The 126,140-nt window shown below is 40.9% G+C and overlaps 4 protein-coding genes across 7 annotated transcripts; 2 read left to right on the top strand and 2 right to left on the bottom strand.

Moving 5' to 3' along the window:
* Window positions 1-25,228: 25,228 nt before the first annotated feature.
* Window positions 25,229-73,705, bottom strand: lmo7a (LIM domain 7a). Its single transcript, XM_039817727.1, is given in 35 exon segments — window positions 25,229-25,953; window positions 26,045-26,147; window positions 26,631-26,739; window positions 27,508-27,828; window positions 28,103-28,286; window positions 28,680-28,838; window positions 29,032-29,087; window positions 30,174-30,230; window positions 30,452-30,843; window positions 31,339-31,425; window positions 33,021-33,128; window positions 33,564-33,589; window positions 34,858-34,899; window positions 35,203-35,259; window positions 35,584-35,647; window positions 35,741-35,922; window positions 36,789-36,950; window positions 38,416-38,530; window positions 38,930-39,238; window positions 39,760-40,468; window positions 41,014-41,150; window positions 42,045-42,201; window positions 44,324-45,109; window positions 45,581-45,727; window positions 46,085-46,405; window positions 46,828-47,142; window positions 47,430-47,679; window positions 48,433-48,649; window positions 49,614-49,727; window positions 51,220-51,250; window positions 59,245-59,351; window positions 63,872-63,941; window positions 65,882-65,952; window positions 72,957-73,071; window positions 73,310-73,705. Coding segments are annotated over 34 exon segments (6,057 nt in total). The 5' UTR covers window positions 73,026-73,071; window positions 73,310-73,705; the 3' UTR covers window positions 25,229-25,930.
* A 967-nt stretch (window positions 73,706-74,672) lies between these two features.
* Window positions 74,673-80,297, bottom strand: uchl3 (ubiquitin carboxyl-terminal esterase L3 (ubiquitin thiolesterase)). The gene is made up of 9 exons (XM_039817697.1): window positions 80,135-80,297; window positions 79,933-79,944; window positions 79,132-79,260; window positions 78,857-79,013; window positions 76,479-76,564; window positions 75,998-76,045; window positions 75,790-75,865; window positions 75,561-75,619; window positions 74,673-75,472 (listed from the first exon to the last, which is right to left on the bottom strand). Exons 1-9 carry the CDS (start codon window positions 80,174-80,176, stop codon window positions 75,383-75,385), a joined length of 699 nt encoding a protein of 232 aa, XP_039673631.1. The 5' UTR covers window positions 80,177-80,297; the 3' UTR covers window positions 74,673-75,382.
* Window positions 80,298-83,507: 3,210 nt separating this feature from the next.
* On the top strand, window positions 83,508-88,110 carry commd6 (COMM domain containing 6). The gene is made up of 7 exons (XM_039817698.1): window positions 83,508-83,773; window positions 86,209-86,267; window positions 86,667-86,732; window positions 86,828-86,904; window positions 87,217-87,385; window positions 87,482-87,634; window positions 87,709-88,110. The coding sequence occupies exons 1-7, from the start codon at window positions 83,749-83,751 to the stop codon at window positions 87,757-87,759; spliced, it is 600 nt and encodes a 199-aa protein (XP_039673632.1). The 5' UTR covers window positions 83,508-83,748; the 3' UTR covers window positions 87,760-88,110.
* A 1,406-nt stretch (window positions 88,111-89,516) lies between these two features.
* On the top strand, window positions 89,517-119,955 carry tbc1d4 (TBC1 domain family, member 4). 4 transcript variants are annotated; one of them, XM_039817696.1, is made up of 23 exons: window positions 89,517-90,574; window positions 96,527-96,655; window positions 96,739-96,976; window positions 99,387-99,637; window positions 100,899-100,988; window positions 101,362-101,482; window positions 101,627-101,734; window positions 101,848-101,939; window positions 102,135-102,245; window positions 103,017-103,139; window positions 103,736-103,795; window positions 105,312-105,529; window positions 106,004-106,156; window positions 109,849-110,000; window positions 110,450-110,650; window positions 112,049-112,210; window positions 112,511-112,669; window positions 112,904-113,004; window positions 113,126-113,269; window positions 114,920-115,079; window positions 115,274-115,443; window positions 116,339-116,515; window positions 117,249-119,955. In XM_039817696.1, the coding sequence occupies exons 1-23, from the start codon at window positions 90,176-90,178 to the stop codon at window positions 117,477-117,479; spliced, it is 3,750 nt and encodes a 1,249-aa protein (XP_039673630.1). In that variant the 5' UTR covers window positions 89,517-90,175; the 3' UTR covers window positions 117,480-119,955. The 4 variants fall into 4 exon arrangements, with proteins under 4 accessions (XP_039673630.1, XP_039673627.1, XP_039673628.1 ...); XM_039817693.1 differs by lacking the exons at window positions 89,517-90,574; window positions 96,527-96,655; window positions 96,739-96,976; ... (2 more) ...; window positions 101,362-101,482; window positions 106,004-106,156 and having other exon boundaries at window positions 101,623-101,734; window positions 112,046-112,210; XM_039817694.1 differs by lacking the exons at window positions 89,517-90,574; window positions 96,527-96,655; window positions 96,739-96,976; ... (2 more) ...; window positions 101,362-101,482; window positions 106,004-106,156 and having other exon boundaries at window positions 101,623-101,734.
* The last annotated feature ends 6,185 nt before the right edge of the window (window positions 119,956-126,140 follow it).

The following is a 126,140-nucleotide window of genomic DNA, read 5'->3' on the forward strand; positions in this document are numbered from 1 at the left end:
GAATAAACTTCCTTTACCGCAGACAGCTTTTGATTTTCACATGACATACAAGCAAGGGCACATAAGAGTCTTCTTTTGTCTGGGCAATTAACGTATATGGCACAGCTTATATTAGTTACCAAGGATACAGATGAAGATGTAAAAGCTTATCATATGCCTTAAAACATTTTCATAGACACGCTCAAACAGAAATTCAAATCCATCAACTCATCAGCCTTGTAGTTTTTGATAGAGACGCAGAGAGACGAGTTTCTGTTTGAAAATCCAAATCAAATGTTCTGCCACTGGAGCTTCAACCTCGAGGCAAAGCTTAGACTGCATGTTCTGGCAAGCATCAGTGGAGTTATTTTGATGCAAGAAGGCATCGTACCAGTGAACAATTTTTTAAAAATATATTTGGGAGGCATGTTACATGTAACTGCTGCCACAATCCTGCAAAACACATGTGCACATGCATTTCCGCCTTTTCAGTTTCTATATCAACATTAAATGCTACCAAAAGTATTGGTTGTGGTATAACATGGTGAATGTTGTTAAATATGTTATATTTAGACCAAAAAAAGCCTTCAGTGGTTGCTGAAATACTAAGATTAGACATTGGCATTTTTAGATCCTAATTTTATAGTTTGAATTTCTGTGAAATATATGAGATTTGGTCTCAACTACTGTCATGATTAGAATGTGTTGCCTCATTTTCTTAATATGTGTATGTTTTTTATTTTAATATTTAATTTATTTTATCTATTGCTCCTTTTTTATTTGCCTACATTGTCCATATTGGTCCTGTTTGTTGTGTTATTTGCTCAACAATGATGTACTGTTGCCGTAGATGTTGTCTTGTGTGATATTTGTTGAAAATTTTAACAAAATAAAAGCAGACAAATTCTTTTAAATAATTTTAATTAAAGAGATTGAACACCTTTGGGTTCAGCCATTCCTTCATGTAATATTTAGAATTTCTTTTTTTAAATTAGTAAGTATTCCGAAATCAAATTATACTGAATGCAAATGACAGCATTTGGAAAATAGTTAAATTGTCATGTGCTACCTGTTAAACTGTAAGAAAGCATTGCCACTCAGACGATACTTCAGAGGGTTTCCTTTTTGACAAACCTTTTTTGGTACAGATTATTTTGCTCAGTGCACCAGTTATCTTGAGTCCAGGTTTAATGGCATGAGCATTAGATGGCCCATGAAGACGTTGCCTAGCTGTAAATAATTGTCTCTCACTGCTGCACACAGATCACATTGTGGCCGATGACGACAGTGCGACAGGTGGTCTAAAGAGTTGCACTAAGCACATTCCTTTTTTACACAGATCACACACAGATCACACTTAGATAGGTGACATTTAAGCAACCTGCAGTCTTTCAGGGACCTTCTTCTGGAAATGTAAAGATCGTGATGGGTGCCAGGACATTATATACCAATATGCCAGATGCCTGTTTTTTTCTTCTTCCAATAAATAGAGTTTTTATGCTGCAGTTTAATTATTTATCCAACTGTATTAGATTAATTTGTTATACGTGTGCCTCACTGCCTTTTGTGAGTTTCGTGGCCCCATAATATGCAACCCATGAGTAGACACACGTACATCTTCACTTTAAAAGCTCACTTAAGCCACAAAGATTGGGATCCACTGTCCTAGACCTGCTCTTCTCTCTGTGCTGCTTCTTTAACCCCTACTGGGTATCAATTGTGTCTGTCAGCTGCCACTGTTTTTCAGGTCCATTAGGTCAATGCTGGACCAGGTTTTTATAATCTACACCATACAATGAATTACTAATAAGACACCACCATGGATGTTCTTTTCTTAATTACTTATAACTGGCCTATGGTCTTGCCTTTGTTGTTCTAGTCAACGATGGACAGAAAGGTCCACCGACAGCTGGGAACCATGACTGCTTACATAGAAAATCCTTGTCCTGTGGGTGAGATACAGACAGAGCTCAGGTGAATTTAGTAGTAGACTAATCATTAAGCATCATCAGCATGCGTGCATTTTGGAGGAAACATGATTGTACATTTTGCCCTTCATGATAGACAGACAGCTCTGTGAGTTAAGGGGAGCACTGGGTGAAGGAGACAGGTACACAGGAACAACAGAAGTTACTTATTGTACTATGTTGTTGTGCCAAAAAGTGATTGCTGTTTGCAAGAGTAATTGTTCAGTTCAGTTCAGTTCAGTCATTGAAATTTGTAGCCCCTATACCTTGTCACTGAAAATGACACATGACAACCCAAGTTTGATCTTAGTAATCAGAGGTGCAGTGCAATGCGCCCCTCTGTGCTTCCGTTGGAGCAGTCGCCCACTCATAGTCTAATAAGCACGGTGTCTGTCCCCCGACTCAGATCGGTTAAATCAAAGGTAAACAAAAGATGCGCTATACTCAACAACGTAATTGGAATTAAAACTTGATATCAGATAATAAAATTGATTTATATTGTCTTACTGAAACCTGGCTGGGCCATGAAGAATATGTCAGTATAAATGAAGCCACTCCTCCCAGTCATATTAATACTCAAATTCCTAGAGGCTTAGGCCGAGGAGGGGGAGTTGCAGCCATATTTGATTCAAGCCTGTTAATTAATCCTAAACCTAAACTAAATTATAGCTCGTTTGAAAGTCTTATTCTTAATCTTCAACATCCAAAATGGAAAACATTACAGGCAATTATATTCGTTGTTATTTACAGGGCTCCAGGACCGTATTCTGAATTTTTATCAGAATTCTCAGAGTTTTTATCATGTTTAGTCCTTAAATCAGACAAAGTACTTATTGTGGGTGATTTTAATATCCATGTGGACGTTGACAATGATAGCCTTAGTACTGCTTTCAACTCATTGTTAGATTCAATCAGTTTCAGTCAGAGTGTGCACAAGGCGACGCACTGTTTTAACCACACCCTCGACCTTGTGCTGGCATATGGTATTGAAATTGAGGATTTAATAATATTTCCGCAGAATTCAGTATTATCAGATCATTCTTTAATTACTTTCGAATTATTAATACCGGACTATACTAAATTAGATAAAAACTTCTACACTAGATGCCTATCTGACAGTGCTATAGCTAAATTTAAGGAAGATATTCCAACAGCATTTGACTCTATGTCATGCCATAACATAATAGAGGACCTTTATGTTAACCTCAGTCCCTCTCAAATTGATACATTTGTAGACGGTGCTACGACCTGCCTACGGACGACTTTAGACTCTGTTGCTCCCCTCAAAAAGAAGATGATGAAGCAAAGGAAACTAGCACCTTGGTATAACCCTCACGGTCCCTCAGATCCACCTCAGCCGGTCTCCTCTCCATCCAAAAGTCCAACCTGCGCTGTTTTGGGGACAGAGCCTTCTCCAGAGCAGCTCCCAGGCTCTGGAACTCCCTCCCCCAAGAGATCCGCACCTCTGAGTCCCTCACCATCTTCCAGTCCCGCCTCAAGACCCATCTCTTCACCTCAGCCTACCCATAGTCCACCTGCCCCCCTCCCTTTTTTATCTGTATCTTGTTTTGTTCTACTTGTTTTGTTATGCTTTTATAATCTACCCTGCCCTGTAAAGCGACTTTGAGTCCATGAAAAGCGCTATATAAATTCAATTTATTATTATTATTATTATAACTCCCAAACTCGCAAATTAAAACAAATCTTGCGAAACCTCGAAAGTAAATGGCGTTCCACCAAAGTGGAAGAATCTCGTTTGGATTGGCAAGAAAGTCTCAAAACCTATAGGAAGGCCCTAAGAAAGGCCAGATCAGACTATTACTCATCACTAATAGAAGAAAATAAGAACAACCCAAGGTTTCTTTTCAGCACTGTAGCCAGGCTAACAGAGAGTCACAGCTCTACTGAGCCATCTATGGCTAGCACTGTTTAAATGCTGACAACAGCTCAACTACTAGGAGACAGTTGGTGATTCAACCCAAATTAATATCCATTTCTAACGGACTTACCCATCTGCTGTGCAGTTCGACCCTTATTAATGCTTGCTTAAATTGGCAAGGAAGTCAATTGAATTTACAGGGACCTAATTACCGGCTTCTGTTTCCGAGTACAATTCTCTCAGAGTGTTTTAGGTGATGTTGTTGAATTTCCTCTTTTTTCCAATTGCTATTTTCTGTCATATTTCTGTCTTAAAATATTATTGGTGGCCTTCTATTGTTTGGAATTGCCTGTGCACACGCTGCTCGAAATGTCAGTTGTGTGGCAATACATTCTATCAAATTGGAGTGCTGTCCTAGTAGCTTTATTTAAAATATTAGAGGCCATGTTTTGTTAGCATTGTTAATTCAAGGTCAGTTTAGCAGTCCTGCACATATGCCTTTTTTTCTTCTTAAAAGAGGTAAGTGAATCTGTAAGTCATTATATGAAACTCAGCAAGTTGCAAGAGCACTTGTATTATGGGAGGGGAAATCGCGGTTGTGTCTCCCGGGATGCTTTCATTTTGTTTGAATGTTTCAACTTTGAAAGGAAGGATGGGTTGGTATCATGGTACTTTCGTGGCGAAAACCGTGGAATTAAGAACTGCAGCGGGGTGATGAACTTGTGGTTGAGAATACGTTAAAGATTGCTGATGACCGATGTCGAACCAATCACTTCATGAAGCACTTTTCTGTTGGATGGCGGTTCGCGCCATTTGGTACCAAGGTGTAAAAGGCGACGATAACGGCATCGAACTACGATACTTCGGTTTACCGGCATGGAAAAGGTTCGCATAACCGGGCATTATGACGACTATTGTGGCTCGGCGTTGCCAGCGAAGGCAGGGAAAATTGGCATCTAAATCGGAAGCGGTTAGAAATACGTTTGAGTATTATCCGCTGCACAGCTGGATAATTGCAGCGATTGATTTGCGCTTCCATTTTGAACGCCGAACGGTCAGGTGTGCGATGGATTTAAACCAAACAAAACCTTTAAAGATGGAAAACTTCGCATTTGCTACCGGTGCGTGGAACAAAAGATAAAGCTGATTTAAAAGGCATCCATTAAATACCCGGACTGCACTCGCTTTTTCGCTCAACCGAAGCGAATATGCAGGTACATTCGAAACCGCTGATGCGATCTGAAGAGCAGGGCAAACGCGAAAGTTTCCCCTCTATCGACCTCCAGCGCAGGACGAAGTGAAACAAACTTCGCTTCACCCAAAAGGACGAATATCGCACCTCATCCTACGCTCGCAACCGGCCTTCATCTCCCCTACCACCGGTGGCACTGCATTGACTGCATGCAGAATTGCGACCAGGCAGTTGAAGATAAGGATGGGATATTGTTCGATGGACAGCAGTTACCGCCAGATGAGGGTTTGTCGGGAACGGATGTTTCTGGAGACAACCTACGCAACTATCGACCTGGCTTCTGGTGGGATATCTTCGCAAACCGCTGCTTTGGCATCGGGAGGATGCAAAATCGCGTCTCCAATCAAAGTTAAATCGCTTCCATAGGGTCGCTGCAGCGCTGACGCTCACCGTCAGGAATCGGGCGACTGGAGATTACAGGGCTGGGAGAACAAACTTCACAAACAAATGGTAAAGATGAGCAACTGAAGCCCTGGCATACATATCTTTCATCCCGACTGCGCAAATCACATATTAACCACTTCTGCCAATGATCGCTTTTCGGCAATACGGCAACCAAACCGAAACTTACAATTCATTTTGCTGATTTTACTACAACTTTTTACGTGCATTGCTTCATTGAGTTAAAATAGAACATTGACCACTCATCAGCACGTATGAAACAGTTATTGGCACCCGGCATGGACGAATGGATGGGCGCATCTGCGGGCAGACGAGAAGGGCAGCACAATCAAATTGGCGCATCTAGAAATCTGGTGAACGCTGCATGTTTCGGCCCCGACAAATCGCATTCGGAAAAACACCGAACCATTTGTGCAGGTAATTCCTGAATACCCATTATGCTGTGAGGGGTTTACCGCTCCAGGCCAAACCTGAACTCGTTCGGAGATTACCACCGTAAACGATCGAACTTTACGAACACTTCACCATGAAACTCCCGCATTTTGGTGCAAGTTATTGTTCGACTTCGACGCCGAGCGTAACGATGGCGCTGGAAGCGTTACATCAGGGCTTTTCACCCACTTCACGAGAACCATTTCATCAACGCTGGCAGGAGGAATTGTTCGATGCATTTCTGAAGATATTAAAAAGCATTCTTTAAACCGGAACCCCTGATTACTCAAACAAACGCGAAAAGCCAAAACAAAAGCATGCTTACGCGCGGAATTGTTTTCCACTACCGATGAGATCTTAGCTTCCACCTTAATGACGCTGGAGAATCGTCATAGGTTTACGGAACATATACTCAGTGGCCCATTACAATGAAGCGTTGAACACGCTTCAAAACCAGAACCGACTAAACCGGACGTTAACCGCGCGCCCATTAATCCAGAAAAGAAAGAGTTGTCTCCAGACATATTTGGTTTAGGTTTGCAGAATAGCCACTAATATCGCAGAAAATTCCGCACCGAATTTGTCTGCTGGTTGCCGAACAGCTTGAATACCGCATGGATAGTATTAATGAAGGGAACAGGGAGGGAGGATCATTATTATCGCAAAATACCAGAAAATCGTAGAATTTCGCTACATCGCCGGAGAACAGAGAGCAGGACTAATTCGCAGACCTGAACAAAAAAACCAAAGGAAATATTATCACCACGGATGCGGTAAATCTGAAACGCATCGATACATCAAATAATATTGTTTTGTAGATATGCGACATTACATTCCCAAGAACCGCAGGCCGAAGGTACAATTCTTGTAGCAACCATTGCTCTATTACATGGAACTCCTCCGGAGGGGATCGAACTTAACCAAAATCAAAGCTTAATAAGTATAAAACGAAAACAGAGCTTCCTACTACGAATACAAAGCCGACGCTGCCATCATACTGAAGCGCGAAATACGATCTCGCAATACCCATTAATTTGATGAACGGTCAGCTGGCGATATTTTACACCAGCTTCATCTTTCAACCCACCGCTTGCCTAAATTTTCCATTAAAGTTGGAATTACTTTCCAGACCGAAGTGGAAGAAAAATAATAACACCACGAGCTGCAACGGGAAGAACTCCTTGAACCGGATTCGGGAATCTTTAATGACGGAAATTTTAAAATTGGTTTTCTGGTAGGATGAAACTGCTGCCGCAACGAGATGATCCACTCCCGCTCAAGACGCATATCTCTTCCCTCTAAAGGTTTAAAACTGTCGATAAAGGACATGATGCAGATTTAGAGAGAACTCAATACATAACGAAAATGAATGTTTTCCGTGCGTTGAACACCGAACAACACCCATTATTGTTGTTGGCAGTTCAGCAAGCCAAAGCACAAAAACAAAACTCGCTTTTATAACTGCCGCTGACTCGGGGCGCACGGTGTTGAGAACGTAACAGGTTGCAATGCGACAGGAAGAACCTTTACAGCCGGAAACGCGGACGGTTTAACATCACACTGTTTCCCAACCGTGGAATTTGTGCTCAAGTCTCAGTAAAGCAAACCTGGTAGAGAGAGAGGTTTGTATGTTAATCAATGTCTGCATTGCTGCAGAGTTTAATTAGGACAACATAATCTAAGGGACATGAATTCTTCAGAGAATATAGTTTAAATATGCACTTAAATTGAGAGGAAAAAATGGACATTTGGCTAATAAGATACAACAGAGAGCACTTAATGTACCTTTGCCCCTAAGGCGGAAAGTCTTTTATTTGGTTTTACGTACACTGGGGCAATGGCAAATGTTTTGTATATTGTATATTAAATTAACAAGGATATGAGAGGAAATTGAAATTGAAATTATTTTTTTCTCCACGGAGAGCCTTCAGAATGTGAATATAAATTATGAGCATTCAACTAAAACAAAACAAATTGTTCAACAGTGATTTAGGAGCTAGGGCCCTGGAAGAAATCCCTGAGGGGCGCCCTGTTCCAGCTCCAGCTTTATTCCCCCCCGGACCTGCAGTCAAGTATGAAGAAGATAGCAGCTGGCGTATCAATGTTCCATACCCCTGGGACTTCAGAGCAAAAGTTGAACCCACCCATTTGCAGCCTTAAAGAATAGGATGTTTCAACTAAAGCAAGTGTTTTACTTACTGTTAAGGCTTACATCAACCCCATAGGTGTACAGCGTACTGATGAGCTCATGCTCTTTACACTCTCTCCTTCACAATAAGTGCAGCTGATGTCAATTCTCTGATACGTCAGCGAATGTCAGGCCTATTTCATCCCCAAAGTTCTTATTGATGTCCATTTCATTCTTTATGACACAGGGACAAAAACTTCTCCAGTGTTGCTGTCATGAAAATTGTTAACATCATTTTATTGACAATAGCTCAGCTCCTCTGTTGTAGCACGAACAAAACAAGAAGCTTACAGTGCAGGAAATGATGGGTTCTGGAAAGCTATTCACCATACAGTAATTACAGCTCTGCAAGGGAGATAATGATGTTGAATGGACCACAAACAAAAGACTGGACTTACAGCTTCATGTTCTAGTCGTGCCTTTCAGATGAAATATGCCCGCTGCAGTGGCAACAATAAAGTCCCATTTTGATTGGCCTGCCGCCTTTTCAGGAATCTATTCACTCCACAGTGTCATGTTTCTTCATGGTCAGGGCAACGAGAGGTAAATTCAGCATGTCAGAAGAATCTGTGCTCTTATCTACACTGTGAAATTTGTACTGAATTTGATAAATGGCAATACAACTTGTTTTCTTCATATAATGGCATAACAGACTGTTCGTAATTCACACAGAATTTATTACAGCAATTATTTTTTCTCCATTTTGATTTCGTACAATTAACAAGGTCAGAAATCCATGATTCCCATGCACATAAACTGTGTAGGCAGTAGGCCAGTCCTTACAAGGACATTGATGATAAACAGGAACTCATAATTGCTATTTACAAGAATTTAGCTTTACATACTTCCTGTTTTGGTGGTCGGATCTTCCCACAAGATAGACAGCCAGCATAAAAAAGAAACCGTGATTTGTCAGAGCAAGAAAAGTCTTTGCCCCGAGGGGCAGCAGCAGATATAGCTTCAAAAAGTAAAACTGACATACAGCATGACCAACCATTGGTTAGAAAAATACACTTTGAAAGCTTCAATGTGTGTTACAAATGTCCGAGATGAAAGGGCAGATACCTGACCAATTAAAGTCAAAACGTGACGTACTTTGAGTTGCACACTAGTGTAGGGGAAGAACACACTTAGGTACACATACAGCTGTCTAAAAATGTACACACATGCAAGACAACTATTTGGGCAGCAGAGTCAGGCACATAAAGTGGTGCTTTGTGTAAGTGTCTGCAGCTCTGAAAAGATGCACTGACAAAAATAAGCTTCAAACTGATGTGTCATCAGTTTGGTCATTCCACATAATCAAAGGGATGTTCCACACAAACTAGAATCTTGAAAAATAGCAAAAGAAACTTGCTTTTTAAGAGCTTTTTGGGCCAGAGAAAGGAAGAAATACAATCTGATATATTTCCTACTTCAACAGCAAATCCCCCAAAAATAATCCCTCTATTTTGTTTTATGTCTTTTTTGTACTGCAATATCTTTCACTGAGTGTAGCTGTAGTGATAATCCTGAAAGCTAGTCTAACTGAGCTGTCAAAAAAAGGCATCTGATTCACGATTGAGACTTTTCTTGAATGAATGTGGCTACTGTATGTTGAACCTGCGATAAATAATTTTTTCGGCCACTATTTTAAGCTGATATGGCTTGGTCGCAAACAGTTACAGTATTTACACATCTAGCACTTAGGAAGCAATGTTATGGTAATGTTATGTTAATTTGGAGTTGTGTTTCTAGCTAAGTCCGATATTCTCTCTAGTTTAGCTCTTTTTTTGGTCTCTGCCAACTCCTGAGGGAAATACTGTATCTGGCTCTGTAGCTGCTAAATGCTCCACTATGTTCACCAGCTATAGTCATGCTTTTTGTAAAGTAAATGTAAGGGGTATGTGGACAGTGGTAGAGGTGGCAGGGCAAAATTTCCCTTGTTTTCAAATCCCACTGTTGACAGGTATGAGTTAGTCGCTAACTGTGTTTGCTGTTAGGTGCAGAGCAGGTGTACTATGAGTTTTTAGAGCTTTTTTTTGCTGAAAACAGCTGCCTGCTGCTGCCGAAAAGGACAGTGGTGGGAGTAAACTTGTAAGTAAGTTTATTTGATTAGGACAATGCACATTAATCAACATTTCTGTAAATGCGCCAGCGCCAGTGTTAGCCAGTCAGCTAATTTTCAACTGTAGTCCTAGTATTAACTAAAACAGTAAAGTTGTAGGCAAACAACAAGGCAAGGCAAGGCACTCAAAGTGCTTTACATAAAACATGAAAGAGCAGTTAGAAAACAATGAAAAACAATTTAAAAGACAAGAATACATTTTACAGTGCAGTATAAGAATTTGAAGAACTGAGAGATAAAATATGCGAAAAAAGAGCAGTTAAAACAGTTAAACGTATAAAAGCAGATACAATAGGTTAATTAAAGAAAGGACCAATATGTCAGACATCTCAAGCAGTTCGGTCCATATTTCTGGTTCATCTCACCAACAATGGGTCCTGATGCTTCACATGGAGGTTTCATTCCCCATAGTTACAGAAGCTTTAGTATACTCTTTTTCTTTTTCAATGCAGTCGTCACCATAAGGCTTAGTTCTTTTCTTCGCCAAACCTTGCAAAACCCGGAACGGTCTTCAGACCGTCTCCAATAGTCAGGAAACGTGCTAGTTTCGTAGACTATTTATTTTATTCTTAATTTAATAGTTTCTCAGACTATTTCTGTTCAATTGTAATTGTTTTGGTCTTCAGACCCTTTTGTTAGTTATCAAACTAACTTTGTTGACAGTCCACAGCCTGTCTCTTCTGAAATCTATTGTCACACCCGTATAAAAGAAATAATCAGAAATATGTCCGTTTCTGCAAAATCTCACTGGAATAATCTTAAATTCAATTCTATTAATTGATCTAACTAGAACCTCAAAGAACTGAGAGATAAAATATGTGAATAAAAGTTACAGTGCAGTATAAGAAATTAAACATTAAAGAGCAGTTATAGATTGTCATACAGTGTCAACTTCTTATAAAAAAGAAAGAGCAGTTAAAACAGTTAAACATATAGTAGTACATAAATAGGTTATTTAAAGAAAGGCAACATCAAAAAGATAGGTCTTCAGCCTTGATTTAAAAGAACTGAGAGTTGCAGCGGACCTGCAGTTTTCTGGGAGTTTGTTCCAGATATGTGGAGCATAAAAACTGAACGCTGCTTCCCCATGTTTTGTTCTGACTCTGGGGACAACAAGTAGACGTGTCCCAGACGACCTGAGAGGTCTGGGTGGGTCATAGTGTAGTAGCAGATCAGAAATGTATTTTGGCCCTAAACCGTTTAGTGATTTATAAACCAGCAAAAGTATTTTGAAATCAATTCTTTGAGGCACTGGAAGCCAGTGTAGAGACTTCAGAACTGGAGTGATGTGATCCACTTTCTTGGTTTTAGTGAGGACTCGGGCAGCAGCGTTTTGAATCAGCTGCAGCTGTCTGATTGATTTTTTAGGGAGACCTCTAAAGACACCGTTACAGTAGTCAAGTCTACTGAAGATAAAAGCATGGACAAGTTTTTCCAAATCCTGCTGAGACACAAGTCCTTTAACCCTTGATATATTTTTAAGGTGATAATAGGCTGATTTTGTAATTGTCTTAATGTGGCTTTTAAAATTCAGGTCTGAGTCCATGACTACACCAAGATTTCTGGCTTTGTCTGTTGTTTTTAACATTGTCGTTTGAAGCTGAGTGCTGACGTTTAATCGTTCCTCTTTAGCTCCAAAAACAACCACCTCAGTTTTTTCTTCATTTAATTTAAGAAAGTTCTGGCACATCCAGTCGTTAATTTGTTCAATGCACATATTCAGTTGTTGTATTGGGCTATAGTTCCCTGGCGAAAAGGTTATGTAAATTTGTGTGTCATCCGCATAACTATGGTAACTTATTTTGTTGTTTTCCATAATTTGAGCCAGTGGAAGAATGTAGATGTTGAACAGGAGAGGCCCCAGAACTGAGCCTTGGGGAACTCCGCACGTCATATTTGTATGCTCAGATGTATAATTACCTATAGACACAAAGTAGTCCCTATTCTTTAAATAGGATTCAAACCACTTTAGTACTGAGCCAGAAAGACCAACCCAGTTTTCCAATCGGTCAAGTAATATGTCATGGTCGACCGTATCAAATGCAGCACTGAGATCAAGTAATACTAAGACTGAAATTTTGCCACTATCTGTGTTTAAGTGGATGTCATTAAATACTTTAACAAGAGCTGTCTCAGTGCTGTGGTGTGGTCGAAAACCTGACTGAAAGGCATCAAAACTGTTGTTTAGTGATAAGAAAAGGTTGAGTTGTTGAAAAAACGCTTTTTCTATGATTTTACTTAAAAATGGAAGGTTTGATATTGGCATATAGTTGCTCATTAGTGACGTGTCTAGATTGTTCTTTTTTAGGAGTGGCTTGATGACTGCAGTTTTTAGGGCCTGTGGGAAAATACCTGAGAGCAGAGATGTGTTTACAATCTGTAGAAGATCTGTAGCTAAACAATTCAAATTTTTTTTAAAACACCCGTTGGTTGAATATCAAGGCAACAGGAGGAGGTTTTCAGATGTTGTATAATGTCCTCCAGGTTTTTATGGTTGGTCGTATGAAATTGTGTCATATTGGAATTTGTTTTGCGTGAACACTGTGACAACACATATCCTGTACTTGATATGGAGGCACTGACTGTCTAATTTTCTGAATTTTGTCTGTGAAGGAGGCAAATTCATTGCAAGCCTTGGTAGACAATAGTTCAGATGCTACTGGTACGGGAGGGTTTGTTAATCTATCGACAGTAGCAAACAAAGCACGTGAATTATTATTGTTTCTGGCAATAATGTCAGAGAAAAAGGACTGCCTTGCGTTCCTTAGTTCCAAATTATAAATGCAAAGTCTCTCTTTATAGGTGTTGTAGTGGACCTGGAGATTAGTTTTTCGCCAACTGCGTTCAGCTTTTCGACACTCTGTTTTTTCTGTTCTCACCACTATAAAATTTCTCCATGGAGATCTTTTCTTACCAGAGAAAGCTTTAATCTTAGTGGGAGCAATAGCATCAATAACATTCGTAATTTTACCGTTAAAATTATTTACAAGCTCAGTGACTGAGGCACTAGTGAGGGCGGGTGTAGAGGAGAAAAGCTGAATGAATGATTCACTGGTGTTTTCAGTGATATACCGTTTTCTGATTAACTTTGTTTGAACACTTTTGGGCACCGAGATTGTCCCGTTAAAGAAAACACAGGAATCATCAGAGAAACTTTGGAAATGTTTAGACCCTTGGAGATAATCAAGTCCAGTGTGTGCCCCTTATTGTGCGTGTGCTGTGTCACATGCTGAGTCAGTCCATAGCTCTCAAAAACACAACACAGTTCTTTGGTCCCTCGGTCCTGGCGGTTGTCAACATGAATGTTAAAATCACCAGCAATAATTACACGGTCAAAGTTAATACAGATTATAGACAACAGTTCATTAAAGTCGTCAAAGAAGTTTGCACAGTATTTAGGTGGCCTGTAGATATTTAGAAGTATAGCTTGAGGGGAGGATCTTAGCTGAAGAGCCACATATTCAAAAGAAGCAAAGTTTCCATAAGATATTTGAGTACATTGGAATGAGTCATTAAACAAAATGGCAACTCCACCTCCTTTCTTATTCACTCTGTGCTCACTCATAAAACTGAAGTTAGGGGGAGCTGACTCTATAAGAACAGCAGCACTGTTATTATGGTCTAACCAGGTTTCAGTCAAAGACATGAAATCAAGATTGTGCTTAATAATAAAATCATTGATTAAAAATGATTTACCTGCCAAAGACCTGACATTTAGTAAGGCTAGTGCTATTGTGTTAAAATAATTTTTTGGGACAGGTTGTTGCTGATGAGGAATGAATGCTAAATTTGCTAAGTTGGCAGTTTATTTATTTATTTATTTATTCGGGACAGTGCACATTAATGAACAATCTAACATTTCTGTACAGACTGTAAATGAGCCAGGTTATAGCATAAATGCTAATTTTCACCTGTAGTCATGAGGCAGGAAAACAACAACATACAAGATAATGCAAAACAAAAGAATATGACAATATACAATATCAAACATTAGCACACATTCAGACAGATTACATTACATCACTAAAATTAGTCAAAATGATGACATAACTGGGAACTTTTAAGAAATAGTTTAAAGTGCTTTTTATATATACAATAAGTTGGACATTCTCTAATGTTCGTTGGGATGCTGTTCCAGAAATGACCTCCTCTAATAGACAGAACAGTTTGTCCAAAGGTAGTTTTTCTATGCGGGATCTCTATATCTCCTCTAAATGAGGCTCTGGTACAGTAACCTCTGTCAGACCTTGGTTTAATGTATGTAGAAAGCGAAGGTGGAGCAAGTCCATGAAAAACTTTATAAATTAAACAACTGTTTTTGAAATGAATACAATTTTCAAAATTGAGCATATTGTATTTTCCCAAAATATTACACTGATGGTATGACAGAGGTTTTTGATCAAGTATTTTTATAGATTGTTTGAATAACATTTCTATGGGTTTTGAAATTGTATTTCCAGCGAGTGACCAGGTTGTGATGCAGTAATCTATATGTGAAAATATCATTGAATGTAGGAACATTTTAGCAGAAGTAATTGTCATTGATGATCTGATTTGTTTAAAGTTTTTTTAATTGAATTTAATTCTATTCACTGTAAATTCGATGTGTTTTTTAAATGAAAGTGTTGGGTCCAGTGTGACGCCGAGGTACTTGAACTCCTCAACAATGTAAAGTTCCATTCCCCCCAGGAACACATTGGACCGCTCCAGTTTTATGGGTTTTTTTGTGAAAATCCTAGCAACAGTTTTCTTTTTGTTCAATAACAGGCAGGATTCAAGCAGCCAATGCTGTATATTCTCCAGTGCTGATGTAAGGATGGATGATGCTTCCTGTGTGCTTTTAGCCGGTGTAAAAATAACCGCATCATCGGCATACATTTGGAAGTGGACTGTTTGACAAACATTTGGCAAATCATTTATATACACAGAGAACAATACGGGTCCCAAAATAGAGCCTTGTGGGACCCCTGCTGAACATTCAAGGTAAGACGAGTTAGTGCCACCAACACTCACAGATTGTCTTCTGTTGGACAAGTAAGATTGAAACCAAACTAGTGCATTTTCTGCAAAGTTGAAGTCAGTTTAGACAGAAGGGCTCGATGATCTACTGTATCGAACGCCTTCTTTAAATCCAAAAAGACTGCACCAACACAGGTGGTTTTATCAAGCAAGGATTTCACTGTTTCTATGAAGACACTGTTTGCCGTCTCTGTGGAGTGGTACTGGCGAAACCCAAATTGCATGGGATGCAGAAGAGGATGGCCGTTGTTGAGGTGTTTATTCAGCAGCTTGGCGATCCACTTTTCTGCAACCTTAGATACAACAGGGAGGATGCTGATGGGGCGATAATTTTAGATGTTTGTTTTGTCTCCTGATTCAACTGCCATTTTAATTGATACATTTATCAGATGTGTTATCGGGCATACCAGCACGTCTTTGTGTAATTTTAAAAAATGTGTATCAAGGCCATACGCATCTTTGGCCTTTGAGGGTTTCATAGACTTAATAATGTTAGCCACTTCCAGATCAGTTATTTGCTCTAACCTGAAAACTGGCTGTCTATGATTAATAGGCTTACAGGCTATCTCTGAGGGACTAAACATTTGTGTTATTTCATTGACAGAATTAATAAAGAAATTATTAAATTCAGTTGCTAATTCTTTTGGATTATTTATCAGCTCGTTGTTAACTTTTATTTCCAATCTATCATTATCCATTTTATTTTGCTTTCCAATTAGTTTAGTTAAGTGCTTCTTTTTCTTACTTAGCAGATTCACCATTCTTTTTCTATTACCTATCACAACATAGATTGAAGAAGAATTTAATACACAGGGCCCAGGCTTGTCCTGGAAAGAGTCATGAGTGCCACTAGGCGTGCAGCCTGGACCCAGCACATAACAGCCAAACAATGAGCTGAAACTGACTATAAAGCTGTGTAAAGCCGGAAATATCAATTGTAGCTGCTTTAAGGTGTGGCTCTTTAAAGGCAGACTCTCTCTCATTTTCCATAAGTTGCAGTAACATGACCTACTGCATTTTCTGGGCTATCAAAACATGGCAATCAAATTGTCTGTTACACTGAACTCAACATTTTCCATTAAATGATCCGCATAACAGACTATTCTGCCTAAAGTGGTTCCACAACAAGGTCCTATTTTAGGCCAAATAAAAGGTAGGGTTATAACAAAGTAGGTGAATCCACAAATTAACTGTTCAGGGAACATTTTTAAGAGCTTGTTTTTTTTTGGAAGTTATTCAAAAGTACATATCCTTACATATAACACACCCTAAATTAGCAAAACACCATATATATATCTATCTATATATATATATATATATACACATGCTTTAGTCTGTGTGATGATTCATTTTCATGTGTTACATAACCATTTGAAACAAAGACAGTCAATGGTTTTGCTGTCAGTGTGTGTTAATCAGGCAGTTTCATCCTCAGGTTGGCTTTAGGCTATCCAGAGGATTACGGAGTTGCCCATATGGCTACTCAAAGACACAGAGAGAGAGTGGAGCAAAGCTGGGTGCTGGCATTACTACATCCACTGGTGAATGAGCAGCACTCATGCACAGTCACAAACACTCTCCAGCTCCCTAAGGCACATAGAGTCCTGCCAGAGATTAATTTAACAGCTCTGATTCTCTTTTGTCTACTCTGTTTCTCTGCATATTACCACACACACACACACACACACACACACACACACACACACACACACACACACACACACACACACACACACACACACACACACACACACACACACACACACACACACACACACACACATATATATGATGTATATATTAACCACAGCTCAATAATCATTATCTATAACTTTGACCAGAAATGTAAAAATAAGAACAGTTTTTCAATTCACCTCATACATACAATTTCCAAACAGAGAAAATGTGGATTTGCTATCTGATTTGCTGTGTTCACAGTTACTGTACACTTAACTCTAAAGGCTGCTGGTTGCAACATGGTCATCATTGTTAAAGTATTTAATTCACAAAATTTCAAGGTCTTTCTGCACCCGTTGCGAATTGGGTGCTCTCTGAAGGTCTCTTTTCCATTCATGAAGAACATTTCCAATTTCCATCTGCAGCTTTATAGAATGTTTGGAATAAATACAGCATATGTTTCCATTGCTCTATTTATTTTTATTTTGTGATGCAAAATCCAAATAGGAGGCAAAAAGTTAGCATGCTCACCTATTGATGATCCATGTAGAAGACATAGAAATAAAGGAGCAGCATTGTTCGTGTATTGAAGAGCAGAGCCAGTTAGCCCTAGTATTATATTCACATCACTCAGGGGATTAGTCAAACCTGAGTGTTTTTTTCTTTTTTTTAAAACATAGCCTGTAACAGAAACACAACATTGTTGTTAGAATGAATGCTTGGCCTTGGAATCATAGAAGCAAAGCAAGCTGTTTGGAGGAGAGGTTTAGTGAACAGTACTATATATTAGAAAGAGAATTATCTTCTGAAAAGCCTGGCAGATTCTTTTTATGGTTTATATGTGCTGTAAGATAATTACCAGTGTACTATTAGGTATTGTGATATACTGTAGGCGGTGGGTGAAAAGTAGAGGTGATGTACAATAGAGACAGTTGGGGTGCATGGTAGCGACCTGATTTTGGTTATGTCACTTTTGATATCAATACGTTGTCACTGCAGCTGGTGTAAATTTTGTAAAGCCAAATGACAGCTATATAATGTCAGCTAATGTGAGTATAACGGTGGATGTTGTGAGTGATAGTACGAATAGGACCTCCATTATGCCACCCTGTCTGTCTTCGAAGCAATGTGTGCAGTGCAAATGTCAAAGTGAATCCCCTGACATCAAATGAAGGGCAGATTTTAGATAGGGTTGCCCTCTCTTTTAAATTTTAGATAAAATTCTAATTAACTTCAATCCTGGGTGACGAATGAGAATAAAGGTTTGGGAGTAGAGGCGATAAATGATGAGTTGCCTTCTCTGGCAGTTTGTGACAGACATACATTGCAGTTCCCATCTGTGGACTCTTTACCTTTCCAAGCCAACCAATGTGCTTGCTGCTGCAACTCATAAAGTACACTGTACTTTGCTTAGTGTGATTGAGTTGAACTGGAAGTAGAGCTGGGCAGTATATCGATATTATATCGATATCGTGATATTAGACTAGATATCGTCTTAGATTTTGGATATTGTAATATTGCATAATCGTTGTCTTTTCCTGGTTTTAAAGGCTGCATTACAGTAAGGTGAGGTCATTTTCTGAACTTACTAGACTGTTGTAACTGTTCTATTATTTGCCTTTAGCCACTTAGTCATTATATCTACATTACTGATGATTATTTATCAAAAATCTCATGTAAATATGATGAAAGCACCAATAGTCAACATTACAATATCGTTGCAGTATTGATATCGAGGTATTTGGTAAAAAATATCGTGATATCTGATTTTCTCCATATCGCCCAGCCATAACTGGAAGTGACATGAAACCATATAGACTGCATTTTTTTCTATCACACATCTGTCTTCTGTCAGGATAATGTTTGAACAGATGCAGATGGAGTGTGAGGTAGGCTACTGCTGGTTTAGTTTCTATTTAACTTTGCTTTCTAATTTATTTGTATAGCACCATATCATACAAAAGCAGTCCAGAGTTCTGTACATGAAAACAAAAAAACAGCAAAAATCTGCAAATAATCAGAAACATCAATGCATACACGCAAGCATGCAAGCGCGCCACACACACACACACACACACACACACACAACTTGTTTACAGTTTTTCCAATAGCTTACACACATTTTCTAAAACTGCACACACAAAATGCAAAATGCCTCACATCTCCTTCAAAATGAAACACTTCATTAAAAAAACAACACATCTCAAAATGAAGCATTTGCATCAAATGGCAAACACTTTTTTCATAATAGAATTTTTTTGGATATACCATGTACACACTGTTGTTCTAAATCTAAAGCTCCTTTGTCTTTCATAGGCTTATAGCTACATTTACAATGTTCTATAGAGAAAGTAATCTGCTGAGAGGGGTTGAAAAGTGCCCTGTAAAAACAATGTAATGTTACAGTAAAACAGAAAACATTTATTGGGCAAAACATTACGTTTGTAAGAATAGCACAGTGTTGTATACAGTAGCATGGAACATGAAAACAAAAGTACAAACATAAGTTAAACAAAGGTATCATTTTTAGAATAAAGAATGTGTGTGTGTGTGTGCCTGTGTGTGTTTGCGTGCATGTGCGTGCGTGTGTGTGTGTGTGTGTGTGCATGTGTGCCTGCGAGATGGCTCTCCTTCTTCCTCTTCTTCCCTCTTCCTCCTCGTTGTTGCCCCCTGTCTCTCCCTCCTCCTCCCCTTGATCTCTGTCTATTGTTGGCATCCATTGTTCAAAACAGGTAATCTGACCTTTGACCTATGTATAGGCCTATACTAAAGCAGCGATTGGTTAGTGTACACTTATGACATAATGTGTTTGCACATGTGAGAAGTGTTGCTGCGTTCATGCCACCTCGGAATAACAGGCACCGCCCCCCTGGTTACGTTGTTTTTCCGACTGGCAGCGTTCACATGATCGGGATGCGTGTTCTTCTTCTTCTGTTATATTGGCGTTTGGCATAACAACTTTTTGCATGACTGCCACCAACGGTTGGCCGTAGCCGAGAGCATCAGGTGTGTGAAAACATGGAGGCCACAATAACAAATGATTTTCTGCTGTTTTCTTATACGAGCATCCAAACAGCACATGGACAGGTGTTATCTGGAGGACAACAAATGGGAAAAGACACGGATAATGGGTTGTTTTTTTATACATAGGCCTATTTATGATTAATTTGAAACATTATGTCTGTGTATGTTTCTTGGCAGAGGCACTTGTCCACAATAAACAGTTTATTGTCATTAAAATATGTTCAGTGAACCAAAGTCGCCTCCATCAAACGTCAGTTGTCAACAACGCGTCACCAACTGGGGAACTCGGGTATCAAAATCCAGCCCGAGTTTCCCACCTCTGATTCCCACACGAAGTTACGTGAATGGTGAAGTTTTCACTCAGAAAAAACGTTTTTCCGATGTCCATGAACGCACGGTGTGTGTGTGCCCTGATGAATAAGTGTAGCATTTTGATTAGTTGTGTTCAGAAAAGGAAAGCAAGTCACTTCCTGTTAGATTTTTGTGTCTTAGGTAGAGAATTGTGTGTAATGTTTTGAAAGAAGTGTTTTATGCAATTGAAAACGGAATGAAAGGCTGAGAAATAGCTTATGGTTTTGGAGATTTGCTGTGTAGTTTTGAACTTTGAGTGAGAGGTTTCAAAAATCGTGTGACATGAAAAGATTTTGTGTGTAAGCAGTTGGAAAAAACTGTAAAGAATATCTGTGTGTGTGTGTGTGTGTGTGCATGTGCGTGTGTGTTTGTGCGTGTGTCGGGCTGGGGGGGGCGTATGCACTTTGGGCAAAACAAAGTCTGATTGATTTGTAATGCTGAAATAGTCATTAGATAGTTGCATGCAGTATGGACGCCACTGTAAAGCTACTCAAGATGGGCTTCTCTCATTGGTCAATCTGTGGTTGATCACATGATGAATAAGTGTGGCCCTGATCTCATCAGAGATGGCTCTCCTTCTTCCTCTTCTTCCCTCCCCCTCCTCCTCCTTGTTGTTGTCCCCTGTCTCTTCCTCCTTGCTCTGACTATTGTTGGCATCCATCGTTCAAAACAGGTAATCTGACCTTTGACCTCTGTATAAACCTATGCTAATGCAGTGATTGGTTAGTGTTCAGTCATGACATAATGTGTTTGCAAATGTGAGGAGTGTGTCCGTGTCCTGGTAAATAAGTGCAGCATTTTGATTGGTTGTGTTTAGAAAAGGAAAGCAAGTCACTTCCTGTTAGATTTTTGTGTCTTAGGTAGAGAATTGTGTGTAATGTTTTGAAAAAAGTGTTTTATGCAATTGAAAACTGAGTGAAAGGCTGAGAAATAGCTTATGGTTTTGGAGATTTGCTGTGTAGTTTTGCACTTTGAGTGAGAGGTTTCAAAAATCGTGTGACATGAAAGGATTTTGTGTGTAAGCAGTTGGAAAAAACTGTAAATGAATACATACATTTACATTGTTAATAAATAACAATAAATTGTTGTAACAGCAATATCTTCAAGTTTTGTTTATCACTGTAGAAATCGAACCTTTTTTTCCCCACTTCAAGCACTGAAATGTAGACTGACTGTCTACATTTGTGTATGTACTTTGGTTGTGGTTTATACATAAGCCGTTACAGGTTTCTACCACACCCTCACATGTATTTTTGTATTTCTTCAATGTAATTTTTTTTTTTTATGTTAAATAAATCCACTAAACTAAAACTAAATAGTTAGCAGTCAAGTTAGTAATTGGGGTATTGCGGCTTTTTTGTTGTTAAACAATGATGCATATTCATTGCATTTGGCAGCTGAGAAAGTATCAGAAGAAACAGCACAGGATGAGTTAATGGGTTAATGAATGGGTAGTGCTGCAAATAGAAATAAGTGTATAATTTCAGGCATGTTGATAAATTTGATGGTATTCGGTCTCATCAAATTACTGCTCTCCTCCGTTGATCTTCCACCAGTTGAAACACACAACAACACCAGATAAAGAGTGGAGAATGCTTAACTGACAATCGGTATTCCAGCTCATGCTCTGTTATACAAGTGAAGCGGGATGAATTAATATGAGGACAGAAAATGTGGTCCCCTGTCACCCTTGGTATAATGCGGTCTCAAGCATATCAGGGTGTCCCAGCTGTGACCGTGCAGTCTTATCATCTGAGAGCCATGTAACACTTTCTACACTCCTTTGCTCTTCCCTGCCAACTGGAAAAGAAACTCCAATGCATCTTGTTGCCAGTGATACTTTTCTTTTCTCAGACACTAAATAGAGGAACGGAAATAAATTGGAGTGCTCTTTAAGGTCAGGGAGAGAAATCACAGATGTTCTTGTTCCTGATTGTAACATGGCTGCATGGATCTTCTTGAACGCATAGGAAGGAAGAAAGAAAGATAAAGAAAAGCTTTTCTTGGTTTCTTTTCTTTTCTGCATTAGGATGAATAATTATCTTGGTTGTTGGACTGATTCCCTGCAGACACAGCTCTTTTGAAAACAGGAAAAAAAAAAGTCTTCCTTTGTCAAAATGGTAACATCCGAGTAGAATACAGCATTGTTCATGAGTCATGTTTAATGATCATCTACAGAGAACTACTACACTTGTGATGGAATATTTACTTTTTAGCCTTTAGTCCTCGTCCTATAAAAGAAAAAAACACACCTCTGCTCTAAAGTGGAATCCCTTGGGCTTTGCCCTTTTGTGAGTCAGGGATTAGAGTCAGCATTCGTAATGAGGACAAGTAGGGATCTAGGCTGATCATTTCCTCATTAAACAAAAGGTCGCAGATCAATATCTCTTTACAAGTTTGAAAAAAAACATTTCATGTCTGCGGATGAGAGGTGATTATCATTTATGATAATCAACAATTGCTAGCCACCTGTGCCACCCGTGAAGGACACCCAACCGTGATAAACATACTATTTCAACATATTTACTACAGGTAGCACCAACAGAAATAAAGCAGATCAACCTGATTTTTGTTGTTGTTATTGTGCATCCACTGAAGTACACAGGAGCACATGCAAAAACAGGAGACCTTTTTTTTAATGGAAAACCTTTCAGTTTTAAGATTGGCTCTAAAATACAGAATTGAAATAAATGGCTGTGTAAACTGTGAGATGCATAGATGACATGCTGCTGAGCAAAAATAACGTGTAGTATTATTTGGGCTGCTGATTTTGTCACAAGCCGGGCTGCATGCCATGACAAAAGGAGACGCACACAACCAAGCCAATTAACTATTATTATCATTTATTCATTTAAAGAAACGCATACAAGGAAAACTTAAACTAACAGTGGCATGTGTAAACAGTGAGTTCAGCAGTGTATGAGTGGAACAATGTGTAAGTGCAATGTTGTATGGTGCAGCAACACAAGCCAAAACAGCAACCAAAAACCAAAATGCGTGTCTCAGGGAGGAGACAGAGAGCCAGCAACTGAGCTCCCAGGTTTTTGCAGGTGACTCTCTGCTAAGCACACTTTCAGTACCTGCAAAGAAAGCAGCCACACAAATCAAGTAACATGCAGGGTGGAGATGTTTGTCACAATATGAGCAAAATGCAACCGATGCAGTGCAGCCATCATTTACTGCACCTTTTTCAGGTTAAAGATTCTACATTGAGAATTAAATACTATGATTCATCCCGAGGTGCTGGGAATTTATGTTTACTTAAAGTCCATTTTCTTTAATCCCTGTAGTTAATTGAACTTCGACAGCGCTTGAAAACGTACACATGGTGCCTGCAAGCCATGGCAACAGGTCTAGTGAGACGTCTGCAATTACATGACTAATTATAGCATCAGTTAAAGCTGCAGGTGAATTAGTGCCTGATGGCTTCTCTAAAGTGTGAAAAGCATTCCCTCTAAGTAGCAAATTGCAGGAGGTGCTGCTAGTGTAGGATGTCTTTAAAACAAAAAATATCCTCTCTACTTGTAGTTCAAAACTGAGTGAATATGTGTTTTCTACTGAAAAATGCAAGAACAGATTGTCCCAGTGTGACAGCCAAGCTGATAGTGCTCAGAGCCTAAATCCGGTGTCACTTATGGTTAGTTTACAAACTAAACCACACAATCTTATGACATTTTCCAGAAGGCATTCTACTTATTATGCTAAATTCAAAGGACACAGCACCACCACTTTGCATAAATAGTTGCATACAGCAGTGGTTAACATCCAGCTGCAGCTGAAGGAATTATTTCAGTCTTTCATGGTAAAAATCTTAGATCACAGTGCCCCCTTCTGGCGAGTTCAAGCTACACCTAAGCATGTGGTGTGGAAATGAAGCACGATTATTGGACTCACTCTAGTGTGTTGATTGGAAGGTGAAAAACAATCCACATGGGCCTGACTGGAAATCTCCTGAAAAACGTTTAAGTTTTTTTTTTCCTTCCAGTGGGAGAGCATTAAAAAGAAGCTCACAGTGAGTTGTTGAGTTAGGTTTTTGATGAAGTGAAGAGCAAGCATAGCTAAGCTCTTACATCTGTGTTCCATCTCTGTACAGGCGCTATTCTTCTGAGCAGCCAAGCATACAGTTTCTCTGTAAACCCAGCATACTGCCCCCACCCCACACACACACACACAATTTGATTATTTATGTCAAAGCCTTCCAAAAAGGCTGGTTGTGGCCTTGGCTTTAGAGGAAAAAGATGGAATACTTATCCTGAAAGGTTTTATATTTCTCAGCCACTCGACTCTGCTCGGCGCCATTCAGGCCATGTTTTTTTTCTAAGTATAAGGATTAAAATCTTTCTCTCCCGCAAGAGCGGCAAGGAAAATCTAAAAAAGGAATCTAAGAATATGAGATGTCTGCCTCCAGGGGTTGTTTGTGCTTCACCTCAAGAATACAGAGCCAATTTATGCTCGGCCAAACTTATTTCCATATATTGCTTCAATTGAGCATATTCCAGTCGTAGGAAATGAGGACAATGTCTTACCTTGCTGTTTAAATGCATTTGGGAGCTGCAGACTGAGCATTCAATAGCGTCCTTGCTCGTATGAATATTCAATGTATGCTTATGCAGATATTATTTCATGAAACAGCCAAAATGACAAAGAAAATAGAAAATAGCTTATCAAAGTGTAATCAAATTGTAATGCATGTGAATAAAATATGCATGACAAATTGGCTTCAGAGAACACAGAGCAGGCAGGTCCTCTGAACCTTTGCACAAAAGCTCATTGAAATTCCTTTCATTATGACTGTGGCACTACAGAGAAACAGAGAATGAGTGGGACGGACAGAGAAAGAAGAGTATAATGATTTCTGAACAGAGAGGCAGGAAAAGCCTTGCATCATGTACTGGAATATCATTACAAAGAATTGTGCAATCTGCTGAAAAAAGTAAACAAAACCACATGAGATGAGCGCATTTAGTCATTTTATTTACAAATGTTACTGTTTGCCTCAATGCCATTCTGTATGATATAATCTTCATGAGGAAACCTGCTTGTGTGTACAATCCTCCATCTATAAGTGAAAACTCCAGGTAAGTGCCATCCAAGCAAACCGTTTTAAATATGTTTTGAAAGATATCTAATAATCTTAATTACTTCTCCCTGTTACAAACGAAAAGGCACATAGACATGATAGGAATACATTGGTCGACAAACGTGTTAATACCACAAGACTCACTGGAAAAAGAAGCATGAGTAAGAGGAGATTGAAACCTTGAAAACTCTCTCAATATCTCTAAAATCTTTCTCACTGAAGAACATTACAAAGATCTGCCTCATTAATCTTATAGACAATTTAACGTTTTGACTAGTTTCGTGGCTAAAACATAAAAGTCTGGTGCATGCAGAACCCTTAAATTTTGTACAACTGTAATACTTAATATGATATGAACGCAGTAAAGTAGATAACGTCTTTGCAAGCAAACCCTCTCAAAAACCACAAATATAATTCTCATCAGCGATTCAACTGAGATTTTCTAGAGTCATAAATGGAAGTATGTCCAAACCAAGTGTCCCAGCTATTTGCAATGGCTTCAATGTTCACTTAAATGCTCATGGGTTGTTGTCACAAGTAGTCTCTTCATCAATCTGCTGGAGTACTGTCACGTCACATAGAGGTTGGCTGGCCAGCTGAAAAAAAACAAAAAAAACAGCAATATTACACTTAAAGAAAGCAGAAGACAACACATCATCATGCTGATCAGATTGATCACGTACTCACCTTTGAATCGCATGTAGCAGGTGTTACAGTACAGCTGCTTGTTTCGTATTCTGACTTCAGCCCCGGCTTCCGATCCTCCCAGGTCCGACTTACAGTCAATACACTGAGGAAGTTTAGGAGAAGGAAGAGTTAAATAGCTACTCAAACGGTGTTTAAAGCTAGACAAATTGTCCAAGTCCAAAGGCGGAGGAATGAGGACAGACAGAAGCCCCTTGATTGTACATATAGAAAGAGAAAAATGAAGTGAAAAGAATAAATCAGAGTCAAACGACAAAGATTAGCAGAATGGATCACTGTTCAAATGCAGGAGACCAAACTCAAGTGAAGACCCAAGTTCCAGGAAGGATCAACAATTAAGCATTGGTGAAAAGAGACAAAGTGAAGGAGGGGTTGATTAGTTTGGCGTGCAGGTTTTGGCACAAATCAACTTTGCTCAGCTGTAAAGAAAACAGGACCTTGAGACTCCCCAGGATTGAGCAGGTTAGTAATAAAAGAATAAGAGTCTGGAGTGATCAGAATAGCTTTTGAGGATCGGCCGAGGTGTGTTGATGATGTGTTCGGGGGCCGACACGAGCCCAGCTCTCACCTTAAAACAGCCCAAATGATAACAGAGCCCAAGGGACTCGATGATCATGGCTGCTCCCTTTCCCAGTGCGGTGTCACAGAACGTACAGATTTTCCTGCCACTCACTGACCTGGATTACAGAACGCACAGCTGTGATTCGAGAGCTAAACTCACATGCATGACGCATGAATGCAAGCATGTACACACACAAAAAATGCTCACACTGGTATACAACAGGGTCAAACTGGTAAGTAATTTGTTTGCCAATGCTGGCCTTTAGTTTGATTAATTTTGGATGGGAGCCAATTATGTCCCCTGCTAAAATGAAGCAGATTGATGACCAAAGCTCCATTTAAAAGATTGTGTAAAATATTTGTAATGATGAGTTTTAATTAAATATTTCTGTGTCACATATAAAGCATCAATTTTTTTCTTATTCCCGACGAGAGGAGGAAAATAATGAGGAAACTATCATATATAATGTTGACATGGAAACTAAAAAAATATTGGTAACAATATAAGTGTTAGCTTGATTCTTAAAAGATCAGTACCAGGGTGTTGCTTCAAAACACATGGACACAGAGACACACAAACTTAAAACACCACTGAATGTGCAAGTGGAATTCAACTGGAAATCTGTAAAGAAAAAACAATTAAACGACTGAATAGTCGGAGTCAGCTGTGAAATGGAGGGTGAACGGATGGAGAATGTTACATAAAAACAATATCATATACAGCATTATATTATAATAAATTCAAAAGTTGTCCTTTGCCACCACCACTTATGGTTATGGTTTAACAACACCACCTGGACTATGATAATGCAATCCAGTACACCAGTGAGAGGTTAGAGGCAGCTTGTTGGGGGTGTTAAGCAAAGCAGCATTGTTGATTTTACCTGCTCCGCTGCTCGGGGGCGCCAGACGTGGGCTCTGGAGAGGTGGTGGGTGATGGAGAGGAGGGTGAGGGGGAAGGCGACTGCCGGGACCAAGAGGACGAGGGGGTTCCTGCCCCGCCTCGGAGGGAGCCCATGGAGGAGGAGGAAGGCAGAGTGGAGGAGCCGGTCCGCTGGGCCCCCAACCCACCACCGTAAAAGGAAGTGCTGCCAGAGAGGGCAGAGTGAGGCCGAGTGTAGTTTGGGATGTGAGAGTTGCTTCTGGGTGTCCATGATGAGCGCCAGGAGTTGTAGGAGGCGTCTAAGTTGTCAAGAGACTCACCTCTGCAAAGCCAACCCACACCACACCCACGTTAGCCCGTAAGAGGCATTTAAAATGTCTGGCTACCAACTGTACCTGTGGCAGTTGTTTTTATGTTCAAATATTTACCAATGGTCCAATCAAATTTGTCAAGTTTGGTAGCCAGACTAATAAATGTTTTAATTCCAGCATGCAACACAAGTTAACAGGATATTAGTACGTTTGAAAAGCCAACCACCATTATCACACAACAGAGATAATATTAGTTTACTCTCATTCATGCTGGGTAGACTGTACCTGCGCATGGGTGGCACGTCGGACTCCTGGATCGTGGTGGTGGTGGAGGAGCGTTCGCGGATCCAGCTTTTGTCCCTCAGCAGCGGAGTCTTCTTCTTCATCTCGTTCAGGATCTGCTGCCGCTCCTGCTCTGCCTGCGACACGGACTGCTGACTCATTTTATCACCCAATCCACTGCCCGTCACTGCACCCAGAGAGGAAAGATAAACTCAACATTATGCTGGGTGAAATGAAAAGTTTCTGGGAAGTCAAGAATAGAATAGGACTGGCAGAGAACGTGGAAAAAATGGGACAGAAAGAATGAGACTGTGATGATGTAGAAGCAGTGTTTCCTCAGTCTTGATTAGAACTTTTGAAAAACAGAAAAGTACAATGAAATTATAGAAGGGACCTGAGAGAAATCACCCTGCAATCAATGAGTTAATTGTTTTTCCTGCTCGGCTGACTGATTGATTTACCATGTGATTGGTCAGCTGTTAATCGAGCAGCTGTAAGTTTTGATTTGGTGAAATTTCACAATTGACTGATTGGCTGATCAAAGCTGTCATAATGAGAGCAGATCAGGGGCCGAGTCCACCTCTCTCTGGCTCTCTGTATCTCATGGCATTGAGGATGTTTCTCCTCTCCGTCTCCAGCTCTGATGCAGCCCGCTGACTCTGGGCCTGTTTGTCACGTGCACTCCTCAGCTGCTCTTCCAGCAGCCAGTGAGCCATGCCCCCCGGCCGCACATACACTCCTACAGTAGAGTACAGCCCACATGTGTATGCAACAACATGCGTACATTGAGTCATTTATAAAAAGACAGGACAATATTTAAATGTTCTAATATATCTGGACTCATATTGCTGTTGCATTCACAGTCATTCAATTCCGTCACTTATTTTCATTTAAAGGTAAACTATAATGGAAAAAAAAACAAGAAAACTGACCTTTTCTCTGAGGTTTTTCTTCTTCATCAAGCTGGGGAGATGATTTAGATTTCGTCCTGTCAAACAAAATAAACTACCTGTTAGTGCCTGATTAAAAAAGAAAAGAAAGTAATCATACTCACTGTAGCTCTTTTTATAGAAGCCACATATTTTACAACCATTTTTGTTACCGCCATGAAATACAAGTATTCTGAGTAGTATTTTGATATGTGAAATACCACAGTGAAAAATTATGTACTGATATTTTGTACTGAGAAATTGTTGTTGACAATATAACAAAGGAAAAGCGTGATTCCCTGCTTCAAAGACATACAAGGATCTTAAATTATGTACCTGGTTTATATGTTTTCAGGTGAGTGACAAATTGTTCTTGTTTATTAGAAACTGGTGTTGGTGTTTGGCAGGATTGTATGCTTGTGAGACACTGTTTTGGCAGTTTCGTTTAGGAAAGAACAAACTGTGTTGCCAAGATAACTCCTGGTGCAGAGCATTGTACAAAGAACTCAGAGAATGTGGTCTTGGAGCTGAAAATGTGGGGAAGCTAATGTGAAAGGAGCATTTATTAATTTAGCAATCCAATACAAACGTTAACACTGGAATTCCCCCTATTTCTCCCTATTTTATACGCAGTATACAAACATTTAATAAATGGTTTATAACACACTATAATGTGGTTGTAAGCAGACATAAGGATATGTTTCGGTGCGTATTAAAGTGCAGTATTTGTCAGTAATTAATAACATCTCCTATTCTCCACTTATGGGTGCCCACAGGGGGAGTTGTAGTTGTAGGAAAATACGTTAATAAACACTTGCATCTGCAAACAACTACATTATAGTGTGTTATAAACTGTTCATCAATTGTTCATATACTGTACTGCACATAAATACTAAATTGGGGAACTTAAAATAACGTGTTGCCAATATAACCTATTCAACTAATTTTCCTAAATACTATAATAAATTGTAATCACTGTAAGGCATTGTTGTTACACACAATTACTCATCAAAATAGGTTAGAAAGCAAGCAGGTGTTATTAGTGCCAATAGCCGATCAGCTCAATACAAACAAGAAGCATTATCTTTTAAGTATGACTGCAGATGCAGTTTGAGAAATGCAAACACAATCCCTCCTGTACTAACCTGTCTGCAAAGGACAGTGACGACTGGACATTGGCAAAGCCATGGGAGCCATCAGCCCTTTGGTGAAGGGTAGTGTGTAGGGAGAGGTGCGACGAGAGTTACGACACAATGGTGGAGCACAGCACATGCAAGCACATTAGTTGCACTTATGTTAATGCACAGACAACAAAGCAGATTATGTTTTTCACTTCAATGTGTTATTATCAACATGATGGACAGATGAGGAAGATGTGTGAGTAAAGTGTGAGGGTAATAGGAGGAGCAGTGTCTCTACTGACCACTGCTGCTGCTGCTGCTCGAAGGCTCTCTCCCGCTCTCTGCGCTGTTGCTCGGCAGCTTCCTGCCGCCTCCTCTCCTCCTTCCTCTCCTCCTCTCTCCTCCTCTGCCATCTCAGCTCTTCCTCCTCCCTCATCTTCCTCTCCTCCTCCTCCTGCCTTTCTTTCCTCTCTCTCTCCTCCTGGAGACGCTGCAGCTCCCGCTCCTCCTCTTCCCTCTTCCTCCTCTCCTCCGCCTGCCTCTGGCGCTCCTGCTCCTCCGCCTGCTTCTGGCGCTCCTGCTCCTCCTTCCTCTTTCTCTCTTCCTCTTCCCATGGAGGAGAGGTGGGCTGGTTGACGGTAGAGAGGGACGAGAGTGGGTTGATGCTGTGTCTGATCACCTCCAGGCTCCCAGGCTGCCAGAGAGAAAGAAGCACAGAAAAGAGGAAGCATTTACCACAATTATGGCATTCAGTAATCTGACCTACAGGAGCAACTGCAACAACAGAGGAGAAACTCATGTCATCCCCTGAGGTGACAAACCAGCAAGTGTTTGGAAATTCCAATCAAAGGGGAGTTTTTGTTGCAAAACTATGAGCTGAAAAGACTCCTGTCACTGATGGGAAGCATAGCCCCACATGTTGTATGTTCTATGTGAATATCCACATGAATAGACATTGTTCTGCTCTCACTTTCCCCATCTTCTATGTAAAACGGACGTCTGCTTTAAAAGCCAGCTCCTAGGCATGTAACTGCTGCATAATTATATCAATTTCAATCAACGACCCTATTAAAGCTCTTTGGATACATTTAGATAATTTACTGCTATGAGTCAGAACTTATTGCCACCTTTAATTACCCTCTGGCTGTTCTAGGTATTAGGCCATAATTTATACAAATTAAAATGTTACCTCCTCTTGATGTACGCTCTCGGCAACCTCCTGCTGAGCCTTCATCCACTCCTCCTGCAACTTCTCCTGGTCGCGCTTATATTTCTCCTGGACGAAAAAAGAGGAAAAGCAGTCAAAGGTCATCCAAATGAAATGACATGCATGCACATAGTCACACACAAGAAAATATAAAGATCTTATTTGACCCCTTGCAAGCTGTGCCTAATGAAAGTTATTGATGATGCTTCGTGCACATTGTGTTCGCTAAAGACCATGGGCACATTTATTCACATGTTTTGGGATTGTCCCCCTGTAGCCAAGCTGGAAGCCAGGAGGAGGAGATGGGCAGTGATTTGGTCACCACTGCTGACCCGCCAACGGGAGGGTGTTACGGTTCAGGGTCAAAACATCCAACGAATGTTGGACACCGTCTGACGACATCAACTCCTCCCGGCCAGCATTGACAATATTGCACAGTGGGAAGAAAAAGTATTTTATATAAAAACTAAATAGATATCGTGGCTGTATTATATTCCAAGCTCAACTACATGTTATCTAACCATCCTGAAAAGTTGATAAACCTAGAGAAGCTTGCCCAAGGCAGGAAGTCTCCCTGGCACATCATGAAATCAGGCCGTGTATCCAAGAGGGAACAAAGACTGGAGGAGTAACAAGCCTTCCTGGCTACAGCGCTCTGCTTGGACACCTTTGATCTCCATCCAGAAATAGAACCTCGGAAAAATGTTTTGATAGGATTCTACTACAAGTTGGATACCCGACAGATACTTTACTTTTAGCTGCCAGAGCGCTCTGTAAAGGTTTCAGTTTGGAGCCTATTAGGAGCAGTCTTCTTTGATTGTGAGGACTTCCTAGGCTGTCATTCAAGCTCTGTGCCTCAACTCATTGTCGGATTGTCAGCTATTTTAAATCAAATAGATTGTGATATTGCTTCATTTGTTATTTTCAGTTTTATTAATGGACTATACACCCAGTTGCCAGTGTGTTAGGTACACCTGGCTAAAACTAATGCAGCCTAATACAACAGTCCTGGAATAAATCCTACCTACAAAGGTTATAGTTTAGTTTTCATTGAAACTGATTCAGACGGGTTGTTCAGCTTCATGATTATTTTAGTGGGTACAGTTTTTGCTGTTGTAATTTTAATGGGTTATACTGAGAGCTGTTACTTTTGTTACTTCTGTGATATATTGTCCGCTGTGTTTATATCAATGAGTGCAGACCAAATATTAGAATATCGTTTATATTCAATACAAATTAGAATACGGTCCTAGTCTTAGAATACCAAAAAAGCATTATTGTAATGTAAATTTGTCTCACAGAGATACACACAATATAAAAACAAAAGCAAAAACATACACACTGAATTACAGAAAACTTTGATGGCTATAATAGTATTTTGTTTTCTTTTCTTACTCCTTGAGTGTCCTTATTTCATTGTTTTGTGATTTATCTGAATTGTTGCTTTCTCAAGTTTAACACAATACAATCTAACAGCACCACAAAGAAAATCAGCACCTCTCTAGTACACTTAACAAAAACAGAACATTGTAACCTTCCTGAAGTTAGGATGTATTGCAGGGCTGATTTATCACCCTGCATTAGTTCTAGCTAGGTGTACCTAATAAACTGGCAACGGAATGCATACTGTGACGTCACTGCTCCACGAGTGTGCCGTTTTGTACCTGTAGGAGGCGCTCCTGCTCCTTCTGCCATTTCTCTTGTCTTTTGCGCTCCTCCTCTGGGTCCCAGGACCAGCGGCTGGAAGAAGGAATGATTGAAGGAACGGGTATCTGCAGACAGAGAAGACAGACACACAGTATGAGGCAACTGCATCACATCAGCCATCAACTGTATGACATCCCAACTGACTTTATGGTATTGTCAAATCAAGTCATGTCAATTGTATCTACGCGGCTTGTCTCAGAGGGCTTTACAATTCGTACAACATACAACAACATTTTTCCTTAGACTCTTTTAGTCTCTTCATTTTACTTTTATAAAAATTCCCTCGCAATCATAGTTGAGTGATTGGGCCACTTTTTTTTTTGCTTAAGAAGCAGAGTGAACCAGCGTCTGAAGTGAACTAGTGCACATGAGATTCTTAATAATGGGTCTGGGCTTTGTAATAATTGTGCCATCTGCTTTTAAAGATGTTGTCCTGCTATAATAGCAAACACCATAAAAGAGACAAAAACTGCCCTATATGCACTGATTATACTACTCACATCTGGCATTGCAGACTCTGATCCTCCTTGAAAAGAAAGAAAATCGTCCAGTCAATACTTCTGGCATGCACAGGCAGAGCAATAGAATAGAAGTTAACCCTGAGGCCATATACTGCAGCAACACAAAGTTGACAGGCTTATTAAAGTGCCAATTCAGCATTGAAAATGACATTTAAAACCACAAACAGTAATTGATGTTTTCAACAAGCCTTCAAGCAACAAAGGTTAAATTTCACCCACTATGACTTATTGATTCTCTCAATTCAAAATCACCCACTTGTTGACATTTACATTGGATACCAGCCCAGTAGTTCTGAACAGGAAAATCAATAAACTGATTGCGACAACAGGATCAAACACACTGGAAGAAAGACACACACATATAAGCAGCATGCGTACTTAAGATGCACACAAGTACAGCGCAGCCAGTCTGAAAAGGCTAACATACGGTTCAATACATGCATGCCAAAAGAGCAACAGGAATTCTTTGAACTTAATGCGCAGCAAAGTGAAAAGTGTAACCATGTGTTAAACCTGGACACCACTCAAAAAAACACCACAAACACGGAGTCAAAGAATTGTATTTGTGGTTGGTACGCTGGCGTATTGTCTGACATGCTGTCCAGCCTTTGGAGTTTGAATGTGTTGCTTTTATACACAGAATGTTTTACGTCTTCTTTTCATTTTTCTTTTATGGGGTCTCTTCTTCAATACAATATGTTGTGACATTTTGTGATAATGAACTGATGGTTTTTCACCTTCATCTTAAAAATAATTAAGCTAAGCAGAGTTTGTTTGGTTTGTGAGGAGACAATTCTCTAATTTGCCACAAAATATCACTAGACTCCCTTGCAAGGGTATAATATTTGGTTTGAGAAGTGGGGGGGGGGACACAAAACAGGGGGTCTGGGAGTCGTCCGCCAAATAATTTTTATTCTATTTGAATCTCATTTCCTGCATTTTTACATAAGTTTAGGGACTATGATGATACAAAATCCAAAAAATAGTTAAGTTGATTGTAATGATAAATTCTCAGAAAATATAGTTCTAAACAATGTATAAGAAAAATATGTCTTACTATCTTTATTGTTAAAAATAGAGGCTGATCACTTGTGAATAAAAAAATATCAAACAAATTTGGAAGTGGGGGGGGACACAAATTGGATTTTGAAAAGTGTCCCCCATGTCCCCAGTGGAAATTACACCCTAGCTCCCTTGGTTTGAAAAGCATGTCAGTGTCCCAGAGTGTACCAAGCGAAGGTGAGGAGGTCACTGCACACTCAACCCTGTTTACCACAGAGGTAGACCAGCGCACTGACACTGGACCCTGAGCCACCTGAAGGAGGGAAGAGGCACAGCACAAAGATTAAGCTCTGGCACCAAAGCCATGGAGGAATCTATTTTTATCCCGGGATTTAATCCCCGAAAAGCTCATAATCAATTGATAATAGGTTATTTATCAATTGAACATGAGGATGTGACTGATAAGAAACATGCAAAAATCCTTTGGGAATCTGAGGAATTCAGTGAGACAAAAGCACAGAGAACCCAGCCACCAGATTACACAGAAGTCATTAATATTATTATGAAGACCCCGCCCCGATTCGGCCCATGCCTTTTTATTTACTTATTTTTTTACCTTTTTCAAAAAACTCTGACCTCCGTTTTAAGTTTTTCAAAGATATGGGTTCTGACTCTACATGAGAAATGAAAAAAAGTATACAGTGAGGGACAGTCGAGGAGAGAAACAAGTTTTACAAGGGAATATACCATCTTATATTACCAATACATGATTTACAAAATTGTTGCTGAGGATGTATGATAATCAATAATAATAATGTTTTGTTACACAACACAGTAAATGTCCATCAATATTATTCACAATAGTCCAGTGTTTGCAAAAATGTTTCTCCCAAAACTAAGTCTACAAAATGACACCCCTCCCCATCAGTGTGTTTTTGTGTTCATAGTCGTCAAGATCAATTCCATAACTTTCCTGATTGTGTGCTCTGCTCTTTACCTTTGCTCCTTATCGTCACCGACTGTTCACGGAAACCTCCATTAACTCCGTTTGAAGCCACGTCCTGCAGGGAGACATAGCAGGGTGTCCATTCATTAAAGGGGCACAAGACAGAAATAAAACTTGATCAAACCGGAGTTCATTCTGGGTCACTTACGACGACTGGATGGGCGGGGGCCTCTTTGGACGGCAGCTTTTCCATGGAAGCACGTGAGGTGAAATCCAGGCTGGAGCTGACAGTGTTTTTGTCAGGAGAACCTAGAAGTATCGGATCCGTACTGGTCAGATTGATGGTCTTATGGCTTTTAAATGGCAGGGAAGGTTGATCTCTGTCCCAGTCTGCGTCCAGATAATGCAAGGGCAAAAAATAGGATGTGCGTTTGCACATGGAACCATGATTTCTGTGTGTGTGTGTGCAGTAGTCGTGTATATGTGAAACCCAACATTTGACACAGAATTGTCTATTTACATAAAGCACACTATAAAGAATGGGATAAGGTTGTTGTTGTGGTGTTATTATAGAGAGCAGCAGGGTGTGACAGAGAAACCTTCCCCAGCCATGCAGCCTATTAAAGCTTACATAAACCCACACAGTGTTTCTAAAAGGCTCACAACCACCGGGCTTCACTAAACTATTTTAACAGGTACTGTATGTTAGTTCAAGTGAGCTACTCTGGGTAGTTTTGTTATCTTTGGAAGCTGACGCTGACGTAGTTGGCATAAGTAAGCCTGTTATACTAACACTGTGAAAACAGCACACTCAGAGGACCATGGACCCGAGCTGGGTTAGTTCCCCACAAGGAAAACACCGCATGGATACAGAGAGGAATGCTGATGAGACAGAAAAGTCAGAAAAAAGAAGAAACAACCAGTAGAAACATAAAAGGAAAAAGAAAAGAGAAAACTGCACACAGAAAAAAAAAAATAAGAAAATAGAAATAAGAACCACAGAGGTCAACACAATAACAGTCTTCCCTCGTCAGATGAGGGGAAAAAAAGTTACAGGTCCTTCACCGCTTGGCTGTCATGAGATCATTCATGGATGATTTCACAATAGCTTACGGACCAATTTAAAGTGTCAAAACGGTTTAGCAACGCACGCAGCATAAGCAGCACTGTCAGTCCAGGAATGCAACCCTTAAAGTGGTTAAATTCAATCTCCAACAAACACACACTCTCAGACACACAGCGTTCAGGTGACTCACTGTTCTTGCCATGATGGCGTATATCCATAATCAGACTGCCCTCCTGCAGAGCCTCCTCCATGCAGGACTTCCAGTCTGGGTAGTTCATTTCTGCCACCTGGTGCCCGTTTACCGTTAACACCTCATCTCCGACCTGAAGCTGGCACATCTCTGCCGGGCTGCCTGCACGGGACAGAGGAACATGTCATTAGCAACAAAGAAAGTATACAATTCTAGTCTACCAATGCAGGGAAATGGTTGGTTATCACTCATAAGAGCTATTATTCTTGCAGTGGTCCTTTTAGTTATTTCACTGAAATAATTTTACAAGAAATGATCCTGATATGAGAACATATGGGATTGACTTCTAATTACAGTTTTCATTCACACCAGAATAATCCTCGCCATATAGACTCCACATAATTTAACACTCTATCAACAACAAAAAACTTCCCATGCCAAGAAAATTTCCCCTCAGTGTCTTTGTTACTCGTTACTTGCAAGAAATGTTTTCATACGTTGGGAGTAAAAGATTCTTTCTCACAAATAAATAAAATTCTGTTTGTTTTTCTCTTTATTGTTTATCAGACTTGATGTTTAAGAAGCTGTGGAAACCCTGAATATTATGCTTCACTATAAGGAAGCCACAATAAAGTTCATAATCAAAGTTGTTTATACTAATAAACTACATTTACAATTATAGAAGAAGTATTGCTTTCAAGTACTTTATACAAGACTGCATTTTACAAACTTTAACTAACATCCTATTGAGACTATTGGTTGTTACCATTTGATTTTATATCTCATTGCTCTGCATGGCTAATGCATGCATAATGTAGTAAAAAGTACTGCTCATCTATGTCCTGTTGCTCCATACTGCTTTGCATGGCTGCATGTGCTGAACACCCAATGTACTGTTGCATGAATGTTTAGCTTCTTCCTGCTGCTTTGCATGATTTATGTCTTATGCATGGTGATGGTTTTGATTTTGTTGTAATTTCTACAACTTTATTGGTTTTGCAACATATTGGAGGAGTGCTAAAACTGGCACATTTACAGAAATGGTGATTAATGCACGTTCTCCTTATAAATATAGAAAAGAAATTGAAATGAAACTTTGACAGGGTTGACACAATCCATACCACGAGTGTTGCAACCAAAACTTACTGAAGCTGATGTGACAAAGCTAGAGTTCATGCACTGATGTCGGGTGTCAAAAGTACTAGTTAAACGTTACTAAATTACCAGAGATATGAAGGTGGAAAAATCTCAGTAGAAAAAGAGAGGCTCAGGCCCAGCAAATCTGACCCAGATAGATGCTGCCCTACATAGGCACTGCAATGGACTCGAAAACCTGCTGACAACTATCCAGCAGTGCCTGGCTGTAAAACAGTGCCTGGGCACTGGTTTCCAACAGTACCGCTGTACTGTATCTGTGAATACATCAGTCAACTTTAGTGAGAGTGAAATATGACCAATGCCTGTTTGATCTTTTTTTTTTTTTTTTTTTTAACCACTGGGAATGTTGGAGTTTAAGGTTGCCAGTTTGGCTGACAATCACACATTACATTTGAAGGTGAATACAGCTCTGCCAAACAAATTCCTTTGTTTAAAGGTATTTCTTTAAAATATCTTTTGCTGTTGTTACCTAGCTGGATGGACGTGATGCGAGCTCCTGTCGAGTCCCAGGCCGCCTGGAAGCCAAAGTCTCTGCTGCTGTTGGGCTTCTGGTTCAGGCTGATCCGCATCTCACAGTAGTTCTCCTAAAAAAACCAAACACCAACACAGGTGAGTAGAGCAACCACACAAAAAACAGCTTAGTGCAGACTCTGGAAATCCGCCTGTCGGGTTGTGTGTCTGTGTGCTTTGGCAAGAAAGCCTTGAATTAATCATTTATGGCTGTTGATTTAATGCCAACCTGTTGCTATTCTTTAATGTCTGCAGTGCAGCACTCTATTATTTGTAATCATCTTTACATAAGAAAATAGGTTGAAGCAAAAATTTGATTTAATGACGCATTTGGGTTCACTTAATATTTACCGCAAAGCTAGAAATACATTCAGTTTCAGTCAAATTGTCAGCATTAAATAACATCTGTGTAACAAACACACTCTTCAATATACAAGCTGATCAGTTTTACCAACAGAGGGTAACTTAAATACCTGGCTGGTTTCTTTGGCTGGAGCAGCACTGACCGGGGCTTCACTCTTGATCTGAGGAGGGACAGGTGAGACACTCTGAGTAGAGGTGATGCTCTTCGCTGTGGTCTTGTCTTCGTTCTCCTCTTCCTCCTCCACCTCCTCCTCCTCCTCCACCTCCTCCTCCTCCTCCTCCTCCTCACTGCTGTGTGCTGAGCTGGACTGAGAGTGAGTCTCGTCCTCAGAGGTCATGAACTGGTGATAGCGGCTCGGCACCGACGACTTCTTAGAAACAGTGGCGTCGCCGTTGACACGCTTCTGAGAGTCGTCCGTCTGTCCGGGGTGAATGCAGATTGTCAAAGAATGCAGACTTTAATACTTAAAAATGACATAATGTTAAATGAACTTGAACAACATAGGTTTGTTGATTACAAAATAATACATTTTAATGTATAAGAGATCTTAGAATGGGGGAATCAACTGGGGAATGTGTTGTCAACTCTTTAAGTAAGTGTGAAACTGTTTCTAGAGTTCACAATCTTCTCCTGACAGACACTGGCTGATCTGATACAACTGTAGCAGTAATGAATGTGAGGGAGACTGAAAATAGCAGCTCTGGTACTTGAGTTAGCATTATAAAGACACCAGCTTCATGCATTATTCACACAGTAATCAGATCGGACTCTTGGGTAACAATGATGCACTCAAAACAAACAACATTGTACCTGACCAACATAGGCAAAGATTTCTTACTGCCAAACAAACTCTGTCTCCTCCTGCCCTCTACATGTAAGTCAACCCATTTGTGCTGCACTGGTAGTTTGTATTTAGTTGTAGAATTATCTAGTACTCACTGTAGTGGCTCGGGAAAGTGAGGTGAGGCGGGACGACTGGGTCCCGAAGGGCCTTGGTGCGATAACTGAGGTCAGACGTGCGCTATCGGATCTCTGGTAGCTCCTGGGAAGGGATGCGGAAACCCGAGACACCCCAGGAGGCTTGGGTTCCATTGAGCTGGGCTGTGGTTGTTGTTTGTACAGAGAACCAGAGGAGGGGGCCCCCACCTCAGTCTGTGTGCGCGACAATGAGGGCCTTGGCTCGGGCACCTTTTGTAGGGAGCTAGAAGAGGAGACGGTGGTTGTGGTCTCCTCTGTCTTGACTGTGCCGGTGCGTTCTGAGACTGGACTCCTCTGTAAAGGTGCTGCTGCTGCTGGAGACTGGGAGCTGTGGAAAAAGCTGCGGCTGGTGGGAGTGATGGTGGAAGTGATGGTGGAAGTGATGGCGGTTGTGGAGTCGCTGCCTGCAGGACTGTCCACAATATCAACTTCAATTGAGGTGGGAGGGGAAGTGGCACTGCCAGTCGCTGGGGAGGCAGCAGGGGGTTCGGCCTCTTTCCGAGAAGGCTCAAGGGGTTCAGAGGAATAGTAAGGAGTGTCAATAGTGTAGCTCCTGGCAGGAAAGGTCCGGGTACGTGGGGCAATGATAGGTGTATCAAATACGTCTTCGTCATCCAGGTAAGACAGAGATGCGAGACGACCGCCAATGCTGTTCTTTCCTTTATTTTCTCTGTGGACCGGACAGAGGAAGAGAACGGGGATTGGATAAAGAGTTAAATAGGATCAAAAAAGTGGACAGTGATGGGTGAAATTAAAGATGAGGATGGAAAGGATTGCAATTTAGGGGACATGAAGGGGAGTAAGTGACAGGGAGGAAAATAGAAAGAAGAGCACAGGTTGAAAAGAGGAGGGTAGAGAGAGGTGGGGCAAAAAAGGGGAGGCAGGTTGTACGCCATGATTAGATTACACTTTCACACTGACTGAAGCCACAATTACAGTCTACTCATTCACTCCTGCACAAATAATCCTCTTGTCTCTGTGTTTAATACCGCAAAACGTCTCATACACACCTTTTCTTCTATTACCTTAGCAAAGAATCCCCCTCCGAGGTTAAAAAAAGGTGTAAAAGAGGAACAAAATCAGTGTCTGTTGCTTTTAGGCAAAAACCAGGATCAGAAAATAAAAATAGAAATTTTATAACATTAAATCTACCAATAACATAATGCATTATCCCTGCACTTTCCAAAGTACCTGATCAGGTACGTTAATTCTTACCTCTCTTCTTGCATCTCCTTGAAGGTCTTGGACCTTCTGCTGCTGTATGTGATCTCCTCTATCTTCTCCCGTTCCTCTTTCTTCTTCACTATATCAGAGTTGACACTCCTGCGCCGGTTTTTCCATTTGCTCAGGTCCTGCAGCAAAAGTAAGCCCAGATCACCTGATGCACCATTTTGTAACAATTCAGCTCAGATCTAGATAAAACAGACTGGTTGTGTTGCATGACTGGCTGTACAGCTGAAGGGAGTGAAGTTGGGAAGGAGAGAGAAAGACAAAAAAACAGAAAGGGCTACATTTGAAGGTGTTCTATTTGTGTGCTTTAGGCTCCTCCCGGCTCACTTCCCCTGTGTATTGGGGACTGAGTGACCTAAATGCTGCTTTAAGACTCCATTATTTTGCCATGACACCAATCAGACTGCTGACAGACACACCACTGTCACAGCAAGTCATAAAATGTGGATAGCGTTTTATTACTTTTGGATTTACCTACCCAAGAATGAGCACCTGTGATGGATCACTGGTGTTTAAAATTGGAGCACCACTGCACTTTGGAAATTATTTTCCAGGAAAAACTTGCACCCTCAAGTCAACTTTACATGGATTAATCTAGTTAATTGTCATTCTAGGGTCTCTGTTTTACATCATCTGTCTATATTGCACCATGACACATTCATTATATTATTAGTATTTACAGGATATGGCGTTTCCTGCAACAGACACTGATTTGGAAATGAGGACAGTCCATTGCCAGAGGGCAGCGCTGCACCAATCAGTGTCTGCCTCCGTCTGTGGCTTCTATCTAAACAGCTCTCTTTTCACCCTGTGGCCACAGACTGCACCATAACACCTGCTCTCCTGATTGCCGCACTGATCCTTTAGATCATGTGCTCACCTTTCACTTCTGGGTGGGGAACAAAACTTCTCTCTGCCAAAGTCAGCTTGTCTTGATTCTTATAACAACAATGGTGGTAAGCAAACAGATACCCTCCAGCGTTAGCGTGCAGTTGCCATAAATAAATTGTACTCACATCCTGCCACTTATCCTCAGTTGACTTTATCCGCTCACGATACTTCTGCAGCTCTTCGAAGCGAACCTGCTGGATGACGGTGGGGTCAACCTGGATATCGCTTGTTGATTTACTCCTGTGGAAAGAAAGAGTTTTAAAAGTATTTTTTTAAAAGACCCTGGGCATCAGCAGTGGAAGGGATGTTTAGTTTGCATATCCTGGCAGAAGCTTTACACAAGGTAAAAAAAACAGTTAGCAACCATGAATAAACTGTAGAAAAATACGCCATGAAAAATTAAAATAGTCAAAATAACTTCCACCATGTATATGTTTGGATGCTGAAAATAAGCTGGACTAGACCTTTAACCTGTGACCAAGTGTTAGTTTGCAAACACAGCACACGGGTCAACTGCAGAAAACTGAGTGATGTAAGCTCAGTGGGTTAGTAAAATTAATCACAGCACTCACCGTCATGCAAAAGACCAAAGTCACTCACAGCCTTCAAAAAAATGCACTTAGTTTCCACTTACCTGTTAAGATTTACACGTATCTCACATTGCTATCAGGGTGCTCAGACTAGTGCACAGTCATTTAACTCTCACTGGGACACACTACTGTTTAGGTAGATGACCCAGCATATTGCATCTTTTCACTTTGTTGCTTTGTCAATAGATTCCCCCACCCCACCGTAAACTTGGCCCTGTGCCATACAATACACTGTGTTGTGTGTCAGCATTTAGCAGCTAGTGAGTGAGAACAGCAACACAAAAGCAGGGAGCAGCGAGGTGCGACTGTAAGAGGCCAGAACAAATGCAAACGTGCCACATTCCTGGGAGCCCGCATCAACTCACCCGTCGATACTCTCTTGCATTTGCTGCTGTCTAGGAAACCGAAGAGAACCACACACAACAAAGTCACATTACTGCAGAAGAGCCTTGAGTTTGAGAGTGGTCCGGTCAAAAGCTTGAGGCCAATAAGTGGCTCTCAGACCAGCTCATCCCCAGCTGGTGGGCGCTGTAAACCTAGCTAAAACCTGACGCTGCTGATTTTTAATTTATACACTGAAGAGATTAGAGTTCAAGGTGTGTATATAGTGGGCTTACAGCACAGTATCACCATTCCTTTCCCTGACATTTGTATGGGGAGGTGTGTAGACATTTATGTTTCTCTAAACAATGCAGCCTTTCTGGAGACTCCAGCATGATGTCACTGGAAACATGGCTTTACATATGGAAGTGAAGTAAATCCAGATGGCCTTGACTTAGGTTAAATGGTTGCTTTGTGCGTGCTTGTGTGTGTGTCAGTTCATGTGCAAACACTGCAGTGCAGATTTGTGTTCAGGTTACTATGGAGTCCACAGGTCATATCTTCTTTCAGAGCCATGGGGAATTTCTATGGGCTTTCATTTCTGCCCAACAGACAAGACTACATTTAATTGCCCTGCTTGGTGCTGTCAGTGTGTTCAGGACGTTATGTTTGGCTATAACTCAGGCTTGAACCTTTCCACACTCTTGTGCTGCTGGACTTTGAGCTTTACGTTATGTCAGTGTGAAGTTCCCTCTGCTGAGAAAAACAGCATTGAACTCTGGTAAGATCCGTGTTGCTGTAGATGTTAGGTGAGGTCAACAAATGGCTAATTCAATGCATTAATTGCATCACAAAATCATGAAGTCTCCTATTTTCTTTATTAAGTTGCATATTTTTCCATTCACAGGCAAACTCGGTCAGATAGGAAAACAGTGCTAATGATGTACCAAACAATTTGGTTAATGATGTTGGAGATTTGTCTCATTTTGTTCAAAAATCACACTTCAGGAACACAGTAGCAGTAGGTTCTCTCTCGCCATCCACTCAGCATGTACATACCAAGTGTTGCTCAGGTAAAATCAACCATATTGCCATCATGTAGAAAACCATAAACAACAGCCCTATGATGACAATGTCTTAGGGACTTTCACTACAGTTTCTTTCCATTTTGAGGTAACAACAAACATTTAAAACAGGAAAAAGTTCTGAGCTGTTGCTGCTCCTTCATTGCAGTTTGTGTGACTGACGCAGTGAATGCTGAAGGCACCTATTAGTTTTCATAAAGAAGACCTTAAATAAATAGAACCTATGACTGTGATGGCTTTTAGACCGAGCATTTACAAGTTGGATAAACATGCAGTCTAGACCACTTTACCATCTGAATATAAATATTCTAAGACTAAAATAGCACTAATAAGTTTTCACAGTCTAAAAAGAAAGAATACTAACAGGCACTGTTACAGCAATGTTTTTACAACTTCAGAGCAGCCAGCCTCTCCACCATTAGCCTCTTTCTATATCTTAGCTGACTGGCTTCCCTGATAGCCTGCCATCTCTGCAGGTCACCTTTGCTGCAAGAAGAAGGTACTGAGGGCGTCATCTGACTGGCTGATGGGCCTTTCATGGAGCTCTGGCTCTGATCGGAGCAAACTCCAAGTTTCCGAACAAGCATGTCATCTGTTTTAGGATGCGTCTCGTTCTGAACCTGATTCTGTCTGTCTGCTGCCGTCTCCTTGGTCAGAGGACATGGGGGGCACAGGAGTCTGGCCTTGAGATCAGGAGGCAGAGCCCACGGCTCTGGGATGGGCATAGGGGCATAGTTGTCGGGCGCTCCTGAGAGAGGCCGCTGTTGCTGAGCTTGCTGGGTTTTCTCCTTACGATAAACCACATCGTCCTGCTCGATATCAGGGAAATCAATCTCATCGGTGCTGACACAGCTGTGTTGCTGGGTGATGATGTTGAGTTGCGGCTCAGACGTGTAGAGACGACGCTTGGCGGACAGCTGAGTCTTCATCATAGCCAAGTCTGGGTTGGACTGGAAGGCAAGGGTTCGCCTAGTAAACATGTCATCATTCTCCAAGTCAGGGGAAATGCTCTCATAATCAAAGGGGTCTGGGGGCTCCCGGGGGTCTTGGCGCCCGAGGAGGGGCCACCTCTCACATTTGACCAGTCTGGGACCCGAGGCGGGGTCCACTGGGGCAAACACCAGAGGGGGGTTCTCTAACAGAGGGGGCTGTATCTTGGGGAGCTGTGGGAGAGTGTGTGCTTGAATATGAGGACTGCAGGGTGGGCAAAAGGAGAGAAAAGGACAGAGGTGATGAGTGCATGCATGTGAACTGGATCAAAGAGCAAGAAAAGGAGGAAGAGATACATCAAGCAGCCATAGTGGTGATATTTGATTCAAACAGAAGTTGATCAAATCGGGATTTTTACAATCACTCTGCTATGAAATAAAACTGCGATGCTAGTTGCTATAAAAAAGTTATGTCTTCACTAGAATAGACTGTAATAATAATAATAGGATAATGCTGAGACACAGTCTATTTTCTACTAAGGTCAGTACAAGCAAACTGCTCTATAAAGCATGTTAGGGCAACGTCCAGTAGCTTCATAGTGTATTTTATTATTAGTACATTAGAAAGCAGATCATCAGAAACACATCCCCAACAGGAGCCAATTTATATTTCTCCTATAAAATCTGGATGCTCTAAATCATTCCTTCATTGTCACAATCATGCAGCTGTATCAACCTTTTCCCCACAACAAGGGTGGTGTGAGCTGAGGCCTTGTGTGTGTGGGAGTGAGAGGGAGAGGGGCCAGAGGGAGAGGGGGCAGAGGAGAGCCAAGGACTGATGTCACAGTCTGAATCATCTGACGAAGAGCCCGACTTCTTATAGCTACAGCCGAGGACAGCAGGGTGGACGGAGGAAAATGGACAGAAACAGAGAGGGGGTAAAAGGGAGGTGAAAGATGGCAGGGGATGGCAGGGATAGAGAAAGAAAAGTAAGTAGGAGAAATATATACAGAAAATCCAGTGAATGACAGAACACCAAATTCTGAATCTTAGGAAGGTTAAATTGGCATGCAATATATGTTTTTTAATATGTCAAAATCCAATGTGTCAGGTAGAAAAGAAGGAAAATATTGTGTAAAAAGCAGGGAATAAATTCTATCCATGATATTGCTACTCTGTAAAATATACTATATATATGAGAGAATTCCACATTATGCTGGATTTGAATGCCCTCACACACCTGACGCCCTGCATCTTCTTGTACCAGGGTCTTCTCTGGGAGCCCAGTTTGATCTTCTGTATGTGAACGTCTTCTTCGGGCGTCCAGAACTTTGGTAAGAACTTGTCATAAGATACTTTGGCAACCGGCTGGGGTTTGACGCCCATCTTGCGGGAGTAGAGATCATCTTGAATGGGGTCGGCATAGCCCACGTCATCGTCCTCATCCTCAGAGTCATCGCATATCTCCCTGAACAGGCTGTCCGTGGACACAGGGCGGCGGTGGTCCATCCTCATAGTGCCCTGCTGGAGAGGCTTCGTTTCCCCACTGTTGATGCCGCTGCTGCTCAAGAGAGACAGCCAATCACACGTGTAAACATTTTTTTTTCAGCAGCAGCACAGCACGCCAGTCACGCAAAGAGGAGCGCATTCCTCGAGCACAACAACCTCAAATGAGATGACGCAAGGATTAGCAAACCAATGCAAGCTCAAAACCAAACTGCAAAAGGAGGCAAAGATTGATTTGAGACGTTATGAACTCAAATCACTCCTCCAAGCTCATACAATTCAGAAGGCGCAAAGAAAAACAGAAACCATCAAACTGAAGACTATAGAGCACTGTTACAGTAAAAGGCAGCATACTACAACCAAGGATGTTGCTCATGGTTACAATTAACCATGCAAACTGAGGGTAAGAGAAGCGTTCTAGTTTGATCTCATCAGGCAGGCACATCAAAGTCACACTGTTGCTTCATGTTCTCTGACCTGAGGCAGGTCACATTCTGTTGAGGGGCAACACTGGGAGTCATTGTGACCTTAGGCCAGGGGCCCCTGCTACTCCGAGACGCCCTTCCTGCTGCCAGGGGACTGATGGGCACGGCAAAGTTGGTGGGAGGAGCTTGGGAGGGGCTGTGGAAGCGTCTGCTGGCCAGGTCATCCAGAACGAGGTCAGGGTCCGGTCGATCTGCATCCGAATCGCTGCCACTTTCATACTCAAAGGCCCACTGTAGATGAGCCTCAGGCAAGGCACTCTGGGATACTCGACTGTTGTCATAGCAGTCAGAGGAAAGCCTTGTTTCGCTGAGGTCGTTCAATCATTAAATGAAACACAACACGAGTACACACCACCATGGACCATTCGCAGACAACACAACAAGCATCACAAACACCAACATGATGGGAGAGGAGACAATGTAAACTTCAGGCATTTGAAGCACAAACCAAGGATTTGGGTATGAACACAGCACTTCTAGATCACTTTGTGTTATGTTGCTTTTAAGAAAAAAAAATGAATAAAATGAATTAACTGAGGCGAGAAACGGCACCTTCAAACAGATCAAAGTGTTTACTGTTGTGTGTAACCGTACCTGGTGAGTGTGCCTTCATCCTCTGTGTAAATGGGGTTGGCCCAGCTGCGCCGGCTGTCCTCATTGCGTTCGGCCCGTTTCTTCCTTAGTGGAGCAGGCATGTAGCCTGAGGCTTTGTCTTTAGTGGGCAGGAACTGGTTAAACTGGGCGCTGGCCTTGGGTGTGATGATTACTGACCGTCGGTAACTCAGACTGTCCTTGTTGTCAGCCATCCTGAAGACAGAGTCTGCCTCAGTGTCACTGCAACAACCTGGAGCATAGACAGAACGGGGGGGGGGGGAGAGACAAAGAGGTGTAAAAAAGATTATTGTAAATAAAGAAAGTCAGAGAAGAACTAAGAAAAGTGGGAGGTCTGATAAGGGTAATGAAGAAGCAAAAAGAATAAACTGGGTGAGAGGAAAGAAAAGAGTGAGGGGAGTGTGTTGTGTGTTCTGGCGTGACTTAGGAGTAACAGAGGGGTGCCGGGTGGGGAACGGAGGCCCCTTCATTTACAAGCCGGTGTGGACGGCTGTGGAATGTCTCACTGCCCTTTCCTACAGGGAGGGGGAAGACCACTCTGAGATCACTGACCAGCACTCCCCCCCCCCCTTTGAAAGCATACTACACTTTAGTCATGAAACAAGACCACAGACGGGCTTTAGCATTGATATATAATATCTCCCTTCTTTGGGGACTTTTCACTGAAAATATTCACTTACAAAAGCATACCACTAGATGGCAATAATTGTTTTCACAAATGGGAGGCAACATTCTGGCTCTGATGCAGCATATCTTCCCTGTTCACAAATGAATTGAAGTTCTAGACTAGACGGATAAACTTGATTGGAAATATTCATGCAGAGAGGCAAATTGGAAAGTTAGGGTGTGACGGGGGATAACACAAAAAACAATCACAAAAATAAAAGAAAACATCCTCTGACCTCTTAAAGGCCATAAAGGCAGCTTTAGAAGGGTAAAAATGTTAATGTTTGTGTATAGATGTAAATAACATGACGTCTCCTACCCTCGCTGCTTCCTTTAAGAGTGGTTTCAGATGAGATGCTCTGGGGTCGGGAGCCCAAAGAGTCCAAGCTGTCAAGGGAGTCGTCTCTCCTGTGTCCTCCTCCTCCTCCTCCTCCTTCTCTCAGATGGAAGAGCTCCTCTCGCTCTGAGTACCAGCTATCTCCAAAACCGCTGTCTCTGACGTTGCTGCCTTTCTGACTGGACGATTCCTGCAGAGCCTTTCATACACACACAAACAGACACAGTCAGATAATAGGACGCCAATTAAAATATTTAGCTCCACTGTGTGTGTGGTGCATGGGAGATCTCCCGGGTAGAGTGTGAAGTCTATACTGTCTGGCCTTTCATTCTTGCAGACTCAGTTAAACATACACTCCTATACAGTCTGTAAGGGGCAATGCATGATGTAATGTAAACAAAATAACCTTTATTGTTTTGACTGCCATCTCTGCCAAAACAAACAGTGCTATCTCCGATGTACCATTGATGACTGTTTACTGCATGAAGACATGTAAACACATAAGCAAGCCCTGGAGCCACTTCAACCAGCGTGGCTACAAACAAGCAAAAACTTGTCAGCCACTTTAAAAAGAAAATTATTGTCAGATCTGTAATCCACTGAATCCTGCCAAACAATACAAGTCCACAAACTAAACCCAGCCTAATCCTACGCCATTGAACTTGAATTATCATAGCTAAACGTACAAGATGCATGGTAATCAAATGCTATTACTGAAAATCCCCATAGTCGGTTGAGTTACAGGACTAGGCACACCGCCACCTATAAATCTATGTGAAAGCAAAGTGCCAAATTTAACACGAGAACGAGCAAGGGAGGGGAAACGGGCTTCTTCCAAAAAAGAAGCAACTTTTACATGCAAACTATGCAAACTGCGTGTCGTGCTGTAAACAAGATTAAAATAGCCAAGTCAAGGCATCAGGTCATTTATGATTAACGTAACTTTGGTTTTAGTGGCCAGTAATCTGAAGCCCCTTGGCCTTTAACAGTCATTCTTCCGCACATAGTCTACCTTCCAGGGAGGATACAGAAATGTTCCTGGCAGCGGGTTTAAAAGAGGATTTCATTCATACTATTTCTGCTTTTTCACAAGAAAATTAAGCTTTTGTTTCATGACGATACAGATAAGACAGCTCAGAGTGCACAATGATCACCAGTTTTACCTTGTATAGCGCTGTTCCTAATAAGCCCTCAAATGCCTTAAAATTCAGGTAAGGTCCATCGTAGAAACATTCACACTGAGCTCTTCTACCAAGCCAGTAAATTGTGATCAGTACCTGGAGAGAAGAAAACAAATAGGTTATTACACAAACCATACATGTGGAATATATGTGGGAATTAATTATTAGAATACATCAGATTATAGCTATAGCTTTACCCTAGCTGATAAATGTTTTGTGCAGTGTTAAAGCCGGTGATTGCTATGATAGTTGCTACACTGACACAAGGTGATATCACCCGATGCCCTGCTCTGGTTTCCAGGCTCATCCAGAATACTCTGTTGCTGTTTGTGTGTGCATTATCAGGCTGGGCAGGTAAATGTGCTGCACTAAAGCAAACAATCATCGCTACATCAATGATGCTGCTCCCTTATTACACAACACGGTTCAAACTGACATGTCAGCTCTTTGGTTTTATATTATGTGGCCGGATGCAGGAAAATAATGTAGGACGATCAAACATAATTAAGCCGAGTTGAGTAAATACTATGCTTCCACTTGCACTTGATAATCAAAATCAAAATGTATGACTAATATTAAATCTATGGGACAAACATTCCCTCAAAAATAACAATTTAAACATATACATCTCCTACTTTTAGGCAAGAACTTGAAATATATGCCAAAGTTTGTCTTGGATTAATGTAAGGATGAACTAATTGATTTTGTGTTATATGTTTAGTGTCTGTCTGTATTATGTAGATCCATAAATAAATCAAATTTAAACAAACCTAAAAATGTGTATAGAGGTGTCCAGGTTTAAGATGCTGACATATAATTGCAATCTTCTTGGTTAGTGTCTGGCTGTGGATCCTGTGGCTGTGCCTGTCATCATCCCCCATCTCTCTCCCTTTATTTCCCGTCACAAAAATGCCCCCAAAAAAGTGAGTGTAAGCAATAAAGCATGTTATGTTATGTACCAATCACATAGTATTTTGTTGTTTATCACTAAAAGTTACACATCGCATTAAATGTCATCTTAACAACGGTACCACATAATTAAGGGACTATATGGTATTAAAGTATAAAATTAAATAAAAAAAGAGTAGCATTGGTGGACTCAGACGAACCAAAGATATCATATTCATATTTGAAGTACTTCTTCCTTGTCAAAACCTGGCGCCTACATTACCCACAATGCAACTTGACCACAGAAAGTTTGGTTGGAGATTTGGGTGTGTGTATGCTAGAAGTGGCTAATGTAGCCTCAAGCAGAGATGAGGAGCTACAGAGGTCTGATAAGAACACTACTTTCTAACGCCACACGCCAAGATTTTTTTTTTTTTTATCCCTGGGTTAAGTGACATCACTTGAGGCAATTTGTCAGATATTGTACAGAACTTTATCATTTATTTCCCACATATGTCTGTAGTACTCGCCAACACCTGTAAAAAGACTTGTAAAATCGGAGTTCTCCTTTAAGGGATTATATTCTTCAATGATACCTGAACAGGACCGAAGCTAAATTAATGTTTTATTATTGCTGAATGACAACAGTCAACAGGTCAAGATCTCAGAAAAAAAATATTGCTTATATTTTTCCACTCACATTTTTCAGCCTCCTGTTGGTCTCTTGATGCCTGTGAGAGAAAGAGCAGAAAACAGAGGTGTATGTGTGAGAGAAAATGACAATAAAAGAACAGAGGGCATGCTTGTTGGGTCTCTGTGTTGGGCAGTGAAAGAGCTGGAAAGTGAGAGCACAATCCAGACTACTGCCAGCCCTTCACTCACTCTCACACAGCAACACAAAGGCTGAGAGAAAAACAAACACACATTTATGGAAAAATATTTGTAAGCCATAAAGTAAAGTGTTCTACGTGTGTGTGTCTGTCTATTTCTACACTAATCACACAACCAACCAGCTGTAAAAACATCTAGTTAACGTTTATGTGCACAAAAGGGGTTTTTGTTTCTGATTTCAGATAATGATAAACTATTAACTGATTATTTGACATCTGAATATCAAACATGGTTCTACTGTTTGGGCAACAAAGCCCCACACATGCTACCCAGATCATACAGAATTGTAGTCATATGTCTGTGGTTTGACAGTTTGACCTGGCAGTCAGTAGATCACTTTCACAGGATGTCAGCTCATGTCATACTCCTGTGAAACTCCTGTGTGAACCTTTTTTATTATGTAAATGATGTACCTGTCACCTAATGTGACTGAAGTATCTATTTAGAGAGGCCAATAAAGAGATAAAAACAGCTACAGTACATACATTAATCATAACATTGACAGAGGAAGATATACAGTACAGTCGGCCTCACATCCCATGTGCATGCTACACATTCCTGCTATCATGTGGTAATGCAATAGTCACACATGCCTATCTACCCATGAGCACTTGGATTTCTTACAGCCCCTTCCCAGCATGCAATGTTACCAATGCTCCTGCTGAGAATGTATGGCGTATGGCGTAGCCACCTCAGATGACTGTCTGTCAATCAAACATGTTCGGGTTCATATAGGTTACTTGGTTTTGGGTGAGGAAACAAAGCAAGGGTGTATAATTGAACACATCATTTCAATTCTTTAAAATCAGGGGACAAAGGAAACAGAGACATGAGCACTGACTGTCCAATATAGCATTCAGTGGTACACATACTGTACTTAAGTACAAATGTGAATCTGTTGCTTTATATTTCTACTTCACTGTATTTCACTACATTACATTTATCTGACAGCTATAGTTACTTGTCAGATTAAGATTTGACATAAGAAAATTGGATTTTATTATAAAACACAATGAACTGTTAAAGATTAAACCAGTGGGATGGGAAGAAGATCAACTTTCTCAACAGTATGCGTCATGTTACAGAGGCCAACAGTGAAAACTGAAATGGACGGTTGCCAATTTGGCATATTGCAAATTTATAGGCCCAATAAAAGAGGCGGGAGAAAATAATCCCATCTCTTGTGTGGCTTGGAACACAGTTACAAAATCTAAGATTACAGCAGTGGTAGCCAGATTCAGAAAAAAAGTAGCTGTATACCAAAACTGCCACCACACTGCTTCTCATAATGCTTATTTATGGCTAGTGGTAATAGCTGAACTGAAGGGAAATATATTAAATGGCTATATTCAGGCCTCCAGACCCTCAGGACTGTTCAGTAAAATCAGATGAGTGCTCATGTGGTTGAGCACAATCATCAACGTCATCAGAGTCTGAAACACACAAGTTCTGCACAGAGGCTAGGAATAGCTTCTGTGAGGAATTTTATGAACACTCCATTCTGTTCAAATGTGACAATAAATTCAATACATACCATGTCAAACAGATGACATTAGGATAAAGTGTTGTCTTTTAGAGTGGAAATCTTTTGTTAGGTTTGGTTCATATGTTACAGGTAAAATAAAAGGTCTGGTTTACGAGATAAAACAGGACACATCAGGGTCTTTAAAGCGGCTGACCCCTATCAGACAATGTATACGTGCTATACAGTAAGTACATAGTGCTCTGACAGGAAACCCTCCGGCTTGACAAATTAAATCTCTCATTACTTCCACCAGCTAGCCATTTCAGCCATAAGCCTCAACCTCTGCATGCTTACAGAGACTTTCACATCACCACAACTGTTACATGATCAATCAATATTAGTTGCACAAATTATAGATGCAACGATTATTAGAGACTAATCAAACCCATATTTATATAATAACTTAACAGGTGTCTATTTTATATATTTTTTATGAACCTGATTGACTTCTATCTTGTCAAACTGTGACAGTATTGCGTGACACTATTGTAAAGAAACATGCAATTCATTTCATTTGACTGGAAGGAGTTGAAGAGTGTGTTCAGCCAATACAAACCAGAGACACATAGAAACACATACAACTGAGGAACCCATGAGCCACTATTCAAATGTTAGACAAATAAGAACGACAACTAAAAAGTCCATGATCTCTCCAATTCAGTTACGGTAATCACTTACCTGTCCTGCAAACGAAGCAAAATTATGTCTCAAGACAAACATATAAAGGTGAAAACTGTTCATGGAACGAACTGAGACCACAGGATGTGTCTCAATCCATGTGCAGCCTCAAATTAGATCAAGGCAGCTCTGCTTATTTGAGACAATAACCAAAAGACAAACAAACCCAGTACCCAAGTCTTAAATGAATGGGTGTGCATGTGTGATCAGGAGCATACCTCTGCAATGAAGATCACTTGCTCTGCAGCATTCAACAACACCACAAATGTCATCCTTCATCTATGTTCTTTCATTCTAATGAAATTCTTTGGATTTAAAGACACACCCAGCCACTCTCATGCAACAGGAGTCCTGAAAAACGTAGACACGAGGCGAGTTTGAATAGAGAAATCAGCTGTGGGTGAGACAGTGTCGGGCATCATTGTGGCGTAGTTATCGGACACACTGCAGCCTCTGTGAGCGAGGCAACAGGGTGAGGCTGGCATTTCTCTCTCCAAGTCAACTACCAAGCACAAATATAACCCTTGTATTGGCCAGGGCCGTGTCCATGGTGTAGAAACTTTATTGGCCTGCCACCATCATCGCTCGTTTGGTTTCACAATCTGCCCACAGTTCACACAATACTGCTACAAGTGACAGCAGTGCCATATATAACACCAAGAAACCAGAACGTGCAGTGCCAGCTCCCTTGAACCACACCCGAAATACTAACACACAGGGCACTTTTTTTGCCCTTATTCACTCAGGAACATTTAGACTTTGCCACAGTGAGTATTAAACGAATAGCAGTACACACATTGTTCAATGGTTCAATGTAAGTTGGTGTTGAATAAATTCTGATAACAGGCTCTGTAGTCAGTCACCATTTGTCTGGGAAACAGCACATTCCTTCAGGTAGTTCAAACATTTGGTTTGATCTAGAGCCAGGGATGCCATTGCATAATCCAAATCATGTCACCCCACACAACCACTCCTTTATTTATTGTTTAAAAAGGGTAATTGACATTCCTCAAAGGACAACGTATTTTGATGTACCTGCTGATCCAGTGCAGTTTCCTTTTTTTCGGTTTGGTGAGCACTAACTCTTGTCAATAATTTGCTTAATCAAACGGCGGCGACAAGTGAGACTTTGGACTCCTCTCAGTGGGGGATTTGTTCTTTCAGTTACTGGAGGTCATGGAGCAAAAGCTAGACTCATAGCCATATGTTCTACACTCGCTAAAAAATAAAGCTGAAGATTCAGGACATCATTGTGGGTTCAGTTGGTTTAATGTTGTCAGTTGATACATTGCTATTATAAAAAACATTAATTATAGCCACTTTAAATATCAAAAGTAGATTATGCATAGATGCACATTGCAGAGTATTATGTATTTATATTATATATACATATATATACATATATATTTATATATAAAATATATACTGTATATTACGTTATTTGATTATTATTATTGATGTAAACATGTAAGCAGCAGTTTAATGTCCGATTTAGGTGAAGCTAATAATACCTTCTTTATATATTGTCAGGTTGTTTAATCTATAAGAGTGAATCACTTTTTTTTATTAGTAAAATTATATTGACAAAGTAACTAGTGTCTATAGCTGTCAAATAAATGTGTAAGTGTAGTAAAAGTACAATATTTCCTTCTTAGATATAGTGTATTAAGTATAAAGTGCCAAAAAAAGGACATTTTAACGTTCAGTGCAAATACTTCAGACGTGTACATAAATACTGTACTTAAGTAAATGTACTTAGTTACTTTCCAACAGTGCTCATAGCCTTTTCGCCAAGGCATCTGAGTTTTACAACATCTACAGTATATGAGATCAGATATGCAGTAATTCCTCTTAGACTTTTCTATGATATACAGTAGGTATAAGGGGGTAAACAATAATAAGCTGAATAGGCATGGGAGTCCCTCAGCAACTACAGTCTATCAGCACAGTGTGTAATGTTACAGTATAATGACTGTATTATATATAATGACATTCTTGGTTTCACACACTGCAATGTCCACCTTCTAAGGCAGATATCCTGTTTAAGTACGTCTATGACACATGGCACTTGTTAAAACATTCAAAAAGGTCAAGAGAACAGTAATCAGCTGACATTTTTGTCATTAGGGAAATCCTGGCATGTTCTAGCTTTTTTATTTATGTCAACTCAAGAGTTGTGGTCCTCGTCCAGCCTCGACTCCATGCTGCTGATTTTCCAAATGGCAGCTAAGGGTCGAAAGGAAGTGCCTGAAGTTAAAGAGAGGACTTTTAGATGCCATTATCCATCTGAAGCACTCTAATGCCCTTAGCCCTCATTTCCTGGGCAGCTGTTAGAAACGGCCAGAGTTGGTCTAAAGTAGCCAGTGAATCATATCCTCCAATGAATCAGATTCAGTCTGGTCAGTATTACACCTCTGGGTGTGTGCACTTGGTTATAGTTCAACGACACGTGGATGACGTCCTCCAGAACACATCACTCAACAGCACACAGTCTCTTATCAGTCTGTTCCTCTATTACAACAGTTTGTCATGTTATATGTATATGTTACATATATGACACATTTGGATAGTGATTGTTGCTACTAAATGTCTTTGTCAGAAAGCAGGTTTCACAACATTGTGAGGCAATAGTGCAACATGTACCCCAGATGGTGGTAAGGCCAATACTACAACAACTGCAAAGCTCAAAGGTCAAAATAGACATCCACTAATCTTTTATGGCTGCTGTGACAACACAGACCAGTACAAATTAAACTGTGTTCTCAGCACACCTTGCTTTAGTCAATATCTCACTCCAGCTTCATGAAAAAAAAAAAATACCGGCCTGGTTAATAACTAGAGTTCAAGCACAAACTATCAATGTGTGAAATTTAGCATTTCTCATGGAGCTCAATAAGACTAATCAATCTTAAGTCAATGAGAAGTTTCTTTGTCAGTGAACTAGTGCTGAATAAAAAAAAGAAAAACAATATATATATATATATATATATATATATATATAAATCCTCATGTTTCATAAGCTATAGTCAGAAAATATTTGGCAATTTTACTCGTTAAATGACTGAAACGATTAATCAATCATCAAAATAGTTGACGATTAAATTTCTGTTGGTCGACTCTGATCAATCATTGATCTTTGCAACTCTAGTTCAAATACAAAACTATGGGGAACCTAATGCACATACAAAAGTTAAAGTTTCACACTGTGTGTAACTGTAACTTTCTGATATGAAAAAATAAAAAAGTAAAATTAAATAAACTGAAACATCAATAAAAGATAGTAATGAGAAAGAATTAAAAGGCAGCTGATTGCCTTATGTATCAGTGAAGGGGTTTGCTGGAAAAATAGTAGGTGAAATGAAACTTACCGCACCAATAGGATAACAACCTTATTTCTGCTGAAACAGAGAACAGGGAAGCTGAGCAAAGCACCTGTCAGACTGGATTAAAGGGAGTGAAGGTTGGACACACACCAGGGGCAAAGACAGCTGATAGGGACAACTTTCTCTCTCTCTGTGCTTTGCTCTCTGGGGCTCATTTGCAACATAGGCTCTGATAAGCAACAGTGGAATAAAACCATTGGTTGCTTGACTGCAGCATTGTTTAGGATTATTTCCCTATGTTGTGCGCCACCTCTCTCAGTATGAGTAATAAATACTGCAGTTGGGGATGAAACGATGGTGCATTTAAGAACAAAAGTGACTAAGAAATCTATTTGAAGAAGAGATTCCCTTTGTACAATTCATCATGACTAACTTGTGTACATAAACACTCAGCTGGAACATTCAGAGCAGTTGCAGGTTCATCTAAAAAGCTGAGAACCAACAACTGTTGAGCATGTTTGAGTGCAACAGTGTGCTGCAGCAGCAATCACAGACACATATAACAATGTCTGTATTTTCCTTTGAATGAACGGACTCCCATATTGGATGATACAGGGACAAAACCACAACCTCAACTGCAAACCTCATTCAAACTTTCACAAGTGCACAAACACACACAGGTGTACTGTAAAGACCACATGCAGAGGAGGAATGTACTGGGAGGAGCCAACACACTATTAAAAGCTCTTCCTCTGAGTCCTGATACCATTCCAATCAATCCTGCTTGTCAAAGTGACCCCAAGGTCCTAAAAATAGAAAGTGAGCCCCCCCTCTGACCAAACCCCCGTACACAGACAGACATTGTGGGTAAGAGCTGAGCTACAGTACACTCAGCTCCGACAGAACAGTGGGACTGGGACATTTAAAGGATTTCATGCAAAAAGTGTTTGAAAGCATGTTGTGTCATTTAAGAACTGCAGTTATTTACCTTCAATTTAATGGGAAAAGGTTATGCAAGAGGGAAAACGTCTGATAACGCACAGGTCCATAAAATAATTGTCTCTATATTTATGACACTGAATGAGACATTTAGTGAATCATATTGCCGTATCTAAGGGCAGCATATCCTCTGCTGTGGGTAAAGGGTGTGTATTGATAAAAGGAAGGCAGATTAGTTTATTTAGAGTTCATATTCCAATGTACAGTGCATCTGCCTCGTGTGTTTATGTGACGGCTGTGGTTTCGACACCATTGTCAGTGTTACTGAAGAATAAATGAGTGGGTGGATCATGGGAAAAATGTTCCTAGACGTTGTGGCAACATCTTAATGAAACATCCAAACTGACTTTAATTTCACAACTAAGTAACATAGAGTTGCAGAAAGAAACAGGAGCACAACTGGCATGCAGCATTGTGAAAAAGCTCACAACTTCATGACATCAACTTGCATTATTTTGACACCTAAAGTGATGTATTTGTTATTAGGTGCCTATCTACTTTAAGTTTAACAACCTGCATGTATTGCTGCTAAAGCACTTTTCTTTGTGCTTGCATAGCGGTGCTGTGTCACAGTGGATGGACTGTGCTCGAGGCTCTGCCTTACCTCAATCCCTCCTGAGGGCACACCTGTGTAAAAACTGAACAGGTTGTTCAACATCCTTTATACATCTCTGGCCGGCACGCAACTGACAGTAGAGCAACTGTCAGAAACTAAACAACTTTAAACACTGTAGTAGTATCTTGACATTTTTTGTCCCACTCGCTAACTCATGCTCCAACTAAAGTGAACTCACACTATCAGAAAAACAATGCTTTGAGATGTATAGCCTGTAATTGACTTCCATGACTAATATTTTGTGATGATTTTCTCGACCTGCACCAAGAAGGAAATCAATTTGATCAGACATGAGAGCACATGCTTTGTTCTTCTGAGTCAATTGTAATATTTTAAAGAAATACATAGAGTTGTGCTTAAGTAAGTGCTTACCAACACAAGAAAACACACACACACACACACACACACACTGAAAATAGTCCTGACCTTTTTTAACTGCAGCTTAAATCATCCCTTACATAAGGAGACACATGCTCTGAAATACAGTATAGTTTGAAAGTTACATTTAAATGTCATATATACTTTTGTGTTCAATGGGACCATAATTAGAAGGTGAGAATTAGTTCAATCAAGGAAGAAACATGAGTTGGACTCAGCTTACAGAAGGACCTAAACTCTGTGAATGGCAAGGACAAGTATCAAAACGTCACAGTAGTATTAATATATTACAACGCTCACAAGATCAACACTTACTTGACTGTAACTCTTGTGGATAAGTCCTGAAGATCTCCTGGGTGAAAGAGCTGTGCTTCTTTTAGTCCGAGCTTCCCGCAGGCCTTGAGGAAGACGTTAAGGTTGTCCTGGACAAAGAACAAAGCAGGGATGAGGGTTGTCCACCTTCAGAGGCAGAGGCAAAGAATAGTCACTCAAGAATTTTCTGGCAGGGACACAGCCTGCAACTCATTGCTTCCAAAGTTCATATCGGCAGAGAACAGAGAGGGACGGGGAGGAGCATGTGTGTAGCAAATAAGGAGTGATCCAGCGCAGAACACACAAACACACATGCAAGGGGGGAGAGGCTGCGTGACAGGAGCTGACTGACAGCAGCAAAACTACCTGTGGGCTGGGTTAGGATGGGGACAAAACCAAAACGAGGAAGTATGTCATCAGAGTTTTGCACAAGTCCCACCCAACCGGCCATGCGAGTGTATAACTGACACACACAGGAGCACAATGCCTACTGCAGTCTCCTTCTCTTCACACCCTGAAACTGTCCCCTCCCCTCTCTGCCATGCCCTTTACTCGAGAATACCTGTGGAATCTGTGGGGCGGTGGAGTATTTTGGAGACATTTCGTTGCTATGAAACATCGGTTGGGTGACAGAAACTGAGAAATATTTCTCCTGAAGCAACTCAAGAGGACATGGGAGCGTCTTACACTATGTCAATCATTTCATATTGCATAAAGTTTATACTGTATGTGTGCACATGATTTGCACAGATGTGGAAGTTTAATGCACAATAGCAAAACATTATATATATATTTGTTTTATCTATAAATATACACACATCTCATGTGTTTCAAAGTAATCTTCAACCTTGAAAACACAATTTCTATCTGGGGTTATGACTTTTTCCAGTTGTATTTCCAACTGTCTTGTTTGTAAATCTGCACTTCCCATTGGGACAGATCTGACACATGGCCTCAACATGGGCTGGAATAATTAAGGGGTAGCTAGTTCTATATTTAAATGGCAAACATGCTTATTAGCAAATGGTAGGACAGAGCTGACCTCTGTGTGCAGGAATCCCTTACTAACAGCTTTGCTTGTCCCTGAACGGCACTTTGACGGGCCCTACAGGTCACTGTGGGCCCCTACAGGCCAAGGATCAAACTCCCCAATTCTGTATACAGTCGCTAGGGCCTCCGTTTATTCATTATAACACAGAAGAGATCTTCCCTTCTTCCGCTTTGTCTTGGTAATATACGTGATAATGTAATTTTCCAGACTGATACAGAATAGGATTGAGTAACTGACATTCATTACATGGGTTTTGAATCTTAAGCTTTATCTCACACAGACCTCTCTCACTTGTCTGTGTAACATTGTTCACATGTACGTTTATCAGTAACACTTACATTTGAAAGGTGTTATTCAATGTGTACAGCATGTACAGTCAGATATAACAAAGTATACCATCTCGCTATGTGAACGAAAGTGAAAGATAATTTCTGTATCCGCCCCATGATTCAGATCCGCTCCAAAATTGAATGGGTTCCTCCTTGGCCCATGCTATACCCTTCCACCAAGTTTGACAGACAAAACAAACAAACAAACAAAATGAACCAACAAACAAATGGACAAACACAAACTGAAAACATAACCTCCTTGGCAGAGGTAATAACAAACTTGTCAGTCCTCTCTGGTGGACAAACTAAGCAACTATTTCTATACTCGCAGGCCTAAAGAACGCAGGCCATAAAAGGCAACTGAGCCTTATTGCAGCAATGTAGATGAAAATCTCACAAAGGACGTTAGGCCCTGGTTTTACAAAAACCCACCTTAATGTAATCATGGCCTATATGAAAATAATAATGAATATCACTTACGTAGGTATGAATGTCATTTAACCTCAAAGAGCATTATGAACACAATTAAAGCCCTCCCCCCCACCTTAACAACCAGTCCCAGAACCTGCAGAGATAATGATGAAGGAATGTTATGCTGACTTGTGCCTGCACATAATCCTGCTAAATATGCTGAAACCATCCAGCAGCCTCTAATCCTCTCATGCCGACTTGAGGACCCTGATTTAAGCATTTCACACTGAGAGACGGATAGATTTGACTCATAAGGTGTCTGATTTGGTTTTTAAAAAAAGGATCTCTGTCCATACTGGTCACATTGTGGTCACTCCATTTCTTCCACTGTATTCTTTGTCTAAGATGGGCATACTCTACAATTACCCTCAACTGACCCTTGGCAATCCTTCAAACACCAAGCAAAGCTATGGTTAAAATATCAGGCTACACATTCAGAACTGTGAAAATAAACCAAGAAGAATACTTGAAATGCTGCGTCTCCTGAAACAGACCCTATAAAATACCCTCCTTTCCCAACAGTCAGATCCAGTCATAACATGCACCCATACATACAAATACAGTAACAAAACATGGTCATTGCACGTATGATTACACAGGCATTTAGATGAGTAAAGACACACTCAGGGTCATGAGAATGTCTGTTTATCTCCTCCCACTTCTACCTCAACTCACCAAGGAGTTGGTGTATGCGGGAACATCCAGCACCATGTCAATTACAGTGTATTTACGGTGGGCAGAGGCTGATGGAGTCATCTTTAACTCCCTCCCTCTGGATTCAGACCAGTGGGCCTCAAATCCAGGCCCCCGCTCACGTAGCTGGCCGACCCACCACACAACTTGTCGGCTTCCTGCCCAGCAGTGGTAAAAGCAGGACCGGGACCGAACCAGGGTGCCTTGACCCAAACCCACAATTCACTGACTGATTGGCAACAGGCAGAGAAGTGTGCTGACATGGGAAACATTCCCTTGGACACAAGTGAAGCCAAAGAATAAGCCCAGGTCTGAAGCCAATGTTGCTAAATATTCCGAAAAACCAGAGATTTCCATTTTCTTCCCCTTTTTTCCCTCCCTGGTCTGTTTATTCCACCAGAGCTGAAGCCTGGTAACGATTTGAGTCCTGAAATCTTTCAGATAGCAAGACTAAAAGGACAACTATGACATGAAATGTTCATATTTGAGTGTCAATGAGGCATGTTTGCAAAGAACTTTGCATTCAGCACAGATTCAAGTGATACTGTATCCACTTTTTTTTTTTAAAGGCACCAACAACATTACTCTTGTTCTTTGTCCTTCTTCCACATGCAATGCAACATTTTGGAAGTTAGGCTAGTAGAAAAGCAGCATTTTACCAGTTTCTTCTTCCCTGACAACATTCAGGGGAGATGAATAGCATACATGAAGACAAAAGTGGCTAAACATATACATTTAATGCTTAAATTATTTCACAATTTCAAAGAACACAGCTAAAATCCAATTTGAAAATTTCAATCACTTAATTCCATCACTTAAAGAACAGACACGTTACTATTTATAGAGATGAGAGATAGAGGACAATCTTAGCACACTACTTGACTGCTATTCTCACAGCAGAGTGAGAGTAAGTAATGTTTGTTTAGAGAACTCCCCACTTTTCTCCATGTGGTTGGCAGTAACTGATAGCCGCTGGCCAACCAAGAGCTTTCACATTTGCTGGAGAATTTATGATCAGGTGGTTTCAGGTTTGTGTCCAAGTCTCGGAAATACCACACCAGCGCTACTGATGGAGGAGATACTTTACCTCATTACCTCAGCAGGTGCCCAGCCAGTTAAATTACTAGCAGTCCAAAACAAACTGACAGGACATTTGATTTATGTCATAACATAGATATGATGATACAGTGTTTGGTACAGCAAATACCATGTTTACTGTTTACATCTAGCATGAATGCCAGTCTGTTTCTTCTACGGCAAACTTGTCATTGTCTTGCCAAACATGTTGAGTGTTACTGAGCCCACCGACATACACTCAGACTGGCTGGGTTAAGGTTGGGGTTCTTCATAATTCCCCTAGACAGCTGGACTCAATTACTCCCACAAGAGAGAGCTTTGTGAGGGATGGGTTTAAGGTAGGGTTTTCAAACCTCTACTTCCCGAGCACTTGCATGCAGACACTCCCAAAACAACTGAGCCACTGTGGCCCAGAAGGCCTCTGCCACAAGCTGCTTCAATTTGAAGACATTGCCAGGCCTAAAAAGGTGAAGAAGTTGAAAAACACTGATTCAATAACAGGTTATTCAGTAAACCAAAACTCTGCCCCCTTCTGACCTCCCGTCACTCAATCAAAAACCTGATTATATACCAGTACAAAGACTTTTTGTCTTAAATGACTTTGATTGAACGCAGCCTCAAGCATGGCAGACATCATATTTAGGGTGCACTCAAATGCGGCTAGTGGCCTTTCAAGCAGCTCCACGTTCACTGAACTTATTAGTGTGGATGGTTATGAGGAGAGACAAGTCACTGAGGCAAACACCTCTCTCTCATTGGCAGCCATGCCTCAGACCTGTCACCAGTTGGGTCGACTGCTGCTGCTGCACCTCGCATTGCTTCCTCACATCTTAACACATACTCAATACAACAGACATGTTTACAACAGTAATAACAGGACACAAAGCTGTGTAAAAGAAAAACTAGGAGGAGCTGTTGAGGCTGTGTTAAGATATATTTTACATGTCAGAAAATGTACATGCAATGTCCTATGTCCCACATTTAAGCTGAAGAAAAAAAAGAGACTTACCAGTCCAGCAATAGGTGTGGGCAGTCTGTTAACCCTCTTGATGACACCAGGCTTGATCTTGTTGATCAGACTGCAAGCAAAAGAAAGAGAGAGAGAATATTAGGGAAAGGAAGAGGGTAAGTGAAAGCACTTGGTCATTGGACAAAAAAGTGTTGCAAAGTCTTGGTGTTTGGTGTTTACGACTTTGTTTAATGGTGGCCACCTGGTTTCAGTTTAGTAAATGGTTAGTGCTGCACCATGATGTAAACACACTCCTAAAACATACCCTATTCAACTGGAACAACCCCAAACAAACCTGCAATCACCACATATTAACTTAACAGTAATGGGTTTTGATAGATGATGATGCATTTATTCAAAGGGTCTTAAAAAGGGAAGGTAGAAATTCCCCAAATAATACAAACAATGCCACAGTGTAAAAAAAAATACTCTGTTGTGCAGGTCTTGCATTCACATTACATACTTTATAATACAGTATACTCAGAGTAGGGCTGCAATTGACTGATTAATTGATTATCAAAATTGTTTCAGATTGAACGACTATATTCTCACATATATTAATGGATGGATGGATGGATGCACTAACAAGTAAACAGCACTTACTGTCGTACTTGGTCAAGCTAATATTAAGTGTTTTTTATACTTATGGGTAGGTATATAAATTGGTCATATGTGTTGCATGTAAAATCTTTATCTGCTGATAAAAAGGTGCAAAAATCTCACCCTTTACTTGTTTTTATGAAATAAAACAGCATTGTGCAAGCTCAACATGAGACTAAATGAGTTAGGGTGTTTGCAGTGAGTATCTTCTGCTCTCTCAGCAGACAGACTGGGGGTGGATGGGGGGTTTGAGAATAGGTTGACAATAGATGCAGAGAAAGAATGCAAAAGGAATGTGAATTTAAGTTACTCATTTAGCGGTGAAACAATACAAAGCGGTAATATTTCATCAGATAACACACACTGCAACCTAAGTAGGATGTAATCATGTGTGCGACCCACACTAAACATTCCCTTCCAAGCAGTTGTGATAACCACAACACAATGGGAATGGAGGCTGAGTTTCTAAGTGAAAGCGATTTGATCTCGGTCTTCCTGTTCCTCACGCTGAGAAAACATGGACAGCTCCCTGAATGAACGTGTCACTGTTGTTCTGAGAGCGAGCAAACAGTGGAGTCAGGCTCAAATCAGCAGAACGATGGGCTTCTTCTTTGAAACGATGCCAATAGGGGTTTGGAAGATTCTGCATGGGCTGCTGGCAATTACAGCTTCCTGCTGATTCGTGCAAATCACATCACTGTGTCCATCCACCAGGGCTGCCCACATATACATGTATAAGAGGGACATCACACACACACACACACACACACACACACACACACACACACACACACACACACACACACACACACACACACACACACACATATATATATACACATACACACACATATATATACACATACACACACACACATACACACACACCACAAGTCTTAAAAGAGCAGTTGGTGAATCAATGCAAAAACCAATTCTAAATAAATTTGTTCCTCTAACTCATCAAAACTCTTGATGCATCCGGGCTAATGAGAAAGCAGGGTGCCCTGGCTCTCCGATGTGGTTTCAGCTGGAGGCTTTCCATTCACTACACGGCTTCTCACAGCTCTCATTAAAGTAAAGGATGGCACTCTGCCCATCCACAGATCTATAACATCTGTCAAACAGGCAACCCAACTCCTCTTGAAATAGATCACACTTCATATTCTCAAGACCACAGAGGGCAGATCTGACACTGGAAACATCAAATGACTACACAATACGATCTCTATTGTGCCGTCTGGAAACACTGGCTCACTTTATGTGGCTGACAAACAAACAGTGACCCGGCAGGGGGTCTGGCTGGGAAATATCAGTAACACTTACATTGGAGCGCAGACCTGGAGGAGAGCAGAGGGCTTCCATATGAATGAGTGGCTTAAGAGAGGTGCCTGGGAACAGCATAGTACTTACTCACACAACAGAACCCCATTCTCCAGCGCCGATCGGAAGTCGTCGCTCCCAAATGTTTTCTTGGTTACTGCCTGGAAAAAAAGGGATACAAAAACAGTGAGCAAAATAGTGAGAAGGGTTGGGTGAGGAGAGGAGGCGGGGGTTAGTGTGTGTGTGGTGGGGTGGGGAGGTTGGAGAAGAAAGGTAGGATGTTGAGAACAGTAGCAGAGGAAGTCAGAGGTATTTCCTCCAGAGTTCCTACAGTGTCTGTGGGACAGAGTTGAGCACAATTCTTCAGGTATTCCCCAGGGGCTCTCGAGTGGCTCCGTTCCTCTCACTTTAACGCTAAAAGCCGCTGGGAAACGGGAGAGCTGTGCTAAAACTGTGCTGGAGCCAGGCTGCCCAAGCCGCAAGGCTATGGGAGCATCTGGAGCGCTGGAGGGACACAGCGCTGTGTTATAGCCTCATGCCTTTCCCATGATCTCAAACCACCACTGCACGAACACCAAGAGTCATTATGCAGGAAAACATACACACATTGCATGCGTGACGTCCAGCTTACACACTTAAACGCATGCACATATACAGTAGACACACAGAAACAAACAACCTCCTCATCTGTAGCTTTATTACATCCACAGTTTGTAGCCTTTCATATATGCAATCTGTATTTCCTCAAAAAGGCAACACTGGTATGCTTTTTAAAGTTTTCATGTCAAACCGTGTTATGGGATATCAAATGCATGCTGATGGCCACACCTTAACAGAGCTTCCTGTTCTGTTTTGCTGGAATTTCTCCACCATCAACGTCTTAAACAATCAGTACCCAAGCTACTAAATCCAACACAAATCATAACCTTAGAAAGCAATTGGAGTGCATACTTCTACTAATTCGACACAATCCTCTATATTTATTATTTTAGAAAATGTTCAGTTTTTTTTTCAAATCTAAAGTATAGACATGTATACATGTTGCATTCTAGTAAATGCAGTACTTCATGAGTAAATAGCAAAAATGCTCAAAAATGCTGTGTAATGCTCTAGAAAACTTTCTGAAACATCCTGGATCTGTATCAAACACTAATCACTTGGCCCATGGCCTAACTCTCCAACATATTTCACTTAAACCAGCTTTTGAGATATCCTGCTAAATGATCCCAGGGAAAGAAACAAACTGGGAGGACTGGCAGCCACATTGTTGCAGAATTAGTTTCATAACAGTCGCTAATTATTAATATTATTGGAACTGACTGCATGGAAATTCATTAATTAACATTACCAATAGGGCAGAGGAGCACACATATTATACTGTAAGTACCCAGTAAGATAAGACAGCTTGCCATTAACCAAAGCGCACACACACACACAAGCACACACTTACGCAGAAGGCAAAACAAGTCGAATGGGTCTCACAAACCAAATTGGTCAGATGTGCCGTTTCCCTTTCAAGGAAAAGGGACCAAAGCTGGGACAATTACTGGCATAGCTAAGCACAGGCCATCATTTTGTGGAGGGCAGGAGAAACCAGAGCAATTAGATAGACTGCCTAGAGGACACTGTTATTATTTCACACAAAGTCGTAATACACCTAAGACCGCACCCTGGGTAACCTGAGATAGGCTTAAATATCCATCATGCCAAGAGAATTAGACCATGTTGTGATAGATGAATAACGCACAATGCGATCAAGCTATTATTGGGAAATACTTGTTTTGTTTACAAAACATAATGGAATCTTGGCCTACTCCTCCTTCACTGACAAAAATAAAATCATAACCAGACACAATAAACAGGAACACAGACAAGCAAAGCTGCAAACATATTCACATACGCAGAAAACAAACTTCACAGTACAGTGTATAAACAGTCAGGTGCTGCAGTTGGCATATGAAATCCTGACCCCTGCTGTTCTGTAAGCAGGGGCAACAGCTAGGATTCATGTATGCAAACAAACAATGCGGATGGAAAGAGCACAATCACAGTACCAATCATAGATTACATCTATATTGGTGCTGACTTAAGATGTTTGATAAGAAAATGTGTAAAAAACATCAAAGTAAAAAGAAACAGAATGAATGTTATAATTAAGATATTATCTCCTAGTTGGCGTGTGGAAGGTGGGACCCACCCTAGCACTGAAGCTTGCACTAAGCTGGCTGTAACAGAATAGTTTTCTCCTCTCGATCGTCATCATTAGAGGTATTAACTCCCCTTAGATCCAGCCTGCTGTGCCTTCTCTCTCTTGTTGAACCCGCCATGTGGGATAACAACTCTAATCTGCAACAACATACTGCTACTCTGATTTAACACGGGAGGTTTAAAGCAGGAGCAGAAATTTCAAAAACAGCTTGCCTTCCTGCAAGACCAAACCATCGCTCCCCTTAAGAATGTGCTGCTAAACATGTTGAAGAACTGGGTCTTGTTACGACCCCCCCCCCGCCCCCCGACATTAAAAGATAGAATGTGGTATTCAGAATTCATTACGGGCTCTTAAAGTTAAAAAATTATTCAAATTCAAATTATTATTATTATTGCAGTGAACCAAAAATGGTGTCTCGGTAGAACAAAACCGATCAGATGATTTGAGTAGTCTTTGGTCTGGGTCTGTGACCACAACTATTGTTTATTCATGCAGGGCACTAAGGCAAACCAGTATTGAAGTATTCCCCCCCCCCCCTTTCCACTAATTGTTCCTAAAACATTTTTGCAGAGGACAGGGGCATGGGTCATCAGAGGGCAACTGGGACCTTCTGCAAATATTTCAGGGATCTGACTCAAGGAAAATAAACCACTATAGAAGCAATCAGTATCAACGCCATCAACATATCAGAAACATAGAACTACATCAGCATATGACTGTGAGTGAAAGGCTTCTTGTGTGAGGTCCTGCTTCCCGTGAGTACATCTGAATGCATGCGTCCTAGTTTCTAATTGCTCTTTATCTAAACAGTCAGAAAACCCAAAGGGCACTACAGTGAGGTGACTAATGATCCGGTCCAGTCACACAGCTCATGGTATGATAAAACAACACAGAAAAATTGGTCACAGAAGGCCATTCATGAGTATTGGCTGCAGGACCACCATAAGTTACTAGAAATAGATAAGTGGGGAAAAACACAATACAAATTCAAGGAAAGAGGAAAAAAAAAAGTAGAATTGCTACTTTCCTCTGTTTTATTTCATTGCAAATTGAATATCTTTGAGTTTTGAACTGTTGATAGAACAAAACAAACAATCTAAAGATTGGGCTCTGGGTTATTAAAATGGGCACATTGCACTATTTTCTGACATTTTATGGACAAAAACAATCAATTGTGAGAATATATTCAGCAGATTGATTGAAAATGAAAATAATACATTCAAGCAATGTGAATTGCCAATGTGGCATTGTGTTACATTGTTTCCCCAAAAACATACACCAAAACCATAAGGATGCTTGGAGTTGCTTCAGCAACAACAAGATGAAGATAAGTAACACTACAAGAAATCCACCGGATCGTGTTACTTTTGATTGGCTGCTTTGTTCCTTTGTTGTATGTGAGGAACACAATGCAGTCCTTTTCAACCAGCCACACACAAACGCAGGGGAGTAAAACCAAAACTAGAGCTGAAATCCTATACAGATTATAGCCTGGGTTATTATATGACCTTAAAGCAAATCAATGGCTGTAGTGAAGCCCTACCTAAAACCGGTTTAAAGAGGTATTCTAAGTATTTTGGGTAACACCTTCCTTAGTGGCTCTCTGAGAAAATAAATTCTTGTCCATTAGAACCTTAACAAAAGAAAAACTAGCATGACATGTCTGACACTGCTGCACTATGCTTGTGATGTATTAAAGTGCTCATATTATGCCCATTTTCAGGTTCATAATTGTAATTAGAGGTTATATCAGAAAAGGTTTACATGGTTTAATTTTCAAAAAACACCATATTTTTGTTGTACTGCACATTGCTGCAGCTCCTCTTTTCACCCTGTGTGTTGAGCTCTCTGTTTTAGCTACAGAGGGCCTAATTTACTAACACTAGCGCAGTTTGCGTTGCGTCTGTTTATGAGAGTTCGGTAATAGCGCACGCTATGCTTCCACATTTTGCGTAGTATTTATCAACCCTGACACCCATCAGGCAATCAGCGTCTTTCTCCGCCCACTAGACCCTAAATTGCGCTGTAGCAAAGCGGTACTTGTGCTATGATATGGCTGAGTGCAGACTGCGATGCCAATATTTGTAATGTAGCGAGGAGTTTAACAACTGCTGGAATGGGATGTTAACGCTGAGTGGGAGATTCAATTTCATCTTTGATTTCTTCCAGTAACTCTAATATTGCATGGCTGCTTGATCTGTAACGCTAAATGATGTTGTGTTCACTGACAAAGTGTGATTCTTGTGTTAAAAATATTTTCAGCCTCGCCTGTGTCTTCGTCTTGCTCAAATTACTGTTGCCATTTCACCCGCGCGCATAAAGGTCTACGAGGAAACTCGAATTGGGGCTGGTTTACACCTGCTTTAAAGAGGCGGAAAAATTTCCCCCCGGCAGAATAGAGGCGCTCTTACTGACAGTCTTTGTAAATACCACGGAATATATAATTAGGTGCACTTTGCGCTTATCCTCCCACCTTTCGGGTGGAACTCCCACTTTCCCCACGACCCTCCACGAACGCATATTGAAAGCGCAACTTGTCTCTTCTCGCTCATGTGGCAGACAATCTGCGATTTTACCCAAGTGCGCCCTGTTTGTAAATAGCCCGCATCGGTTACGTCCGTCTTTGCGACCAATTAGCGCCTGGAAACAGGCGCAAACGGCTTGATAAATTTAGCCCAGAGTGAGGCATCTTACTTCTATTCCATGTTTGTTGGGAGTTGTACATGCGCAGTAGCTAGGTAAGGACTACTAGCCAGTCAGAAGCACAGTATGAGGGCGTGCCATGCTAGCAGCTAGGTGAGCATTATAACGTGTGTTACAAAGTGACGCACATTCGTCACAGAAGTAAAGCCTGGACTACAATAGAGCAGTTTGTGAACAGTGTTTTCTCTGGAAGATGGTAAGTGCCTTTGGGATGGACTTTCAGCTTTTTCACTTTGTAAACCTATAAGGTGCACAAAAAAGATATATAACACAATAAAGGAAAGGGAAAAGGCCAAAAAGCATAATATGAGCACTTTAATACAACAAGCTATATTTCCTAAAACCATCAGTGAAACCATAAAAAGCACTAGAACAGATCAAATCTATTAAATAAGCATTGATTAGATTACTAACAAGCAAACTAACTTAGTTATTACTCATAACAGACTGTGTTTGTGTTTTCAGGTGGGCATATGCATGGCCTTCTGACCTGTAAGTTGCATAAACACTGCCACTAGTTCTCGATTGTCAAAACATTCACACTTACGTATAGCCGTTCTTTTCAATTAACAAGGACTTCTATTATTCTACTCAGCCCTGTGGTTGTAGGACACAGCGCCCTGTGCTGACAGCAGGCCAGCTCTGAGGGGACTATGATCACAGCCATGGCAGCTAATGCCGGAATGTGTCCATGTGACAGGCTCCAGACCATTTCTTCTAGTTTTTAACAATACCACCAACCTCGCCATGCACACATGCCTCTGTTTAAAGTGCTATGAAGCCAAGCAGCTTGTTAATCATTCAGTGGCAGAATCCAATAGCCACAAAACTTGGTCTTTGAGGGGAAAGTGTTTGTCTCATGCCAGAACTTGGTCTCTGATTGCTAATGTATTTCCCCTACGGCAAAACCTCTCATACCTACACTGTAAATATACTCGTAGCATGGCCGGTACCTTTACCTATTCAACTTGTTCAGCTTCCTGCTCTCTCTCACTAATATTCCTGACCCTGCCTGAGATTACATGCCCCCACCACCGTCCACGAGGTAAGCCACTACAATGGGCCAGTGTGCAAGTGGGAGAGACACTGATGTCACATCAGAAGAATTCAGATTCACCCCTCATGAAATTAGAACAATATTTGTTTAGTTACAGCCATGCAGCAGCTCCACGCCACCCTGCTGGGAAGAGAATTTGCGAGATGGGGAAAACATAATTGTACCCGCTTGTAAAAAGAAAAGAAGGAATGAGAGTCTGGCTGGAGGTTGGATGGAAACTTTAAATAATTTGACATTTTGGAAATAAAACAGGCTGGTGGATAGGTTTTTGTTGAGTTGGTAGCTGTTTTGTATTTTGATTATCAGGTACATTATGACCATAAAAATAAAATTTTCTGCCTCAGAAAAGGAATCACCTGTTGAAACCTCTACTACTATTACATATTGTTAAGAAATTGTCACAAACATCACAGGAGCCATAGCGAGTTGTTCCTTTTTTAAGTTTTTGATTCATTACCGACATCTGAAATAGCAATATGAATATTCTGTGTATGGTTCCGAGTATTACATTTTATAGCAAGTGTCATAAGCAAGGTGGAAACCTCAAACCCAGTCAATTGGTCTGTTCTAATCTGGGTTGATCTGTGGTTAGAGTAGGCGTGTGGTAAAATAGATTGTTTTTCTTAATTCCTATGGTGATTTTCTCACTACAGTACATGCTTGAAACTGTAGCCTCAAATTAAACCCTGGGAAACAAACCGATAAGCAGGTATAGGCAAGATCCAACAAAGGAAGCAGCAAGCAAACAATAATGATGAATGCGTTCAAATCAATGTACCTGTATTCGAGGGGGGGCATGGCTAATGCTTGGATGATTTCTAGTGGCTGAAATAATAGACTTGATTCTATTTTACCAGTTACCTGAGACATGACGTCAAGGGTGACACATTCCTCCATGCATCTATTGGTCCAGACTACTATTATCTGAAACTTTGTGTGAAAACCCTTTTTGAGTGAAACCCAAGCAACATACTTCTAAATCAGGTATGTATTGGAAAGTCAAACATAGCTTTACACCTGAATAGGCTCATGTCATGTCTCATAGTAGCCAAACACTATCATACTGTATATGAGGGTAAAATCTTTCCTGAATTGCAATATGGTGATCACAAGCAGTTGCCAATTTGATTTTCACCTTATGATTTCCAATATTCTTGTCAGTTGTAAAGAAAGGTGTTGAGATAGTTTCTACTCACCTCAATCCATCTCTGCGCCTCCAAGTAGGCTTCGTCGTAGCTGACAGTGGACTGCTGACGCCACTCCATCACGAACACGTATTATCCGAGCTGCACTGGCGGGCCAAATCTCTTCCTAGTGGCCCGCATTTAAAGTCCAGCGACATAAAATGTGGGCCAGTCCAAACAAGCAGACTCAATAAAACGCACTCAGAACTCGTCAAGCAATATCTAGAGCATCACAGGTGAACGTGTAATCACACTACTCATTCAGGAAAAATGCCTCCTATTGTTCATGTCCAACAGCTCATCCCTGATTGAATGCAAGGTGTAACAGTTATGCATTCCCTTTGCGTCACCTTGCTGTTGCTTACCTGTTCTTTCATCCGACACACCTGTGGTTGGTTTCTTTGGGCTATTTTCACACTCTACGCGCAGCTATGCAGCGGTCTAACGAGTCTTCAAAGTCCGACCCGGGCTCGACCTCGTCTGGTAGAGGCACTGACAGGATTCTCTTCTCATGAAGTTTAAGCTGCATTAGGCTGTGGCAGGAGAGTTTCCAAAGTGGGGTCCGAGGACCACCCACGGGTCCTTTGAGCGGCTTCCAGGTGAAAACAAGTTGGCTGATATTTCCCTCTCTGAAGATTATTTTGATCCCAGGTTTTCACTGCTGCCCGTACAGTCTACACTGGATCATAACCAGCTACAACATATTCTCACATTACTATTCCTCAGGTCAAAATAGTATTAAATATGTGTGGGTTGCTGAGTAGCAACTGTTTAACCAAACGTTAAAAAAAGTTTGCGTCCCTGGATAAATTCCTCTACTTGAAGGAGTTAAGTCTCTCCTGTTAAAACAAATATCTTTCCTGCAACGCCACGCAGCGGCGGTTAGAGTGCAGTGCAGGGCCTGGAAAACAACTTAGTGAAAAATGTAATTCCATCAGTTGGTAAGTGACTAACCTAACCCCTAACCCCAAGTGATATTACTGATATTTTGCTGATAACATTTTGAATGTAGGACTTTTACTTCTAATGGAGTACATTTTCTATATTAGTATTTTTACTTTCCCTAAAAGGAAAAAGTTCTTTCACAACTGTCTACGGAGTAGCCTCTGAAGAAGTCCGCCTTTGGTGGATCACACATGGTTGGCTTTGACTGAATATAACAAAGAAATCATGAGCAGTTTGAAAAAAAAAAAATCAACCTTTTCTGTAAAATGTAAAAGAAACTCATCAGGTGTATAGGCCCAATATGAACAAAAGAAATGATAATCACTATCATATGGTCACCTTTTGTATTAAGAGAAAATGTGAACATATCCTTTACATTTTGAGAAAAAGAGAAAAGGCATACTCCTAACAGGAGGTATTTTGAATATTTTGCCATTGTCTGGCATACATTAGTAGAGTGACATACTAATGAAAATGAGATTCAGTAAGATTTGGGTGGTTTTGGCAACTTTTAGTGCAGGTTCTGGTTGCATTCAAAATCTATATTTTGTATTTCCAGGGGCGAGGCATGTTTCACACTTCTGATTTCTTAATAGTATTTCATTTGGCCAATGCAGTTTGCCATGTTTTTTTTTTTTTTTTTTTTTAAATTCTCTTCAGTATGCCTGATCAAGTTGAATACACCACAAAATAAACCCATCAAAGTTAAATTTATACAAAAGGTAAATAGATAAATATTTCTAACTAAAATGTTGGTGTTAGAGAAAAACCACAAGAGAAATGTTTAATACATTTGCCTTTTATTTGACAGAATTTTTAATTCTTATTACAAAAATGTAGGCACCTTCCACAGTCTGTTTTGTTCAGTTAGCCTCACTTACAGGAGACTTTTTATTGGATAACCTTTCAGAACATTACTAGATACAACACCATTTTGCCTGTTTTTTTTTTCCTTCCAAAAACTATTAATGCAATTAAAGCCTTGCAAAACATGTTTCTTCAGCTGGATTTGACCATGTGGTTAGACGCATGATCAAAAATCACCACAAACAGTATGTATCATTGAACCAAGAGTAATAAAGAAGGTGAGTTTCCCTTAGTTACGTGGACAATTTGTTTCATTTCTTACTTAATTGAAAGCCAAACATGCCATGTAAACAAACTATAGTGCAGTGTCAGGGTAGTACAGCTGATATCTGTATTACAGTTATCGAGATGGTTCAGCAGCGGGGAACTGGAACATTTTGATCTTAAGAAGAAATACTTTAAGTCGCACAGGAGCACTTCGACTCTCTTAAAATTTCATCCAAGTCGTAACAAGTGATGAACTGTATAACCACAATGGAACATTACTTCAGAAGGATATCCCTGACATTTTATTTCCCCCACAAGTATTTTGAAAGAAAATAAAAATAAAATTTCCCAATAAAGTCAGCACTTGAGAATGTTTGGCAGTAATGTTTTTTGTTTTCTGGGGACACACAAGAGTTTTCTCAGTATGCATCTTTAGAAAGGGCAATGATGGTGAAACGAACCTCCTGAGGGTCGCGAGCCATGAAGACCTTACAAACTTCGACAGCATCCTGCAGTGCAATCAAACACGTCAGAAAATTTCAACTTCAGAAGATATTTCTTATGACAATTTGTCATTTTTGTTCTGTGATGTCTTACCTCGAGGAAAGTATCTTCTGAAGTTTTTCCGTGGACAATCGGGAAAGGCTTTCGGCCATCTGGGTTTATAAAAAGAAAAAGAAAGAAAGAAAGAAAGAAAGAGAGTGTTCATCAGGAAGTTTTCTGTTTGCTTCAAACCTGCAACCACTAAATATGGAATTAAAGTAATTACCATCAACAAGGACACAAATGCTACTCAATACATTTGATAGAACAGTGGTTAACTCACCCAGTTCATATAACTGTCCTGCAACATTCACAAAAGCTATAAAATGCAGATTCACTTTCTCATCTAAACTTGGGGCCTAAAACACAGAAGAAATAAACACAAAGAGCTTTTCAGTCAAACATTCGTTGAGATTCAACACAGAAATAGTGGTGTTGGTTTGGTACAAGCATCCTCAGACAACACGGAGAGTCTAAAACGCAATACAAACCTCAGTCTGTCCCTCCTGTGCACTGGATTCATGTGTAACACGTATACTCTGAAACAGAGAGTAGGGGAAAAAAAGCCAGTGATTTGCTGGGTAAGCAGCAGCCGCTGGTAGTTTTTTTTTTTTGATTGTCCTTCATAGTAATTTGGCCAATCTCCTACACATTTACGATTTTTATGTACACAAGACCAGTATTATTATTGAACAAATGACAGCTACAGAGTTGTTATACAAAACTGTAAATGCCTAAGAGGTACCAGGAAATATAGAGGATTTGTTTCCCATGGTGTCATCACTCAACACTGATAAAAAAGATCTGGGGCCAAAACACAGACTAACATAACATAATGGGAAAATATACAATGACCACAAATCCTTAATTCCTTTTTGTGAAAAGCGGACTAAAAAAAGAATAACTTACACTTAACCGAGCACTTCATCACCCCGTCCTTGAGCAAAGATTTTCTTTTCAGTGTTTTCTTACCTCATCTTTTTCCAGGAAAGTGGCCCTTTCCTCTGAGGTCATTTTAGAGGTTTGCTCAATAAACTTCTTAAGAGGAGAATCGGGCTCTGAGGAGAAAGGACAACATGCAGTAAAATCTATACAAAACACTGGGTGACATGTCAATTGGAGACTTTTGTTGCGTTTTTCTCAAAATATAATAAAACCCAAATTTAATGGATATATAGGGTTATATTGGCAACTCAGTCATTTTAACCCACACGTGTCCTTATGTTTCTTCTTGAGCAAAGCTCTGCGATTCTCTGCAATTCCCGGCCACATCCTGCTACGTCCTGCTGCATCCGCCGCATCCACCCATGCTCTGTAGCGCCACGCTACATCCCGCAACGCCCTGCTGTGATGTTCCTATGCACAGAGTAGTCTGGATCCGGTATAGGGGACTGCAGTATGACACAATGTGCCCTGCTATGACATGAACTTCCACGATAACCTTCGAGGTCACTGTGACCTTTAACGTGACTATTATCGCCACTGTTCATCACACCCCCAACCGGCCCGTCAGACACCGCCTACCAAGAGTCTGGGTCTGCCGAGGTTTCTTCCTAAAAGGGAGTTTTTCCTTGCCACTGTCGCGATAGCCACTGCTAATGCTTGCTCTTGATGGAATTACTGTAATTGTTGGGGTTTTGGAAATTATAGAGTGTGGTCTAGACCTACTCTATCTGTAAAGTGTCTCGAGATAACTTTTGTTATGATTTGATCCTATAAATAAAATTGAATTGAAAAATTGAATTGAACTTGATCAACTCCGCAATCATACAACCGCCTAGACTGGGTAAACCCAGCCCAATCTGCCGGCGATTTGATTTCGCCCTGCAGCTCAGGCTGGAAACCTGTACGTTATTCTATCCTGCTTCCGTTACAAATTTGCGGGGACCAATCACAAACTGGCTTATCCACCTGGCGCGCTATTGGCGGGTTTAACACGATGACGATAGAGAAGCAAGCAAGCAGCTTTTTGTTTAGATTCAACATGGCGGCCACCGAAGCGCAGCAACCGAGAGGGTAAGCTTCGCTTCAGAACTCAAACTTCCTATGGCGCCATTTTGATGCTACAAAGCCATCACCTCCCGTTAGCATTCCACTGACTAGCATTCATTTTGCCGTCACTTTGACAGCGAATAACTTTACATCTGAAGCGTTTAAAGACTATATGCCCATTGTTTATTTCTAAAGAAACACAACAATGTGTAAAAGGCTCCATTACCTTGTACCTCACGTTATGGCTCCGTAGCAGACGGTTTTGTAAAAATAGGCTAACGATTGTGTCATAACCAAGCGACTTACTGTCGCATAGAGGAATTACCGTACTGTACAGGAGAAGCTCGCAGGCAGTTTCGACTTACATGAGCTGTTTAGGCTTAATTACTAATGTTAACTAGCATTTTAGTTAGCAATAATTAGCCTGTGCCCATGTTATCTCCTAACATATACCTACGCTCTCCGTCTCTGCAAGATTCGGAATGATTGAGATTTCTCTTGGCACAGCTACCAGAACACTTACAACTTTCAGACAGGTTGCTCACGTCACATTTACGTTGTCTCTCTCAGTTGGAGGCTGCGCAGTAATGCTCAGCGCTCACCGGAATAGTGCTTCCAATATACTTCACTGGTCTCCGTCCAGAGCAACGGGATCTGTTGGTCCATTCTTATATACTGTCTATGGCAGCAACCCGTTGATGCCGCTGCTACGTCACCCGGATCGTTGGTCTGATTGGTTGAAGGACTAACCAATTGTGTACAGAGTCATTTGAACTATGCCCATTGATCACACCTCTTGTGCAGTAGAAAATACAGAGCAGACTCCCCAGACCAATGCTCAATATTAAAAGATTGAGCTTGGTCTGGTGATAGCCAGACTAACAACTGCCTTGAGTCGTCACTCAAGTTGTAAACATAGGAATCTTTCACATCTCTACCACTGCATATGACGTGAACTAGGGCTGGGATATACAAGATCTTCTATCCCGATATAGGTCATTTCATATCTCGATAACAAAATATATCCCAATATAGCATGTTTCCTGGTAATTAAATAAATAGTCTATATAAAATTACCACATGATACTCCTGTGTGAATTAAATACTTGACAAATGAATTTTCTCATTTTGTTAAGAACTTTAGTGCAAAATGAACATAACATGCAAGGATCAGAACATCAAGTGTCGTCTAAATGACAAACATTGCCGTAACACAACTCGGCCGCTGTTTTTTCGCCATTGCGATAGAAATGAAATAGTAAAAATAGAATATACATTTTTACACCGTTTTGACGATATATAAAAATATAAATATATATACATAGCCCAGCCCTAACGTGAACAGATTAAATACTAACCAAAATCCAGGTGAGCCTGGTTGTTTGCCACTGCATGAATTAATCCTATAGTTCCACAGGCGTTTCCAATAGTTTGCTTGATGAAGTAGACGTCAGGAGAGACCTCTTGTTTCTGACCCTTGAGTTTCTCCTCCTCTTCTTGCTTGAATGCCTCATACTGGACACAAGTAGGAGAGAAGAGAACTATCTGTTGAACATTGTTTGCATACATAATGTGGAGATAGACATTATGGTTCATGAACATGCGGTTAATACATTTTAGGCCAATGATGTACCTTCTCGGTCACTGGGAAGAGAAGTAGCACTGCGCACACTGGTCTTGGTACCATGCTGAGAAGCTCTGGATCCAATCCATATACATCTCCAAATTGCCAGGTTGGTCTCATACCCAAGCAATTGACGAACTACACAAAAGCTGAGAGTAAATTTGTATGCATACAAAGACAAGAAAGCTAACCTAACAATACCTGGCAGACAGGTTTTACACAAAGTAAGGTTGTACATAGCTGGCTCCTGATTACCATTAGGAACAACTGATTCCTACCCAACCCCAGAAAGGCTAGAATGCCTGTCTGTAACAATACATAATCACTGCATGCCAGCATACTAAACTTCTGTTAGAAATCCTTGGAAAATAAAAATAAAAACAGCTGTCCCCTATTTATATAAAATACTTATGTAAATTTTATGGGTAACGCTTTATTTTACAGGGAGTTTTCAACCTCTTGACATTGTTAAATGTCGACAGCAATTAGTCTAGGGTTACTACTCAGAGGTTTTGGCTTCTTTAAGTTGGACATTTTTACTTTATAAAATATATATTATTGGACATACAATTACAGCATACAACTAACAATAACTTCTGTTAATAACTGTGCCAAATTCTTCGCGGCCTATTGTCTTCCGTTATGTTTATCAGACAGTAGCTACTTTATTTCAGAACTTTAACTCCTTAATGATAACGTTACGTTGGTTGTAGCATTGATTCTGGGTAGGCCTTGTCCCTCTGCAAGTCGCATTGCCGCTGATTATTCAGACCCATCTGGTGTTAAATTAAATCAGAAGAAAATACTCACCTTTGTCATGACCTGAAATGAAAAGACACAAATAAAAATATTAATAAAATTGCTTTTGGATTTAGCAAAGCAGCCACACCGGCTCCAGCTTTTGTTCTGACTGTTAACGTTAGCTACAAGTTAGCTAGCTAGCCATCACATGCTTGTGAATGAATGACTTCAATTAAACAATATAGTTTGAAGAATTATCAACATTACATACTTCTGGATTCGACTCCAGGGGCAACCAGCGTGGACTATCCATTTTGAAGTAACGTCGACTGTTATTTTCTTTTTAACCGACAGCTAAAACTGATTTACCAAAATCTGTTTGACAGCTGGAAATCGCTTCCGCGTCAGAAAAGTGCACCTTGACCATTAGGTGATGCGCAGGGGTATTGACTTTTTTTATTAAACCATACATACACCACACCCACTACTTTTCGATATGAATAGACACTTTGCATATATTGAAAATACAATTAAAGTGTTTTTCTACCATAGTTAGTTGTGCCATGGCTCTTTGTCTGCAAAATAAAGGATTTTGGAATGTATAACTCACACCACCAGCCCAACAGTGGATCATTCCAGGGTCATGGGCGTGTTTCAGAGAGATCAGCGGTTGTGGTTGTTCCACACCCACGTCCATTCACACCCGTAACAGAAAAATCTAAACGTATCCAACAAGTGTTTTACAGATTTCAGCATGTAACTTAATCAGCAATATTACCTGTGTGGGCAACATAATTTTAAGCTTATATATATATATATGAGTAGGCTACTTAAAGAATTTAGTCAAAAATAAGTCTCCACTTGACATCAAACGTAGGCTATCATTCAAATGCCCCCAATAGGTGTTTGTCACTCTGCTGTTCAAATGAGTGCAAAGCAGGGTATTAGCCACAGCCAGCAACTTGACTACATGTGCAAGCACAGCCTTTTTTCACCATATCACACAGCAATAGGACAACCAAAGAGGTCTGTGTGAGCAGTGTGTGATTTCAGTAATTGCACAATAATCTATCTAGTGATCATTCTCTAAAGGCAAGATGGAATTACTTCTTTTGCTCTAAATTCTGTCAGTAGTTTTTTGTTCATTCAACAGAGTGTTTAATCTTGATATGCGTGTCTTTTTAAGCTAAGGTTTTCCTTTATTTTTGGTAAACCAGTCGTCTTAGTAAACCATAAGCAAGTGTGTTCAAGTCAAGTCCAACACCAAGACAGCACTCTATTAAACCGTCCCCATCATGCGAGTAGGCTAACTCTGTGTAAATACCGTTCAGGTGTCTCCAACTGTCCAAGGGCCTAATGTAATTTATAGAGGAGTAGCCTATGTACTCTGGTGTAAGGCAATGTATAGCCTACCTTGAGTAAAGATGCTGCATCAAACTTCATCATCCACCCCACTTCACTTGACTGAAACATAGAGCCAGACATCTCACTCTTAATCTGAAAAGAGACCATTGTTTATTTGTATTCTGTATTCAGTTAATCATTTAACTTGTGTGTAAGCAAATACATATTTAGCTCTGAAACTAGATCCAAACATACCAATGTCTTATTTGTCACACTTATTTGTCTTATTTCATTGAAGTTTGAATGCCTTAACATGGCTTTCATTCTGTGCAAAAATACATTTCAGTTCAAGTTTAGCATGACATTTTAGAATTTAGAGTTAAAGGGTAATTTGGTACTAAAAGACTATTGACTGTGGAATATATTCTCATCATTTGTCTAACAAAGACTGCTGGAATGTCACATTTGCTTCAGATAAACTTTGGAATACATTTTTGCAAGGAATGAGGCCTGTGGATTTTGTCCCACAGCACTTTTATTAAAAACACATTAGGAATGATATCTTCAGGCCCACTATGAACAGGAGGAATGATTACATTACAGCAACCAAAACCTGTTTCAACAGTAAGAAATAGCCTATTGGCAACATTGAATCAATTTTTGCAATCCATTCCTGTTGCTAACACTGGAAATGAAATAGTAGGTGATAAAAAGAAATAAGATAAGCCTTTATAGATTCCATGAGGGGGATTTTGGTTGCAGCAGCACAAAGGCAGAAATAAGACTATAGGCTAAAGCCTGGACTGTACTGACCTGGAAACATTCAAATCACTCATCAAAACACAACTCTTCAATCAGCCTTCCACCTACAATAGTTTTACATATTATCTACTGTTAGTTATTGTTTTAATTGCTTTTAATATACTTGTTTTATATGTTGGTTTTATTGCTTCATCTGTTTTTCAATGTGCTAAATGTGCTGGTTTTGCTGTAAAGTGTATTTGAGTACCATGTAACGTGCTATATAAATAAAATGTATTATTATCATTATTATCATTATTATTATTATTATTATAGAAAGTTGAGGAAGACCACTTCCAGACGGGGCAGTAATGTAACTTCAAGAACGCCAAGTGCCGTAAACCTCAAAGAAGCAATTGGAGGTCCCAAAGACTGATTTAGAGATGCTTGGGATTAAGTCAGAAAATCCTGAATTGGATTTGGTGCGTGAATTCTGATGTCATATAATGGAAAGATATCAGGAACACATACTAATTTTTACTGATGGTTCAAAGGATCAAGAAACAGGTGCTACAGGAGCAGCTTTTGTTGTTCAGAGGTGGAATGCTCAAGCTTGTAAAAGAACCTCAAGTGTGTTCACAGTGGAGTTGTATGCAATTCTGATGGCAGTGCGATGGACTGAACAGATTCAGAACCAAAAAGTGTTGATATGTAGTGATTCTGTGTCAGCTAATAGTATTGGGAAAGAGTTATCAAAGAGTCGTCAAGATCTTGTATATGATATTCTTCTGGCAATTAGAGATGTGACAAGGAGAGGGGTAGAAATATCATACGTATGGGTCCCAGCTCATGTAGGTATTGCCTCAAATGAAAAGGCTGATAAGTTGGCCAAGGAAGCTGCTCAAAAGGAGGCTATAGATGTCACCATTAATCTATCCAAGGCGGAGGGTAAAAGTATTGTGTGGCAGGCAACAATTTTAAAATGGCAACAGCTCTGGGAGCAAGAACACAAAGGGAGGCACTTATTCTCAATCTCTAAGGTCACTGACTCAGTTAATGTTTGTAAAAGAAGGGAGGGTAGATGTAGGGAAGAGATTATTATTTCTAGAATGAGGATAGGTCACACGTTTCTGAACAGCACTTTATTTATTTTAGGTAAGCACCAGAGTGGTTTGTGTTCATGTCAGGAACCGGAGACAGTGCAACATGTTTTGATTTCTTGTAGAAATTATGACCGTCAAAGACAAGATCTACTCAGAAAATTGCAAGAAATTGGCTTGGAAGAAGTGTCTCTGAAAAGTATTTTAGAATTAGGATCAAGCGGGAGGGGAAAACGTTGTTTTTTCAAATTTTTAATAGACACTGGACTGTATCACCGGATATAGTCTATGGATATAGTGCACTAAGGTGCTAGTTCCGTAGATGGCAGCAATGCAACTTATTGGATGCCGGCTGCCGTAAAATTCCAAAGAAGAAGAAGAAGAAGAAGAAGAAGAAGAAGAAGAAGAAGAAGAAGAAGAAGAAGACGCTCCAATACAGTAGGTGGCGGTATGCACCTTTTACGATGGTTACGATCCGCCCGTAAACAGATAGAAGAAGATTCACTGCAAAGACAGAAGGTTCTCTGCCAATAAAGTCGGTCTTATTATACATCCGTCATAAAGTCACCCAATTTGTCACTAGGAGGTTTGAAAATAATAATAATATAGATTTGATATATAAGTCGCTAAAGGGGTCTTAAGCGTTGCCAAGCGAGCAAGTCCCTAAATAGAGAACACTGCCAAGCCAGACTGAGAGAAGATGCCAGCAGCAGAGGAATCGCATGGTGGGTTTTTAACTTGCATCACGTACTTATTAGCCTTTTCAGTTTCCAGTAGATTGTAGTTTGACTAGACGGAGGGAGAGGCAGGGTAGCATTGGGCACTATCCAGGAAATGTATTAGTTACTCATTAGCGGAGTGACTTTACCTGTCGATATGTGTTTCCCCTAACTGATTGTTGAACCAAACAATATCCCTAGCTACCCCAATCTGACTTTTTTTTTTTTTTTTTTTAAGATGCTGAACACCTGACTCCAACCGATACCAGTTATTCTGCCAACACGCCTAACATTAATCATAACGGAAGCCTAGATCAAATTCGTGCCTCTCGCACACAAACCATCAACCATCGGTTTCTCTACCTAACCAGCATTATTAAAAACATCCAGAAATTCGCTTAAACACACTGCTGTCCTGATGACATTTACAGAATGCCCAAAGACGCTCTGCCATCTTTGTTTTGACTCGGAAAACAAAGGCGCACCTTGGGGAAACTGGTTAAAACCTAAAACCTGCTTATTATTCAGCGGAACGAACATGTTTTTATCCATTAAGTTAAAAAGAGACTGGTAGCTTCGGAACAACGGTTAACGTTAGTGTCAATAACTTAGTAGTGGAATGTAGCTAGCTACTTAAGTACATTTACTCAAGTACAATTTTGAGGTAGGCCAACTTGTAGCCTAGCTAGCTAGCCACTTACCAGAGCATTTCCATTTTATGATACTTTGAACTTCTACTCTACTAGCAACATTTGGAGGCAACTATTTTATATTTTTACTCCACAACCATTATTTGACAACTTTAGTCACTATATTGTTACTTTGCAGATTCAAATATAAATCATCTAATAGACAAATAGTCTACATGATGATATGTAGATTAAGCTACCCTGAAGTTAAAGGTGCTCAAAGTGATGTGACGCGTTTTTTAGGCTACAGCATTTTTTTGTCACAATCAGCAAACATCTCACTATCCACTAGCTGCCTGTCCCCTGAACACACTGTTAAGAAAACGTGGTCTCTGTAGACAGCTCAGGCTCCACAAACGGCAACAAAAACAAACTGCGCCAACCTGCAAAACGAACCATAACAAACAGTGTTCCAGCCAATAACCGACAAGAAGGAGTTGGTTGAATCATGAATACGCATTGTGGAAGTAGCCTACGTGCTAACGCTGCTGCAGCGATGGCTCAACCAACTCCTTCTTGTCGGTTATTGGCTGGAACACTGTTTGTTATGGTTCTACTTATGGTAGTGATGAGATGTTTGCTGTATGTGACGAAAAAAGTTGGAGCCTAAAAAACGCGTCCCATCACTTAGAGCACCTTTTAATCAAGTAGGCTAATTAAAATAAATTCCGCCCTACTGTAACATTAAAGTAATGAACACATTAATGCATCACTAATTATAATCCAGTAACAATATGGAATTGGCAATTCTGCATAATTATCACCTTTACTTTTGGCACTTTAACTTGATTTAGATGCTAATACTTTTCTACTTTTACTTACTAAGAGTTTGAATGCAGGACTTTTACTTAATAAAGTATTTCTACATTATAGTATTGCTAGTTTTACTAAAGTAAAAGATCTGAATACTTCTAACCATCACTGGAAATAGCTAACTTTATTCTACAACGGTGTTATCAGAGAAAAAACATCTTTTAAGCTTTTACATAAATGTTACCCCACTAACCTTTTTTATTTAAAGATATTTAAAAGTAAGTGACATGACTAATAAATGTACCTTTTGTGCTGAAAGTGTTTTTTGCTCATTTTGGAACTGCTCTGGTGTACGTTCATTTCAGATGTTAGCCTAGTGCTTTCATTTTTGATCATGTCCTTCCTGAGTTTGTTGTGTTTTGATGATTTGCTGTTTGGTTTTCATTTCTGTGATATAATTAAGTCAAAACACTAATATTAACCTACGGTAATTATTATTTTGGATACATTCTATAATTATAGGAGCAAAATTATAATTTAAGTTAAAACTGTGCTTAAATATTGTATTTTTTTAATTTTATTTTTTCCAATATATGCAAACAATTATTTGCTGTGACAATGCAAACACTTAAACTGACAAATGTATGTTGTACCCCCAACATTTTTTCTTGTACGTATTGCTATTTTTTATTTGTTAAATATCTTGCTCTGTGTATTGGGGCGGCTTCTGGTGTCTTCTCTTCATCCCTGTCCTGAATATTTTAAATTTTGTGTTTACTAAATAAAGTTCTGAGAAAAAAAAGATTTCTACTGAGATTCCTTCAGGTCAAAGAAGACAACGCTAGCTAGACTGACATATTTGTAATAGTTTGATCATAAATGCATAATTAACATCATAAATGCTATTGCAGTTGAAGTTTCTTGCCTGCTCTTGAACAGAGAGCCATGATTAACATAGACTCACATGACACTGTGACTTACTTAACTTCTGTACTTCAGGTGTCAACAAAGTTGTGGACAACATCTGTAAGCTTTCTCCAGATCTTTTGGCTGAAGCAGTAAGTATATTTTATCTCTAGCATAGAATTGATTGACTTGATTATTATTTAAGTGAGTAAAGTGCTTAGAAGAGAAGCACCGCACATCATGTTATTGTTGGCCTGTAATATTTGTTAAATTACCACAGGCACAAAATAATTAATTTCGGAAATGACAATAATGTAAACCCAACATGCCTCTTCACGCTTCATTTTATAAGCTATGCAACAGCACGAAGTTGTCGTGGTACAAACCTCTCAGTGGGATTAACAACTGCATGTTAAATACTTATATATAATATAACAGTGTTCATTGTAGGGCTATTAACAGCCATACTCTGCACATTTCGCACAGGATGTGGTTTTGTTGCCATAGAGGTTCTACTGTAGTTGTGATAACGAATCTTATAATCTCCACAGTGTCAGCACATTCTGATTTATCTTCAAGGACAAACTAAAGGAGTAGATTCAGCTGAAATTTCTCATGTGAGTCAATATTTCCTTAGAATATTTTTTTAACTTGTAGTAACCCATCTTCCCAGGTTCCTCTTTCATTACTTGTTTTGTTTTTTTCTGGGCAGAAATTTCAAAGAGCTGGAGTCAGACTTGACCATGAAGCTCTACAGAACATTATCAGATTTCTCCTGTTAACATTCAGGTATCTTCTGTCCTATTTTTATTATTTTGCCTCTGAATGTGGTTTGTTAGCTGGTGAATGTGTCTTCTCCGGTGTAGCCCACATTTATTCCTTATGTTATTGTTTAAAGCCCAACATATTGATTTGTTTGTCGAGTTTGATGTAGTTGCATGTTCATTCCAAATCCCCTAAATAAGATCATGCCTATAGCATTGTTTAACAGAGCTTTAACAGCATTTATCCTGGGTTATGTGCCTGGCAAAAGGCTAAACCATACATAAAGAAGGACTTTGTTGTACCCAAAAGTGTGATAGTTTAGATTTGTTTCATCAGGTCAGCTGGGAAGAGCAACTTCTCTGGGGATGACCTTGTGTCGAGGCTGGAGGAAGGCAGTAATAAGTGGCCCAAAGCTTCCCTTCAGGTGTTGCACAGGTTGTGGAGTGAACATGGTGCATTAGTCCATGCTCAGCAGGAGGTCCAGGCCATGCTCAGCATCAGCCAGGTATGTATACATCTCATTTTCAATATAGTTTCTATATTTCACAGACTGTCTATATTAAGGCCGATGAGACTTTGTTGTTTTGCTGTATCTTTCTAGTTAGTGGACATGCAGTGGAAGCTCGGCATGGCCGTGAGCTCCGACACCTGCCGATCTCTCAACTCCCCATACGTGTCTCTACTGCTAAAGATCGTTGAGCCCTCTGGGCAGATTTGTCAGAGGTCTTTTGAAATGACCATTCCACAGTTCCAGGTCTGCATTACTGGATGTGAATGTAGTGGTGTTGGTGTAATTATTTACATTAATTATTTGTTTGTCCTCTGCAGAACTTTCACAAGCAGTTCAAGGAGATGGCAGCCGTTATGGAGACTGTGTGATGGTTGCAAGTTCACCTAAGTGCTTGTCGAAATGACACTCCAGTTAACTTGTTACCCAACCGAAGAACTGCTTGACACAGGTGTGTGTCTTCTGGCTGTTAAACATGTGGATACCAATTATTGCAAATGTCAATTGTCTGCTTTTCGCTTTGCTTTTTTTTTTTTTTTTACTTTACAGATTGCATAAGCTCCTAAATGATTTACTGAACAGTCCTGGGGCTTTTTGTTAACTTCTGAATTATGAGGACTTTTGCCATGTTTTTTCCCCTGTTAATACTGAAATGTATACTGTGTGGTTTGATGCCACACAACAATGATGCAATAACAATCATTAAATGTAAACCTCCATTGTATGGCTATTTGATTCCAACTTCACAGCTTAGAGCAAATCAAAGTAAAAGCATTTATACACTAAATCAATGAAATGCTTAGTGTCACTGTTTACCATCCAACTAATCTGTAAATGTAGAATCCAGAGAGAAATAATTCTGACCTACCTTTTGGGTAGTTTTGTAGTCTTAATATTGGTTCTAGTGGGGAGTCCACAGTTTCTGCAGCAAATTTAGGGATGCTTTAATTATCTGGTTTGCCGATTGTCTTTGATTGCATTTCTAGATGGATGGATCTCATTAATTTCCATTTTCGCCACAATCCATTGTAGACAGTTCATTCAATACAATGTCAACACTCAAAGAACAGAAATACAACCACGTGATTTCATCAAGTGGGGGTCTATTTGATGGCCTGCCCTGTATTATATGAAAGTCTACAGTTTAAATATGTATACATCATAGAGGTATACACATAAATCCTCACCAGTACTGTGGGGTTTAGTAGGCTGCAGAACTCCAGTGGGTACTGCCTCAGTGATGAGGTTATATATGGCACAGCTTCTATTTTGGGGATAGGAGGAGTGCTTGGAATTATGGCATTCTGTAGATGGTAGCTTCTCCAGTGCATAAAGCATATCAGATAGGATTACAGCTTTCCAAGACTATGAATCAGCACAGCCTGCTTGTAAACAGTTAGCTGTGAACTGCCTTAGTGAAGTATTGCATATTGTGCTGCCAACATAGTATTTGGCCAAGTCTGGTCTTCACAACCTCCGCTCATTTTACCAGGTGAAGGCTGTTGGTAGGATGACAGCAAACAAAGTTATGGGCCCAGAAGACTAGTGCCGTGGAGGCTGCTAAACACTTTCCATACTACCATAAAAGTGGCTTTCCAGTATTCCTATACACTGCTAGGCTATTGTGCAGTGGTGGAAGACAAATTCAGATCCTTTACTTAAGTAAACCTACTAATAACACACTGTAAAAATACTCTGTTACAAGTAAAAGTCCTGCATTGAAAATGCTACGTAAGTTAAAGTATGTATATCATCAGGAACATCTACATAAATTAATACAAGTCAAAGTACTCAATGCAGAGAAATCCTAAGAATCGTTTCAGCTGTACTTGTAGGCCTATATTGTTGGGTAGTTTAATTTATAATAAACCGTATTTGATAAATGTAGTGGAGTAAAAATACAAAATTTCCCTCTGAAATGTAGTGGAGTAGAAGTTGAAAGTGGCATGGAAAGAAAACTCAAGTAAAGTATAAAGTGTATATACAGTAATTGAGTAAATGTGCTTAGTTATATTCCACCACTGCTATTATTCACTGTCGAGAAAGGTGGAGCTTCGTGCTGTCACGTTTTGCACGGCGTCTCTGCCCTGCCCACTCCTCCAGCACATGGGATGGTTGGGCGGGTCATCAACGCGCACAGCTGCTCCGCCTTCAAGGCGTTGTGGAAGAAAGGATCACAGTCGGGACACTGCATTAAAAGGCGATAAACGAGCATCAATGTATGTGTATTTTAGAAAGAAAAATAAAATGCCACCACGCCGACTAAGCTCATAGGATTTTAGGGCTGGGACTGTATCGATGCGCCGCGCCGTTGGGCGCTCTGGAGCAACGTAGCGCGTCAAAGAATTCCGATTTCTCGGCGACTTGTTTACACAGGAGCCAACCAAAGCCACGTTTTAAGCAAGCTTGGTTGGGACAGTACAGTACATGACTGTTTAGCATTTGAGTCACTGCCCATGCAAACAGTGGACAACCAGTGCAGGGAAGCAAGCTACAAATACATCAGTATAAGTAAATTTCCTTGAAATCCTAGAAAGAAAAAAAAACGAGATTTTGATAACATGGAGTGTTGCTGCTGATCGACAGGGCGAGCACATGTGCATGTAGCTAATCGTTTCGTTGTATGAACTTTCACCGTGGATGTGGACATAAACTGTTGCAAACTAACCACAACTACGCCTGACCTTGGTTGCAAATGGTACAGATCGGCTCGGCATCATTTTTGAAAGTAGTCTTTAGTCCCACATCTCTGTCACCGAGCTTCGGCCGAAAGTCCCCTGGGTCGACATGGAGAGTCAGGAGGAGAGGGAGAACAGCCCTCCGAAGTCCGACAGGAGGTTGGCCCTGACTTACGTCGGCTGGTCCTCGCTCGACAGGCGGACCACCCTGCCCATGCTGCCGTGGCTGGTGGCTGAGATCCGCAGGAGAAGTGAGAAAGGAGACTGCGGCCCCGTGGTGCAGCCGAGAGAAGTTCAGCTGGTCCTCAACCCCCCCTTCGTCCGATGTGTCCCCTCCAGCAGCAACAACTCTTCAGTCTTCATATTCGAGCACAAAGCACAGCTCATCTCTCGCTTCATACACAACAGCAATGACCTCACCTATTTTGCCTATCTGCTGCGGGGCCAGCCTGACAACCCTGAGTCCGAGATGTCCTGTCACGTCTTTAAGGCCTCCGACCCCAACCAGGTAGGCATGTCCACGTGTCAAAATACCCATGACACATGACAACAATACTTTTTACCAGGAAGATTTAAGTACATCTATTGCATGCAAAGAACAATGTTGATCAAAAGATAATCAGGGGATCAGAACTGTAATCCCTCAAATACATATTATTGCTAAAGGCACTTAAGTGAGTTTCAGTGACCCCATACTGCTCAAAAGTCCAGTATAAACAATACAAACCTCTCAGTGTAATGTTTTCATGATATTCCAAAAGGGATTTATATTTATAATGTAAAAATCTGGGTCTTTATAAATCTACTCTGATGTCAGGATTTACATTGAGGCCCATATGTGTACATTTTATGATGGACACCAATCATAAAATGTACTGTCCAAATGTAAACACAAGACAAAGGAATATCCAAATCTCCTTTAGGTGACAACTATGTCATTTAATCTCTAACGCACAGTAGATTAGTCCATGGTCGAAACATGTTTGCTTTGGTCTTAAGTATTTAGGCCACCAGTTGGTGGGAATGGTAAACAGAGCACCCTGGATTTTTGGCAAAGTTAATCCATCTCTGTGCTATTGTCTTCATTTGATCAGAAATCTCTTTGGTGACTGTGGTGTGACAACAACTGAATTGGCACAATATCGAGTCAGCACATTTACATGCTGATCAGCATGATGCCACTCTTGAGTAATCTACTGAAATGTGGTAAACAGTCCAAAATCAGGAACGTGGGAGTCGGTGTTTGAAAAAGAACATGCACTCATGTTTTTCTGGTCTTTGCTGAAATTCATCTTAAGTCAGTGTATGTGTATGGCACTGTGCTCAAGAGCTCACCCCAGTGGCACTGATGTCTGTGTCTGTATGTTTGCTTGTGTGTGAGTGAGAGTTTGCGGTAGTGAATGAGAAATGCTTAATACATGTTTTGTGTGTGTTTATTTATGAATCTGGTGGTTTGGGGTTGGGCCAACACGAGTATGTACCTGCTTAAACTGAAGTCTTACACTTTTACATTTTATTCTCGTTTACCAAATGAACAAGGACACCTTCATAAGTAATGTTGTCACAAACCGATATCCAGTTATGCTCACGTTTTGCATTGATCTCAAATACGCCTGCGTTGTATCATGTTTCCTGTGGTATGTGCAGGGCTCTGGCAGGCTGTTTCTCTGCTGGTGAAAGCTGAGAGCTGTAGAGGCAACGCACAAATGTACTTTCGAGGTGTCTGGCCAGTCAGAAAGGCATCTTGAACATGCCTCATTCAGCATTATTACACAACAAGAACTGGTTTGGCAGCCAGCATGCTAGCAACATGTGCAAGGTGGGCCATGTGGAATGCATGGGTTATTCTACCAGTGCACTGCTGCCATGTAAAAAAACAAAAACAAAAACCTGGTTGCAGCCATTGTTAATGATTTGATTACTTACCAGGTATTTTCTGTTTATAATACAGGCCTTCTTTTTGTGATACTGTGACTTTTCTATTCATCCAAAGTTAGTTTGAAGACATGATAATAAGTTGTTGCTTTGTTTTTTAATGGCAGGCATGTTTGGAAAATCTATTCTTAGCTGTATACAGGACATAGGTACATTGTGTAAAGCCTGAGGAAATATGATGTGAAAGGTTAAAATGACGCTTATGTCTCGAAGAGCAGAGAAGCTTAGTTGGCCTATTAGATTTTGTTTAGGCATAGAAAACAAAATCAAGTTTTTTTTAACAAAAGGAAATGGGAACAAAGCATAGTGTACATAAACATGGAATGTCTCATTGTGTGTGTGTTCCTTTGTTTGAAAGGTTGGGTACTTAAAATCAAGTTTGACTTCCTCAACTTGAAATACAACTCACTTATATATTGTAAACATTTTTGATTCAGCCGTAAATTGGATATTTTGCATAAGGTGCAGCCATTCTGGCATTTATGTACTCTTGATTGGTGTATCCATGCCAAAAGGCTACACACCATATTTTGCCAGACACTCTGATTTAGAGTTTAATTGTAACATTTTACTTGGATGAAGTTAGGGATACTCATCTACGTCCTCAGTGAGACTATCATGACACAAATTTAACACTGACTCAAGTCATCTTCATTGTGCCGTGATCAAGCCTGCACCAGACAGTCCGAGCCTGCACGTGTCCTCTGCTCTCACTTGGAACTAGACCACAGTGGAATCTCTCACTGGGTGACTCTGCTGTCGGGTGGGTGCTGGTTATCATTCAGCGACGTGTACTGACAGTGGGACACACTCATGAGCCAAGTCAGGGCAAGAGTGACATACTTGTCTGTGCTATAAAAGTCTAAATCAGCATTTAGTGAACTATCTGTGCTATGGAGTAACATCAAAAAACAGACATAACTTTTTTATTCTCTGCTTTTGAGAGGCGTTAATATACTTGTGGGACTTAACAAGTATATTAACACATCTCATAAGCAGAGAATAAAAAAGTGTGGTAGTTTTGGTTAGCCAGGAGAGGTGAGGTGGCTGCAAACATTATCACATTTCTTGCAGAATGAAAACTAAAGTGCTTCGATTCTTATCTGGTTGTCATGAGAGATGACAAAGTGCTTAATCTGCCCGGTAACAGTGCATTGGGAACACATTGAATTTATTCAAGTTAAAGTAGCAGTGCATGCTTGAAAAATGTGCATGTCTTAAAGGTCCTATGGCATGAAAATTTCACTTTATGAGGTTTTTTAACATTAATATGAGTTCCCCCAGCCTGGCTATGGTCCCCCAGTGGCTAGAAATGGCGATAGGTGTAAACTGAGCCCTGGGTATCCTGCTCTCCTCTATACAGTATTAGGGGACCACTAAGATCTAGATAAAAGCATCCAAAGAGCACCATGTCATGTGACCTTTAACCTCCATATGGTCACTAAACACAGTCAACTGGTAACATTATTTGCAGTTGATTCTCTTCTTAGCAGTAATATAATACATTGATTTGACAGTGCAAAATGGCAGGATGTATCGGTTTGATTGTGAGTAAACTTGTGCTGATAGGGAACTGACTGCCCCAGATAATTTTTTATAACAGACATATAATTGGTTTTGTTCTGACATTGTACTGTAATAACATTAAAGACACATAACATGGTCTTCCATGGAATTTTTTTTGTTTTAATGCAACAAAAAAAATTACGGGAGGATGTAAAGGAAAGTTTTGACACGTTGTTATTTTCACTTATGATATAAGCTTCCATGTAAAGGTGACATAAGAGCCCTTGTCTTGCTTTTTTTCTTGAGTTAGGACATGAACTTTGTTTAACTATGGTGCCCAGTTTGTTCTTAGGCAGTTGGAAAGTCACTGGGAGAGCTCCAGCCACACAAAGACAGATACGTTTAAAGCACCAGGAACAAGCACCAGTTTTTATTTTATTTTATTTTTTAAATCAGTTGCCTATATTTCATAAGGTGGTTTCTGATTTTGTTTTTTGTGGCGTATTGGATTGAACAGGTATACGTTGACATTTGAAGTTCAGGCAAATAAAGTCCAGCTGCAATTGGCTTTTATTTTCTTTTTTTTTTTATCTTTTTGAGTAACTTTGCAAGAACTTACATTGATTACTTAACTTAAAAAGCATGTAATCTTGGATTGCTTCTTCTCTGACATGGAGAATTATCTTCCATGCCTCTGTTTCTGTCTGCTTTCATTCTTATCTTGTATTGACTCATTAATAACTTGTGTGTGTCTCTAAAAGAAGTCTAATTTGGCCTAATTGCAGATGGTGTGGGCAGGTGTGTTGGGTCCTCACCCTGATTTGGCTTAATGGTTCCAATAAGGGCAAGAGACTTTGCCAGCTGCTGTTTGATCAGATATTATCAGGGCCTATTGTAGGGAGGTTTGACATAACACGAGCCATGCACTGAGAGTGAGGACTCCACCAGCTCTGGAGGGACAATCCTCGTGTTTGTTTCTCCTAAGCTCTAAAGCTGTTACCGTTTATGTAGACAGGCTTTGGATCACAGCCAGTGTCACTGATATTGTTTTATAAAGCCAGGCAATGATGGGTGAAGGTGAGATGTGAAAACCAGTTCGAAGAACCAGCACAGTGGGAGGTTTTTAAATAGATTTTCCAGTGGAAAACCGTCTACAGTCTATGTGGGTAACACACAGCTATTCTCTATTCCCTAACAGCTTTTTGCCTGTCTGTGCCTGTCTTCACCCAAAGAATGAGCACCTTTTACTGGCTCGATATTGGGTTGACTACAAATAATTAATCGGCTCAAATGATGCTGTGGCGTCATCTTACTCATGTATAAAACAGCAGTGCCTTTAAATGTTAAGACAGTGCTGTTATTTTCTTTCCTACACAGGCCTAGTTGTGATTCTCAGCCACCACGGCCTCTGAATTACCTTGACCTTGTGTCAGCACTGCTTTAGCCAATGTTTTTTTTTTTTTTTTTCAGAAAGGTAGCAGGCTTGATCTCACATTGTTTTTAGTTAATAGGGGTGACATGTTTTAGGGTATTTTGTGCTTACATTTATGTGTAGACATTGGTCTCTGCACCTTGACGTTTTCAATCAATCTCAAAAGATTCTTTGAAAGTTTTCAAGCATTCCAGAAAAATAAACCGACAATTTCAAAATCAATTACACAGGTCAATTTTGTTAGTGAACAGATGGCCGAGTATGTATGACCAACCACCCACCAACCTGCCCTCTTCCTCATCTCAATGCAGCCCCCTGTCACCAGCCACCCACAGCTCAACCATTGGGCAGGCAGGCACTTGGAAAATAGGACTTTTAAAATAGCTCATGTAGCCTCAGGTCAACATGGCAGACAAGTATTTGATCTCTGTGTCTCATACAAAAACTAGCCTCCATGAAAAGCAGGGATACACTTTCTCATGTTTTCTTTTATTCACAATCATTCCTTTCCTGTTTGCCTGACCTCCCGCTTCTATCTTGTTGTTCTGGTCACACCTCTGAAGTAAGACTGATTTTGTTACATAGCTTCCCTCCCTGGTCTACAAAATAAATAAATATATGCTCAACAGTATGTGGGCAACTCTTATCAGAGATGTGATAGGAGATGTGTGCAGTGTGTGGAGCCACTGTTTGTTTAAGCGCTCATTGTTGTCTTAAATGCGGTATTTGGCTGACCTTGGCTGCGGCCCTGGTTCTCGGAACGCTCGCTTTTCAGAGAGCTGGGACTCAGAGGATGTCAGTCATGTTGTGTCTGCCAAAATGATTTGTCATCTCAATTGTAAGTGTCCCATGATTGAGGGATGGTCTGGCTTCAAATTCCCAAGTATTGCTTAAGAGTGTGCTTTGAAAGACTTAAATGTCTTGACTTGGTTTTTTTTTTCTTCCTGGATGCATGTTACCGAAGCAGATACCCTGCTTGCATGGCACAAGCTGTTCCTGCAGGAGTTGAATAAGGTGCAAGTGCCTCACACAGTGGAGCAGAAACCAGCTCAGTGACCTTCCAAGTCTCTCATTCTGTCCAGCTCTTTGTTTTGTCTTTTGTCCTATAGTGTGTGGGTGTTTCCTGTCTCCTCGCCTACTTCTGTCACCATAGTGTTTGGTCTGTCTGCTGTTGACTAGCCTTAGTTAGATCAAATCTTGTGCTGTTGTTTATTTTAGCCATGAGTTATTTAAAGTCGCAATATGAAGTCAGGTCATATTATTTGTCAATCAAAGCAAGTTCTTGGCTGAACTGCAACTGTCAGCTAAACATACTTTTACCTGTTCTGGGTTGACTTCTGTTGTGCATTAATGTGATGTGATTTTAAATTATTTTTTTAAATAGTATAGAAACTGGAAACAAGTTGCAAACTGTGTCTTTGGAGCTAATAGAGTTATTGCAGTTGATGTTGTTGTTCAGTTGTAGGAAGAGCTGCAGAGCAAACCTTCTGGCGTTCCAGTTCACTTCCCTTACTCTTTTGTTATGGTTTTCCTCGTTAATGTCTTCCTATTCATCTTATCTCCTCAATCCACTCTCCTTTCTTACAGGTCCCTGAGGTGATCAGCAGTATTCGCCAAGTGTCCAAATCAGCCCTAAAGGAAGATGCCAAGCCCAAACAGGAAGCCGACGAGGCCTTCTACAACTCCCAGAAGTTTGAAGTGCTTTACTGTGGCAAGGTAGAAATGAATGCGCTCCTCAAATATGAAGTGTTTTCAATTGGGCAGTTGTATTAATGTTGCTGAATTAAAACTAATTCCAGGTGACAGTTCTGCACAAAAAGGCTCCAGTCACCCTCATCGATGACTGCATCAACAAGTTTCGTCTGCATGAGGGTGAGCGCAAGCGCCTGCGGCTGCTCAACGGTCAGCGAGGGTCTTCAGAGAGTACCCCTGTGGAGCTGTTAATAGGGGAAGAAGGAGACCCTCTCTCCTCTGTTCTGAATGAGAGTATAGAAGGCCCCGGAGGCCCTGGAGTGGAGGACATGACCGGAGGTGGAGGTAAGCGCCTCATGCAGATTGACGATTAGCATTAGCTGTTTTATCGAAATAACGTGCATGCACATTACTACAGAAGGTCAAAGCTGAATCTGCAAGTAGCTTTAGTCAGATGTTTACAGCACTCGATTGACCATTTGCTAAGCCCCGCACCCCTTTGTTACTGTTGCTACGTAGCCTGACGTGGTCCTACTCAGATTCTAGTCCCGACCTCGAATTTTGTGGATGGGGCTAAGTTCGGCTGGCATCCAGGCTAGTTGCTACGCCTGTCAAGAGAGATTTCTGTTCATGCACGGCATATGCAGTTTACAATTTTTAAAGAAATATTTCACCATTGGAAAGATGAATATATATATATAATTGGGTAATGTATTTATTAGAAAATGTGTAATTTTTATTGCTCGCATTCTAGCCTGAAGAAGAAGAAGGTGTAATGTTTTGGCTTGTCCATGAAGAGGCACACCCAAATCCCAGAATGCACTTGCTTTGCTGCTTTAGCGTCTACTCCCAAGCCACGCCTACCCTTTACAGACAGACAGTGAGACGATCAACTCAATAAGTGTGTTTTATTGTCATTTCAACCATATACACGATAAAAAGTTTCACCGTGGCTTAAGTGGTGTTACACATTTACAACATGCTTTTTTTTTTTGCCACAGCTGATACATTATCCTGACTTCTTTCAGCGGATTGATTGATAGCTCCAGAGTGAACAAAACTGTGTCCATGGCAATGCTCTGCTATGCATGGCAACGGTGTGTTATCCTTAGCAACGGTCTGTTATCAAGAAATAACAGACCGCATTCTACATTAGAATTCAACCAAGCCATAAAAGAAGGCTAACACATAGCTACTAGCATTAGCTCTTGGTGGGCTGTGGTATAAACATTATGTATAAATGCAGCCGTAAATTTGCGTGGGATGTAGCTAGAATTGTCGGCATTTTACAGTCACAAACTCCCCCAGCAGTTAGCAGGTAGTTGGATACAAATCACCCCATTTCTGCAACAGGCAGTCCGTGGTAACACAGCCCACCTCCACTAGCTAGTCTTACCCGGTGACAGAGCAGCAGGCTGGATTGTCCACAGCAATATTTCCAACAACAAAAACACAGCACAGCAGTCTCTGAACTCACGTTGGGAGTTTCGTTGAAGTTGGATGTAGTCCAGTTTGTTTAATGAGCGGACACTTGCAAGCAGGATTGGTGGAACAGGTGGCCGGCTAGCGTTGCTTTCCACGCACACGTTTTTCAACGCGCTCCCGGTGAGGAGGTCTCTTTACCGGCCAGAGGCATCGAGCACCACTCTCCATGCAGGTGAAGCTCGCGTAGTGTGTCGAGTATTGCGTCTGTAATAAAGTGTCCTGCATATTCTCCGATGTGTACAAATATATCCCGGTGGTACACGTGTGCGGTAGTTTGAATGCACATAATTGTTGTTCTAAAATTTCCGCCGGGATGAACAGTTTCTGTTCCCGCTGAGAAGCTAAGCGAGGATTCAAGATGGTTGACACTCGTTTTTTCCTTGACAATCTCCGGAAAAAGCCGACAGTCCAACCCCCTATGGGTTATGCGGAAGTGGCTCCTAATACTGGCTGTAGTCTTTTGCCTCTGGCCAAAAAAGCCTCAGATGACGCAAAAATCGTCATTTTGCATCATCTGAGGCTTTTTCCAGACCCACAATACAGAGATCTCCCCTCTCAGGGGGACATGAGGGAGGGAAGCACGGTCATTCAAAAATACTACCGGGTTTCTACTGATACAAAGCTTAATGCTAAATCGGTGAAGTTTCCCTTTAAAAAAAAAAAAAAAAAGAAAAAAAGTTCTCTGTAAATTTGGAAACTAGTCAATAAACTAGCTAATGGGGCTGTCACTCTCAGAAAGTCAAGTTCTGATTTTAACTAACATGTAATTTGTTCAAATTAATTTGAATGCAGCCCGTATAGCGTAATGCATGAGTCTGAGATACAAGTAAGTATGAGTATTGAATGTCACATAAGCTTGTGTGGCCAGCAAAGTCCATGTCAGTGACAGCCCTACTAGCTAATTAACCATAGTGCCATGAGTTGGTTGAGAACCCTGTCTCTTGGTGACTTTTAATCTTTCCAGCAGACTCATTTTCCAGGCAAAAAGTCAGCATCCTCTCCATCGTTCATGTAGTAGATATAATCCTGAATAAAGAAACCGCATTGCTCTTGTATTGCAGTATGGAGCTAGTTAGTATATATTATAATTGTATTATTCTCTTTATTCTGTAATATCTTAGTATGTAAGTATAATAAGGGGAAATTAGATGATGACTTGGTCAGACTTGTCTGATTGATGTGTGGTGGCCCTGTTCACCAGTAACAGTAGTGACTAAAAGTGTCAGGTATGTTAATCTAAATAAACAGCGTGTGTCTTTGCTGTATGCAGTTTCAGGTAAAGGCCTGTGTAACAGTGCAAGTCAGAGCAGCCTGCGAGGAGCGTTCCCCGAGTGCATCCTGGAGGATTCTGGGTTTGAGGAGCCCCAGGAGTTCCGTACGCGCTGCAGCAGCCTGGCAGGGAGTCTGCAGAAGAAGCCGGGGGAAGGCGTCATCATGGGTCCCACACGCCGCAGGCACTCGAGCGCACCAAACCACGTTCAGCCATCTGATTCAGACAAGAACCGTACTATGCTCTTCCAGGTAGGGGACATTTAATAATGCTGTGTAGGGCTGAACGATTAATCGTTTTCAAATCGAAATCGCGATTTGAAAGAATGTGATTAATCGAATGGGAAATGTTTAGTTACATGTTTGGCATAACATTTGGTTTAACATTTATTATTCCTCTTTATTATTATTATTTTTACATAAGATAAAGGCTGGAATAATGTTACATATCACAGATTGTTTACAGAAAGATCCTATTTTCAGTGGATTTTTAATTTATTTTGTATTACTTTATTTAACATGATCGTAGAAGGTGCAATATGTAGCTAAAAATAATAATAAATCGCTATATCTGGCAAGAAAATCACAATTAGATTTTTTCCCCAAATCGTTCTGCCCTAATGCTGTGCTGTACTTTTGCCAATGTCTTGGTCTTAGAATGAGTGTAGCAAAGGTTTCTTATCTCTGTGTCCAGCTGACCGTAGAAGCTGAGTCCGTTGGTAAAACACAGCCCTGAGGAGCTTTATCATAACAGCAATGTTCTCTCATGTTCTCTCCAAAAGAGTAGTGGATGTTTGGTTTATGGGCAGAACTCTATATATACTCCCTTTTGTCAATAAGATGGATAAACTCTATATATACTCCCTTTTGTCAATAAGATGGATGGATGTTTTCTTTCACTTGACTCCCATCTGTCACACCACAAAACCAAATGCTTGCTTGCTTCAGGCCATCTGTCAATGAAACCCTGTCTGCATCTAGTTCTAAAGTTCTTGCTACTGCAAATCATTTTTATGTGCACATGGCTGGCAGTTATGTACAGACTAGCTCGGCCCAGTGTTACCGCCTCAGTTAGAGGGCAGGAACTCCTTAGTAGAATTTGTGACTGCAGCACTACTTCTGTGTGAATGTAAATCCACCGCTTTGTGAAAAGCATGCAGGCTACAGAGTGAGCCAGCTGCCATTCCTCACACATCATGTCCATTTCCTTTTATGAAGCTAATTTTAAAAACTAGAGCACAACGCTCAATACGATACTCCACATAGCAGTCAATTATGGGAAAAATCGTTGGTGCAGACTTGTTGACCTTGATTTTGAGAGTGCGCGAGTGTGTTTATGTATGTCATTGAACGGGTCTCAGAATAGTCATGAGATACTTGACACTGAAATTGTCTTCATCTTAATTTATATCCATGATCCACAAACAGCATTAAGATATTGTTTTGTGTGAGTTCTTTTTTATGTGTTAATGCATGTATCTATCTTACCATAATATACTTGTGTGTTTCACAGGTCGGCCGTTTTGAAGTAAATCTCATAAGTCCAGACAGCAAAACAGTGGTGCTGGAGAAGAACTTCAAAGATATCTCATCCTGCTGTCAGGTTGGTTTATTTTTACTTGCTGTATTTAAACTAAAAGCCTCTCTTTTCTGTCTCTGCCGCAGTCCTAGCGATGAGACTCATTTTATGCATTTCTTTACTAGACATCTAATGCATTACTGCCTGTATTTACCGCACAGCAAGCCTTTTGTTTTCAAGCCTTAATTTGATGGCAAATCCCATCTTTATTAGTGATGTAGAAATATGTTCTTTTTTGTACTGCAAAGTGGTGATTTTACATTTTACAATTTGGAAACTGAAAAATGTCAAGAGCCATTATGGTGTCAGTGATGTGCTGTCTTCTCAGTTGCTGTTTTATGATTTGTACTGCTGGACTGATTACAAAGTTTCCTGTTTTTTCTTGAATTTGACTCAGGGTGTTAAGCAGTCCGACCATTTTGGATTCATCTGTCGGGACCCATCAGAGTCTGGTCCCAGTCAGTATGTGTGCTACGTTTTCCAGTGTGCCAGTGAGTCCCTGGTGAGTCACACAAAACGTGCATTAAAATTGCTTTAGTTTTCGCTCTTAACCCGATACTTTTATTTTAATCTGTTTTGTCTTTGGGGGGGGTTTGTGTGTTTTTTTTTTCTTTTTTTTTGGGGGTTTTTTGGGGGGGGGGGGGGGGGTGGGGCCCCTCAAGCAAAGGCCTTCACTACAGCAGCCGCCTTACAGAGCAACAAGACCGAGATCCAGCTGTGTGAAGCCTGCCCCATGCATGGCCTGCACAAGCTCTGCGAGCGGATTGAAGGTCAGTCATGTAAAACTCTCTCTGGCTTGACTCATGAATATATTGATGCATGGACTGTTACTCAGAGTTAAAGCAACATAAAAGAGCATTCTTATTTCCTCTTCTGTTTCCAGGTCTCTACCCACCCCGAGCAAAGCTAGCTATCCAAAAATATCTCTCCCAGCTGACTGACAATGAGCAGGCTGAGATCTTTGAGCGAGTTCAGGTAAGGTTTGGCTCTGCTTAGAGAAAGCACACTTCAGTATCTGGAAAAAGTGTGACATATTGACAGTTTTTTGGTGATTAATCTCTCGAGACAGGATTTTTTTAATTTATTTTTTTATACAGATGCTGCATCTGCTCTAAAGCCATGTTTTTGCCCCATCTTGGGTTTTAAGTGTTTGTGTATCCATGTCTGCAGAAATTGAAGCCCGGTTCAGACCAAGAGGAGAATGAGCTGGTGATTCTCCATCTGAGACAGCTCTGTGGAACCAAACAGAAGTCCCACCTCCACATCGGAGAGGCACCGCAGGTAAATAATAGTCCGTCACAGTAGATTTGATTCCTGAGATTTTATTTTAACTTTACCTAAGAACTGAAATGGTATAGTGTCGATGCCTAAAACATTAACAGGGGTCTTTTAACATCCTTGACATTTGACAAAAGTCAATTTAGACCTGTGTCTCAGCCCTCTGGACCTCAGATTTTCTTGTGGATTTTTGGGTTGGTATAGTAGCAACTTTAAATAGAAAAGGCCACAGAAAACATTGAGTAAAGAAAAAAATCAACATAGTTATTTACTCCAAAACAAGACAGGTTCTTGAATCCCAACAAGCAAGTCAAACTGGGTTTTCTATTGTTGATGCAACGTTTCTTGTGTTGTGAGTGATTGTAGGGTTGCATAGAATGTTCAAAGATTTTAGTTCCCTGTGATGGTTGCTATTGATGCTAGCTCTTTGGTACTATCTTAAATATTAATTCCCATTTGGAATTGTAATATTCCTACAAAAGACCTAAGCTGGTTATCAATTGAATCACTGTTACATTCCATAAGTTGCTGCGGGAAAAGCATGACATTAAAGTATGAAAGGGTTGTAGATTATTACATTGGCATAATCTAGCCTGAGGGATTGTATTTAAATATGAAACATTTAAATGGCAGAACAGATCAGTATTATTTTACTACTACTGTCTGCTTACTGATTTTGTGTACTGAAGGCTCACAGTGAAAGTTGCATTTTATTAATTATTTCTGTAATTTATTTATTTATTTTTTAATTCTGCCCATTGTTTTCTCTGACAGAATTCAGCAAACAGCTCATCCGCGGGAGACGGCACCGGCACCAGCAGTCGCTTTAAGCTTGATATTCTTAAGAATAAAGCACGCACCTCCCTTACCAGCTCCCTGGAGAACATCTTTTCAAGGGTGGGTCACAAGAGAGATTTTTTATAGAACACGTTTTCTTTTCTTTTCTTTTCTGCCCCCGCCTCTATCTTAATTTATTATCCTGCTTTTATTTTATCTACCACTTTCCTCTCTCTTTCTCTAAGTTTATTCCCTGTCTCTGACTCTAGTTTTTCTCCACCCCTGACAGAATATAGCCACTGTGCTGTGTACCTTTGTGCCTCTCTGCTTTCCCTTTTGTATCAGTTGCTGTTTCTGTGTCATTGTCATCCAGGGGATTTGAATTGACCCATATCTGCCAGTGAGACAGCAGAATAATTCCTTAGTAAAGGGATCCAGGCAATCTGAGACCTCTGCTGCCATCTGTTATTGTCTCAGAGACTTAGCCAAACAATGACACTGTTCATTTTATCAAGTCAGGAAACATTAGTACTTTTTTTTTTCTTGCCATTTATGATTTTCTGATTCATTGCTAATCAATGTTTTACAACCTTCTTGACAATCCCAACTGTACTGTTTGTCATGAGCAATTGGTACACTTTTGAAAAAGGATTGTTATTATTTATGTATTTGTTTTTTCGGAACTTTGTAAATTGTATAATCATCTCTGTCACCAGGGTGCCAGCCGGATGCGGGGCCGCTTGGGAAGCATGGGAAGCATCAGCGGTTTTGAAAGAGTAAGTGTCCTTGAAGGGGGAGCACGAGAATTCCCATAACTTTACTCGAGGGACTGGGAATTCTCACTTTTTACCCAGTGGCTTTTAAAAGCATGTTATTCCACCTCTGTCCTCAGGAAAGGGCAAGTGTGACAGGCATGTGCTTTCACTTCATCAGTGTCATTAGCTGGAAGGTGCCAACATTTCTTTTCTCACATGGAGACATGAGTCTGCACTGCATTATTCCCACATTGATTCATGATGCAGCTGCATTGGCCAAAAGACAGAACAGTACAGCAGGGGGTGCGTTTACAGAGCTGTCAGGGAACCATTTGGGGTTTTTGGCTTCACTGTGTCACTGCTGTGCAGAATGTGAAGCGATGTAGTCCCTATGACTTCCCATCAGTCATGATGGAGTTAAGAGTATGCCACCGATTTAGCATTACACTCCTGGAACATTGTTGGACTCATGAGGACCAAGTATTGGTATTTTCATAGGCATCTTGTCATTAAGATGCTCTTCTGTTGTGGTTCTATGCAAAATTATGTGACATCATTATGTCATTACACTGTATGGAAGTATTCTGGATGTACAAGAAAAAACTGGTGTCTTCGCTTCCAAGGCTCACCTGTGCCCCTCTTTGTTATATTATTGGCGGTCAGAAGAATGTTGTTTGCCTGGCGATGAAGCAAATAAGTAGTCATCTGGGGATTGTGTCAGGATGCCAATGTCGAGCAGGAAATTCAAGTCAGGATGTCCAGTTGTGTGTCTGCTGAGCCATGCCTGTCCCGGCTTACTCTTCCTTAGTCCTGTCATAGGACACGGCACTATACGAGTGCCACTGAGTCACTTTATCTTATCAGTGTTTTCCTGAAATCTACAAATCACAATTAAGCCATTCAGCTGACAGTGACATCTAGCGTGATTAATTAACACGTGCGCAGCAGACAAACAGACCTTTTGCAACCAACCTGCAATGTCATTAACAGTGGATTAGTGTCATGTCAGATCTTAGAGAGGGAGGTCTGTAAAAGCTCGAAGGCAGGAGATTGGAGGGTTTTCATGTGGATTTGAGCCCACCAATAGTGTGTAATGCTGTGAGTCACAGGACATTGTCCATTAGAATACAATAGATGTGGGAGTTGTACTGCCAGGCATGAGGCAACGCTGAGTCCAAGAGTGTTGAGTAGACAGTTAAACCTGGAACGAGTCTTGCTGTGGGGTTACGTTGGCTAGGTGAGTGCAGACCTGTAATTGAGAGGTTTGTTTTTTTATTTGACTTTGGGCTGTGCTGTGTGTGGTTTCACTTCCAAAAACATTTAGCGTGATTATTGCCATTTTAATTTTGCCTGCTTACACCTAGGTTATTGACCTGCATAGCAGGACAGAATATTTGAGTGGAATTCATCGTTCAGTTGAACAGTCGGACTCATCAGAAAATCCAACCACGCTCAAATATCGAGATATGAAATCTCTGTAAAAGGTTTTTACTTATGCACTGACCTCTTTTCCCCTTTTACATTCTGTCCTCCTCAGCAAGATGAGGAATCTCCCGGTCACTCTCCTCCAGGTTCCCCTCCTGCTTTCCCTGACGACGACCCGGAAGGCGGCCTTCATTTCCGCCGGCGTGCCCACACTTTTAGCCATCCACCTGTAAAGAAACGCATCTCCTTCGAGGGCCAGCTGGCCAGCCAGAGCAAACAGGCTCCACTGCGCAGACAACAGTCTGTTAACCCAGAACTGCTGCAGGGAAGGTAACTTACACTTCACTTATCAGTCACTGCCTCCCTAATTTGAACATGTGGTAGAAAGGAATGATCAATGCAGAATATGCCTCCGTTTGGTAATGTTGCAGGAGTTGATGTGAACTGTACTAAAATGTTTCTATGGGAGTGAGCTTTTTGTTTGAAGATATGGCAAATGCTAACTTTGCTTAGAAAATCAGCACCTATTGCTTCTCTTTTAATCGGTTTAACACCAACTAAATATTTAGTTAACCTTTTGATGTACACAGACAATGCAATCTCTTGGCAGCGCTTTGATAAGTCCAAAATCTCTCCACTTCCTGCTCCACTATCCTTCAACAATAGCATCACAAGTTTCCTGTCACTGTTTGATCCCTCATGTGTTCCTCAGTGTTTTTTTTCTGTGCTCTGACCACAAGCTCCTTTCTTTTGTGTAATGTGTTTGTTTTTTATTTGTGGGCATATCATGTTTGGCTCGCCCAGTCCCGTAGCTGTCTCGAGAAAACGCAGCGTTTCGGAGAGCGAGTCCACCTTCAGCCTCCCTTCCTCCTTCTCCGCCCCTACTTTCCTGAAAAGCTTTTACCAGGGCTCACTGGGCTCCCTGAGCTCCCTGGCAGACAGTGGGAGCCTCAAGAGGTGAGAGGGGGTGCTAAGACAAACCCTCCCTACTTAGATCTAAGCACATCGGCCAGGGACAGAGGGGATGAGATGGGTGGGAAGGGCATACTGATCTTTGCTGGGATGGCAGATGCCGCATACTTGTTGGCTGTCCAAACCTTTTAACCCCCAGCTTTTTTGTCCCTGTATATTCACACCTTTTTTCTGTCTATCCACGGCAAGCTTTTTATTGGTAAAAGAACTTTGCAGCTGTTTCTTTTTTTCCCCATCGTCTCTGCAGCTGGACCCTCCCTCTTCTTGTTTCTCTCAGAAGTAGAAGGGGATGCTGATCCCCCCCCCCCCTCTTGTATTTGCATGTGAAGTTTAAGCCTTTTTGCATGGCAGAACTGTATTTAACCTGGATGTATAGCCTTTATTAACTGCACTTCACGCTCGTGCCATTAGCTTTCCTGACGAGTGCTAGCCATCATACATCATGCTGACTCAGTTCAGTGATCTATTTATTTTGAAAGGTTGCTGTTGATGATCGGCTGCTCTAATCAATCAGCTAATATAGTATGTTCAGGAAAACAAGACATACTGCTGTGTACCCCAGAGTCTCCTCTCTCTCAGCGCTACCTTGACAGGGTCTACTAGGTGTCTGGATGGCAGAAAGTAAAGGTTAACATTTCCATTATAAATGAGATGCAGTGAGGCGGACCATTGTATAATGCCATTTCCACAGGATGTTTTTCTCCTCTGACAACAGTCCAATCCTCTGAGCACATTTGTTGATAATGCGGCAAAAGGAGCACATTGCCTCTGATGATGAATAAGAGCAGGTTTAAAGACAACTTGTTGAAAAGCCTTGACCTGCTGGGTATTTGAATCTGAATATATGCCAACCTGTTCACAGCTAGGTTTGTTTTGTCTGTTGTACTGTGAACTAACAGTGACTTTTTTTATGTGACTTTCTTTGTGACTTTTGCTGGCAGAAAAACATAGGAAGAGGTTATATATCAAGTGAGGATTTTTAATCTGTTACGGAGGCGATGTGCAGAACAGCTGTGAGAGTAAAGTCGTGATCTCGGTGACATTTGCCTCGATAAAGGTCACTTCCTGTTTTTCAGTGTCCACATGATCAGACTGGCGCTTGTGTGCTTACCAAGCTTATTAACTACTGTAGCTACCAAGTGATCCTCAACGGGTAACCTAACAAGCTGGTTTCTTTAACGGAGGGCAAGTGCCATTTGAACTAGTTTGAACCAACAGCTTTGGTATATATATTATATAAATCTATTATTCACTCACAAAAGTGATTGTTTTTAAAACAAAGAAAGAAAGAACTAATTTTTGGTGCCAGGATTTTAATGTATTTGTACATATACAGTATGTCATATAATGTATAACAAGTCATTTCACTGGTGCTCATAAACTGCAATGCAATGCTATAAAATAATCCTATTAAAACAAAGAACAAAAAACAAGACTAAAGAATAAAATGATATTAATGTCCCATATATACAGTACAGGCCAAAAGTTTGGACATACCTCATTCAATGCGTTTCCTTTATTTTCATGAGTATTTACATTGTAGATTCTCACTGAAGACATCAAAACTATGAATGAACACATATGGAGTTATGTACTTAACAAAAAAGTGTGAAATAACTGAAAACATGCCTTATATTTTAGATTCATCAAAGTAGCCACCCTTTGCTCTGATTACTGCTTTGCACACTCTTGGCATTCTCTTGATGAGCTTCAAGAGGTAGTCACCTGAAATGGTTTTCCAACAGTCTTGAAGGAGTTCCCAGAGATGCTTAGCACTTGTTGGCCCTTTTGCCTTCACTCTGCGGTCCAGCTCACCCCAAACCATCTCGATTGGGTTCAGGTCCGGTAACTGTGGACTGTGCGCCAGGTCATCTGGGGCAGCACTCCATCACTCTCCTTCTTGGTCAAATAGCCCTTACACAGCCTGGAGGTGTGTTTGGGGTCATTGTCCTGTTGAAAAATAAATGATGGTCCAACTAAATGCAAACCAGATGGGATGGCATGTCGCTGCAGGATACTGTGGTAGCCATGCTGGTTCAGTATGCCTTGAATTTTGAATAAATCCCCAACAGTGTCACCAGCAAAGCACCCCCACACCATCACACCTCCTCCTCCATGCTTCACGGTGGGAACCAGGCATGTAGAAACCATCTGTTCACCTTTTCTGCGTTGCACAAAGACACGGCGGTTGGAACCAAAGATCTCAAATTTGGACTCATCAGACCAAAGCACAGATTTCCACTGGTCTAATGTCCATTCCTTATTTTTCTTGGTCTTCCTTTCCTGGGGCGGTCATGTGAGCCAATTTCGTTGTAGCGCTTGATGGTTTTTGCGACTGCAAAACTGGACTGACTGACCTTCATTTGTTAAAGTAATGATGGCCACTTGTTTCTCTTTACTTAGCTGATTGGTTCTTGCCATAATATGAATTCTAACAGTTGTCCAATAGGGCTGTCAGCTGTGTATCAACCTGACTTCTGCACAACACAATTGATGGTCCCAACCCCATTAATAAGGGAAAAAATTCCACTAATTAACCCTGACAAGGCACACCTGTGAAGTGAAAACCATTTCAGGTGACTACCTCATGAAGCTCATTGAGAGAACACCAAGGGTTTGCAGCGCTATCAAAAAAACAAAGGGTGGCTACTTTGAGGAATCTAAAATATAAGACATGTTTTCAGTTATTTCACACTTTTTTGTTAAGTACATAATTCCATATGTGTTCATCCATAGTTTTGATGCCTTCAGTGAGAATCTACAATGTAAATACTCATGAAAATAAAGGAAACTCATTGAATGAGGTATGTCCAAACTTTTGGCCTGTACTGTACATAATTAAATATAGTTGAATGCAGCCTTACAAATTAAGTGAAACAACCCAACTTGCAACATAATATAGACCTGAATTTCTGCTGCTTCTGTACTGATTATGTTGTGCTGCAGAGTCCCTAATTGCATGGTGCATTGTTATGTATGTAAATAAAATTTAAAAATTAAATATTAAGACAACTTTCCTACTTGGAGAAGCCGGGCTATGCTCTACTTTCCATTCCACACATCTTTTATTGATGTTGTGTTAACCTTCCACATATGACAAAGCACATTTTTGGGTTGTTGCAATTTCACCATTAACATGGGACCTTTTAGGATCTGGTACAGTACCTACCATGTTCGCTACATTGTCTGCATTGTTGTGCTGGAAGGTGTGAATTTCAAGGCCTGGGTATTGTGACTCTGATAAATGTGAAACACAAGTAACATGAAGCAGTGAACATGAGGTTTTTCAGTACCTCCAGCGGCTCAGTAACCAAGTTTTCTTCTCCACTAACAAAAGCAACTTCTTTTCCAGAAAACGTGCATGTGCCTCAGCTGTGGCTGGTGTCTGTTGTCATTTTACATAACACTACCTTTTGCCCTAATAACATGGACATTGGGAATCAGTCAATGCCTGCTACATTTTTCTTGTAAAGTCATGTTTAAGGTTCATCTTGACCATTTCTCAACCAGCTCAGAGAGTTTGTTGATCTGAAGCTTGTATAAGGTTTCCTGAGTGGAGAGGTTAGGTGTATGTGCATTTGTAAACTGAAGGATGTGTGTTTGCTGAAAGAGTTTTGGTGCAAGATGATACCGGAGTCATTTATGGTGCGTTTGTGACGCTGCATCTTCTATCGTAGCAATGGGGAAGGCAGGAAGAGGACCCTGTCGGGCTGCAGCAGTGACTCAGTGAGTCTCCCTCCGACCCCACGCAGGGTCTCCTGGAGACAGAAGATCTTCCTGAGGGTCGCTTCACCTATGAACAAGCCGTCTGCATCGATGCAGCACCCAGGTCTGGTAACACAATCCCACACGCAGTTTGTTCAGGCAAGGCGCAACATGATGCACAATTAATACGCTCTGAATAATCCACAAGTGCATAGAAAATGAGTACAAGGCAGGGAGGACATTTGATTCCTGGCTACATAAATGGGGAAAGCAGTAAGGGCTGAAATGAAAGAGGAATTTTCCCACTTCATCCTTGTCAGATAAACACTGATAACAAAGCTTGTGAAAGTGATCCTCCTACCTGTTCTCACGGCCAGGTTTCCTGCCTTTAGCATAGTCTTTCTTTGCTTACTCAAGAGAGCTTAAAAAATGTAGCGGCCAGATTATTTCCAGATCCAGGACATTAATAACATATTGGCCAACAAGCATTACAAACTAGTACACATAGTCATTAGATACATTTTTCATATCAAATATTGTGTCTTTCTTATGTTTATGGATCTTGTGTTTCAGACCACTCTGATGGGAGGGAGCTGTTACCTCTCTCTCCCCGTGGCCTGGATCCTTTCGGGCGTCTGCTTCCACCAGCAGGTGACCCCCTGTCTGGGGAGAGGCCTAAGAGGACGGGGGCTGACTACCGGGCCCTCTGGAAGACTGCCATCCACCAGCAGATCCTTCTTCTGCGCATGGAAAAGGAGAACCAGAGACTGGAGGGTGAGTTGCGGTTACTACTATACACATAAAGTATGATAATCGCCCTAAAACGAATCCTTCCTTTGGTCTCATAAATGATAAATCTGAAAAACATGATTAAGTGAGGTAGTCTTGTTGCTGCTAGATCAGTCAGTATTTCTGGATGTCTAGTGTATTTGTTTCTCAGCAGACAATGGTGGTATTTATAATCTATCATGGGACTGTTCTTCTTGAAATTTGCTCACACTGGGTCTTATTGTTAAGGTCGTAAAGATACTTATTACTGGTAACTTTCACTCCTGTACCTTTTCCTCCCTTTTTTACGTTCACACTTAAAGTCTTGTTGTTACTAACTGAAGCTTTATGAGCATGGACAGGGATAGGAGACTCAGCTACTCCTTACGCTGTCATTTCTGTTTATTTTGAGAAGTCCAATGTTGCAATATATTTAAAGCAACATGCTTTGGTGTTGCATATACAGTACACACATTATGAGCACATGCAGATATGTAAGCGTACTTAAACAAACAAGCAGTGCATGTATGAGAAACAGACAGTAATTGTTAAACTAACTGGATATAGCATTTGGAATATCGCCATCTAATGGCCCAGCTTATTTAGGGTGTTTTTTTGTTTTTTTTGTTGGGGGATTTCTTTTTTTCCTGTCCTCCCCTGAAAACCACTTGTGTCTAAACAGGAAGTTAACTGGCAAGATGAGGCATGGAGTAGAGAAGGAGAAGTAGAGGCCATTTGAGACACTTAATTAGCTACTTCATTATCAAAAATGCATGTTTACAGTGAAGTAAACCCCATCTTGTAAATGATAAAGTCTAAGACCATAATGTCTGTCAGTTTTATGCATGCCTAGCTTAAAAAAAATGGACAAATGAACAGCTTGCTTTCAGAGAAAGGGAGGAGATGGAATAAAAGCTGTAGCTATTTGTAGCCATTACATTATATTATACCAACACATCTCTTTCCCTTTGTTTGTTACTATGACACCAATGCTGGTCTGAGGACCTAACTGTGAATAACTAAAATTTTTTTTTTTTTTTTTTCATTTTCAATTTTTTTTTTTTTTTTTTTTTTTCTTGATGGAGCTTCTCCATGCCTCCAACATAATAAGGATGGATCTTTGATGTTAATGTGGGTATTATGGCTTGTGTTTACATGGTAGGCTTTCCATGGTAAATGGTGACAAAAGGCCTTAGTATACTATATCCACGCTTGCTCTCACATCTGGTGTCTTTTAATCGGCTATGTTTTACAGAACCAGAAAAACAGTTTCATTTTTTATTAAGTACGGGCCTCCTTTTTGTTGGTTGTGTTGATTTTCTGGTGCGACAAGAGAATCTTAACTGATAGACTGATGTTAAATATGTTCTTTATTCTCTTTTTATCCTGGTGATTGTGTTGTAGCGAGCAGGGATGAGCTGCACATCCGCAAGATAAAGCTGAACTACCAGGAAGTGGGCCAGTGCTCGAAAGAGGCGCAGGCATTGTGGGAGAGAAAACTGACAGCCCCGGGCAGGACAACAGTCCCACAGGACAAGGAGGAGATGTATCGTGCACTCTGCCAAGGTGAGAGGTGTGTGTGTGTGTGTGTGTGTGTGTGTGTGTGTGTGTGTGTGTGTGTGTGTGTGTGTGTGTGTGTGTGTAGTGTGTGTGTGTGTGTAAGTGTGTGTGTGTGTGTGTGTGTGTGTGTGTGTGTGTGTGTGTGTGTGTGTGTGTGTGTAAGTGTGTCTGTGTGTGTAAGTGTGTGTAAGAGATGAGAGAGATTGGTTGTGAAGACATCATCATGTATTTGTGTACCCATAACCATACAGCGGTACGCGTGTGAAGTTTTGAATGAGCACATGTAGTCTCCATTTTTGTGTGCAGGTGTTCCCAAGAGCAGGCGTGGGGAGGTCTGGTTGCTCCTGTCCCATCAGCACCGGCTGCGTCACAGGCTGCCCCAGCGTCAGCAAGCCCCGGACACCCCCTACCATGACCTGCTCAAGCAGCTCACCGCACAGCAGCATTCTATTCTGGTGGATCTAGGTGTGGACATAATTGTAAAAAAAGGGGTCCCCACTCGCGAAAAACAAAGAAAAGTCATGGAATTTGTTTAATTTTTCCGGGGAAGTATTTGACGTAGGAGTTTGGTTGTTACTCTTCTTATTTTTATTTAGAAAGATTATCTCTTAATGCTTCTTATCACATTGAAATCTCACAGAAACTGAATATTTGTTGTAAATGTTCAGATGCAAATATTCTTTCTGCATACCTGCTCAGGCCGGACCTTCCCCACCCACCAGTACTTCTCAGCCCAGCTGGGCGCAGGGCAACTTTCCCTCTACAACCTCCTGAAAGCCTATTCTCTGCTGGATACAGAGGTACATACTGTAATCCTGTTTCTTCTCCCCACAGTGCATCACTGTAATGCCAAAGTGTGGTAAATGTCATGACATTTGGTAGTACATATTTTGTGCTTTTTTTTTTTTGTGTGCCACACAGGTTGGCTACTGCCAGGGTATCAGCTTTGTGGCTGGAGTGCTGCTGCTGCACATGAGCGAAGAACAGGCCTTTGACATGCTGAAGTTCCTCATGTATGACCTCGGCGTCAGGCAGCAGTTCAGACCTGACATGGTCTCTCTGCAGGTCAGTACATGAATGGGTGGGGGGACCACATGTTAGAACATGTTAATGTTAGAACATGTTATTAGAATATGAGGGATCTCGTTACTATGTGGTAACATTTTACCTACAGAATCGTCTACGATATCCTGCAAGATAATTTTGGGGACAGCATCAGACATATTTTACATGTTGCACCAACATTCAATTTCAAAAAGGTCAAATTAGAGCCAAATTAGTAACCTGAAGCACCAGATGGTTTGTTGCACATCACCATCTGATAAGCCACTATTGGAAAATGGCAGGCACTTTTTAAAAGATTTTTTGGGGCACTTCAGCCTTTAATGGAAAGAACAGCTAGATATGAAAGGGGAGAGAGAGGGGGATGATATGCAGGAAAATCGTCTCAGGTCAGACTCAATACCTGGACCTTCTGCGTCGAGGTATACACCTCTATATATGTGCGCCTGCTCTACCAACTGAGCTTACCCAGCCACAGTGTCTGAATCTTCTGACGTGCAGCCTGGAGGACTCAGACATTGTACCCAAGTAAATACACAAAGACAGATGTTTGGTCGAGGGTAAACATAAAGCACAGAGTCGGCACTATGACTTTGTACCAGAACCATAGCTCAAAATCTCAAAGGTAGCGAAATTACAGCGTTTACCATACTGTAAATAAAGTGGTGTTCACTTGAACATTGGGAACTGCAGGAAATGAAATCCTCTAAACATTAAAGCCACTATGAATAGAAATGGTGGCACTGGTAGTATCAAAAAACTGTTTGGAATAATGAAACGGCTTTAATCACATAAAAAATCTACACATAGTGGCTTTACATGTAAGTGTTATAAAATGTGTACAGTACGTTTCCAACCTGTTAAAAACCGTATGTGAGTAACAAGCACAATGGACTTTAACATTCACATTTTAGCTGTCATCTGCCTGCTATAAAAGACCTTGTGGGGGTAGTTAGTTAGCAACAGCAAACAGTAGTCAAGTGTCTCCACCTCTTATTTAAACCACACCTGCATGCCTGCTCTGTTAGCTTCTGTTAAACATCAGCTGACCTGTGAACACATCAGCAGGCGTGGTAATGCTTAATCTATATCAGGTTACCATTTAGCCAAGCAGAGCTCTCTTGGCTCTTTCTACACTGCAGTTCTGTTCTTTTAAGACCTATCCTAAGGTTGCAAAGCAAAAAAAAGGAAATTGTGCCATTTTCTCTGTGCAGTGGTTCAGTGCGAGGAGGTTAAGGTATTATGGGTCTTCTTTGTAACAGTCAGGAAATTGTAAGACTGATAACAGCTTAATTTTAGCTTGAGCTAACTTCTGCTTCTCATTTTGGTCTGCTGTGCATTTCACAGTCGCACTTGTCAGGATTACTGTAATACATTGTTAGAGAGTTAGTACAGCTCATCAAATGCTGGGTCTTGATGCGTGTCTGAGCAAGTCTCTAAAACAACACTGGTGATACTTTAAGGAGCTCCCAGCGTGGGTAAATGTTCATCTGCCAGCTAATAATTCTCAGATTGCTCAGTGGTACTCTGTCCCCGGCAGGTCCAGATATACCAGTTTGTTCTGGCACAACACAACATGTTTTGTCCTGTGTGTTTCATTATCTGTTTAAATGTGTCTGTTTATGCCCATGCACACTGTCTGTGTTATCCCAGGTTCAGATGTACCAGCTCTCCAGACTGTTACACGACTACCATCGCGAGTTGTACAATCACTTCGAGGAGCACGAGATCTGCCCGAGCCTCTACGCAGCGCCGTGGTTCCTCACTCTCTTCGCCTCACAGTTCCCCCTCAACTTTGTGTCCCGCGTCTTTGGTATATATATATATATATATATATTTTTTTAGAATAATGGCTCCTGTGTGCTGACAGACAAATGCTTACCAGGAAGCACAATGCTTTTTTCAAAAGAGGTTGACATTTAAATAGCTCTGTAATAATTACAGCTTAAAGAAAAAGTTTGTTAAACGTTGGTGTTTTTATTGTGGTGCTGTGTTTTGTTTTTTCAGATTTTGTATTTGTGCAAGGGACCGGGGCCATCTTTAAAGTGGCCCTCTGTCTGCTGAGCAACCATGAGGGGGAGATAGTGGAGTGTGACACCTTTGAGAGCATTGTGGACTATCTGAAAACTACACTTCCCGCCCTCACTCAGACTCAGATGGAGCAGACCATTGCGAAGGTACAGAGTGGGAAGTTTAAAAAAGTATGAAATACAGTCCAGGGTTTCCAGGTCATTGGGGACAATGACTCATGTCAACTAAATATTTGTTCATGAGTGGCCACTTAACCACAGCTTTATTGTAGTGGTAAGCTGATAGCTTCTTGATACTTGTGATAGTGGAAAATGTGTTTAGAGGTGTCACGTTGTTAAAGATCTAATATTCGTACTTACTGTAATGCAAGACACAATCTTAATGAGACATGTTTAAGTAAAGGATTAGATCAATCTGGAGAGGAGAACAAATAAAAAAATACAAATAAAATGTAAATTTTCCGATTGTACTGCAAAGAAAACTATAATCATAACATTTTGATTGTGTATTTGCAGTATACAGAAGAATTGCTTTGGTGATGTGCAGTCTTTAAGATAATAAATAGCACTTGCACGTTCTCTGTTACAGTACCTCCTGACAAAAGTACTATTGCTGTATGGGTTTAGTCATAAATAAAACCGATTTTCAAACCCATTTACTTTTATCACAATAGTTTTCTTTTTTCAAAAAGTACACTTTTGGTTGTCACTTTTTCAGGATGTGAATGTGGGCAAATAATATCCAGCAATTAAACAGAAGTGGATAATGTTGGCAATATTGTACTTTTTTTTTATTTTGTCATGAAAATACCCAAATCAACAATGTGTTGGTCCGTCTCTCAATATTTCCCAGCTTCCCCAGCAGGTGTGTGGCATTCAACTCCAAGCCCATTTATTCCTCCTAAAGATGTAAATCTTTCAAATCACTGACTTTAAACTCTTTATACATACATTGCATTCAGTTGTTGTAACCGTATCAATATACTATAATGACTTGTCTGTTGTTGGCATCTGTCTCACTGTGTAACCTGTTGTTTGCCAGGTAATGGAGATGGACATCTCCAAGCAGCTGCATGCGTACGAGGTGGAGTACCATGTCCTGCAGGATGAGATGTTGGATGCCGGGCCGCTGCCTGATGACTCTGACCGGCTCGACAAACTTGAAAAGACCAATGTGCAGTTAAAGAAACAGAACATGGATCTGCTGGAAAAACTTCAGGTAAGGAAGAGAAGCATCGCACTCCTCAATTGTTACCTTTCATCGTCAATCATTTTGGGAAACAACTGCAAATGCTTGGACTATAATTTGTAATGATATTCATTATTTGAATACTTGATTATTAAGGGACTTAATGTGTCATATGTGGGAGGTATTTAGTTTATTGGTCAGTTTCTAATTCCTTCTTATGATGGGCTAGTGAACTGCTCTGTCAAATTTGTTTTAGAGATCCACACTGATGTCATTGATAGTGCTTCAGACTACCCATAGATGGCACTAAAACACAAGATAAAATTCAACGAAAATGATAGCAAGACAAAGGGATTGTACACTGTATTCTCTCTAAATGCTCTTAACATTTTGATAAGTAGTTTGTGAATCTGTGTAGCGGGACTTGTCATACGAAGTCATACCTGACGGCCCTTGTATTAATGAGGTTCAAAGAGTTGAGCTGCTCTCATATCTGATGTGACAAAGAAAAATCAGTGGACTCTTAGACTTATTGTGTTGGATAACTGTTACTACGGCATTTAACAAGGGAATTACACAAAGCCTGGATTCTGTATGAACTGCAATCATATTTGGAAGCACTTTTGTTGAGATTTTGTGCTTTGGTTCTGGTACAAAGTCATGAGCCGACTGCCGACTCTGCTTTTTGTTTTACCCTCTGTCCAAATGTCTGTCTGTGTGGTGCGCCCTGTATTTACTGAGGTACAATGTTTGTGTCCTCCAGGCTGCACGGCAGAAGATTCAGACACTGGAGACGAGTGTAGAGAACTTCCTTTCTCGGGAGAGCAAAATGAAGCACATGATTCGCTCTCTGGAGCAGGAGAGGGCAGCTTACCAGAAGACCATTGAACGCATGCGCTCATGCCTTCCCCCTGACGCCCTGACAGATGTGGAGATGACCCAGATCAAAACAGGACCCAACGGGAAAGCCAAAACTGCAGCCAAGAAGCCCTGATGGCAACCAGGGGGCTGGCTGCTCTGGACAGATGCACAGGCAGAGACTGAAGTGAACAAATGGAGCCTGCTTTAGCGGAAGGCTGCTGAGCTCCACAGCTATTGTTGTACTGCTGCACAAGAGTAGCAGGGTTTTGTAAATGTGTGACGTGGACTTAAGATGTGCAGACTGTATGGGAAATCTACATGGTATTCGTCAGCTTATAGCCGAGCAGTGGGAGGATGGTTTCAGTTATATTAGCAAACCGACTGTTCTATCAGTGCATCAAAGCTGCTGTTCTGTCTGATCTGCTTCACTGCCAGTTTGAAGGTGAAATCAAGATGCACTTCCTTATTCAGATCTTTTTTGTAATCACGGGGGAATTTTCTAGATTGACACAAGAGAGAAATACGTCTGCCTCTGCTAATCTTTTTTGAGCACTGCCTTGATGTAGTTACTATCAGTCTCTGTAGCACCACAAAAGCATTGAACAGAAGTTGCCTGTTAGCAAACAATCCTTTGGACTTCAGGTTCAACTTATAGCCATTACCAGTGTGCATGATCCTGGAGTTGATGCCCCATTGTTTTTGTTGTTTTTGAACTTGTGTCTGTGATGGAAACTCTGCCTCAGAGTAATCACATTGCTTTGTCATTTCCTTGTATTCACTTGAAATGTGTGAATGCAATGTCTCTCTAAAGATCATTGTGATAACATTCTGTTTTTCACCGCAGAGACATCTGACTGCCTGTCTGCCATATTAGGCTTTCAATTTCGGCAGACATATTTGGTATCTTGTTGCTCATCCCCCTGCACCGCACCACTGCCTTCACGTGAGAGATCTCTAAAACATGCACTTGCTGCTTTTTAAGGAGGAAGTGTTTCTTCCAAAGCTCAGGCAGGATGTGAGGTCGTCTGCCTTCTCAGTTTCCTGTGTGACTGACCGCGGTGTTGCCTCGTTTAAGCAACACGTTCAGACACTGAGGCAGAGTTTAAGAACCCCAGGAGGCGCCGAAAAGAGGAGTGATCTGAATGTACACCACATGCTTCTGTTCCAAAAGTTTGTATGACATTTATGTTTTTGTCAGCCAGAGGTTTGACAAAAGTAGCAACACCCTCTCTTCCTGTATTTCTGGAAGGTGGGTCTACAAGCAGCTAGTGTTGTTTGGCTAAGGAATTCAAGACAACACATGTTTAGGTGAGTAGAGAGACCGCAAAGAAAATAAGAAGAACCTAATCAGTTTCCTTTTGAGTGGGGGAGTCTCCCCTGATGCTGGGTAATATGTACAGTATATGTGTACACACACACACGCTCTTGCATACAAACAAGCTGTGCAGTGAACTGTCTGACTGTATGGGCAGACAGTTTAAATGAATTCAATGAGGGTTCCCTGGCTCTCTCATTAGTTTTGTTTTATCCCACCTCCTCGTCTGACTCACCATCGCCAGTTCTTATTGAAAATAAAACCGACCTGGGCTTGACTCCGCTTTCATATAGCACCCTTACATTGAAACCAAGGTGATGAAAAGTACTTACTAACAGCGTCTGTCAGTCCTTCTGTCCTTGGTGACATGTTGTGGTGACACATTTGTGTCTGTTTCAGTGCAAAGTTTTTATTCTCAAAATGTAGTCCAAGCAGACATATCCTTTGGCATACAATGCAATATGTTCAGCACTCCTGGGTCTTTGCATACACCCAGAGACTTGCTTACCTTTGCTAAGTCACAGGAGCTGCAGGAATTCTGTTCTTGTTGTAATTGAGGTGATATTGTAAAGGTTTGCACCAAACCTTTTATAAATAGTAGAGAAATGTTCATCTCTGAACAGCAGTGGTTCTCTCAACCTTTCAGAAAGTGAAACATATCAAACAACTTATTCCGAAATCTGTTAAAGGATACGTAGGATACAGTCCTACACAGCTTTCCTGCCTCTTTTGCTCAGCTACAGTATTTTTGCATTATATAAATTGACAATTGAACCAAAGATGTGGTTGCTTTTCAAAATGAATGAATGAATTCATCCAAAATGCTGTGATGTATTATGTGAAATGTGATAACTTTTTTGTCACTACACCTTTTCAGCTTTCTTTAGGTTTGTACTAAGACAAAAGCTTAAAAAAGAAACCAAATATTGGTAATAAAAACTTCGACACTTAAAAAAAGAAGGAAAAAAAAAAGACCATTGGCAGACTTTACTCCTCATTCTCATCTTATTCCTTTTGTGCCAAAAATAAATAATGGTCTTTATTCTCCATTCATCAGAGATATGAGACCATTTTGTCAATAATCTAATGTTAAGCACATCCTTGTGGTTAGCAAAAGGTCTTTATTTTACCGGTGCTCTGAGTCCTCCTGACTACTAAATAAATAGTGCTTGTATCACTGTGTTGTAAGGAAAGACACTAAATAATAGATGGATTGTTTTTCTGTCAACATCAGGGCTACACAAAAACAAAGACACTGTCATGAATTCTTCAATAAACTTCACCTTGCCTTGTTTTCTGTCTACTCATGTCTGAATGTCTTTACTGCTCAGTAAGCTCTCATAAAGAACTCATGTTCCTTTCCTGCTCTACAAGGTAGCACTTCAAGTGTAGGACGTTGCCTCAAGCTGAAATGGTCTCTGTGTGTAGACGTATTATTGCGTAAAAGGCCAAGGTAGGCTTCGACAGTTTTAGAGAGTCTATTTAAAGGCCTTTGTTAACGCTTTGGGCAAAGAGAACTACAGGTCTCCAGTGGGAAACAAAAATCCTCTGTAAAATGTTACCCTTTACAAAGTATCTGAAACGTTCAACCATGTCTACATTTCTGAATAGGCCATATTGTTGTGAATTCAATAAATATTCCTCACATGCTTGATTTCTGACAAATACAGAATTTCTTTTATTTTTTGATAAAACCTCTTTGATGTAGATCAGAGACTCCCAACCAGACTATGTATTGCATTGCGCTTGAGAGTGCATGAAAATTAGTAAACGATTTAGCAAGTCTAAACAGTTAGCTAAAAGAAATGGATAAATGGTTGAAATAGATGGGCAAAAATTTATGGAAAGTGTACAAATAGTAAACACATTTGATAAACTGAAATACTTGAAATAGTTAGCCAACATTAAAAGTATTGGATAAATGGTGAAAACAACTGATGAATGGTTGAAATAGCTAGTCTTCATTCTTCATCTGACATGGCTTTAGGGGTACATCTGACAAAAAAGGTTGGCAGCCACTGATGCCTTCTTAGCCCTTTGTTTAATCTGTAGTCTATGATTATAAACCACAGTGAGAGCCCAGCAGGAGCTCCATCGGCCAAGGAGAGGCTTTGAAAGATAGCAGCCATAAGACCAGTCATTGTTTTCCTAGGAGGGTCTTACCCAGAAAGGCCTGTTGAGTGTTGCTCTGATCAGCCTCTGCCAAGCCTGGAGCTTGTCACACATACAGTAAGACACACAAATGACCGCCAACCAGGAGCCTATCGCACACTAAACAAAAGGGGCTACATTCCTTGCGTATTCCCACACGAGGACACATCCTGCAGCAGGGGAAGAGTGGGATACTGGGAGTCCACTGGGGATTGGCTGAGGACGACACTTCCTCTGCCGAAGGTCTTATCAGCTCTGTTTGTGTTTTCGACTCTCTCTTCATCTTCACTGTCTTCATCTTTCAATCCATCTCTACCTCCCACTCTGCTTCCCGCTCTCCTCATCCCTCCCATTGGTATTATGAGGCTTGATCTGAAACTTTGGTATAATATTTACTGTAATGTGGCGCTTACAGATGAAAATGTAGCAATGCAGATTTCCAGACAGGTATTGCAGTGAATGACAGACTGGAAACACAAAATGACAATATCACTACTCAAACTGAAAGTCCAGTGTTTGACACAGGACTCTGGCAGCCCTCAAAAAATATTTGCATATATATATATAGATGTGTACATATATGTGTGTGTGTCTTAAGGGCATTAGACCCTGGCCTTTGTAGAAAGGGAAGAGTGAGCTGACAGTGTGAGCTGGTTGCTGAAAGTGATGGGGTAGAAGAGGGAGTGTGGAGGAGAAGGAGGAGGGAGAAGGGGTTAGAAAGGGTCCTCCTGCCTTATATGGGAATTCATACTGCTCTGCTTGTGGCGCAGTATAAAAGCTGGAGTTGTTTCAGTAGAAAACACTGGGCTACAGCTGTCACTGCAAAGTATTCCAGGTCATGGAATATCTATGCAACAGCTGAACTTTTACTTTGCAGCACGGTTCAATTCAAAGCAATAATGTGGTTGTAATGCAAATACAAAAACATTACGCAACTGCAGAAATACATCAACACTGTACAGTGAATGAGCTCATTTGAGCAGCACCAGGCTTAGCTGCAGAGATTGGGAGTTACTGACTTTGGAGGATGGAGAAGAGAGTGATGGGGGGTGGGGGTTGGAGGTGGAGAAGGAAACAGCTGGAGGGGTGGGAAAGAGACTCAGGTGGGCTCAGTCTAGTCCGGAGAGAGGAGTTGGCTCCCCAGAGGCCAGGAACACACACACACACACTCACAGACACATTTCACTGCATCTCATAGTTTAGCTACGCCTTGATTTCTCTCCCCATCTTTCCCCCTGTCCCGCTACTTTGCAGATACACCGGCTGCTCCAGGTCTTTCAAAGCTCCTTCCTTGTCTCTTCCTTCTCGAAAGCTATGAAATAAATTCTCCACTGCAGCAGCCTTAGGTTCCAATCAGCTATCCACACTGCACAGGAACGCACAAGGATGCACCCAGACACACAGCACTACCACCACCGCACTGACATGTTTTAGTTAGCGCGGTGACAGATTTGCTTCCTACAGAGTCTTTTCTCTCTCTGTACCTGTCATGGATATAGCTGCCAGAGGGGCTCATGGTAAATGATCATAGCCAGGAAAGGAAGAAGGAATAGAGAATTTGGCAATAATGAAGTCACAGAAGTAACACAGAACTAAACACACACACACACACACACACACACACACACACACACACACACACACACACACACACACACACACACACACACACACACACACACACACACACACACACTGTATTCCTATGACTACTCAAGTCCATTCCTTTGGTTCCCTCCATTGAGAGCAGGTTGATCCACAAACACTGCCTGGAGAATTTTGTGATTAATGACACGCGTGTCATGTCTAAACCATCTTCATCTTTTTTTCAGTCCCCCGCGCCCCGGAAAGCCAGCTTGCAGCATATGTGGGCTGGAGGGTTATCGCCCGGCTTACCTGATCCAATGCTTCATTCATCTGTGTATCCTCTGGAGGCCTGAAAAACACACTCAGCATCCTTAGACACACACACACAAATGGAGATTACAAATATATGTATCTATACTACACACACATGCATTTTAAATCGCCAAAGACGTGCTAACCAAACCCTCTATTCCCTCTGGTCTCTATGCTCCATGACCGTGCTCACAGACATCTTGGGCAGGGTTGTTGCACACATACTGACGCTTAAAAAAAATAAATAAAAGGCCAAAAAGAGGTGAGGCTCAAACACCGTAAGTAACAAGAATATCTTATTGAGGACATTTTCCACCTGGAGATCCTCGACAAATGTGACTGAAGTCCCAGGTGACTGGAACGATCAGAGTAGAGACTTTACGCCTGAGACACTTCTAATCACATTATCCACTGGCTCTGCCTGGCCCACATCACCTCAGCAATGTTTAAGACAAACACAGGCGAGAGAGGAGGAGAAAGAGACAGTGAGAGACAAAGAGATTGCTGGCAGGCTGGAAGGAGGGGGTGGTCAGACAGACAAGGAGTGAGTCAGACAGGCAGAAATCCTCCTACATGTAGGTCCGTCCAATAAAAGTGCAAATAATATGTAAAGATCAAGTCTTTGAGCTGACTTTATCTGTTTGTGTGTTCAGGGTTAAGCCCTGCAGGACATGGGTGTATGATATCAGTGATAAGGGACTCTCTCTGAAGTGAGGTGAGGTTGGTGCAGTACTTTTGACATCATGCAATGTTTGTACGCACATCCTTTTCAAAAGGCCACTAAGGGCACAAACACAAAGACAAGGTGGTGGGCGGAGCCTGCATGTGTGTGACTCAGTGCACTCTGGACACATTCTGACGTCAGCCTCTTGAAACTTGATGAAAGCAAAATGATTTGTCCAAGCAGAGGCTGCCAGGGGTTTAAGTGTCCCCCCACCACTAGCTCATTTCTAAACCAGTCTCCCTGAGCATCACTGGGTTTTGTTCAAGGAACTCTACAAGCTCAAGGCAGAGATGATAGGATTTGGTGATTCACAATTCTTCTCCCTCACTTTTTTTTCCTTTTCACCAAGCCACCCAGCTGTTCCTGTAAGCACAGACTAACACACTGGGGTTTATTATGTTGATCTGACATTGCTGAAGTTGGGAGGGTAGACAGCTGTACTTGTGTGGCCCTGGGCGCACCCGTCATTAGTGCCAGCCTAACTTCACTCTCCCTTCCTCCCTCCCTTGTTCGAGATCTCACTTCCTCCCTCCCTGCATTGTTTCCAAAACAACACCACACCCTTTTATTATATTTGCTGACCTAAGTTATGCCAGTCTTCCCACCTGTCCATCCATCTTAACAAGACACTGCAGTGCACCCTCGCACATCTTCACCTCCTCACTATCTGCCACCAAGATAACAGAAAACAACAAGTATTGTGCTGATAAGAGGCTGAATGATGTGTGCTTGCCATTCAAGATCTTCTTGAATAGATCATTTCCAAATTGATTCAAGCTGGGCTCACATCTAATGGTTTGTGTGGGCTCTAATGTGAACAGGAGATAATCAACACCCTGCGATTCTGTTTGTCCATCATTTATATTTCTATGACAGTCTCTTTCTGCCCGTACCTCCTCATTGCCTCCCTTCATTTTCATAATAACCCATTTCTACCAATTCTCTTCCACCCCTATGCCTCTCTACCTCATTTCTTGTGATACTATCTGTGATACTTAGAAGTTGATTTCCCACTGTGCGTCATTGACCTTTTCTCTCTCGTCTTGGTTAAACCCAGCGAGTACATTTGGCTGTTTGAGACGCAGGAGACTTGAGGAGCATACTGCCCTCACTCAAGTGGGATGGTGGGGGTTTCACCAGCGATCATAACTTCATCCTTATTAGCCACTGAATTTATACTGTAACCGCACTTAACACAATATACCAATATTTCTTTCTGCCTATGTTATATAATTTCTCTCAAACCTTTGTTTTAATGTCTGTGCACGGAAGAGATAATGTAAAAAAAGTGTCAAAGAAAATTACTCTACATGATACCAATCTCACCTCCCCGTGTCTGCCATGTGACAGAGAGAGAAAAAGGTAATCTTTATGTATGAAATAAAGAGTCTGTCGGCTTCCTCTAAAAGTGTGTCTAATCACAGTGAGTGAGGTGTAATTAATGCTTCACTGGTGCGCTGTGTATGTGCAGTCCAGGACCGTGGGTGAGAGGATGTAGTGTGCGGTCTCTCTAACAAGCTCCCACTCACCCCGGTGGAGGCAGGCAGGGAAGGCTGGAGTGACTGCGAGGCTGTTAGAGCAAGTGGGTTGCGTTGGACGTGTCCATGTCTGTGTGTGTGTGTGTGTGTGTGCTTGTCACTGAGTGTGTGTGTGCTTGTCAGTGAGTGTGTGTTAGTGTGTGAAAAAGTGTGCATGTGTGTCCTTTTGTGTGTGCTGTACTGGGATGTGGAAATTGAATGGAGCCTTTCAGTTCTACTGCTCGTCTCCCCGGGGGTGAGAGACTGGTTGCCATGGTTATCCTGGAATCCTGCCGCTAATGGGTGGGAGTTTGTGTAGCTCTGGCAACCTGGCCTGTCTAGGGTGGAATACGTGTGAGTGTTTGTGTGTGCGGTGTGTGTATGTGTATGTGTGTGTAACGGGGGTGTGGTTGGGTGGAGGCAATATTCTAGGTCACAGGAGGTCACATATGTGAGAACACAAGCTTCCATTCCTGTACGCTCCTGCACGTACAAACAGACTCTTGTCATGTACACATCACACGTACTTGCACAATATACTGTAGATATTCTGCATGCAACAATATCAAATGAAACCTCTATGTCCACTGACAAATCTCAGTAAAGCTCTAAATCACTAGCACAGTACTGCCTGATGTCATCGTTTCAGGCATGAATTCACTGTATCTCCCAATAGCCATCCACCATTGCCCAAATCGCTGATTTACTCACACTACAAAGTCAATTTACAAGCATGGTGGATATCGCAATCATGCGGTGATGAAATAATCTTCACTTTTACTGCATTATTGCAAGTGTAAAACATAATGCAGTGAAATAGTTTAACCCTGCTTTCCCGTCATCCCCATTACCATCCCTTTTACCCTCAGGCTAGTGGGATTCTCAACAGGGCACAGATACCCCACTGAACAGGAACACAGTGGATAGTGGATAATGAAAACCACACAGTGTGGATTATTGTAGGGAAAGATACATTCTCACTGAGAGTTTCCTTTTCTACACAATTTCAGATAAGATTTTAAATGCTTGTCCACAGAAGAGTTCTACCTCACAAATATGTGTGCCCATCTAACAGTAATGCTGATTGGGATGCATTATTCGAATTGGATTATAAATGTGACACAGAGCACTTAATGGATATCAGCGAGGCAGGGCATGTACTATTATGCAGAGTATATATGCCTGGGA

The sequence above is a fragment of the Perca fluviatilis genome, chromosome 12, assembly GCF_010015445.1.
Source record: "Perca fluviatilis chromosome 12, GENO_Pfluv_1.0, whole genome shotgun sequence".
Classification (NCBI taxonomy): Eukaryota; Metazoa; Chordata; class Actinopteri; order Perciformes; family Percidae; genus Perca; species Perca fluviatilis.

Coding starts and splice junctions, on each gene's coding strand:
- uchl3 (XM_039817697.1), bottom strand. CDS start 80,176: ATGGATAGTCCACGCTGGTTGCCCCTGGAGTCGAATCCAGAA. Junction 76,046..76,478: donor CTTTCCTGGAAAAAGATGAG/GTAAGAAAACAC, acceptor TCTCTGTTTCAG/AGTATACGTGTTACACATGA. Junction 75,473..75,560: donor CAGAAGATACTTTCCTCGAG/GTAAGACATCAC, acceptor ATTGCACTGCAG/GATGCTGTCGAAGTTTGTAA.
- commd6 (XM_039817698.1), top strand. CDS start 83,749: ATGCCAGCAGCAGAGGAATCGCATG. Junction 86,268..86,666: donor CAGATCTTTTGGCTGAAGCA/GTAAGTATATTT, acceptor TAATCTCCACAG/TGTCAGCACATTCTGATTTA. Junction 86,733..86,827: donor ATTCAGCTGAAATTTCTCAT/GTGAGTCAATAT, acceptor TTTTCTGGGCAG/AAATTTCAAAGAGCTGGAGT.
- tbc1d4 (XM_039817696.1), top strand. CDS start 90,176: ATGGAGAGTCAGGAGGAGAGGGAGAACAGCCCTCCGAAGTCCGACAGG. Junction 96,977..99,386: donor GGACATGACCGGAGGTGGAG/GTAAGCGCCTCA, acceptor TGCTGTATGCAG/TTTCAGGTAAAGGCCTGTGT. Junction 113,005..113,125: donor ATTCTCTGCTGGATACAGAG/GTACATACTGTA, acceptor TGTGCCACACAG/GTTGGCTACTGCCAGGGTAT.